The 141,226-nt window shown below is 36.4% G+C and overlaps 14 protein-coding genes, 1 long non-coding RNA gene and 1 other non-coding gene across 22 annotated transcripts; 4 read left to right on the top strand and 12 right to left on the bottom strand.

The window, feature by feature from the left end:
• Positions 1–5,828: 5,828 nt before the first annotated feature.
• Positions 5,829–7,478, bottom strand: LOC126606442 (uncharacterized). Its single transcript, XM_050273838.1, has 3 exons — positions 7,193–7,478; positions 6,855–7,099; positions 5,829–6,309 (listed from the first exon to the last, which is right to left on the bottom strand). The coding sequence occupies exons 1-3, from the start codon at positions 7,349–7,351 to the stop codon at positions 5,928–5,930; spliced, it is 786 nt and encodes a 261-aa protein (XP_050129795.1). The 5' UTR covers positions 7,352–7,478; the 3' UTR covers positions 5,829–5,927.
• Positions 7,479–18,876: 11,398 nt separating this feature from the next.
• LOC126606445 (zinc finger protein 3-like) lies at positions 18,877–19,540 on the top strand. Its single transcript, XM_050273841.1, has one exon. It carries the CDS (start codon positions 18,962–18,964, stop codon positions 19,490–19,492), a length of 531 nt encoding a protein of 176 aa, XP_050129798.1. The 5' UTR covers positions 18,877–18,961; the 3' UTR covers positions 19,493–19,540.
• A 4,881-nt stretch (positions 19,541–24,421) lies between these two features.
• LOC126606438 (uncharacterized) lies at positions 24,422–29,104 on the top strand. The gene is made up of 6 exons (XM_050273833.1): positions 24,422–24,636; positions 25,544–25,668; positions 25,792–25,850; positions 25,941–27,764; positions 27,956–28,106; positions 28,211–29,104. The coding sequence occupies exons 2-6, from the start codon at positions 25,548–25,550 to the stop codon at positions 28,876–28,878; spliced, it is 2,823 nt and encodes a 940-aa protein (XP_050129790.1). The 5' UTR covers positions 24,422–24,636; positions 25,544–25,547; the 3' UTR covers positions 28,879–29,104.
• A 10,050-nt stretch (positions 29,105–39,154) lies between these two features.
• On the bottom strand, positions 39,155–45,609 carry LOC126606441 (transcription factor MYB111-like). Its single transcript, XM_050273836.1, has 3 exons — positions 45,350–45,609; positions 45,086–45,215; positions 39,155–40,387 (listed from the first exon to the last, which is right to left on the bottom strand). The coding sequence occupies exons 1-3, from the start codon at positions 45,480–45,482 to the stop codon at positions 39,523–39,525; spliced, it is 1,128 nt and encodes a 375-aa protein (XP_050129793.1). The 5' UTR covers positions 45,483–45,609; the 3' UTR covers positions 39,155–39,522.
• Positions 45,610–52,534: 6,925 nt separating this feature from the next.
• LOC126606440 (AMSH-like ubiquitin thioesterase 3) lies at positions 52,535–56,782 on the bottom strand. The gene is made up of 14 exons (XM_050273835.1): positions 56,561–56,782; positions 56,063–56,127; positions 55,894–55,969; positions 55,572–55,769; positions 55,277–55,374; positions 55,084–55,189; positions 54,947–54,993; positions 54,425–54,752; positions 54,179–54,268; positions 54,025–54,087; positions 53,619–53,693; positions 53,453–53,515; positions 52,947–52,999; positions 52,535–52,857 (listed from the first exon to the last, which is right to left on the bottom strand). Exons 1-14 carry the CDS (start codon positions 56,657–56,659, stop codon positions 52,683–52,685), a joined length of 1,536 nt encoding a protein of 511 aa, XP_050129792.1. The 5' UTR covers positions 56,660–56,782; the 3' UTR covers positions 52,535–52,682.
• A 6,672-nt stretch (positions 56,783–63,454) lies between these two features.
• Positions 63,455–64,775, bottom strand: LOC126606444 (uncharacterized). Its single transcript, XM_050273840.1, has 4 exons — positions 64,541–64,775; positions 64,336–64,448; positions 63,826–64,051; positions 63,455–63,711 (listed from the first exon to the last, which is right to left on the bottom strand). Exons 1-4 carry the CDS (start codon positions 64,614–64,616, stop codon positions 63,596–63,598), a joined length of 531 nt encoding a protein of 176 aa, XP_050129797.1. The 5' UTR covers positions 64,617–64,775; the 3' UTR covers positions 63,455–63,595.
• Positions 64,776–65,951: 1,176 nt separating this feature from the next.
• Positions 65,952–69,663, bottom strand: LOC126606447 (uncharacterized). 3 transcript variants are annotated; one of them, XM_050273844.1, is made up of 7 exons: positions 69,563–69,663; positions 69,194–69,255; positions 66,913–66,969; positions 66,744–66,791; positions 66,544–66,606; positions 66,196–66,268; positions 65,952–66,106 (listed from the first exon to the last, which is right to left on the bottom strand). In XM_050273844.1, the coding sequence occupies exons 2-6, from the start codon at positions 69,242–69,244 to the stop codon at positions 66,209–66,211; spliced, it is 279 nt and encodes a 92-aa protein (XP_050129801.1). In that variant the 5' UTR covers positions 69,245–69,255; positions 69,563–69,663; the 3' UTR covers positions 65,952–66,106; positions 66,196–66,208. The 3 variants fall into 3 exon arrangements, with proteins under 3 accessions (XP_050129801.1, XP_050129800.1, XP_050129802.1); XM_050273843.1 differs by lacking the exon at positions 69,563–69,663 and adding an exon at positions 69,416–69,516; XM_050273845.1 differs by lacking the exon at positions 69,563–69,663 and adding an exon at positions 69,416–69,453 and having other exon boundaries at positions 69,194–69,277.
• An 11,365-nt stretch (positions 69,664–81,028) lies between these two features.
• LOC126608015 (putative beta-D-xylosidase) lies at positions 81,029–86,851 on the bottom strand. The gene is made up of 7 exons (XM_050275755.1): positions 86,354–86,851; positions 83,503–83,784; positions 83,120–83,289; positions 82,906–83,003; positions 82,456–82,806; positions 81,929–82,342; positions 81,029–81,844 (listed from the first exon to the last, which is right to left on the bottom strand). The coding sequence occupies exons 1-7, from the start codon at positions 86,759–86,761 to the stop codon at positions 81,243–81,245; spliced, it is 2,325 nt and encodes a 774-aa protein (XP_050131712.1). The 5' UTR covers positions 86,762–86,851; the 3' UTR covers positions 81,029–81,242.
• Positions 86,852–93,180: 6,329 nt separating this feature from the next.
• On the bottom strand, positions 93,181–97,976 carry LOC126607809 (acetate--CoA ligase CCL3-like). Its single transcript, XM_050275528.1, has 3 exons — positions 97,582–97,976; positions 94,693–95,283; positions 93,181–94,270 (listed from the first exon to the last, which is right to left on the bottom strand). The coding sequence occupies exons 1-3, from the start codon at positions 97,900–97,902 to the stop codon at positions 93,374–93,376; spliced, it is 1,809 nt and encodes a 602-aa protein (XP_050131485.1). The 5' UTR covers positions 97,903–97,976; the 3' UTR covers positions 93,181–93,373.
• Positions 97,977–99,137: 1,161 nt separating this feature from the next.
• Positions 99,138–101,739, bottom strand: LOC126609383 (chitinase-like protein 2). The gene is made up of 3 exons (XM_050277316.1): positions 101,258–101,739; positions 100,365–100,524; positions 99,138–99,812 (listed from the first exon to the last, which is right to left on the bottom strand). The coding sequence occupies exons 1-3, from the start codon at positions 101,646–101,648 to the stop codon at positions 99,380–99,382; spliced, it is 984 nt and encodes a 327-aa protein (XP_050133273.1). The 5' UTR covers positions 101,649–101,739; the 3' UTR covers positions 99,138–99,379.
• Positions 101,740–107,219: 5,480 nt separating this feature from the next.
• On the bottom strand, positions 107,220–109,881 carry LOC126606516 (uncharacterized). Of its 5 annotated transcripts, none has more exons than XR_007617234.1 (8): positions 109,734–109,881; positions 109,544–109,639; positions 109,173–109,414; positions 108,991–109,028; positions 108,348–108,867; positions 108,046–108,178; positions 107,631–107,740; positions 107,220–107,556 (listed from the first exon to the last, which is right to left on the bottom strand). It is a non-coding gene; the product is annotated as an uncharacterized LOC126606516 (long non-coding RNA). The 5 variants fall into 5 exon arrangements; XR_007617235.1 differs by having other exon boundaries at positions 109,173–109,245; XR_007617236.1 differs by lacking the exon at positions 109,173–109,414 and having other exon boundaries at positions 108,348–108,476; positions 108,788–108,867.
• Positions 109,882–114,952: 5,071 nt separating this feature from the next.
• LOC126606881 (calmodulin-binding transcription activator 5-like) lies at positions 114,953–121,795 on the top strand. Its single transcript, XM_050274260.1, has 14 exons — positions 114,953–115,107; positions 115,195–115,310; positions 116,173–116,298; positions 116,774–116,889; positions 117,306–117,394; positions 117,519–117,564; positions 117,859–117,994; positions 118,246–118,347; positions 118,460–118,524; positions 118,719–119,123; positions 119,198–119,892; positions 120,250–120,796; positions 121,089–121,397; positions 121,485–121,795. Exons 2-14 carry the CDS (start codon positions 115,256–115,258, stop codon positions 121,530–121,532), a joined length of 2,739 nt encoding a protein of 912 aa, XP_050130217.1. The 5' UTR covers positions 114,953–115,107; positions 115,195–115,255; the 3' UTR covers positions 121,533–121,795.
• Positions 121,796–121,998: 203 nt separating this feature from the next.
• LOC126606882 (GTP-binding protein SAR1A) lies at positions 121,999–123,665 on the bottom strand. The gene is made up of 3 exons (XM_050274261.1): positions 123,374–123,665; positions 123,146–123,277; positions 121,999–122,584 (listed from the first exon to the last, which is right to left on the bottom strand). The coding sequence occupies exons 1-3, from the start codon at positions 123,500–123,502 to the stop codon at positions 122,264–122,266; spliced, it is 582 nt and encodes a 193-aa protein (XP_050130218.1). The 5' UTR covers positions 123,503–123,665; the 3' UTR covers positions 121,999–122,263.
• Positions 123,666–126,126: 2,461 nt separating this feature from the next.
• On the bottom strand, positions 126,127–128,570 carry LOC126606883 (GTP-binding protein SAR1A-like). Its single transcript, XM_050274262.1, has 3 exons — positions 128,119–128,570; positions 127,873–128,004; positions 126,127–126,687 (listed from the first exon to the last, which is right to left on the bottom strand). The coding sequence occupies exons 1-3, from the start codon at positions 128,245–128,247 to the stop codon at positions 126,367–126,369; spliced, it is 582 nt and encodes a 193-aa protein (XP_050130219.1). The 5' UTR covers positions 128,248–128,570; the 3' UTR covers positions 126,127–126,366.
• On the bottom strand, positions 127,251–127,381 carry LOC126609471 (small nucleolar RNA snoR83). Its single transcript, XR_007618184.1, has one exon. It is a non-coding gene; the product is annotated as a small nucleolar RNA snoR83 (small nucleolar RNA).
• A 1,038-nt stretch (positions 128,571–129,608) lies between the features above and the next one.
• On the top strand, positions 129,609–130,480 carry LOC126609385 (60S ribosomal protein L29-1-like). Its single transcript, XM_050277319.1, has 3 exons — positions 129,609–129,770; positions 129,867–129,970; positions 130,107–130,480. Exons 2-3 carry the CDS (start codon positions 129,869–129,871, stop codon positions 130,188–130,190), a joined length of 186 nt encoding a protein of 61 aa, XP_050133276.1. The 5' UTR covers positions 129,609–129,770; positions 129,867–129,868; the 3' UTR covers positions 130,191–130,480.
• Positions 130,481–141,226: the final 10,746 nt, after the last annotated feature.

The following is a 141,226-nucleotide window of genomic DNA, read 5'->3' as shown; positions in this document are numbered from 1 at the left end:
CAAACTTGTAGGAATCATGTTCCACTTCATCCTACTTTGTAAAACTTTTATTAAATTTAGGTGTAGTGAATAAATATTTTCTTTTGATCATCTTATTATTTGTTTTAATTATACGTACAATCATTTAAATTTGACAAAAAAGACAATCCTTGGATTTTTTATATCTGCAATGTACATGACTTCCTTTTTGCTTGCTGGGAATCGTAAATCTGTTACGTTATTGCTCGAGTCAACATAATATGTAGATATTGTGTGGGTCTATCTTCTTCTCATAAATTTGTTACAAGGACATAGAATTTAGTTTCAAGTTGTACACATAGTGTCATCGGTTACTAACTACTTATGGTTTTTCATGTTTTTTTATTCTTTTTTTTTTCTTCTTCGTTTTGTTATATTAGATGTTAGATTAGCCATTGATGGGGTTTGAACTCACGCTGTCATGCAAGAGCTCAACACCTTTCCACCACTGTGGTAAATGACCATTTGCTGTTCCAAAATCATTCAATGGCCTAATTGGATAAACGATCATGCTGATAATGTAATCGAAAGATAGCTTATTTTTCCACTCACTTTTTAATAAAAATTTAATTACACATTTGACTTTGTGTAAAATGACTTATAAAGCACTAATAAAAATTATCCTAATCTATTTTTATAGCCAATAAAAAAAATGAAAGAAAGCGAAGAAAACGCATGACTTCAGCTGAAAATTAGAATAAAAATAAAAAGAAAAGAGAAGAGCCCGGCCGTTCGTTTCAGAAAAAAAAATATTTTACTGGCCTAAGCGGAACGTCCACACGGGACAAAGTGATACGTCAAGGTCGTTAGCAAGCAGAAGGTGCTCAAGGGCGATGCACAATGCATGGGAAAAGGGTGTTGCCGTCAAATGTGTTGGGTGGTTTGGGAGTCGGGTGGGATATTTTTCTTATTTTCATTTGTAATTTAAATTTTTTGGAAAATAGTTAAATTGAAGCAAGGACATTTTGGGAATATTGGTCGGTTCAAAAGAGTGTTTAATTTTGTAACTTTTATGAGGGGTGAGAATATGAGATGGGGTAGGGAAATAAGGTTGTGGGGTGAGTGTAACAACTCTCTAAATAAATAGAATTTAAACTCTTATGCTATAACCTGTTAGCAAATTTAGTTAATAATGATTTTTTTTGTTAAATATCCGTTAAATACAAGGAAAAAAAAATGTATTTTTAACTTGTGCACCTTCTTCTTCCTCGTCTATCTGTTCTCTTTGTAATTTGTATTTTCACAAAATCAGGTCTGAGAAATATGGACAAGAACGAGAAAGACTAACTTCTTGCCTTGGGGGTTGATAAAAGCTCAAAATCATGTTCATATGGTCTTGGAAGTAACAACAAGAAGTACATCCAAAACTGCTCCTCGCTCATGGAAATGCAAAGTCGGACTCTTGTGCAAATCCCGGAACCAATTGTTCAACAGCGGACGCATCTCTCTGAGCATCTAACATGTTGAAATTTGAAATCTACTAATAAAACAAGCTCAAATTCAATCAGCATGAATGTCACATCAATTTGTTTCAAATTATTTTGTCAATCTTTGTATCGAAGCATAAACAGATTCAGAGATCTTAGATAGAACTTCAGTATCTACCATTACAAAATTAATTTAAGAAATAGTGATATAAGTTTTTTTTGTTTTATTTTCATATAAAACCAAAAATAAGAAATCATATTTAGTGTTTAACACATTGCAAGTTATGAGTGGTTTGTAATGCCACTTAATACGGTCCAATGCCTGGTTAAGCCTCATACAAATTTTTCTTGTAGGTTGGCAGCTATAAATGATTGATACTTTGAATTATAAATGTTAAAAGTTTTAAGACAGATATTTATACATGCATATTTTTATTCACTACATTTGCGATTTGTACATCAAATAGGAAATGGCAGAGTCATCAAATTTATCCAACAACCAGATTTTGATCTGAACACAATCAAACTGCATCTGATACTGATGTATGATATTAATGTAAACGTGAATTCCTGTTACAAATCAACTAAGAACACGTGCATAAAATAAATTTTGTATTAATGCATAGGGTTTAGGGTTAGAATCTATGATTACAAAAATTGAATCCTCTGATTCAATCTTTGGGGTTATAGAGTGTATGTGTATGGTTGATCATTTGGGTTGTTCTCGAATTAACAGATACCACAAGAATTTGACTTGTGGCGATGGAGGAACTGATATGTGTAGGGATGTTTAGTGGTTCTTCACAAGGGTGACGAAGAACACATAGAGCTTTCTGAGTCTTCTGAGTGTTGAGAGTGTTTGGGGCTTGAGAGTTTGAGTGTTTGGGTGTGTAGATGAATATCTTCGGGGATTTCTTTGTCTTGAAAATTCGTATTTATAAGTTCCTCCAAATCTTGGTTGAGGCTTGACTTGGTCTTGATTTTGCACCAAGTATTTTTCATGTATAACTTTGGGCCTCAACTGGGCCTCATGAAAAATACTTGGGGGATTCTAACCCATTATTTATGTATTGAGGAGCGAGTCTTTGTTCTATAAAAAAGACTCTCTCACTTTCATTAGAGATTACCCATTATTCATGTACTGAGGAGCGAGCCCTTATTTTATAAAAGGGACTCCCTCACCTTCATTAGAGAGCATCGCCGCCAGCTGAGCAACCGTCTTGCCTCGAGCATCACTTATGTATTGAGGAGCGAGCCCTTATTCTATAAAAGAGCTCCCTCACCATCATTAAAGAGCATCGTCGCCAGCTGAGCAACCGACTCGCCGCGAGCATCAACTCCAGCCCATCACTTATGTATTGAGGAGCGAGCCATTATTCTATAAAAATGACTTCCTCACCTTCAACGCCACAAGCCGAGCCAACCAAGGCAACATAAGCCACAAACTGAGCAGCCTCGCAGCTTGTGCTACTTCTAGTTGAGCATTATCTCAGATTGGGCACCGCCTGATATCGAGTATCAGTCCTAAACGCCATCTAGTTACTTCGGCCCACACATGGATTGAATTTCAAGTCTCCAGCCAAAAGACTCTCTTGACTGAAGACTTGGGGGACTACTGTTTGTACCATACTTAGGGTCTCCGTATTTAGATCTCGTATAAATACTCGGGGGACTCAAATGTAATTATGTAATAAAGGAAGGGGCAAATATATAATAAGTGAGGAGTCCTTATTCTATAAAATGATCCCTCACTCTCCTCATTAAGGGAGGCAAATTCTTAGGCCTAAGATCCCCAAAGCCTCTCACCCTCTCAAAGCCTCTCATATTCATTACAGCTCTCCCTCACAATCCTCTCAGAGAAATACAATATAAGTGTGGACGTAGCCCAAACATTGGGGTGAACCACAATACATCTTGTGTTATTTACATTTCATGCAGATTCACGGTTGGATTTACGTTGTTCCAAGACCCTTTCAGTTTTGTGCATCAACAACACCAAACCGTAGTACTAACTGGCCAAAAAACAAAACTTGATTTGAAGCTTGGTTCGTAATTTGACTTCATTAAATAATACTAGCATATGGGCACACACAAAGTGTGTGAGAAAATTTTTTATTTTTGTTTTTGAAATAGAAGGAGAGAGGAAGAGAGTAATAGAGAATGTGGGAGTGAGAAGTTTTTTTTTTATATTTTATATTTTTTTAATTAGAGATATGTTTGGATTACATGTATGTGAGGCTTTGAAAAGAAAAAAAAAATTGGTTGTGTGAAATTACATTTTTACTCCATATTTCTTATTCATGTTCCGTTTTAATTAGAGGGTTAAATTGGTAATTTCATAGGATTTTGGTTGACAATGAGTGTTTTCTTAATTAGTAGAGATTTGATTTAATCCAATAATCTTTATTTAAATCAAATTGAACCAATCACATTTCATCCTTAAATTGGCCATCCTTGATTTGACCTTTTATATCAATTTAATTTGTTTGATTTAAATTAAAATTAATTAAAGAACTAATAAATATAATGTCTTAATTAATTTATGTCAGATGTCAACGTGTGTCACTCTTGATGCCTCATCCAATTTTGATGAATCACTGTTGACCCTAAAAACCTACCAAGCCTATATGGCGCGCTGACCAAGTAACTAATGAGCTAACTATGTCATTCGGTTGTATGCAGGCGTGCCAACACGTAGGTCGACTTGGCCGAGGAGTAAAATATGTTGATGTTGCGTCGGATGCGCTGCTGACTTCTCGATCCTACGATTGCGGCCGAGAAAGGAACATGTCTCGGTCTTCGGGTTCTAGAGCCTGAAGACAAGGTTGCTAGTTCTGCGAAGTTCAATATCAAATTCGGCTTTCAATGTGCCGAATGTAGTAACTTGTAACACCTCACTTCGTCGAAAAGGCTAATGAGATGACCTCTGCCAATAAGGATTCGAAAATCTTTCTCGACTGAGACTTGGATAGATAACCAGTCGGCCTCGACGCAGTGCTGTTTATCCAAACTGAAGGTGCTCCGTGGTCGGCTGATTCTACGCCAATAGTGCTATTTTTCCAAACTGAAAATGTTCACCAGTTGCCCTCACAGTGTTGTTTATCCAAACTGAAGATGTGTTGGCGAAAAATAAAATAAAAATCTCAAGATGTTTGAGAGGTTTCGCGTAGAGCGAAGGTTTGCGCAAGGCAGTTTGTGTGTTGTGTTGGAGGGGTTGAATGGTGCACCTTCCCTTCTTTTTATAGTACTTATATCCTCTGCTTGGCACGATTAGATAACGTTGCAAAGTTTAATTGCAACTCTAATTCCTGAAATTGATTTGCGTCAAAGGCCAAGTATATCCTCAAATTGCAGTTCGTGACTTTTCAAACAAGATAAAAACCTATCAAGGCTTATCACATTAGAAACCCAGCCTAGGCTTCTTATCTTATTATCAAAATTCCACCAGAAGCTCTGCTCATGTACATGTGCATTTAACCTTCCATGTGGCAACCATAGAATGCTCCCGTATTGTTTGTCTCATCAGTGCAAACTCGTTTGCAGCCATAGATGTAATCATTATCTTCCATCACCTTTTACCAAAAATATAATCATTATCCTCCATCACATTTATATTCGTGCATGCAATCTTCATTATCTGATTAGTCTATGAACTTGATCATCTTCTTGCCATACTTGGACTCTATTCACGATCTTTCCACGAAATTGCAACAATATTAAACCACACCGCATTGATCAAATCACCACGACTTTATTACCCAATTGTGCTCTAGATAATTCAATATATTATTAGAAAATAATTATTATGGTAAAATCACAATATTATTTCTCAATAATAATTGAAAATCATTCAACCACTTTGTCGTCCAACTGTTTAAAATTCTGCTCATCCAACGACTTCGATTACTCAGGTCGATAGTGTAATTTTGGGTCCAAACAGTCACGTGCCATGTGTATGATTTGTGAGAAACATGATGCATGTCACGTAAGCCTTGACACATCGAAATTATAATGTGTTAGTGAGCATTTATTTCACTAAAATTTACATGTCTACAATTACATGATCGAATATTAATTGGGTTCCAGTTTATTGACAGCAACACTGGCTAGTGTTATACTATTTAGCTAAAACAGTAAACTTATTGTATTTGAGTTTGAATTTCTATCTTTGTGAGTTCAACTGTTAGAGCACTTATTTCTTATGCAAGTGATAGTGGTGAGGGAAAATCGAACTAGGATCTCAGGTGTAGGGGTAAATGTCATTAGCCAGATTTTATTCAAGTTCAAGTTATGTTATTGGTACAAGATTATAGTACGTTACGACATATTTTTTTTCATCAACAAATATCATCCATGAAATTTTAACTAATTAAAAACGAAGTGTTGTTGACCAATTAGTCATATGCAAAACTATATCATGACTTACAATGTTCGCATTTGTGTACAATTTACATTGGTTTCACCAACACCAAATTATCTAGATTACAAATTTAATTGTTTGCTAGGAGCCGTCGGATTCACAATCAACGGTGGTTGCTCAATGTGATTTTCTCTAAACAAAGGGTTCTCCCTAGGAATGGTTGTGAGAGGAGGTGACCTTGGCGGAGAGGCATAGAGTATGGAGGCTTCAATCATTTCTCTCCTCAAAGTTTCTTGGCGTTGGGAGATTCTTTGTGCTCTCGATGCAGTCAAGTATAACCCAGCAGCAAGGAAAACTGTTGTCAAAGCAAACACCCCAGCAGCAGATAACACACCTTCTCTGAGGACAAGGCAAATGGGTCTTGGCCTTGACCATTTTCTCAAGTGCCCTGACTCAACGCTTAGTCCAATCAATAACAAGATCTCGCCAACAGCAAAACAAACCCTAATTAACACAACAACAAGCCACATATGTAGTTATAATTACTGAGTTTGAGAGAAGTACCTAATGCAAAATGTAAATGAAGTTAATTGCATGTGCGTAACTTGTGTTTATGATTAGATGGTCCGCATAAATTTGTATTATTGTTATGAATTGTGGATCAGATAGTATTGTCCGACATATCGGAGAAGTCACTACTCATAAAGCCGTATGTTAAGTTGTATGACAGGTTGAAGACCATGGGGTTAAGTTGACGGCGATACTGATAAATATAACGGGAGAAATTACTGTTCAGAAAGTGGTATGTTAATTTGTTTGACATGTCCAACCATGTACTGGAACTTTTGGTTAAGTCGATAATAGTATATATAAACTAAAGGACGTATCCGAGAAGTTATTGAAGTGGTCTATTTAAGTTGTCCATTAGGCCCCATGCTATATTGGATCTAGTGGTTAACGACAATATTGATGCAATTCCTACAATTAGGGAAGAGCTAAGTGGAAGTGAGGTAAATTGAAATATGAAGGACTAACAATGAGTGGCATACCAAGTTGAAACAAAGAAAAAGGCAGCTTGCCATTTCAAGCTCTTTGCAGGACCAGAATAATGAGGCTCCCAAAAAGCCAAGGCTGATGGAGGTGAGTTACTAATTGCAAACAACATGTATCCATGTTCCACCACCATGATAACAGCCAGCCCCAGAAATGCACTGGCTGCACATAGCAGCGGCGTTTTCCCGCTGCCGCTGTATTCACATTCATTTTCCCCTTCATCACTACTCAACCATGTTACCTACAAATCATCATCATCAACCACCAAAATTTGCTCAGGTTATTTCATAATTGACCATAATATTGTTATGTCTGAAACCATTTTTTGGCGTACCTTGGAACGGGTAGCTTCAGCAATTAGACATAAGATGAAGCAGAAGAGGCCGCTGAGAATGGTTAAGACCATGATGACAGCGCCTGTTTTGCTACCTAAACCGGTGGTTGGACGACTTGGTGAAAGGTCTGCATGTGTGACTGCCATTATCTTTGGCATTTTGGAGTCTAGAATTATTCATGCAGGTTACAGGCTCAGTAAGAGATATAAGGGGTTTAAGTTTTGGAATGTTCAAGAGAGAGAGAGAGAAAGAGAGAGAGAGAGAGAGAGCTAGAGAGAAATGGAATTGTTTATAGAATTGCTTGGAGCAAAGGTTGCTTTAAAAGCTCAAGATTCTTGGGTTCTTGAAAGACTTAATGAGAAAGGTATCTTGCCCATTTTTGTTCATATTTGAACTGATGTGGAATTGCATTTTGCTACGTTCATGAAATGGATTAGAAAGCCAAAAGCGCTTTATTACAAGCATTATGTACTAGTGCTTTTAGAGGTACCGTTTGGTACGCAGACGGGACGGAATGGAATGGAATGGAGGTTCGTGTTATGTTTGGTATGCATAGGACGGAATGAAAAAAAATGACGAATCAGACCCCCAAACAATTTCTTTCTCTTTAAATCAAACACAGAAAAATCCCAAAATTCATTTCAATCAATTTCTGCAGCTTCTTCATCGTCCTCCTTGCATCGTCGTTATCGTCCTCCGTGCAGCATCCACCTTCTTCCCTCCGACCCACCAAACTGTTTCACTCTCTCTCTCCCCAACCTCCCTCTCCAAATCGGGCGACTCCGTCCTAATCCCCGGCACCGCCCACCTGCTCGCCAACCACCTCGACCAGGACCACAACCCCCTCCCTGGCACCGCCCACCTGCTCGCCACCTCAGATGACGAGCTTAGCTTCGAATCGGGTTGTGTTCTGGATCAGATCCACCTCGCTTACACGGATGGAGATTACGAGATACGGGTCATGTTCGTGATGCCAGACGGCGCCGGAGAAGAAGAGGGTTTGCTATGGTGACGTCGTCGTCGTCGTCGGATGGGTTTGTTGGGATTGGGTTAGCAGTTGGGTTACTGGGTTTGTGGTGGAGGAAGAGGAGGGCTACGGGAGAGACAAGGGTAGAAGAGAGGGAGGTTACGGGAGAGAAAGGGAGGTAGACAATGTAATTCATGAAAAATAAGAGGGGCATTGTTGTCCAAAAAAATATAATTTTGTGTCCCACGGGATGGAAAAACCCGTTCCGGGGGGGGAGGGGGAACCAAAATCTAACACATTTTCGTTCCGTGGGACGCGCGTTCCACATAATTTTAGCGCACCAAACGTGGGACGGAATCTGTTCTGTCCCATCCCACATACCAAACGCACCCAAAGGACCACTACTAGAAAGCCAAATACGGGTCTTAGAAACAAATCACGTTTTTCTAGTAAAATCACTTTTACTAAATACTCTTATACGCATAAGTACTTCTTACAAAGCAATCTTAAATGGACCAAACATATTACAAGTGCTCCTCCCAAATATACTTCAAAATGATTTTTTAAATCTAAAAACCACTTGAATTTGTAATTTTGCATTATATGCTCTTTTTTTAGTAAAATGTTGATGAGTCAATGTGGTCGATCAAGTATATATTCTTCAAGAAACGCCCTTTTGGATTATCGATCACCACTAATTAAACACCGACTACCTTAATCCTATTATTTATTTATTTATTTATTTTTATAAACATTGGAAGTTTTTTATTTTTTAAATATTCCTAAAAAATAAAATTAAAAAAAAAAAATTATCCCTCACAAGCATTGAAATTCTTTGATTCTTAAGCCATCAATTATTGACAAAGAAAGGCATCAAAAATCCAAAGTTGGAATGCCAAAATCCGAAAGTGCTGAGGAGTAAAGAACAAATCACAACAGTCGGATGAATCATCAACAAAGGAAGAATACTTGGATGTTGGTTGGCGTTAACTTATGCTTATGCGGTGCGTTTTACTTTAGTTTCTTTCTTTTAAACTTTTAGTTGTGAATGCTATATGACCTGTGGTCTTGGTTTTGAATTACACTTGCCTTCTTTTCCTTTTCTTTTTATCGGCCACTTCGGCCTTCGTAAAAATAGAAAGCTTTTTCTTCTTTTTTTTTTTTTTTTGAAAGGGCTTTTTCTTCTTTTGACTATGCAAGATAATCCAAAGCTTTTTTGCTTGCAGAAAGTTTTTAATCTAGGGTTCTTTAGATATAAGTTTATGCAACACTTATTTTCTTGACAAAAACTCGTCTCGTTTTAAACATCCAAATAAAATCCAAATTCGAAATAAACTGCCATGTAAACAAATAAATACCTGTTATTTTCAAAATATTTACAATTGTACCACGACACCCTAATTATGTTGATGAATTTAATTTCCACCATAAATATGGCAAATAAGTGCATTATTATTACAAAAGTATCTGCTTTATACTTGTCTTGCCATCATCTGTTCCATTTCTTATATTTGTTTGACAATCATTGTAGGTAAATTATTTTGCATGTATACATTAGGCACATTTCGTTATTATTATATCTGTGTGAAATAAATTACCTATATTTTTAAGTAGAATATAGGTAATTAATTAACTTTGAATCAATCGGCTAAAAACATCCTTTTATTTTGTAGGTAAATAATTTTTCATGTATTATTACATATACTAGGCACATTTGTTATTATTATGTGTTGTTTGCGCAATCAACATTCATTTATTCTATAGGTAAATTACAAAAGTATCTACTTTATACTTGTCTTACCATCATATGTTCCATTTCTTATATTTTTTTGGCAATCATTGTAGGTAAATAATTTTGCATGTATTATTTTACCTGGAAGTTATATTGTTATTTTATATGTGTAAAATATTGGTAATTTTGAATAAAATAACATTTGAATGGAAAAAAAATTAAATAAAATAACATTTGTATATTTGTGAAAAATACTAATTTACTTGTTACAATTATTTGAAAAGGAAAAAAAATGCTCATTTTTACATAAATGTGAAAACAACTATATAAGGAATCAAAACTCTAATATCATGTAATTTTTGTTATTAATATGCATTGAAATCATGACACTAAAATTTTTCTTTTCCAAATCTACATAAACATTTCAAAACGTTTAATTGAATGAAATAATATAAAATAAATGTAGATAACAAGTAATAGACCCAAAGTTAATGATATTAGGGGTAATTTAGACATCCAAAAATACCAATTTTGCCAAGTCATACTTAATTATGGATATTGCTTAATTGGAACCTCATCATTGGGTTTTTATTAGAAAAATTTATAATTGTGGGTTTTAGTTAATGAAAATTGAATTCCAATGGGTATACTCATGTTTTCAGTTTAATAATGTATTTTATTAGTCTCTCCACACGCACACGTAAAAAATAGGCTCAAAACTCATAAGGTCTCAAACTTATGTGAAAAGTGGCTTTGAATAAAGTGATTAGGCAATCTACTAAGTTTTTCTCGTCTCTTAGGTTAGTTCCACGATCCACATTGATTGCTGACAGATTCTCATAGCCGTCGTTTGTCCTCCGACTCCCGTTGATATTTGGTTCACCAAAGTGAAAATACAAAGTTGCTCCACAAGAAACGAAGGCTGGGGAAAGTACACTGCCATTCCTTTGTCACACTCACGCATGCACTACTATTTTCCGATCTTTTACCCTAGAAGTACCCTACTGTATCTCCACTTAGCATATTAATCAAACCTTAGACCTCTTATTACTGGACACTCAGACAGCAAGGCCCTGAGCAATTATACGCAATATCGATTATGTGTTGTCCTAGGAAGGTCTTTAATGCGTGATAATACCATTGCAATTTGCTCGCAGGCAGCATCGAGGTGCTCCTCTGTTTCAACTGACTCCGTATTAAGTGTTGAAGCAATGGACTCTAATAACTGAATCTTTTCATAGTTGTCTGTAATAGTAGCACTCTCAAAGGTGTTGGTTGAAAATTCAGTTCTTCTGAAAAGTTTATGGACTTGCTCTACAAAAATGTCTAGTTGAGACCGTGCACTCAAAAAACGTTGGATAAGAGCATTAATAGACTCTGACTGACTTGTATTCATGATTCCTGCAAAAATGTAATTCGCGTATAAGCTGACTGCATGCTTATTTGCCTGCAGTCCCTATTCATTAACCATTTCCCTCCACCTTTCCTCAAAATCTCCCACTAAGGCCAGATTAAACAGCTGGTGAAACTCAGCTTAATTTCCAGTCATCATAACGAGGTCCAAGAAGTACAGAAACCCAATCTGAGAACTTTGCGAAGATGAGCCATATGCAAAAGGTGTGGTTCAACTGTACTGGCATTGCGATAGCAATAGCCTCTTTCAGCCACATGTTATGGTCAGTTAACATTGTCTGTGGAGCCTTTCCTTTAATGAACCCCAAGAATGTCTGTTTAAACATCACTAGGTATTAAGAACAAGTTGAAGCAATAAACAAGACAAACTCAGTAAGAAATGAGTACGAACACAGTAGCAAATTAGGTCGTGAGTCTAAGATAATCGAGATTCATTGTGCTGGAAAGACTGAAAAGGTTATGGAGGTCATTTCATAATGAATTGTTGAAATATCTCACATCGATCATATCTATGAGAAAAAAAGTTTAAATATCCTAACTCCGTTCCAACCAATATCGATGTCTTTTGTAATAAAACCTTCCATTTGCCAGATTGTCCAGGTGGTAATTAACAAGTTGGAGATATTCTCACTCATAATTTGACATGAATATGCCAATGAGCTTCTTACCTTCAATGCCCAGGAAAAGGGCTGCATATTTTCATCCCGCAGAAGCGCACACCCTAAGAAACAAGTCATTCCATGATTCTCCACTCCAAGCCAAATGCCTAACAGCATACCATAAGCATCCAAACGATGAGTTGGGTCAAAAATTGAGAATTTGATAGACGAGTGATACATTGTGGGTGGATGAATTAATAAAATTGAGAGACATTTCTCTTATTTTCCTATGTTTTTTCAGTATTCCTGCGGGAAATCAACGGATTTAAGGATGCCTCCATTTTGGCATTCTCCTTGTGAGAATCAACAAGATCGAGGAAGGTTTTGTTCGTTTCGATCAAATATTGTTTTGGCCGGCTACGTTGCATCACAAATTGAGCTAGTAAAACTGGTCCAAGATTCAGTTTCGTAACTTCTAATTCGTGGATTAGCTGAACCAAACGGATCAAACTTCTAATCAAGGTTCTAAAAAAAGTTAAGCACTAGTCGGGTGGCGGGTTGCGGCCTAGCGGTTAGGTAGAGCTTAGGTGGACTTAAGTAAATCTACTAAATTTCATGTAAATAAGTATCCGTTTATACTTAAAATATATGTAATTTCATTAAAAATTACAAAATAGAATGACATTATATATTATGGAGTATTGGAACATAATGAAAATATGGGAAATAAACATATAATGTGTGTTTATTTAAGTATTTAACAAGTCTCTTACAATTTATTGAGAAAAAATAAAATGGAAATGAAAGTTATGTATTTTCTTCTAAGTGAGTTGCAACTTAAGCGGTTTAGGCATGTGCCTCAGCAGATATAAGCGCCCTTTCTTAATTTTCAAATGTCTGGGCAATAATTGGGACGGTGACCAGCCGTCTAGCGCCTAAGCCGAGCCTAGACAGCGCTAGGCAGAGATTTTTAGAACAATGCTTTTAATACAAAACATACTTGTCCAAGCAGGTATCGATAATGTAACTGATTAACTACCTACACTAACTAGCAGGTGTGACGTTTATACTAATGGTCTTAATGCAATTAATAGTGGAACCAATCATCATCAGCTGTATCCATTTCGATTAGGTTTCTGACATGGGACTTTGCATTCATCAACATGTCTTCTCAATTGAGAGCAATATTGATATTACACGTGTAGCCAATTCCACATTGGTAACCCTATTTGATTTGATTTCGGTTTCATGAAATTTGTTTCAGGTTTTTAAGTTTGGGGTCCCAACTTCTGACTCCAGGGGTTCAATTCATGATCCCAATTTAGGTTCAATCAGTCAATGATATCATGTCAAAGTTTTAGAACCGGTCTATTAACCCGCAAAGATATTGTCTTTTGTCCTCAACTCAACTATATGCACATATTAGTGTGTGTAGAGTTTCATACAAAATATCTCCTTAGAAGTAATGGAACTATTTCAACTATATTTAATTCGTTCAAGTTTCCGATGTAGAGCTTTGCAAATTAGTACCAGAAAGTCTTACATTTTCTTCCTCATAATCATCATAGATTCACGTTTTGTTCATCTTTTATACTAGTTCTCATTGTAGAGAGCATATAAAGTGAAAAAACATTAGGTGTCTATACAAAACTTTTTTTTTCTTTTTTTTTTTTTTTTTTTTTCAAAAGTGGCATTCTTAGAATATCACTAATTTGTTTCTGGAGTCCAAGGAAATGTTAAAATTATAAATTGAAGTGTCTAAAAATACAAAGGCAAAAATTGTTTGTGTAAAAACGGAGTTCCTTTAAAATCTTTGAGCACTCGATTTCACAGGATTTCACAAGAACGACTTATATATAAACGGTTTCACATTCACTTCACATGATTTGGCCAGAATTAAGATCCACACGGTCAAACATTCAAAGTTCCTGGAAATACCTCACTCAAAAAAAAAATAAAAAATGTATGAACATATCGATGGCTGATAGCTTCATAAATATATTTGAACTATTTTTAATACTATTTCAAAAATTCTAGTATGTCCAGGAATATTTTTTTTATAGAGTTTTTAACTGTTGAATCTTAGTTATTATACTTTGATTAATGATTTAACGGTAAAAAATCTCCGAAATATTTGATAAACAAAACATACTAAGAAATGCCATACCAGTTTTCTTTGTGTCCATCGCACATGCGCGATAATATCAAAATATAGGTTTCCATCGCACCATGCCTATTTTTTGAAAAGGTAGTGTTATTCACACATTTATTTTTACTTCTCACACATTCTTATCAATTTCAGTCGTCGTATCTAATGGTTTGAATAAGATCCAAAAATTAATAAGGATGTGTGAGAATTAAAAATGAACGTGTAATTAACACTTATCGTTCCAAAATCTTCACCCTGGATCTCTAAGTATAAACAAACACTTATCAAAGGTTTCCCAGCAGCCAGCTGGATAGGTTGTGTTATTTTTTTTCACATAGGTATATCGCTTAATTGGTCAAAACATCCATCACCTTGCCATTTGGTGGAGAGAGTCTTCTGTCCGAACCAGGACAAGGAGCAAAGTGGGGGATTTGTATCCCACCTGGATCCAATTTGTGAGGATCTTATTTTTAGGAATCTTCACATCTTATTCGTTTATTGTACATCATGCAACCATAAATCATTTTAAATTATTTATTTAAAATTAAATATAAACAATATCTAACAAAAACTGATCGTACGATGTACGATAAACGAATATGATATGATGATCCTTAAGATCCTCACAAATAGAATCCAGGGAGGATACTCATCCCAAAGTGAGGGGTGTAGGACTAAAGAGTGGGCCCTAGTGGACCTGACAAGTAGGCGATGTGAAGATATTTTTTAGCATGTCGAAAACATGGTGCAGTACACTAAGTGTGCTAGTACAATTGATTGAAAATTTTAAAAAAATTTCCAACAAATTGCATTATGACACTAAGTGACTGTATTGTGTTTCCAGCACACTAAAATTTTTATTGAGGATGAAATATTATGATGTTTTGTGGTGTCTGCCGTAATAGTTAGGCGATCTATACGACGGTTAGTAGAACTTCTCCAGTTAGTGATCAGAAAGAAAAAAAAAGATGATCATTACCTCCATGTATATCCGATCAGAAAGTACTGCAACCCTAGTTTCCACAAAACTAGAAACTTGAAAAGAGACCAAATTTAGCAATGATTCAAAGCTCATGAGAACAAAACAATGTCAGTGGGATTCTTATGATTGAGCTTTGTAAAAAATACCATAACAAACAAAAGCAAACAAACTGTGTCCAAAAAAAAAAAGAAAAACAAAAGCAAACAAACTGTGGACGAGACAAGGTGAATTTGGTGGACCGTACTGTATGACGTATGTTGTTTTATTAACGTTTCTCTCCTAAAACTTTACACGCATGTAGAATCATTGCAGCGTTTCAGACTAATAATGCAGTATTACAAAAAAAAGCTAAAACGCATGACATGTGTTATTGACTTGGAAGGTCACGTTGACGTCTTGAGAAATGTATGAAAGTTGGCAAACGCAAAATTTAAGACAAAATCATAGAATAATCTCTAACTTAGGCATATAGGAGAAAATGCTAGACCTAGCTAGTTACAATTTGTATATAATTAAAACAAGAAGTAATACACGTTACGATGTTAGATAGAGTTCTAGACAAATACTACAGCGTAATGTGATAATGTTAAAACATATGACAGTATTAAGAAAAAGTGTTAGTATGCAAATAGAAAATCTAATAGAAAAAAAAAAGTAGTCCTCTAATCAAGGAGGGAAAGAAGAAGAAAAGGCTACACCTATTGCGTTGCAACTTGCATAAAACAACAAAGTAATTACTTTAGTACGATGAATGAAAAATAACCAATATATCCACACATCTCGTAGCTACAATGGTTTATGATGCATGCTTATCTAAGCTAAGGCAAATTTATGTGCTATCAAAGTCAATGGTTTGTGAAGGACAAAAAAAGCAGGGGACTGGACTCACCTAAAAATAAAAAGTATGGTGTACTACCAAATCAAGGGCAAATTAATTATAGCCGATAAGGTAATATCCGCGTGAATCAATGGAACTGACTGCTCATCGCTGTGCACGCATGGAAACCCAATTATATAGCTTGAGCTCTCCGGCCCCTACCTGCAGGAGGATGATGCAGCGACAACATATAGCCTTTTCCCTTCTAGGTTTTTTGTCGTCTATTGGCAATCGCTTTTCAACCCTTTTATCGATGGCATGGCCAATATACGAGATATGCTTGTACTACAAGCTATTTGATTGGTCAAATACTGTACCATGCACACCAATAGCATGCATACCATGATCTGATTAGTTTGTTTTTTTTTTCACTCTCTTTTTTCTCTCTCTTTTTTTTTCGGATCGAGCGATGATCTTGTTTTTATAAGCATGATTTATGTAATAGATTTTACACCGTAGCAAAGGGATATTATCAACAATATGAAATGGATAGTTATACCTTAATATAGCAATATAGGTATGTTTGCTATTAATATATAGCGGGGTAGTATCGATACTTTATCAAAAGAAAAAATTTGAAATAGGTCCAATTTTTAGTTACTTTGGATCTATATCAAAAGACCCCTTATCAAAATTATATCAATATGATGTGACTATTTGCTGCCGTTATATATTTTCAGAATATTGTTACAACATTAATGTTATTTAAGAGCTAGCAGTTCTCAAATCTTTGAACTTGGCCACAAATATGCAGAATAATGGCCCCCTCCACAATCATACATCAATATCGATCGAGATGAAATGAAATGTACTTGGATTGTGGAAGACAATAACCCTCATGTTAAACGGCGAGCGTGAATGAAGGCACAGTAGTGGCTGACCTTGAATCACTTCTTGTGGCCGAATTTATTCACCATTTGATGTTACATTTTACATATTTGTAGGTTCAGTATAAATCTCACATATATTTTCTAACAAGAGAAAAATGATTTTATTCATCCCTTCCATACCAAACTGTCGGCAGTACGCGCGTATTACTAGTAGCTATAGTACTATCTCTTACATGAGTGCCATAAGAAAGAAGAAGAAAAAACAGAAAAGAAAAGGGAGGATATATATCATACACAAATCCCTTCTCAATTAACAGGGGGAGGGATTCTGCTCCATTATTTATGGAGCGTTTATTGATATTGTGTTAATATTGGTTGATACAGATGTCTGCAACAGGTTGATATAATATCAATATGGTGTCCAAAATGTGTTGATATGTTGTGAGCATGTTGTCAATATAACTATCAATCGAGATATCAATAATTTCGCTTTAAGTGGGAACATAAACTTTACACCATAACGCAAGAAAAATAAAATACAAAAAAGAGAGAATGCAAATTGAAAATAATTTGCAGTGGGAGCTTTGAAACCGAGTAAAAAGAACCAAGAGTTCTTAAATTTTGCTGTGGAACTAACCCTCATCCCAAAGGGGCTCATACATATATTTGTACATGGTCGCCATGCATAAACATGTCTGTTTTTTTTTAAAAAAAAAACAATGCGCATGTACATGTCTACACAATATATTTTTGTGTATTTTAGTGAGTAGTGACACAGATTAATTTTGCACGTAATCGACTTGGCCTTTTAGAATTAGGCTTTAGCTTATCTATTAAGTATTAAGAGTTAACTTAATTAGGTCCAGGTTTGGTGTAAGCGCCAAAGTCACTGTCATGGGACACACGCAAAGAAACAAATTAACAGGGAGGCAGATTGTCTGCTCTCCTGTTTGGCTGCCCTTCCCATCTCCTTCTATTTGTGTGGTCATGTTTAAGCCACGTTAACATTTTATATTCTTATTGCTTTTTGTCTTATTATCTCTATAAAAAATAATTAATATAAAATGTTAACGTGACTTAACCGTAACCGTACAAAATCTGAAGGGATGAGAAGGGCACCCAAACAAGAGGGGGCAGACAATCTGCCTCCAATTAACAGAGCACTAGTACTGTATATATCTCGTCGCTCCCCAAAATATATTCTTGTTTTGTTTGTTTCACTTTCCATGTCATTCTTAGGTATAAGCAATCCTTAAAGCGTGGGTAACATTAGGGAGATTAAATTTGTAAATTAAATAATGTATCACTAATAGGAATGAGTACGTTTATCAATACTTAAGTAATAAACTAATCATTAACTTCCATGTTCTTTAAATTTTAAAATTTAGTCTACAAATTTAATCTCTTTATCATTACTCTAAAATGTGTCGGCATGCAATCTAGTCTGCCATTAATCATTTATTTTATTTTTTTATTTTTTTATTTTTTATTTTTGTGGCTTCACGATCCGGATCTCTACTGTTTAGGTCTCCCCTGCAAGAATTAAGTCAAATTAAACTTGTCTACGTTTAGGTCAAGAACATCTTTTGACTTTCTAAGTTCAAGGCATCTTATTTTCGAGTGTGATTCCATGATTGAAATCATTTCCTTTTATATTACTTTTTAAAGATTATCTATGCAAAAACCGGTTAAATTGACAATTGTTTAGTTGTTCGAATGCTTGCATTTTCCGTTAACTTTTATCGAACTAATTGTGTTTTTTTTTTCTTTTCGTGTTTTAGATGAAAGTGAGGAATTAAAATATAAATGTTTTTAATTGTTAAAATGCATTATACGGTAGCTAAGAAGGACGTTCGTAACTAGAGAAAATTAACATTGCTAAGAAGGACATTTTTAAATTAATTACTAAGGAGTGACTCAGTAGTTGGGGAAGAATTATAAGTCCGTATTCCACACGCACGTCCTAGATTCAATTCCTCCCGCTAATGAGTCGCACGATAAGTGGTCAGGATGCTTCTTTGAGTCTTTCATGCTCCAAAAAAAGTTGATTGCCATAACGAATCCACCAACTTGTCGCCTTTTAAAGAAATATATGTGACAATTAATAGTAAAAACGGTACTAGGGGAGGCCAGAGAAGACCAGAGATCGTGTGGGTAGGTGTTTTGCCATGATAGGCCATGCAATAGTGCTTTAGCACTAGATTTCTATAGCTTTGGATATGTTGCTCGGGTATTTCCAAGGGCAAGTAATATATGTAAGTTTCATTAGTTCTCAATTTCCATTAACCATATTCTTTCATCAGAAAATGAAGCTTTTCGGGTTTTCGGTGACGGATGACAGTGACCGAGTCGCCATGATCATCGAGAGCAAGAAGTTTGAGTGTCAGTACTGTGGCCGGAAGTTTGAAAGCTCTCAAGCGTTGGGCGGACATCAAAACGCACACAAAAGAGAAAGGCAGCTTGAAAGGATGGCCATGTTAGACCATGTCCAACATCGTCATCCTCCTCCTCCTAATCATGGTCATCGTGATCAATATCAACGGGTAGCGACAAGTGTACCCATAATCGTTGGTTCTAGTGGATCCACAAGCAATATCAATGGTGGTTCTGATCATGGTCATGCTGGTGCAGCTCGGGTCCCGTCTGTGGTAGCCCCCAGAAATCCTCATGGCTTGAACTTCAAACATATCAAACAGGTTGTTCCCAACGTAGATGAAGGAAATGATGTTGATCTGCGTTTGAGACTTTGAGTCTTAATATTCAATAAACTGGTTAATTAGAAAGCTTTTTTTCTGTCATTTCGTGTATGGTTGAGAACTTGCGTGTTCAATTATTTGGTTTCCAATGCGATCCAGAGAACCCTAAAAAGTTGCATGTTAGAGCTCATCAATGAACAAGCATTGTTTTACAATGTATCAAACGATGCATATGCTATGAAATAGATCATTTGTGTCTTTATTATTAGGATCTTAATATTGAGAACCTTACTTAATAATCATAAAGTCTAGCTAGGTAGCCATGTGAAATTTTATTTTCCTAATCAATGGGAAGGAGAGAATTCTAATTCGGGACATTTTTCAATATTTGGAAAAGAAATTCTAGATTCAGACTTAGTAACCATGTAAAGTTACATAGATGCACGAATTTTCTTTACCTTTCATCTTATTTGTTAATAGAGTTAATCATAAAATGTAAAGTTGATTGCCCAAAATAAGAGACTTAAAATTTAAAGTCTATTTTTGAGATTAAAAAATCTTGAACTTAAACTCTAAATGGTTATACTACAGTCTAAATGAGATTAATACAGCCGAAGAAAAATTAGCAAAAATGAGATTTTCCGAGTATGCCATGATTATCTCTAAAATTCTTGAGGGGCAGTGAAACTTTATCTATTATAAAGGATATTCAACGCCAATTTATGTGTTTTTTCCTCTATCCATTCGAATTTTCGAACTGGGTTCCAACTAATTGAGGATGTGCACGAACACACACACACACACTGTATAAGTGCGCATATGTGTCTCCTCCTTCGTTATTGTTGGGTTTCTCTAGGGACGGGCTACCATGCGCGTCAAATATAATGAAGGAAAGGACGGAGTTGTTCCTTGTTTGATTAGATGGTGGTGCATGTAGTAGCTAGGAGCCATTCGTTTCCTTGCTTGCCCTGAAACCCCTACATATTTTCTGTCAGTTCTTTAGAAATCTAGCTTTTTACTTTGCTTAGTATTAGGGTTTTATTGGAACACACATCGAACAAAAAAGAATATATGTTCTCAAAAGGATTTGTTATTAACACTTTAAGAATCTTATTTTGTACTTTAAATTTTTTATACTTAAAAAAAATACACTTATGATGAGTGTAGAATAAAAAATTTAAAGTACTAAGGATAGTTTCCTTTTAAAATACACTTCTTTTGCTTTTCAAAATTAGACATACATTAATTTAACATCTTTTTAATTACCTGGGCATACCACATTGCTTTGATAAGTCAACGGTTTTCCTAAGACCAAGTCTTCCCTAACAAATTGGAAGGTAATGTGAATACCACCAACAATTTACTCCCAATTTTTTTGGTTTCACTTGTTATATTTAGAGAAGAGGTAAATAATAGGAGTTATTTCTTAGACTAAGTTACACAATACTTAAATTTAGAGGATTATCTATGGAAGGTAATAACCCAAGTGTTAATGAACAATATACAATAATAAAAAAGCCCCATTCTTTAAGAGCCCCTCTCTGACAAGGAAAGAAATGAAATAATCTCAATTTTAAAACAGAAGGGCTGTTCTCCACTAATCACAAGGATCTGTGGACTCTAAATTTCTTCTTCGGTGCCATTGGGTTGTTGTACGGTTTCCGAAAAGGAAAATGTTGTCGACCTAATTAAAATATAAGAAAAGAGAATAATTCATACTTTTTAATTAAAAAACATTACTCCTTACTACATATTATAGATCGCACACGTATAACAATATGCAGATAGCAGTGATCACAATCTGTTTAACGTAGGAAACAAACTATATACATATATGCATGGTTGCCTCTAACCAAACGATGTTGTTTTTGCAGTTTCATTTCTTTCGAAACTCACAACAATGCTTACACTGCATTTGTAACATGCATTACATATTCTAACAAAAAATATAACTATTGGCAGTTTAGACCATATCAAAAGGAGATGTCAAATTATAAACATAAAATTTAAATTTGACAGCTTATGTGACACTTTCACATCTTTTAAAATTTTACTCTTCACCCGATATGTCAAATTTTAAATATAAAATAAAATTCATATTTACTTTTTTGCATTGGTAATGAAAGGAAATGAACGAAAGGGTATAAGAATATTTAAACATTGCATTGGTAATGAAAGAAAAGGAAAAGACAATATACATTTTTGAGAGAGTCTCAGTAGCATTTCCATTTAAACTAATAAAAAAATTAATAAAAAGCATTTAATAGTTAATTAAAAATTATTTGAAGTTGTTGTCAAATTTAACAGGTACCATCGTTGTTGTCAATCCACGTCATGCCACTTAAGAATTGACATTTCAATTGGAAAACACTAATGTTGTCTTTTTTTAACTATTATTGTTGATGTGGAAATTTTGACATCTCCTTTGGAGATGCTCTTGAAAATTTAATTGTACACCTCTTATAAGAGTTTTTCTTCTAAATAAAAAAAATTTAGAATTCACAGTTAGAATTTTAGAGTGACAATAACAATTAAATACTTCTCAATAAAAAATTCAAGTTTCAAATGAAGTATTACTGTATCAATGAACGCCCCGAATATAACAAATGTTAGATTATATTTAAGGAAGAATTGTTTTTTCGAGTGTTATCTATTTCTAGATAAAAAAATGCTACTTTTACCATATTTGTATCATTTCTCTAATAGAGATGTGATCCACATGTATTGGTAGAACCTATCTAGTTATTAGAAAAATAATACAAATATAGTATAAATATGTGACAAGTGTAACATTACTGTATGAAAAATGTGGTAATTACTCTTTCTAGATGCCCATTTTTTCCTTGGAACAGATTTCTGAGGATGCTCATTAATTTGGCAAAGAACTTTATGTTTGAGCGGTTTTGCTTATGCATTCACAGATCCTCTCGTTCTTTTTTTGTTGTATCCTCGTCACATCCTCACAAATTAAGACAATGGTTTCCCAAAGCCCTTCTTATTTAATCAACATCATTTGTAGACAAAATGAGAACACACATATCCCCCTATAATAATACCTTGCTCTCCCATCAAAACCAAGTTTTCATCGTCCACCTCTCTTTCTCTTTCCTCGTCAATCTTGATTGGCAGGCGAGAAATATGAGAGAGATGGACAAGATGCGGCCAACTTATGGTTCAGCGTATATGCCTGACGGTGACAGTGATCACGAAAGTTATCCGTGGGAAAACCGAAAGTATTCATGCAAAGCATATTCGATCTACAACTTTGGACACTCAGAGGTCAAGAGACAACGTCGTGTGGCTAAGTACAAGTCCTATGTCGTTGAAGCCAAATTCAAGACTGCTTTAAAGAATGGGGTACGTTGGTTCAAGAATAAATATTATGCGCTTGTGTACGCGTAGTTTGAGAGAATACAAAGGGATATATCTCAGATTTGAGGTTTTCATGTAAATTCTAGCTAGTGAGCTTTGCTTGCATTTGGCTTTGGCCTCAAATTAAGATTGTGTTTCATTAATTCTTTCAATTTTTGTGGGATTGATCGATCTATCCCTTCATATTTTTCCGCCTCTCGATTTATTCAATTTATGGTTAGTAACGTGAAAATCTTGAAAGACATTTTTGATTTATTTATATGCGATGAATGGCCTGTTCTTTATTTTTTTGAGATTCTCGCCAAGTCTTCTTCTTTAGTAACTTTTCCGGATCTGGAATGTTTACCTTAACAATGTATATATAGGATTTTACGTATAAACTATGACCCAAAAAACACGATCGAGTTTAATAATTTTTCAAACACGAAACGTTTCTAATTTTTTCCCCACTCCTGATCATGAATTCCATGATGTTACCAGCAAAGATCGACTTATAGCTATAAATATTCGATCTTTGTGTGAAACTGTCATTGGACATTGTTTCTATGTTCACCATCTTCTTTTGTTTTTATTTAGAGTTATTAATAAACATTTATTATCGTCCATAAGATTTGAATTTAAAACTTTTTTCGATAATTCTAACAAAATAGATGGAATGCCATTAGACTAAATGATTATGACCGGTTCCACTCTACCAGTAAAAAAGAGAATCTTAATATATACGTTCAACACTTCATTAGAAGATGCGTCCTTATTTACCAAAAGAAAAGAAACGATGGGTCATTCCTCAGTAGTTTGCATGTCTTGAGTCATAAAAATATTTGTTACACTACAAAATAAGCGAAGAAGAATTTCTACGTCTTAATTTCTATGAATGTGTTGGAGTTCTCTAGGTCGAAACACTAATTTTTTCTTTTTAAACAACTATCGTACATAAAGTTTAAATTGGAAATTTCTTCTAACAAATGATGACCGACTATTTTTGTTTCTAATTAAATAAATATAAATCTTAATACTACTACAACAACGACATGCTAAATTAACCAATTGACTTTTAGCGCTTCTCTTCTTAATAGTTCGAAGAAGGTTTAAATTCGACCAGTCCCTCATTATAAAAAAAAACCAAGATATGGGAAGTATTAGAGATCGATTATATACTCCAAGCCGTGAACTGAGACAACTAAAATTGGGTATCAAATTTATAATTTGTGGAAGTCGATCCTAACACTTTCGATTTTTTTTTTGTTTTTTTTTGTTTTTTTTTTTTGTGTGTGTGTGTGTGTTCAAATGACACTTTCGATTTATAAATGAAAAAAAAAATTCATTAACGCCCAAGGCCCAACGACAGAAAACTAAAGTATGGCTCCCGGGTCGTAGCCCAACATGCACCGCCACGTCACAAACCCTCATCCCCCGCATGCACTGCCAGGTAACTTTATCTCGCTGCCTCACTCCAACGCCCACATTTGGAATTTGAATTGAAATGAAGCCCCTCTCTAAAGAGACGTTAGAAAATTACAACCTTTTCAGCATTTTACTATATTTTTTTATTTTCTAAAAAAAAAAAAAAAAAAAAAATTTGTATAAAAAACAGTAAAGACCCACTGTCCATCGACTCTATCCCCATTTATTCCTTTGAACTACACGGGGGAGTGAGTAAATAAGTTTCTGGACGAAGACTCTGACCTCTGATAGGAAATAAATGAAAGATTTTCCATTAATTGTGTTTCCTCGCATCCTGCTGAATCTTTCATTGCTTCCTTCACTTTACTTCACTTGTTAGAGAAAGAGAGAGAGGCTGAGTTGATTCCTGCCCGCTAGTTCTTGTAAGTTTTTTACTTTGAATTTCAATAAAAGTTGGAATCTTTGTTATTGGTTTTTGGATTTGTGAATTGGGTCTGATTTGTTTTGATGTTTTTTGTTTTGTATCTTGTATTGGGGGGAGTGATTTGTTGCTGAGAAAATGTGGGAAAATGGTGGATTGAAGTAGATTGACATCTGTTGTTCTGCTGCATATTCTACATTTATGTAATTTACTGGAATTATTTGGTTGTTGGGAACTTATTGAGCTGAATGTTGATTTACGGTTATTTATTTGCAGAATGGATCTCTTTTTTCATAGTTAGGTGCATAAAGAATCAAGGATACAAAATTTTCATTTTATTTGCCTTTTGGAATTGTTTGACCTTATGCTTAGATCAGGGACATTTGGGATTTGTGTGTTTGATGGTCTTCTGAATTGGGTTATGCAATTTGTTGATCCTATTGGGTTTAGAAAGCTAGGTATTTGAAGAGCATATGATGCAAGGGTAAATTCTAGTTGCATGTCTTAAGTTGAAGCAGAAAGGTCAGAGTCTGATTCAGTTTATTGAATTTCATAGGCTAGTCTATGCTTGAAGATACCGAAAGCTGGAACAATAGTTCTCAGCATTGTCTTTCTTGGTGAGGTTCACACTGTCTTGGTTTCGAAAGCTAGAACGATAGTTGACTAGTATTTATTTACCATAGAAATAATCCTCCCTGAAGGTTATTAGGACTCACAACATTTTAGATCATCTGATACAAGATTATCATTTTCTGTTTAGGACTTCCATGCTAATTACCATTTTAATGGGTTATGTTATACTTGTTACGTTTCATAAAATTATTTTGTTCTGATCAACTGGAATAGAAATTGTTTTCCTCCTTGATTATTTTACTTAATTGTTGATGTGTTCTTATTTTTTGCATCAGAACAATGGGAGTTGAGAGAGAAGGTTCGAAAAGTGGAGCAGGTCATGTGGGCGGTTTCTTTCATTTATTTGACTGGACTGCAAAGTCTCGAAAAAAATTATTCTCTGGCAAGTCGGATTCATCAGGTACAGTTTTATTGTATCAGCATACGCATACAACATATATGTTTTTCACTTTTGGTCTTGTATCATTTTCCTATTCCATGGGTGGTTGTTTTGAATTTTGATTTCTTCCTCTTTTTTATTTAGAACGCTCAAAACAGGGAAAGAGAAGCCATGGGAACTTGCCAATGACGCGACAGCATCTGGTGATCAGTGTTCTAGAACTGCTTATTTCTTTAGACCATTTCGATATGGAGTTTGAACTAATACTGTTTACACTTCTTGTTTTATTCTAGGTAGACGAGGATGAAACTGGGGCAGCGTCAAGCATCAGAGGTAGCAGCGATTATAGTTGTGCTTCATCTGTTACAGATGAAGAAGGACTTGGAGCGAAAGCCCCTAGTGTGGTAGCCAAGCTTATGGGATTAGACTCCTTACCCACGTCCAGTTTTTCTGAGCCTTACTCTACCCCATATTTTGACACTCAATCTCTCCAAGATGCTCATTATCACAGGAGAAACGTCGAGTGCTATCATGACGATCAGTTAAGGTATTCTGGAAATCCCATAAAAAGGATGGATGGCCCTACCAGGAATTCTTTGGAGCCAAAGCCCCAGAATATGCAAAGCACGCCAATTGAGAGGTTCCAGACTGAAACATTGCCTCCTAGATCAGCTAAGTCTATTCCGCTCACACACCATAAACTTTTGTCTCCCATTAAGAATCCCGGCTTTGTTTCCACTAGGAATGCTGCTCACATAATGGAAGCTGCTGCAAAAATTATTGAACCTGGACCTCCAGCCACCGCCAAGGCCAAGATGCCTTTAGTAGGGGCCTCTTCTGTGCCCCTGAAGGTTCAGGCTCTCAAAGAAAAGGTGGAGGCATCCCGAAAAGTTCCACTGGTTGGGTCTTCTTCAGAAACCTTGAAAGATCAAGATTTAAAAGATAAAGTTGGAGCTGCTTACAAGAAAACGAAGCCTTCTGAGGTGTCCCAAAAGCCTGTTGAATCAAATGCTGCTAAGTCTCTTCAGGGACAGTCTTTGAATAAGAGCTGGAATGGATCTCTCGATTTGTCATTCAGGGCTTCTTCGGAGACAGAAGAAACTAAGGTGAAGTCCATTTCTCTTGCAATCCAAGCAAAGGTCAATGTTCAGAAAAGAGGTCAGAATTTAAGTAGAAATATAAGCTCAGTGGGTCAGAGAGAACAGAATGAGGTCATCTCAAACCAGCCCTTCCAGACCCAACCAAATGTTCAAAAGAATCTGCACAAGAAACCTTCTACACATAATGCTTCAGGTGCTCTTAAGCAGAATAACCAGAAACAAAATGGTGTAGTTGATAAAGAGAAATTACCTTCAAAGCCTTTGGTTTCCAACTCGCAGGGTAGAAAAGTGCTGTCTGGGGATTCTTCTTCTGGTCGTCACAAAAGCTCAGTTCGAAGTAGTGGAAACTCCAAAATTGGATCCAGGAAGTTAGGCTCAGAGGCAACGGATAGTGAAAAAGAAGTGTCCTACTCGAACGAAAGGAATTATCCTAGGAAGAAACGATCAATAGATGGAAACTTTCAGTTTAATAAGGATCATGCTGTTGATGATATGTTGAGTCACAAAAATCAGAAGCGAGTTCAATCTAATCCAGTTACTGACAGGCACTATAGTTGGGCTGAAGATTGCAGAAAGAAAGGCATGGATGTTGTTTCGTTTACATTCACAGCCCCACTTACACGATCACTGCTTGGCACTGACATCTCAGCTCTGGTTGCGCAGAAGAGCAACAGTCTTTGCACAGATCACCGAGGTAAACGGTTGTTGCTTGACACGGACAGTATGAAGCCATCCTCAGTGGGTTACAATGTGATAAGCGGTGATGCTTTGAGTGCACTTTTGGAACAAAAGTTAAGGGAATTATCTTATGGGAGTGAATCTTCTAGTCGTGAAGCTGCAAAAGTATGCTCAGCTTCAACTGCTTCAAATTTGGATGTGAAACCCAATTATAATGCAGTTAGCTCCATGCAAAGGTTAAATGACCAGAGAGACCAACATCTGTTGGTTACCAAGAAATCGGGTGATCGATTTGAAGCTGACACTCCTCCTGCATTCAGATTGAAACAGAAGTTTCAGGTTGGGCCGACTTTCACTATTACTAGCTAATTCTGTTGAAAATGCTGGTCTTTTTCTGTGGAATTCCCCTTCTTTTTATCCTTTTATATTTCCACTTTAGTTTATTCCTTTTTCCCGCAAAGTTATAAGATTACTGGTGGTAACTTTGCACTTGATCAGACTGTAACTGACAAAAATTCAACATTTTCCAGGGAGTCGATAAGGCAGAGGAATATAGCAGCAGTCCTATTGAAGCTGGGCAGGTGCATTGCCGGCATCCTAGTCCAGTCTCTGTTCTGGAATCTTCTTTTTCAAATGAAAGTTATGGCTCTTCAATTACCACTGATAGTAACAGTACAGAAGGTATAAGATGCTTATATATATTTTTTATTATTTTGTTTCCACTCTTTGAATTTTGAAATGTATCTTATTTAGGTTGCCTGAACACATTTTTTTGGTTTCTTCAGCAAGCAGGTTGTGCTCATCCGTCCAAGCTTGGGAAGTTAATGTTTTCAGTTCTTCCAAGAAGTTCCATTCAGTAGAAGCTGACACCGAGTTATCAGATTCTGCTTCTTCAACATATACAGGAACTGTGGCAAGAACCCATGCAGCTACAGTTCACATAAAAGAATCTTTGAGATCAAATGAGTGGGAATTGGAATACATAAAGGAGACACTATGTAATGTCGAATTGATGTTTCAAGACTTTACATTGGGCCGGGCCAGGAAGATCATAAACCCTCATCTCTTCAATCTGCTGGAATGTCGAAGAGGACAGTCTGAAATTGATGGTGGAGAGTCCAGGGTAAGGCGAAAGGAACTATTTGATTGTACAAGTGAATGCTTGGACTTGAAGTGCAGGCGTTATGTGGGCGGGGGATACAGCGCATGGGTGAAAGGAGTAGCAATGGTGAGGAGAAAGGCGTCTTTAGCCGAAGAAGTGTACAAAGAACTCTCAGGTTGGAAAGGCATGTGGGAATGCATGGTGGACGAGCTCGTGGACAAGGACATGGGCAGCCCCTATGGCAGATGGCTGGACTTCGAAACCGATGCATTTGCACTAGGAGTAGATGTTGAGGGTCAAATATTTGATTCTTTGGTAGATGAAGTGGTTGCTGATATGTTGCAATTGTAATGCCTGAGACATGTTTATATATCAGCTCCACCTTAGTTTCCTGCATATGTTTCTTTTGCTGATCTTGTTGTATTTGTGTGCTTGTTAGTATTCAAATCATTGGTTTATTTTATACATATCACTATGTTTCTCTTGTTCATCACAAGTTGAGCTTTCGGTTTAGGTTCTGTGTGGAAACAATATAAATTTAACTTAAGATGGACAGGTATGATTATAAGTTTGATCACTATGTTTCTCTTTATAGATCACGTTAATTGCTGTTGAATGAGTGTGATTAATCAACCGACTACACTATTCTCAAAACTTTAACTCATCTAACGGAAATTATTATGATGGTGATGCTCACCATCACTTAAGGGTGGTGGATAGTGTCATGTTAGATGTGTTAGGTTAACCCCTAGTAACATGGCAGGGTGAATGTTGTTGGCTTAGTATAGTCTCTACCTTTACCCTATGGTAAAAAGGAAGGGAAATAAGAAAGTTGAAAAATTGCATAATGTGGACCTTTTGTTCTTTTCAATCAGTTGCGGAGGGGGGAACTTAACCTTTTTTAACTTTGAGAAAGCGAAGTACCACCAGATTAAAAACTAGAGTGAAGTGTGAATTTAGTTCCTGAATTATTTTTTTTCGGAAAAATGAGCCCCTAAATTCTATAAAAATTACTAATTTCATCCATACTGTTATATTCAAAGTTATTTTATTCAAATTTTCGCCAACTTAAGTCACTTGACACACTTTAGATTATAATACCGTCATTTTCTCGCATCTATACCCTTAACATTTCATATAGGTTGCGAATGTAACGTCTAATATACCCTTCGAAGTTAACTTACACTATTTCTTATGAAAAACTACCAATTTTCCCTTCAAAGTTAACTCCATAGACTATTTCTTTATGAAAAACTACTAATCTACCCTCTAATATGTATCACATGCAAATAACATGACTTATATTGATGGAAAATTGAATATAGTAGCTTCAAATGTAATATTAGGGATGTAATTGACAAATTTTTATAATTCAATGACTGATTTTTTTTGAAAAAATAGTCTACGGACCTAATTTTCACTAAGGTGATAATTCAAAGACTAAATTGACAGTTCATCCTAAAAACTAATTGGTATATATATTAAAATTCAATATAGTCGGAGATAATACGGCGAGTGAGTCTCACATTTGCGTGTAATATTATCCACCACAAAACAATGAGTGATGAATGGTGATCTCACTTTTTTATCCTTGTTATAAAGATTGATTCATGTCACTCCACGTTAACTATTCCAAAATAGTTGCAGAAAGATATGCAGACGTTTTTTCTTTTCTTTGAATGATATATGAAGTTGGTCGAGCAAAAGATAGTGCATTGTAATAAAAGTGACGTTGATTGGATGCTATAACGAGGAGAAAATAGCCATTAATCTTCCTCTAGCGCATGATGGAGATGCCAGAGTTGGTAAAGCCTTTAACTTGGACAAAAAGCATAATATTGATATGAAATTTCATGAAAAGTGGAAGTTGGATGGTCCCCTCCAAGTATACGCGGGCAAAGTGGGAAGTGGAACGACCTAAAAAGCTTACGGCTAGTTTACTAATCTGTAATCAAAATGAAAGAAATTTAATTGACGAGGAGTTGAAATGGAGTGGAATTAAAATCAGATTCATGTTGAAACTGTTTATTAAAAATTTTAGGAATCGGAGTAGGAATAATACTTAACCATATAAGTTGTTTATTAATTTACATGAATCAGAATGAAAATCAATGTAATTAATAAAATGCCCCCATTTTAGTAATTTATTTTGGGTAAAACGTTATTTAATTTTAAAGAGAAAAACTTTAATTCTTTTTAATTTTATTTTTTGATTTTTTTTTACCGAGAGAACAAAATTTGGTGTTGGGTAAATGACAAAATTTGGTGTTGGGTTAATGCAAAGGGCAATTTTGAAATAGTAGAAGTAAGTGAGGGTATAATGGGGAAGAAAAATCCATTCCGATTCCCCCCAATAACCGGGAATTCAATTCCCACCAAATTATAGGGAATCCAAATCCTCCAAATTTTTTGAAGTAGGATTTCAAAATTTGTGTGGGTTCCACTAAATTTTTTATTCCTCAATATTTAGTAAACACCGAAATTCCGTACATAAATGTGTCATAAAAGTATTCCATCTAATTAGTAGGGGAAACCCATTATTATCTAGATTGTTATACGTTTGAGGGTCGGAAATGTCTTTATCTTAGATACTCATTCAAGAATCATCTTCGCAAAAAAAAAAAAAAATTAAATCAAATCAAATCAAATCTTTTCATCTAAAGTATGTAAAAAAGGGAAACTAATGAAAAGGTGTTGAAAATTTTGAGTTTTAACGATAAGGACAAAATAAAAGATAAAATGAATAGTACCAAAATTGATTTTTTAGTTTCAAAATATGATTTTTCATTAAAGTAAACACTATCAGAAATTTTTCATTAAAGTTTCCATGTAAAAAATCATGGTTCGAAGTTGAAATGAGATGCGGGCAACCACGTAGCTAAATAAGTGTTGACTTATTAGTCAATTTTTGACACGGATAATCCTTAAAAACGAATATAAAAATTAAAGATTCTGATTATTGACTGCCACCATGAAAATAGGTTAAGGAAGTTAAAGACATCCTTAATTTAGAAAGCTTGTATACATCTGTATATGTATATATATGCTCGCCCTAATAAGGCAGTAATTAACATTGTGGTATCGTCTAGTTTGGGTGTACTCTATAATATTTCTCATGATCGAACCAATTGTTTTTTATTGATTTTATACAAAATCATCCTTGTTGTGGCCTATTTTATCTGACCAAGGGAAAAGAGCCCGGGACAAGAAGAGAAAAGAGAAAAAAAGATGTGTTTGTATAATCGTAGGGGAATGTGTGTTAAGGGATGTTCTATTCCCCTACGTAGTGCCTTTATTTATAGTAATAAGAGGGAGAATAAATCATTCATCCCCAAGAAAGACAAGTCCATATAGGAAAAAATAATTAGAATCAAATCTAATATAGGATTTACACAATCATACATAAACTAGGAAAGTTCATAACACTCATTCTTGAGTGTGTAAATACTCAAGGTAGATTCAGCATCATGCAAAAGTTGAGGAAGACGACTCGTCGACACTGATTATGGGAACAACGCTTATTCTCAATAAGGTAGGAACTTGCATAAAGAAGTAAGTCTCACTAAAGAACCCTAAGGCTATGGCAAAAATCCAAGTAAAGACAAAATCCATAGTCTAAGGAAAAATACGTGAGTGATGCAAACTTAAATAAAACATCTACAGGACGTCATCAGAGATATGATCAACCCAATGTGGGTGCCTCGTTAAAACCTACTAGTTACGTAGCAAAAACCTAGTGGGAAAAATGCTCATAATCGTAGGGAAAAAGAGTACATTAAGATTAAACAAGTATACTTCAGGATACTCCCCCTGAGTTTGACACAATTCCAAAGAGAAATAGCAATGTTACAACTTAGAAAATTTACGCAAACCAATTCGATGAACAAGCTTCTAAAACGTCGCATTTGGTAATGATTTGGTGAAGAAGTCGGCCAGATTGTGTTGTGAACGGATTTTTGCGTGACTTCAATCTTCTAATGCTCTTGTTGTTAATGTGAGAATAAGAACTTCAGTGTAATGTGCTTGGTGTTTTCTCCTTTGATGTAACCCTTCTTGAGCTGTTCGATGCATGTTGTGTTGTCTTCATAGATTGTTGTCGGGACATCCACGACGGGGTAAAGATTGCATGAGCTTCGAATATGGCCCATAACTACTCTCAACCAAAAGCATTCCCAAGTTGCTTCATGTAAGGCGAGAATTTCAGCATGGTTAGATGAAGTGGCAACTAAGGTCTGTTTAGTTAACCTCCAAGAGATTGCGGTGCCTCCAACGATAAAGACATAACTCGTTTGAAAACGTGCCTTGTGCGAATTAGATAAGTATTCTGCGTCGGCATAACCAACAAGGCGAGAATCGACTCAAGAAACGGAGGGTGTGGCATCACTCGAGGATCCATAGGGATAGAACAAGCCCAAATTCGTAGTACCCTTAAGGTAACGGAAAATGTCTTCAACACCAGTCCAATGTCTGCGTGTTGGTGCATTACTGTATCTTGCCAAAAGATTAACAGCGAATGAGATGTTGGGTCTATTGCATTGAGCTAAGTATAATAAAGTGCCTATCGCACTTAGATAAGGAACTTCAGGCTCCAAAATCTTTTCATCATCCTCATTCGGACGGAAGGGATCTTGTTTTGCATCTAGCGATCGAACGACCATATGAGTACTTGAAGGCTTCATTTTATCCATATTAAAGCAGCGTAACACCTTATGGTGTAGTTCGTTTGATGTATTAAGATTCCATCTGAACGATGCTCTATCTCGAGATCGAGACAATATCGAGTTTTTCCTAGATCTTTCAACTCAAATTCCAACTTCAGGTGTACGAAAATTCTTGCGAGCTATTCAGGAGTTCCGATAAGGTTCATGTCATCGACATATACTATAATTGTCGCAAAACCGGAATATGACTTCTTAATGAACACACAAGGGCATAGTTCTTGTTCACATATCTCTGAATAGTCAAATACTCATCAGACGGTTATACCACATTCTTCCGGATTGCTTCAAATCCAAGTAAGTCTTTTAGGAACTTTCATATAAATTTCCTTATCAAGATCCCTATAGAGATATGCAGTTACTACGTCCATCAGCTGCGTACTCAGTTTTTCGAAAACTGCCAAACTAATAAGATAGCGAAAAGTAATCACATCCATAATGGGTGAATAAGTTTCATCATAATCAATCCTGGGGTGTTGTGAGAAGCCTTGCACAACAAGAAGAGCTTTGCAATGCATAATTTTGTTCTTCTTATTACGCTTCCGAATGAAAACCCACTTGTAACCAACGGGCTTCACATGTGAAGGAGTACGAGCTACAGGTCCAAACACCTTACGTTTCACAAGCGAATCGAGTTCGACTTCGATTGCTTATTTCCAATTTGACCAATCAGTTCTATGTCGACATTCATCAACGGAACAGGGTTCAATGTTATCGTTCAACATGATCTCAGTAACTACTGCATATGATAATGCATAATAAACGATCATCTCATTTCTACACCACACATCATCTAAGCTAGCATAATAACCGAAATATCACGATTCTCGGGAGGTGGATTCGTCTCTTTAATGACGCTTCCGTAATCTAGAATTTCCTCATGAGTTGGATATAATGAGTAAGCCATAGTTGGATTCACGGTAGGCTTTTCAGAAGCTTGTGCTATGGGTTTCTTCTTCTGGGGGTGTGAATTATTTGAACCAAGAAGTCTGCCACGCTTATGTGTAGGGGCATATGATTGGCTAGCCACTAATGTACGTGGATCACCAAAGTTGGCGTCCCAAGCCTCCCGAAAGGAAGTTCATTGTACATTTGGTACATCCATCTTTGTAGGAGTATTTGCAATTGGAATATGTGATCTTATCACTCGCACTAGATCGGTGAAAGCATCTGACATACTATGAGCTATGCTCTGAAGATTTAATATGCGCTACACTTCAGTTTCAGATTGAGCGATGCGAGTATCTAAATGACACAAAGTGAGAGTTATCCACGATAATTCTCATTGTTCTTCATGAATGTTGACGTTCTTATCTCCTCCTAACGACGGGAAGACTGTCTCATAGAAGTGACAATTCGCGAAACGAGCGGTAAACAGATCGCATGTCAAAGGTTTTAAGTAACGAATAATCGAAGGAGAATCATATCCAATATAGATTCCTATCATTCGCTGAGGCCTTATTTTTGTACGTAAGGGCGGCAAAATCGGCACATAGACCGTACAACCAAAAACGCGTAGATGTAATATGTCGGGTTTATATCTAATAACCAATTGAAAGACGTTATATGGTTGGGTCACAGCAGGCCTCTGGCAGACTAACATGGCTGCGTGCAATATTGCATGGCCCTAAGCAGCAATTAGAAGCTTGGTACATATGACCAACAATCGAGTAATCATTTGTAAGCGCTTAATGAATGCCTCTGCCAAGCCGTTTTTGGTGTGAACATAGGGTACCGAAAGTTCAACTTCAACCCCAACTGATATGCAATAGTCATCAAAAATTTTAGATATGAATTCTCCAGCATTATCCAATCAAATAGATTTGATTGGATAATCAATGTGGTGAAGCCTAAGCTTGATAACATGAGCCAACATTTTGGAGAATACAACGTTCCTTATGGACAACAAGCACACGTGTGACCAACGTGTGGAAGCATCAATCAAAACCATAAAATATCTAAATGGTCCACATGGAGGGTGAATCGGTCAACAAATGTCCTCTTGAATCCGTTGTAGAAAAAATGGGAGGATTCCAATGAATCTTGTCATAAGAAGGCTTAGTAATAAGCTTTCCTTTAGAACATGTTTGACATGCGATTCCTTGGATCAAACCTAAACTTTGGGTTAGTGGATGCCCGTGTGATGATTTGAGGATACGGTGCATTGCTGTTTGTCCAGGATGTCCCAAACGATCATGCCAAAGAGTAATTTTGTGCGCGGTCCCAGAGGTAGGGTTGGCCACATAGTGGCTCTCTATAAGGCGTATGGTCATAATATACAGACCACTCGGGATACGCTTAATCGTTTTTAGAATACGCTTATGGCCATATTCTTAGGAAGTTATGCACAAAAATTCAACTCCCTTTTCTACATGGGTTTCAACGTGGTAATTGTTATCTCTAATGTCCTTAAAACTCAACAACGTTCTTCCGGAACGCGGAGAATAAACTTCCTCATCAATGGTCAAGATTGTACCATTGGACAACATTATACTTGCTTTACCGTATCTTTCGATCAGGTTGGATGGGTTCGAGAAGGTTGTCAAAGGTGCATTCTTAGGTATGAAGTTAGTGAAATAGATGCGTTCACGCAAAACGGTGTGCGTGGTTGCACTATTTGTCAGACAACTAACTTTCACACTAGTCATACCTAGAATGAAAAATTAATTTGAATCGGTCACATGCATAAAAATTCTAAAAATGAATATCCATTCAGAATAATTTTAAGTATTAAAGGATCGTAATTAATTAAAAACTTAATATCCAAAAAACAAATCACCAACAAATAATCTAAACATAAAGGAAAATTGTTCAAAATTAACCAAAAAACAAGGAAGGGGTTCGGCCACTACTATGGAATTAGGCCCTAATGTCTTATTTTAACTAGAAAAATAGTTTATGTGTAATATTCTAATATTCCATATGTGTGGTATCCTCTTGAAAGTCAGAAACCTCCATCTTAGTACTCTCCGATTCGTCCACTTGCACAAAGTTTGATTCAAACTTCTTGCAACAACAATGATATTCAACTACAACCTTCTGGGGAGCACGGAAAACATAGGACCAATGGTCCTTTGTACCACATCGATAACACATGTCCACATCCATGGTTTCAGGTGCTTTGCCCTTATTCTTAAAGTTTGGGGCATTGGGAATGAGGTTAGGGCACTTCTGAGCTTTGTTTCCTCCCTTAGATGGGCCTTGACTCTATTGACCTTGACATGGTGGCTTTTGGCCGCCCCTACCACGCCTCTTTTGACGTTTTGAGCGCTAGTTTGTGCTATAATGTGCTTCAGGTACAACAATCGCCCCAGTAGGTCGAGCTTGATGATTCTTCGTCAACATCTTATTCTACTTTTCAGCGATAAGTAAAACAGAGATCAAATCCAAGAACTTGGTGAACTTCTAAGCTCTATATTGTTGTTGCAAGACAATATTAGTAGCATAGAAGGTCGAATATGTCTTTTCTAGGAGATCCTTTTTGGTCAAAGTTTCGTTACAAAACTTAAAAAATGATCGGATTCGACAAACTTCAGAATTATATTCATTCACAGACTTAACATCTTGGAAGCGCAAATGCTGTCAGTCATGTCTTGCTTCAGACAAGAAAATGTCATTTTGGTGATTAAAACGACCCATAGTGCTTGTGAATCCTCCTCAGCAAGATACTCAGTTTGCAGTGTGTCATGAATATGTTTTCGAATGAAGATCATGGCAGTGGCTTTTTCAGCTTCGCCAACCCTCATCTTCAATGGCGGGATGCAAGTTCTTTGCAGTGAGGTGGAGCTTCACATCTTGGACCTACTTGAGGTAGTTCCTTCCAGAGACCTCCAAAGCGGTGAAGTCGAGTTTGTTCAAATTCGACATGTTCCCATCATAAAATAAAAGACAAGATGTGATTAGTGCTATAGAGAAAAAAAAATCAATCCATTCACATAGGAGTAGAACATTCAGGTTATAGTAAGCATGTATTGGTTAAAATTCGTATGAAAAAGCTTCAGGTTTTCATGGGTGATGTTTTTTTTAGGAAAACTTCAGGTTTTCAAACTAGGCATGTTTTTAGAAACTTCAGGTTTCGAAATAATTATGAACTTTAGGTTCATATGTTTCTGCAGACAAACATAAATATATACATTGAAATATGCAACAAAAAATATGCAAATAGAACTTCGGGTCTAAAGATGATAATTGAATTAATTATTTGGACTTCGGGCCAAATTTAAAGTGTGGGTGAAAAAATATAAAACCCATTGGGCCTAAAATAATTAGGCAATTGAGCTCGAGGGCCTAAAAACATGGACCAAAGCCCACGGGTGGGCCGAGTAAATCTCTGTCGTGAGGTCTAAGCCTAGATTGGGCTGGTGTGGTCTTAGATAGGCTGCAGGCCCAAGGCGAGAGAGAAAAAAAAAGCAGGCTGGATCCAAATGATAGCCAATGAAAAGGTACAGATCTGATGCGGCGCGGAGTAGTGCATCGAGCTGGGATCATGTGTGGCGCAGACAGGTGAACCCAAGGGAGGACGCGATCCAGTGCATCACATGTGTATGGGACAACATAGCTCTATAGGCTGGTGTCACACTTAGGCCTGGTTTCGATTTGTGGTCTGCAATATGTGAGCCCAGATTGATAAATCTCTCCAATAGGCTTAAAAAGGAACACCAAAGCCCAAAGGGCTGAAGTTTAGACCAAGTGTAGCCAAGCCCAAGTGGGCTCGGGTAAGGACCAAAAAACAACCCAAGGTTGCTGGGTAAGATCGCCTGAATTAATGCCAGCGCCGCCATTGCTGGTGGCCGTGTTCTTGGTGAATATTGGTCGGGGGAAGCACGGGTTCGAATTGGAGCCCTGTTATGAATGGAGAAAGTTCGATTTTTCAACATTGGGTGTGAAAACCATAGGGACTTCGAATCGAAATCCTTGAAAACTTAATGAAATTCTTCGGGAATTTCAATGGTCATCATCGGAGACGATGAATTTGTCCCAAAAATCACAACCTCAGGTCGTGGTTCTTAATGGAAGTCGGCGTTGGTGCTGTGACTCGTCTGCGGGCGAGGGAAGGTTTGGGGACGACGCCATGGATGGTGTTGTTTTGGTTTTCATGGAGAGAGAGAGCTGGGCTACATGCCTGGGCAAGCAGCTAGAAGTCATGGGTTCAAAGAACCCTAGCGTTTGTCGATTGCTGTTTTTTTTTTCTTTTTTTTTTTTCAATTCAATTCAATGCATATCATATAATTCAAATATTTTAATGCATGGACATATATTTGATGCAATTCATGGCAATATCAAATTCACATAATTCAACAATTATGAATATAATGCATACACAATTTATGTAGAATCTAAAATTCGAAAAACGTAAAGTTGGGTCATGCATTATGGTGAATGTTCATGCTATCAGGGCTGCAAAAATATCGAGATAAAAACCGTTGTTTTGGAAGAACTTGATTGCGTGATGATATGGATGAATTGGTTTGATGTAGAAAAACTCCTCGTTAAATTCCTAAACGCAACGGTAGGAGCGTGCTGATAACGTGTTGTAGCCTATTTTATCTGACTAAGCGAAGGGGGCCGGCAGCAAGAAGAGAAAAGAGAGAAGAGATGTGTTTGTAGAATTGTAGGAGAATGTGTGTTAAGGGATGTTCTATTCCCCTAAGCAGTACCTTTATTTATAGTAATAAGAGGGAGAAGAAATCCTTCATCCCCAAGGAATACAAGTCCATATAGGAAAGAATAATTAGAATCAAATCTAATTTAAGATTTACACAATCACACATAAACTAGGAAAGTTCATAACAATCCTTGTTTTTTTATAGGTCATGATCATCCCCGCGCACAAAACAAAAAATGATTAGTTTTAACCAAGTACAATAGGGGTGTTTTGAAACCAGCTAAAAGTTCAGCAAAGAACAAACTTCACAATGAACTGGAAAACTCTTATATGCAAAAGTAAGATACACAAGATCACAAGTCTTGTTACTGCAAATGATTGCAGCAATGCAACTGTGAACACTTGCATACAATGTGCTTCACAGTGCTATACATATACAGTACTTCTAACTTTCAACTCACCTTGAACAATTTAACAAGGATTAATTCTTGTAAAATCTTAATTACTTTTCTTAATTGCATAAAACCACACCAAGTTACAAATTCTGTCACAGAATCAACTCTCACCGTAAATTTCTATATTGTTTTTATAAAGAAATTAGATAGTTTGTGGAAGAATATTCTAGACTCATTAAGTTTTGGTGTGTCCACTTTTATTGCATCGGCAGCAACATTAGTGTCCTTCACCAGTACTGCCACTTTCCCACAACCAAGCTATCCTCTCCCCTTCATCCCACCCTTCCAGTTCACCATTGTGACACTGAAGGTCACCACCTGCCCAACCCCAGTTAAGCCATTCATCATCAAAGCCTGAATTCATTGATGAAGAGAAAGAGAACAACTCTCCACCACCACCGCCACTGCCACCGCCACTCTCAGCTGCATTTGATGAGCTCCAATTGCTTGTACTTTTTCTCCCCTCACTTTCAAAAATATTATTATTAAGGCCCATAATGTCTACACATTCACAATATGGCCCCAAAACCTCCTTTTCACCACTATTATCACCACGTATTGCAGTTGAACTAGTTGTAATATTCTTTTCTTTATTCCCAAGGCATAATTGTACACCTTTCTGCTCACCACAAGGATTCCAATTAATCATTTCTGCACTGTCCAAACAAGAACTTTGCATCCCCAACATTCCTATTCCCCCACCATCTCCATTCTTTCTTGGGTCCCAAGACTCAAAAACCATTAATTTGCTGTCCTCGTCACCCACTTGCCCTCGATTAATAGTGGTGCCCGTTGGTGGACTAGGTTTTTCAAGTTGAGGCTTTGCTTCTGATTTTATTGGGTTAAATGGGGCCAATAAATTCTTGTTCTTGCTCTTGTTGTTCATGGTAGATCTGCTCGCTTGAGCGCCTCTACGACGCTTGTTGCATGAAGCTATCTTCTTCTCATCATTCAGAATGGTGGGTAGATATTCGTTTCCCATCTTGGTAAAGCTGTAGATTTTTCGACTCAAATGAGAGTTCCAGTAGTTTTTGATCTCATTGTCTGTTCTTCCTGGTAAACGAGCAGCAATCAATGACCACCTGCAACAGTGCATTCAAAGTTTAATTGTATATATTATCTCAAACAGATTTATATTAATATTTACAACTGCTTAATTAAATTAGCATTGGTTTAGTTCTCTGGATGGTGTTTTGAAGAGTATTGGGGATGTCCCAAAGAGAAATTAAGAACTTGATTAGTATCTCAAAAGGTTAAATTAGCAAACCCTACACTTCAGAAAAGTTGAGCGGGAGGCAATAGTAGTGTTGTATTTGGAAGAACTATTATCCATAGCTTCTAGAGAAGCTTGTGCATGTAATTTAGGAGTTATAGGGTCCCTATATGTATTTCTATATAAGGTTATTATGCTTAATTATATGTGGTCAACTGCATCGGTTTTAAGATTTAGGATTGAGCACTTGGGCTTTAATTAAAAGTTATATATTTGATAGATGACTAAAATGATGCAGTTCTGGAGATAATTAAGTTGCCCAAAATTTAATTAATCTGAGATGAACACTTGAAGAAACATATATCAGTTTTGGTAAATCAAATACTAATCCTTCTTCACTTGGCAATTTCCCTATATCACAATCCAGTCATTAAGCAAATCGAATTACATTGTTGGTAGAAGGGTGATGCTATCCACACACCCATTTTCACCTTCCACACACGCCTGTTAATTTTTGTCATTTGATTATTTTCAATTCATTTGATTAGATTGCAGGAATTTGAGAAGAGTGTAAAAGGTAAAAAGGGGTGTGTGAATTGCGCCACCTTAACAGAATTTAAAATGGACATAAATCAGAGTTGTTCTTGATGAGATTTCCAATTACACAAATTCTAAAGCTTGAATTAATCTAGCTGCTAGCATAACCAAGTTGAACAACGGTCCAAATATAAAAGATTGCACTAGAACTCTCCAACTAAAGAATGAATCAATGACTTCACACACATAATACAAATATATATATACACACACAAATATATGTATACACACATATATACATATATTATAGGGACACTTTGAATGCGGTCCCTAGCTATCAATATTCTTTGACTGAAACCTTATCTGTTTTTAGTTTTTTTATCAAAGTCTTACTACTAGGCCTGGCAAACGGGTCGTGTCTGTCGTGTTCGTATCATTTTCATGTAACACCTGTTATCTTAACGGGTCGTGTTGTGTCACACCTGTTATCTTAACGGGTCCTTAACAGGTTGGGTCACTTTACCCACGGGTAAAGTGACCCGACCCGTTATGACCCATTACGACCCGTTAAGAAAAATATATTTTTTTCTTAAATTTGCACATACCACACATTGCCACATAAATATTACTTCAAAACATTAAAACACATTTATCGTTTAAGTACTACATCTACACTCGAAAATAAGAGCTTAATAAAAAAACATTCATACACTACTAGTCAAATTTTTAAATTTAATTTAATATATAGATTCACTAACACTTAAGAGCTTATTCATACTTTCATTAAGTATAACATAAGATTTTGTGGTATCCACTATTATAAATATTTTAAATTGAAGATCGAGTTCATTCATTGTATTCATATAGGGTCAAGGAGTGTAGCTGTAAAAAAATCATCAAAATCAGAGTTAAAATAACCGTTAAATCATTATTTTTCGTTTTATAACCGTCGACAAGTTTTGTCCCATTATTGATCTCTTAATGTTTGTTTTTTTCAATTTTTGGCGTATGTGATCTCGAAGTATATACAAACATGTTTGACGGTTGGATCGTTATAACTAGTTTTGTAGAATGTGTATCCCATAAAAACAATAGATTCACTAATAGTTAAGAATTTATTCATACTTTCATTAAGTATGACATAAGATTTGTAGTATCCACTATTGTAAATATTTAATTTGAAGATCGAGTTCATTCATTGTATTCATATAGGGTCAATGAGTGTAGCTGTAAAAAATCATCAAAATCAGAGTTAAAATAACCGTTAAATCGTGATTTTTCATTTTATAACCATCGACAATTTTTGTCCTGTTACTTGATCTCTTAATGTTTGTTTTTTTCAATTTTTGGCGTATGTGATCTCGAAGTATATACAAACATGTTTGACGGTTGGATCGTTGAAATTAGTTTCGTATAATGCATATCCCATAAAAACAATAGATTCACTAGTACTTTAGAGTTTATTCATACTTTCATTAAGTATGACATAAGATTTTGTGGTATCCACTATTGTAAATATTTTAAATTAAATATCAAGTTCATTCATTGTATTCATATAGGGTCAAGGAGTGTAGCTGTAAAAAATCATTAAAATCGGAGTTAAAATAACCGTTAAATCGTGATTTTTCGTTTATAACCGTCAAAAAGTTTTGTCCCGTTAATTAATCTCTTAATGTTTGTTTTTTGCAATTTTTAGCGTATGTGATCTCGAAGTATATACAAACATGTTTGACAGTTGGATCGTTGAAACTAGTTTCGTAGGATGCGTATCCCATAAAAACAATAGATTTACTAACACTTAAGAGTTTATTCATACTTTCATTGAGTATAACATAAGATTTGTGGTATCCACTATTGTAAATATTTTAAATTGAAGATCGAGTTCATTCATTATATTCATATAGGGTCAAGGAGTGTAGCTGTTAAAAATCATTAAAATCGGAGTTAAAATAACCGTTCAATCGTAATTTTTCATTTTATAACCGTCGAAATGTTTTGTCCCGTTACTTGATCTCTTAATGTTTGTTTTTTTTCAATTTTTGGTGTATGTGATCTTGAAGTATATACAAACATGTTTGACGGTTGGATCGTTGAAACTAGTTTCATAAAATGCGTATCTCATAAAAACAATAGATTCACTAATACTTAAGAGTTTATTCATACTTTTATTAAGTATAATATAAGATTTTGTGGTATCCACTATTGTAAATATTTTAAATTGAAGATCGAGTTCATTCATTGTATTCATATAGGGTCAAGGAGTGTAGCTGTAAAAATCCATCAAAATCGGATTTAAAATAACCGTTAAATTGTGATTTTTCGTTTATAACCGTTGAAAAGTTTTGTCCCATTACTTGATCTCTTAATGTTTGTTTTTTGCAATTTTTGGCGTATACGATCTCAAAACATATACAAACATGTTTGACGGTTGGATCGTTGAAATTAGTTTCGTAGAATGCGTATTTCATCTTTCCCTCTCTTTTTTGTTTCCTTTTCTTATCATTTTCTTTTTTCCTTCCCTTTTTTTTTTTGAAATCTTTTTTCCTCCCTTTTTCTTCAAAGGGCGGACACCTCACCTCACCTACACTACACGGTACAGTGGTACTAGTACACCCATCTTTCCCTCTATTTTTTGTTTCCTTTTCTTATCATTTTCTTTTTTCCCTCCCTTTTTTTTAAAAAAACTTTTTCCCTCCCTTTTTCTTTCAAAGGGTGGATGGTAGATGCATATTAATTGTTATTGTTTTTAGGGGTATAAAATTTAATTTAAAATTTAATATATATATATATATATATATATAATTATTATAGTTAATATTTTGGGGGTATAATTATTATAGTTTTTAGGGGTATAAAATTGTTAAATTAATATATATATATATATATATAATTATAGTATTTGTTTAGGGTTATAAAATTATTAAATTAATATTCTGCTTATTGTGTATCGTGTTACCCATGTGTATACCCGAACCAATCCGTTATCTTAACAGGTGTTTATCGGGTTACCCGATAACGACCCGATTCGTTTTCGTGTCGACCTGAACACCTGTTAATTTTGTGTCGTGTCGTGTCGGGTTATCGGGTCGTGTCAGGAATTGCCAGGCCTACTTACTACATTTTTTAAATCAAAAATTGAAATTTGTATTTGTTTATATTAATGAGATTTTAAATATAACCCATAATTTGTGGGATTAAAAATAATAAAATATAAATTATACTCTCTATTATATTTTGTGTGTGCGTGTGTGTGTGTGTGTGTAAATATGGGTACATCCATCAAAATTAACAAAAAAACAAAAGAATTTGTACCAAAAAACATGGGTACATATTCTTCAAAACACAGAAAGAAAAGGAGATATTAGGCTGAATGACATTAGAAAATTTGTTCGATTAAATTTGACACATATACATTCTCAAATCAACGAAAAAGAATGTACCCATATAAGTTTAAAAATAGATTAAAAAAATTGAATGGATTTTATATTAAAAAAATTGGTACATTTTATATAAAAAATTTGTATTTTATATTAAAAAAATGGTACATTTTACATATAACAAATTGGTATATTTAAGAATAGGTACATTTAAGATTAAAAAAATTGAAAATTATATGAATGTGTACATTTAAGATTAAAAAAATTGAGAATCTTTTTATAAAAAAACTAATGGGTACAAACTTATTCTTATTTTTTTTATTTTGGAAATGTTTGAATTGAAAATTAATTAGGAGTTTAATAGAGGTGTGAGTATTAAAACCCTATATCAATTACTAATTTTTATTTAAAAAAATATGTAATAAACATGTAAATTGGCATTATCACATTAATGATAGGGAGTTCAATTAAAATTTGAAAACTAATAAGGTTTCAGTCAATGAACATTAGTAACTAGGAACCGGGTACTAATTTTTCCTTTATTATATATATTCATTACTTCATTACTTGTAGGTATTAAAAATAGATAAAATTCATATTTATGTGAAGCACTTCCCTTATAAAATGTATGAAATTGAGGAGCATATATATACCTATTACCCAAAGCAGTGTGTAACTTAACAATGATTTCTTCCTCCTCAGAAGTGATGTTCCCTCTCTTTAAGTCAGCCCTCAGATAATTTATCCACCTCAATCTGCAACTCTTCCCACACCTCAGCAATCCTTCAAAAAGCACACCAAATGTATACACATATAAATGAAGGATCTTAGTGTGTTATCATATGTGAAGGCTAGCTAGCTACTATACATATATGTGTGCGCGCGCGTGCGCCTGTGTTTTATATATAAACACGAACCTGCATTCTTGGGTAAAGATCTCCAAGAGCCTTCTCCATGAGCTTTAATGTGGTTGGTTAAGATTTCATCTTCTTCAGCTGTCCATCTTCCTCTTTTGACCCCAACTTTCTCACAGCACGGAGCTCTTCCCATATCTATGGAAATGTAAATGGACTACTACTACTCTATGAGAAAAAAAAAAAAAGATTATCGAAGGAGAGGCAAGGTGAGGCAGTAGATATACAGCTATAAAATTGTGCCACTTCTCGTGTAGTATTAATCCAGCAATAGCCAGGGTAGTGAGCAAAGGGTAACGATGTAGACGTACGAGTGGTGGCTACTGGCTAGGGGCCGCGGGAGGGGGGCTGGGTGGTGGTCCTGCGTGTGTCCTGACTACAGGTTGATTTGTCGAGCTACAAATTGGCTGCTATAGTTTGGTGAAATCTCTTTAATAAGGGGCCAATATTTGTGGCAGTTATTCTTCATTTCGTTAGAGGGGGTCAGAGTTGACAAAGAATTATTTTTCGTATTATATAGTCAATTTCCTCCCTACCGTCCATATTTATTTACATTTTATCTGATTTCCCACTAAAAAGAATTATGGGCTCGTATGTTAAGTGTTTTTAAACGACTAAAAGCGTTTTGGATAAAATGTTTTTGAAACCAATCTTTTGTAAAAATACAAGTTAATCATAGAAAAACACTTACTCAAACTTATTTTATCTAAAAGCGTTTTCGTTTAAAAACACTTGCCAAAAGAGCTATATATATTGGTCATTAAATAATAGTTACTAACTGTGACATTTTTAACGAAAATTTTGAAAACATGAATGTAGGGTGAAAATTAACTGTTTATCATAGTTTGGGAAAAATTGAGTAAATTGTAACAATGGTCCCTCAACTTTAATTTAATTGAAGCAATTAATTGTCCATCAACTAAAATTCATTACCATTGGTTCCTTCAAATCATCAAAACGAGAAACTATGATCTTTTTCGTCAACTCCATTAGAACTCCCGTCAAAATGAGTCACATGTCATGCACGTGAGGTGAAATCAAGGGGCAAATATGGAAAATCAAATAAGAAAAATTGTATCAATAGTCCCTCAACTTTAATGCACTAGAGAAATGGCCCCTCAACTCTAACCCAAATTGAACAATGGTCCTCAACTTTAACCCAATTATAGCAATGGTTCTTCCAACATAACTCATTTTGACAGAATTCTGACATAGTTGACAAAAATGACCATAACTACACATTTTGATGAGTTAAGGAGCCAATGTAATGGAATTTTTAGTTGAATGATTATTGCTCTAATTTAATTAAAATTGAAGGATTATTGCTACAATTTACTTATAAAAGTTCGACAAAACCAATGATGAGGACCATGCCGTACAAATGTATTTAAATAATATTTCATAAAAGGACGAAAAGAAAGGTTCAGTAAATATGAACTGGATAAATATATGGAATTTTTAACATAAAGGAAAACTAATGAAAAAAGCTTGAAAACTTTGAGTTTTAATGATAAGGACAAAATAAAGGGTAAAGTGAATACTACCAGGATTGACTTTTTAGTGTAAAAATGTGGTTTTTCGTTAAAGTGAACAGTACCGGGTGCTTTTCGTTAAAGTTCCCTAACAATAATGCTATTTTGGGTTTACTCTTTAAATTTGGAAAATGTACATATTAAAATTTTCATTATTCACCCTTTTTTTTTATTATAAAGAAGAAAAATAAAATCTCTTATTCTCATAAATCTAAGTAGATTTACCTCTGTGAAAAAAAAATCATATTAAAGCACTGAAAATTATATAGGTCTCATTTTATTTTAGTCTTAAGCCCCATTTTACATTAGGACGGCGTTTTGATTTTAAAACATAAAATAAATACATGTGTCATTTAATATTACGATCTAGTGGTATTCATTTTCACTCATAAGTGAGAAGTCTTAAGTTTGATTCTCATCAAAGACGAAGTTGAACCATATTATTATGGTAAGCCTATTATAAGGTTTAGCTCACTCACCTATCCTCTTAGTGTAAATACTATTGTTTGTTAAAAAAAATACTTGTAATTAGCAAGGGTACATTCAACAAAAATAAATATATTACAAATTAAATTTAAAAATATGGGTACATCAAATTTAAAATTATGGTGTACAAATCAATTTCTTTTTTAAATATGGGAACAATTAGAAATTGAAATATATGGGAACAAATTAAAGTAAAAAGAATATTGATACAAAAATAAAATATGGGACAAGTTAAAATAAAAATATATTTAGAAATGATTAAATAAGTTTTCAGTTTTAAAATTGAAATATTTTTTTTAGTAAGAAAAACAAAGCATTAAAGAGAGTGACAACATGTTCCTATACAGTTGAAGAGAAAGACAATTCTTGCCACAGACGATCCAAACATGAAAATTGTTAAAATTAAATTATGTACTAATGATTGCATCCGTCAAGAAATTTGCTTCCATGTAGACACAGCTCCATGAAATGGTATCAAAAGTTGATGCCAACCATTTGATAGGTAATTGAAATATGCTAACATGTAATTTATTAGTTTTCACATAATGATGTGGATAAATGTCAAAGGACTTTGATAAAGAATAAAAAAGAAATAAAGTTTAAGTAATGAGAAAGAAAGGGAGCCTAATTTATCCTATGGACAAATGCGCTCTATAAGCAGTGACTAATTTATTTCACTTTCAATATAATTTCAGAGGTTCCAACATATTATTATTGATCACATAGGTTTGGCCAAACGTTTGAGCCCTAAATATGCTAGCCTGAGCATTTGGTTAGACCATGAGAGACTTCAAGGATTTCATTGGCCGTAGAGATTTAATTAATTGACGCCTAACCTAATGTCACCTTTGGTAAACCATGAGAGATGATGTTTAAAGTGAAATTAAAACCCAAAAAATAAAAACCCTACAATTTGAGCCGCGTTGTCTTTTCCATCCATGGGTAGGCAGAATTTAAAATAGAGAATTTTAACAAAAAGTTCTCATTACTGTTTACTTTAACGAAAAATCATATTTTTACATTAAAAAGTTAGTACTTGTACTATTCATCTTACCCTTTATTTTGTCCTTATTATTAAAACTCAAAATTTTCAAATTATTTTCATTAATTTTCATTTTAAAATAAAACTTCAGTAAAAAAGACAACGTTAATCAATGATATAGTTTATTACATTTCACGGATTTGGATTTAAGTGAGGCACCTAATTATTTTATGAGTAAGGTTATTGTACTCAAGGTATAAAATATTGATGATATCGGAAATATCGGTAGTCCAAAAACACGGAAATTTCGATGGAAATATTGGGATATTATCGATATCGATAAAAATTGAATAAAAATCACGGAAATTGTAAGAAAAACTTGGAAATTTTTATTGAAACTTTTCATGATATTTATTTAGTCAATTATCTATTAGTTTATCACAAAAAAATTGGAAGAAAATGCATTGCATGATAGATATAACTGATTTAAGTTGATTATATAGCAAGCTGACAAACATTGTGAGTGTAGAAAATATGTAGTAATTAATGAAAGAAGTTTAAACACACCATAATCATTTATATACAATGAATTAGTACAATATTTTACATTTTATACATTGCATGGTAAGATACATGAGTGACTTAGCAATGTCTAAGATATCGATGATATCGGAACTATCGGTAGTCCAAAAACACGGAAATTTCGATAGAAATATCGGGATATTATGGATATTTTAGACCATGATTGTACTTCAGCAAACGACAATGTTTTTTTTTTAGGAAGACTAATGAAATGGTTTGAAAACTTAAAGTTTTAATGACAAAGAAAAAATAATGAGTAAAATAAATAGTATCAGAATTGACATTTTAAAGTAAAAATATGAATAAACAGTACCGAAATTTTTTTGTTAAAATTCTTTGTTTTTTTCTTGGACAACAACATATATTAATAGATTTTAGGGACCATCACCTCAAAACGTCAATGTCATGTCAAAAATTAAATTGAATCACATGCACTGTTGAGCTGCGAACAAAAGTTAGGAAACCTGAATTTATAGTTGAGGTGGATGGTCAGCCCTTCCATTTTCATATTTTTTTCTCTCCTGTAATGTGTGGTCACGGTTAAGTCACGATAATATTTTATATTAATTTTTTATATAAATAATAAAATAAAAAGTAATAAGAATATAAAATGTCAACGTAAATTAATCGTGACCACACAAATAGGAATGGATGAGGAGAGTGTGGAAATGGAATAAGAATGGATGAGGAGAGTATGAAAATGGAAGAGCAGACAATCCACCTCGATTTATAATGGAGAGAGGATCCTCGGATGTTTTGTGAGGATTTCAAGAATCCTCCAATTAGATCTGTTTATTTTATATCGTATGATCAGTTTTCGTCAGATATTGTTTATATTTAATTTTAAATAAAAAAAGTAAATTTTAATATACTATCCTCAAGTTTTATGGTTTTCAACATTTGATACATAAATTTTTTTTCATCCAGAGTCATAGTTAATATTAGGACAGTCTCATACATTTGTTAATCTAGCTGTTAAATCTCCTGTTAACTGATAACGTGGTACATATATAAACAATGATTGAGCACCACATATCATTAAGGTCCACGTGGAAATTAAAAATTTTAAAAAAAATTTCTCTCTCCCTTTGATCTCCGGACTTGGATTGTCTGCCCTCCCATTTCGGTGCTCTCTTGTTTGTGTGGTCACGGTTAAGCCACGTCAACATTTTATATATATTTAAAATAGGAGGGCACGAAAAGGGCATCGAAATGGGAGGGCAGACAATCCAGGTCCTTGATCTCCACCGTCTTCAAGCCCAACAAAGGGTTCCTTCTTTGTTTTCTGCAGCATGGCCAACAGATCAAGGATTTCCTAACACACACAAAAAAAAAAAAAAAACACTAATAATTATAGACAATCACAAATCAGAGCATTCAAGTCAGCCATATCCACCAAAAGTTTCAGATCCGTGCTCAGAAATTGTGGAGACATGGATGGAGGCTGCGGCTGGGGTTTGTTTTGGGAGACATGGGGTGGGGGGAATCGCCGATGGAGATACGTGAGAAGGCGAATCGGCAGCAGATTGCAGCTACGGAGTTGGGGAGGGCACTGGCGGAGGGAGAGAGGATGCGGCGCCGACTATTACCCCAACTGTAACAAACGCCGACTACCACCCCTTCGAGGTCATGGCTGCCGAAGATTCAAGGCCGCTGTATGCACCTCGTATCAAAGATCGGCTACCGGAGATCCCTGTCACGACGCCAAAACAAAACCCAGTCAAGCCGCACCTGCAACTTTCGTGTTTTCATGGCGGTGGAAAGTCCGCTGGTCCAAGGTCTGGAGCAAAAACTCCAACTGGATCGGGAATTGGTGCCTGGGTCCAATTTGGCATTGAGGGTGGTGGGAACTTGCGGGATTTGGGTTCGATGGGTGAGGACATGGTGGGTTGGGGTGCAGGATAAGGAGGAGGAAGAGGAGGGTTAGGAGAGGTATGGAGGAGATAGAAAGGGGGTAGTCGAAGAAGAAGGTTTACTTTTTTAATTTTAAAATTTTTAAAATTTTTAAAATTTTTTAATGCCACGTGATGCCTATCATTATCCATATAGACGACATATCATTAACGAGAAATTTAACAGTCAAACTAACAAATGTATAAGATTGTTCTAAAATTAACACTTTAGTATAACTCTAAAATGAAAAAAATTCATATATTCAATATTAAAAATCACGAAACTTGAATGTAATAAGTTGATATTAATCTAATAAAAAAATTTATAATAATTTTTTATCATACAATATATAATGAACATATATAATTTAAAAATTTTCAAAATTCACACAAAAAAATGTACTCATTCTTTATGGTGGTTCATGTAGCGATTTAAAAGAGACGGTGGAGAGAGGACAACCCTAAAAATAGTAATAAGTAAATCTTATCAGATTCATAGGATGATAAGGTCCCTCTAATATTATCGTCATATATGATTCTCTTTGTATTATTTTATTTTATCTTTAATGAAATTTAGTTGTTTGACTCAAAAAAAAAAAAAAAACATAAGTTTAAATAAATTTTCTCAATACTAACCTTTGATGATTTTTTTTTTCTTAGAGAGAATAAAATATATTAAGAACAAAAAAAAAATTAACGCAGAATTGACATGCATACAAAAAAGAAACACTACAACTCTAAAATTGCAAACTAGTCAAAAATATAATATAATTTCTTAACCACGAAGAGACTATTCAACCAACAAGAAAGATAACATGCATAAGGACTACTTGCAATTCGGAGAGCCCCCATATGGCACTACAAAGAAAAAGGCCACATCATCTTATGATCTTCCAATTGTCTACAAAAAAAAAGCCATGTTTTGAGTCACCTACAATCGAGATTTCTCCTCACGCTTCTTTGACAATTGCACAAGCCACCAAAGAGAAAAGGCGAAAGGAAAAACACAGATCCTCGACATAGGGAGAGAGGGACTACAACAACTAAGGCTTTCTTCAACAAAATGAAAGAGCGACCACAACCAATAGATGATGATGGTTAGAAGATAAAAGAAGCAAAGTGGGGAAGAGACCGAGAGGGATTTGCCGCCACTCAAGGTCAAAGGCAAGGGTCGGTAACGAACAATTTTCTCTCTCTAGTGGCTAGTATTGCAACTCTAATGACATGTTTACGTCATAAACCCTCTCTAGTCGATTTAATTACTGGTTTTTAACTATTAAATTATGGATTTTAACATGAAATCCTTGGGATTTAGGTTAAGGTTAAGGTTAAAGAATATTTTTTTATGCTAAGATTTTGATAAGTGAACGAGGAGAAAATTTGTATTGCAAGCAATATGTTGTTTTATTTGTGAGCATACCAAATGTTGGGTAGTCGGTAACCATACCTATGGTACCAAATGTTGGATAGTCGGGAAGAACATAAGCCAATTTTATTAGACAAAGAATAGCACCTGGGTCTATAGGTTGTAGGCATGCCTCAAATATAGGCGGCTTTCCTTATTCCGGCGAGTAAATATAGGCGGTTTTCCATCGGACTAGACCGAAGTTAGAACTGGTCGATAGCACCCAAACAGAGATATTCCTGCAGAAATGGAAGCATAGAGGGGTGCTTTCTTTCTGTGAAATGCAGTATACAGTAATGATCCATGGAGTTATGCTATATTTCCATCAAATTTCGTATTAAGAAACCACTTGAATTTACAATATAGTTATTGGATGAAGAGAGAATTACTGTTCCGTTTACATATTTACCAACCTTAATCTCAATTTTTCCTGTTTAAGGGGCAAAGAGTCAAAATCTCACCGCAGATCGACCACATTAATCCTCAAATTGGAGTTTATAAACACATGAGAACAATGCTCATAAATTGGGTTTCCATCCGAGGGCTCTTCATGTGGATGAAACCCACGCTGATCACAGTTACGAATTACAGATACACCATCTGGGTCCGATAGATGAAATATGCCGTGTGGACTGCAATTACATGGGAGACAACTTATCATGCCGATTATATTATATGATAAACGATATTATCAATTTTGTCAAAAGTTGAACAAACTCACCTGGATGTATCTGTTGGAGCCATAACGATTGCAATTGCTTCTGGTAACATAATCTGAAACAAAAACAACCATAGCAACCCTGTTATACAGTGCAATGAAACCTTGGAGAACACGAACAAATAACCAAAGGATATCTAATAATATAACAAATCCTTCACAGTAGAGAATGTATTTCCACAAAAGGAACTAAACCCGCGAGGAAATTAAAAAAGTATCAATTGAAGTCAATAAAATAAATATTACCGAAGAGTGAGGATAGAGAAAGGGGAGGCCTACACTGTTGTGAGCCTAAAGTTAAAAAAAGGTCGTACCCAGTGCACAAGGCTCCCGCTTTACGCAGGGTCTGGGAGAGGTGAATGTCGGCTAGCCTTACCCCCATTTATGGAGAGGCTGCTCCCAAGTCTCGAACCCGAGACCTACCGCTCATGGGCGAAGACACTTGCCATCGCACCAAGTTCATAAAAAAAAAAAAATTACAGGAAAAAGAAAGGTGAATGCTTTTTTACCTGGTATGAGTAGTGAGTGTGCAGATCAACGGACGACATGAAACAGGTCTGTGATGGGTGTGTCTGGTGCATCACACGGATATGAAAATCAAAATAATTACATTTACAAGAGCAAGAATAACAACTAAATGCGCACAGAAGCCATTGAAGCTATTGAGACACTTACATGAATCCAGCCAAGTGGAAAAAGAGATAATCTGTCTTGAACCTCAAATATTTCTTCCTCATTCAACGTTTGGCACTGAACATAAAACAAAGATAATGTTGTTAATAGAAATAGACAAAACGCACTTTTAACTTTTGAAAAGATGCACATATAAAATTGAGAGATCACATTCAAGATACTCCACTGAGTTTACATAGAAATGCTTCTTTAATTCTAATGATAATTTATTTATAAATGGGATGAGTATCTTGAGCATAATTGGTCATCTAATTTATTTGGTATATAGTTTGCAGCTCGACGTGTAGAAAAACAATTTAACCATCTAATGATCTCAAGAAGAAAAATTCAGTATGATCAACCAGCATATGGAAAGGCAAATCACAAGTTAACATGTGATGTATCCTACCGAATCAGAGGTCGACTCTTGCTTTGGGACTATTAGCGTGGTGATATGGAAAACCTTGTTTTTCTGCAGCCACAAAAAAAAATGAAAGAATAAGAACCCTAGGGAATCAAATTATGTTAGTTTCCTCATAAAGAAAAGACCATTATATTCTTACCAATGCACCAGCAAGAATACCACACGTCTCTAAGTTTTTTTCTGTATTAGCCCTAGCCAATCTCAAGAAATCATCCATCAATTTTACTGGCTGCAAAATAAATTAAATGACATAGCATCACATTAAAAAATTATACGGAACATTCACCATTAGAAGCTAGAAAAATAATTTCTCATGAATTGTAAATCGACAAGAGATAGATCAAGTGTTTCCATGTATAAGAAGGATCAGAAATAGGAAGCTTACAACATGTAAATGTTGATATGAATTGGAGCTTGGCATTCCATCCAGAGAAGGTTTTGCAAGTCCTGGCCTTGGATCTGCCACTTTTGATGGAGGAATTGGAGCATATTCCTGCTGCACTCGAGCAAGTACAGGAGGAGGAGAAGGCTGACGGATGACCAACTCGAAGGGATCTTCCCTTGCTCCATTAATCAATGAAGGACTTGATTCCTGAGAAGAGCATGGCCATGCACCATCATCCAAGGAGAGCACCGATTCCATTGTAGATTTAATTCCTCCTGGATCACCATCTTGTACAGCCACAATATCATTTGGTACAGCCTGATTCAGGCTATCCATGGATGACATGAAATTGAGTATGTTAGAAGCAGCCAAAACTAGTAGGAAAGTTCATCAAAGATAATCAAGCAAGCTTTGATTAAATACATGCTGAGAAGGAGGCAAAACATGAAATAAATATGCAGAAAAGGAGCACAGTTACAAGGTTTAGACTTTAGACAAGAAGTATTGCATGAAAAAACTCACTCTGAATTATCCGTAGGGATTAAGTCAGTACTGGTTGGATACTGAACCTGCATAGCGAATATTTTAATCGAGTTCTGCTAGCTCAGGAATAAATAAAAAAATAAAAAAAAGATTTGAAACTGCACTTAACAGTTTACCTTAACTTTTCCACTAGGTCCTCGCCACTGGCCCTGAAGACCATTTGGACCCAAAAATGAGTGTCTAGACAAAGTCTCTTTATTGGGAAGAGGTAGATTAAAAGATCTGCAATTTCAAGGAACTTTTGTCATAGTTCAAATTATGACCTATGGATATCCATATACTATATATGGCTAGAAGAAATACACTCACAGCTTCTGGAACTGCTTGTCAATTTGTGTAGTATTTGTTGATATCTGTGAATAATCATTTCTATACTTCCATGATGACTGAGATGTCAAGCTACCAGGCTGCACATATAAAATAGGATGGTAATTTAGTATATCGATAGTCTTCCAACAAACTTCAAATAAACTAAAAATACTACATGCAGGCACAACAAGATTATGACAAATCTTTTTAAGTGTGTTACAACTTAATGGAATCAATGACTAGACATTGAGAACCAGCATAACTAATCCCATAACATCAATAGAGCATTCAGTACCTGCCTAACGCTTAGGCTCAACGATTTATTGTTCACAGAAGGCCACTCTAAAGAAGACGTTGCCAAACCATTTGAAGTGCCTTCTAGGCTTTCAAGTTGAGGTAGTTGAGCAACTGCTTGGGCCTCGTTAAGTTTGCTCACTAGGCGCTGGGCTTCCGGCTTTAAAGATTCAAGCTCATCTAGTACTTTTAGCAGTTTCTGCAATGATGATACGACAGCCAAATCAGAACAGATGAAACGACAGCCAAATCAGAACAGGGCACATTGAACAAGAAAGAAGTGGTAAATTAATCACTATCTAAAAGAACAAGAATACTTTTACCTTTCTATATAGAGTTTTCTCTTTCGAAGGATACGTCTGGTAGTCTCGATGACACGGTATAGTTTCAGACACCAAACTGTAAAATTTTAACAATAAGGTTACAAATCTAAATTATTCTGCATACTATTCAATCCCACGAAATGGGATCACAATGACGCTCTTTACGTACCTTGAGAATCGTATTAGTATGACGTACAAATCTAGGATGTTTTTCTCCTCCCGGTAAATACTAGCCTGAGCATATGAAGAGTACATTTAGAAAACAAAAACAAAAAACTGAAAATTTTAAACACACATTAGCTGCAGGATGCTCATCAAATGACTAGATTAACACATAGCATTGCCATATTAGGTCATAAATTCCTAATTAGTTAGGATTAAACAAATTTTTTGTAATCACAAAACCTACTGTTTCCAAATTTCATACAGAACTCAGCTTCAATTTGAAGAATACAGACTCAATTTTTAGGGTGATTTGGGAGTCTTAGAGCTAATAAAAAACCCTTAAACAGCTAATTTCAATCAAAGCATAAATTTTGGCACCCTAATAAAGTCCTAAGTAGGTAATTAGCATTTCACAATCAAATTAAACCCTAATTACTCTAAACCCGATTACAATGAAAGCGAAAGAGAATCGAAAGAAGAGAGAGGAAAATCAAAAGAGAACCTGTCGGAGAAGATTATCGGCGATTCGGAAGTAAAATCGGAGAGGATAGCGATTATCGACCTCGACTCGCCGAGCCATCGAATTGATGCTGATCTTCATCTTCTCCGGCGACGAATGCCAGTTGGACAAGCGGTATCGCGCGCAGAGCTTCAGGGAGGGAACGGAAGCGGAACGATGTTCTGAGCGTGCGAGTAAAGTCAAAACTCGGTCGTTTTGTGTGAAGAACGGTCTTTTTAAATTTTTTTTTTTTTAAATTTTTATGTCGACATGGTGAGGTTACCGTATAGTTTTCGTTGCGTGCAATGATGACTACGGAATTTTGTGAACCGATCAGAGGAGAAATTTTTTATTGTGATTTCTAATTTATCTCTATTTAGGATTTATATAATCACAATATTGATAAGAACATATGTCACAACACTCCTCATTGAGTGTGCAAATACTCAAGTAGATGGCGCATCAGATCTTTAGGCAAATGTAGAAATAGTTGATGAAGTTGTCTCGTCTAGTCGGCACAAGTAGCGAATGCTAATCTCAAAACAAACAGAAGAATGCATGGGTAGTAAAACTCACAAACCCAAGGTGGGACAAAAACTCATAGGCTAAGGAGAATTGTATTAAGTCAAAACTATACGTCTTCAGGACGCAAGTATGACGTACACAAGGGCATGACCAACCCAGAATGGGTGCCTCATCAAAGCCTAGTTAGGCAGTAAAAATTCAGTGAGAAAAATGCTCCTAATCGTAGGAAAAAGAGTACATTAAGGTCATATGGGTATACTTCTGGATACTCTCCCTGAGTTTGACAAAACTTCCAAATGAAACCACAAGCATCGCAAATGAGAAAGTTACGCATATCAATTCCTTGGAAAAGCTTTTGAAAGGTAGACTTTGGCAGTGACGTCGTGTAGAGTTCAGCAAAGTTGTCTGGGATTAGACTGCTTGACTTCAATCTTCTGATGCTCATGTTGATGTAGACACAATATGCTTGGTGTTGACTTGTTGGATGTATCATAATTTGGTCGATACATATGTCGTTGTCTTCATGGATCGTTATTGGGACTTAACGATAGATGAAAAACGCAAGGATTTTGAATATGCTCAACAAGAGTTATCGACCATATCTTTCACGTGATGGGATACAATAAGTCTTGGAACGATTCAAAGGTTTCACAACAAAGGTCTATTTGGTCGACCTCCAAGATATTAAGGTGTTCCTTAATGGTAAAGACATAACCATTTGGGAATGTACCTTGTGCGGTTAGACAAATGGTTTGATTCAGCGAATTCCACAAGGTAGGCATCATTCTGAAGATCAAGGGGGTGTGATCTATTCTGAGATGCATAGGGATAGATAAGCTCAAATTCGTAGTAACGGAAAAACGTCTTTAACACCAAATTTGGTGGTGGCGGGTTAGGCGCAGTGCTGCTTTATGCCAAAAGATTATCAGCATATAAGATGTCTGATTCTAGTGCATTGAGCTAAGTACAACAAATGCCAATGGTACTTAGATATGGTTGCCTCACGTTCCAATATGGAACCTTATGCTTCATACCCTCCATAAAGGCCTTACTTGCACCTAGCGTACAGACGATCATGGTATACTCGTACATAACACCTTCTGGGTCTAGTTCGAGTGGTGGACCAGAATACCATCAGAACTAGCTCGGAACTTCAGGTCGAGGTAATGTCGAGTTCTCCTAAGATCATTCATCTTATAGTCCGACTTTAGGTGCAAGTCAGTATTCTCAACTCTAGCAATTTCGGATTTTGTACACGCATGAGCATATATCCCTAACTGATCAAATATTCACTTAGACGAGTATACCACATCCACCCAGATAGTTCTGCATCCGTAAAGTGAAGGCTTCATTAGAACCAAGAGGTTGTTCTTGTGGTATAGAACTATTTGAATCAGTACATGTAAGTCATTTGGAAACTCCATGTAGGTTCGTATCATGATCCTAGAGATACTACAACCACATTTGTAATGCTACAATCAATCACATGGCGTATGAGAGAAGCATTGCGCCACAAAGCGTCATATCGCACTATTTCATTTATCTTATTCGTCATCAATTGATTCTTCTAGTTGACCAATCAGTTCTACATCAATATTAATCAACGGAACGCTGTTCGTTATCGTTGTTTTTCATTTATGTCAGTAGTTATCATATAAATGAAACATAATCTATGATAATTTCATTCCAATTCCATATCTCATCCAAACTAGGATATTGGACCAAGAAACTTTAGGTCTCGGGAGTAATCCAGATTTAATCTCATGAGATGAAAAGGATTGAGACAGTGATTACGGGTGGGCACTTGAAACCGAAAACCACAACTGAAACACGAATCAAATCGAACCGAACCGAACGGTTTGGTTTTGCGATTTCAAAAAGGTTTTGGTTTGAAATCGAACCGAATAGGGAAAAACGGTTTGGTTTTGGTTTCAACCCTCCGAAACCGAAACCGCATACCTTTATTAAATGTTAAATTCTAATTGGTTATTTAAATATTTTCATTGAGTCCATACATTTAGTATGGACTCAACCACATATAACATGGCTACATAAAATAACCCTTTATTTTCTTTCTTCTATTCTGTGGACTAAGACTTTGTGTTCTCTTTCTCAAGTTTATTCATCAGTCTCCTGCACTCTTCCAGTTCCAGACGCTCTCTTTCTCTCCCATTCGACCTCATTTCCTCTTCATTCCAAGCTTTCCAGCTCCTAGCTTCTAAATTTCAGAGTGCTAATATGGTAAGAACTATGATTTATGACTTGTTTTAGTTAAATTTACTTATAGATTTGAGATTAATTTTAGGGTTAGGTTTAGGGTTGGGTTTTGAATCAAAAGGGGATTTGGTTTTTCGTTGGTTAGTCTTCGATTTTTCTTCGTTCAAGAACATTAGAATGTCAATTGAAAGCATATATGATATTTGCATATTGTAGGGAGGTACTAGTTAAAGTCGTGAATGATTCAAAATTTCGTAGAAAATTCTGTATTTTTACCTATAGTCTTTAACCTTGGTCCTAAAAGGCTAAAACTGCATCTTGATTATCCCGGGGTGACATGGAAGACTGAAAATGCTGTTGAACGAATGGGTTTTAATGTTTTTTTTTTTTTTTTTTTTTGTAGGTTTGTCTTCTTTGTCTCTTAATTGATAGGAAAAGATTACCTTAGGTCCTTTCACACCTAGATAATCAATGTTATGGATATAGGCAATGTTATGATAGCATTGAAATGATTAGTTATGTTTATACCATATTTAGGGCCTCGTATTTAGATCTCGTACAAATACTCGGGGAACTTAAATGTAATTATGTGATAAAGGAAGGGGCAAATATGTAATAAGTGAGGAGTCCTTATTCAATAAAAGGACCCCTCACCCTCACAATTGGGAAATACCAATTCCTAGGCCCTCTCACTCCCTCTCAAAGCTCTCACTCTCAGAGCTCTCTCTCCCTCAGATAAATACATAATCAATGTGGACGTAGCCCAAACCTTGGGGTGAACCACGATAAATCTTGTGTTATTTACATTTCTTACAGATTCACGGTCGGATTTACGTTGTTCCAAGACCTTCTTTTTTGTGCATCAACATTTGGCGTCGTCTATGGGAATCGACACGAAAAGTTATGTCGGTTCTCTCTCAATTTTTCATCTCCGCCATGAATCTGCAAAACCTTCAAAAACCCAGAAGCCAAAAATCAGATAAAGTAATTAACAAAAATCAAATTCATGGAGATATCATGTTTTACTCTGTCCGCTCCAAGATCCCCACTTTTTCTCCCTTTCCAATCATCCCAATCCACCTTCTTGTCCAGCAATGGCACCACCTCTTTGTCCTTCAGCAAAACCTCCGTCAATGGCAGTGCTTTGGTTATGAGCAAAAGCAGAACGAGAACCGAGAGAGCCCAAAAGGGTATGACGTGTAACGCTCTGTTTAGTCTGGGGATGCCGGAGTTTGTGGTTATAGCCGGTGTGGAGGCTCTGGTTTTTGGGCCCAAGAAGTTACATGAAGTGGGGAAGAGTATTGGGAAGACTGTCAAGAGCTTCCAGAAGAGGCAAGAATTCATCTTTGCATGATTTGAAATAGTCCATAGCGAGTCAAAGAGCCATGGAGTCCTCGGCAGTGAGGTACTTCCATTTAATATGCTTTAGGCATAAGTCTTCAAATAAAGATCATGGTGGAGGCTTATTCAGCTCTTCCACACCATAATTGGCTACAATGATTTCGCAACTAGTCGTAGTCAAGCGGGGTGTCACGTCTTGTATCCATATAAAGTAGTTTCTTATTCGAAACTTCCAAATCAGTGAAATCGAACTTGTTAAGGTTCGACAATACGCTGAATGATAGAAACAAGAATGTGATTCATGTTTTAGGAAATAAAATGTCTTTAAACATCAACATTAGAACATTTAGATTCTAAGACATGGTTTGGTTTAAACAAATTTAAGCATAGATGACTTCGGGTCTCAACATGAGTGTTGTGGGTTAAGAAACTTCAGGTTTCTAAGGCACTTTTCCGAAGCTTCAGGTTCGGAAGTATGAGCTTCAAGTTCATAATACCTGCAAACAAACGCAATATATACAAAAATATGCAACAAGAAAATATGCAAATAGATCTTCAAGTCTATAATTATAATGGGATTAATTATTTGGACTTCGGGCCAAATTTAAAGTGTGGGTAAAAAAATATAAAACCAATTGGGCCTAAAAATAATTAGGCAATTAAACTCGGGGCCCAAAAACTTGGACCAAAGCCCACGGGCGGGCTGTGTAAATAGGAGTCGTGCGGTCCAGGCCTATGAATGGGCTAGGATAGGCTCGAGTGGATCAAGCCCAAAAACTGATAGTGGGTTGTAGGCCCATAGCAGCAAACCGGCTACAAGGGAGCCGGGCCCAAAGAAAGGCCCAGATTGAGGCTGATCGTGTGTGACTCGACACGGGGAAACACAGATACTCCAGCAGAGCTAGGATCCAATGCGGCACACAATGCTGGGACACCATAGCCGTACGGGCTGAGGTTGGGCTAAGCCCGGGTATTAGGCCGCATCATGCAAGCCTGTTTTAGGGAAAAAAAAAAACATTTTTTTTCTCTGTAAGCCGAGAAGGTCAGCCCAAGTATTGGGCTTAGGGTTTCAGCCAAGAACACCCCAGCCGAAGTTGGGTGTTGTCACCAAGGACAAAAGTCGGCACCGCCGCTATAGGCGGTAGTGTTTTGGAAGAAATTTCCAGGTGCATGGTCATGGGTTCAACGACGAGCAAATTCTAAGGGACGAAGGGAGTACCTCGACATCGGGGGAAAATGAAACCTATGAAATTCAAACTGGAATTTCACCCAAATTCGATGAAATTCTTTAGGAATTTCAATGATATTGGATCAAAAATCATGACACCATGTCTGATTTAGTTAGAAAATTGCACGGCAAGGTCGTGGTCTCGCTGCAGGCGAGTTGGGTTTTTTGGGTTGGACGCCATAGGCGTCGGGTTTCAAGGGGCTTGATGCTCCATTTTGCTCGGGGTCACAGGTTCGAAGAACCCAGATGGCGTTTTCAATTTCCTTTTTTTTTCTTTTTTTTCTCTTTCAGATTATGAAATTCAATTATATTCATATTCAATTCAATAATTTAATGCATGTACATATATTTGATGCAATTCATGACAAATATCAAATTCACATAATTCAATAATTATGAATATAATGCATACACAATTTATGTAGAATCGAAAATTCGAAAAACGTAATGTTGGGTCATGCATTATGGTGAATGTTCATGCTACAGGGTTGCAAAACTATCAAGATAAAAATCGTTGTTTTGGAAGAACTTGATTGAGTAATGATATGGATGAACTGGTTTGCTGCAAAAAATTATTTCTTCAATTTTGGCTTTCCATCTCCAAAAGCTTGTATCACGTTCAAGAAAATAAATAAATTGAATCAATAAAAGTATATGAATTCAATAAAGTTGAAATTTAATCAATTAAAAATAATTGAAACGTAATACTCCCCTGATTGAAGACGAATAAATTCTTTACAACATAGCGTGAAGGGCGTGCTGATAACGTGTTGTAGCCTATATTTAACTGAGGGGTGCGGTATAGAGAGAAAGAGATTGGAGGATAGGCTTGAGGAATTGTGTTTTTTTAATTCCAGTCTTTGTGCCTTTATTTATAGTAATAAGGAAGAGAGAAACTTGCTCTCCAAATAATACAAAGTATATTAAGAAAGATCTTCTAGATCCCAAAGGATACCTCTTCTAGATCCCAAAGGATTCCTATTTTATCTCTACTTAGGATTTACACAATCACAATGTTGATAAGAACATATGTCACAACAAAATATTTTATTTTTTAAGTTATTAACTTTTTAATACACATATCTCACAATTTTTATAGTAACACGTGATGTATCATCCTGTATTCCGGTTACACTGAAAAATCTCTCCAGTCATATGAATATGGATAGTTGGGGTGAAATTCTTGTGTTAGTCATATCCCATGGATTGTTCGACCGACTCACAAAATAATGAGTATTTAGGTAACGCGTGGTGTCGTGTATGCACAATCCCTTCAAGGGTCACACGTAATTTAAATAATTCGGTTCTCGGACACAATAATTTTAATAACATCACAAAAAGTGATTTTGTTATTCATTCGTCTATTTTGTAACATAACTACAAAATATAAGACTGGTTTTTCTCTAGGGTGTGCACCATATCGTCTTTGTACATAGTCATCTGTCGTAAAGTGGAGCCTTCAAATCAAAGTTTAATCTTATATTCATTCGCCCCTTCTTTTGTCTTTTGGCCAAACGATGAAAGAACTAGGGATGAGAATAACATATAATTTTTAATACAGAAAAAAAAAAAATACTCTTAACTACTTGAGCTATAAGTCTCTTGAAATTTTATATAATATATGTCCTGAATATATATGGTAACATTATTATGCTATATATATGGTAACATTATTATGCTATAGGGTTATGGGAATTAATTACTTATGGCATCATACATATTGGAAGTTAGAACAGTAATCCAGTGCCCACAATCATCAACACTATCCCAATTAGAATCTGGTTTGCAGCCTTGTATGCATTGCTTCCTTCAGCTCTGAAGTGCTCAGCCACATCGAATTTACCTGCAAAAATTGCAATTTAATGACAGATTATACAAGTAACAACTGACATTTACTTAACCAAAACAAAATATAATCTCTTCACCCCACCATGACTAGGTACAAATCAAAGGTTACCTCTTTCTTCGCCGTGGCCACATCCGGCATGAATCGTGTCTCGAACGTCTTGAATCGTGGCCTTGTTGTAAAACAGGAAGTTGGTCATGATTTTTTCAAGACAATCGAGCACAAGGTGTGTCTCCGTCAAGCAAGGACCATTGCAGTATTCATCAGTTTTTTCTGCAGGTACCTTCAGATTTCCACCCTCATTCAATCTGTAAGACTCTTCACAGCTGCTGTAAACCTGAACGTTTCTCGAAGCCATTACATATATTTCCATGACAATTGTGTTTACGTCAACAAATTACAATTTCTAACATTTCTATGAACTTTTTTTCCTAGTGTCACACGTAAACACTCGGAAAACTTTTTGTGCATGACATTTGTTCTAATAATTAAGTGACGGTGTGCATCAATATTGTTAAAAATGGATCTATAACGTGTTTGTATATTTTGTGAGCAACAACAATATCTGACACATTACACATAGACAGTGCGTATCTGACATATTAATGAGGTGTGACTTACATATTTATCATTGAAACACAGCAAGGCTTTGGCTACAATTTGAGTTGGATCCTCGAGTTCAGTGCCTTTTTCTGGTTCATAACCTCTTTCAGGTGTATAATCATCAGCCATCCCTGTAACATTTTTGCACAAAAAAAGTTCCATTTAATATTTTATTGGAAAGGAACAATAAGTAGGAATATATGTTTCTCTGTAACATATATACCTGTTCTGCAGCAGAAAAGAGAGATGCAGATGAAAGCTGCAGCTAAAACTGAGAGTTGGTTCATCGTTAATGCCATGACAGAAGCTTGCAAACTAGAGCAACTACCTTGGAAGAAAAATATAGCTATTATTGGAGCTAAATCGAAATTTATACCGATGCAGTGTTAACGACCCTAGCAATATAATGGAAGAAACATATAACAACCCTGCCTACCATTCTACTTTCTTGACTAGATGAAACATAAATCTTATTTCAGGCTGTGATTTTACAAAATTCTCTCATATACATGCATTGATTGTCACCTTGAGCAAACATAAGAACTTAAGTAACTTTTGTGGATGGGAAAATGCGGTAAAAGTAGATGTTGGTGGATTTTAATCGGGAGAAATGAAAACCGATTGATTGGTTTGCTCTAAAATTGGTAAAAATATTGGAGAATTGCCGACGACTAGAAGGGAGAGAGCAGTTGGAGTGCAAGTCACCAACTTCCACTTGCTGAGGACTTTTTCTTGGAGTGTAAAAAATCAAACCTAAAAATTTGCATGAGCTAGCGTTATGCAATTGCCTAACTTGCACTACAAGTAAAGATGGTGTTCCGTTAGAGAGAAAATTAAGAGTTCAAGGTTTAGTTCACAGCCTAAGCAATACCGTAAGAGAAGCAATATATATAGATTGGTAGTGAGACTTGTGGCGAATTGGCAATGAGTTACTATTCACAGAATGTACTGTTGTAAGTGGCTGGGGCACAGTTTTTCTCTTTCAAATGTGGAAAATTGATGTTTCCATTTTACATCAGTTTTCTCTTTTCTTTAAGGGTGAAAATATGACTTTCTTGTAACCAAAGAATATTGCACTTTAGAAGGGTAAATTATATTTTGCACCTAGTTGATTTACAGAACAATTTGGTCCATATGCTATACAAATATGAGGGCATTCAAATTACAAATTGTTACACCACGGTCCTCTATCTGCCAAACTATGAAAGTTTATTCTAGTTAGGAGCTCATTTCAACTAGTTTTTGCTTACATGGACGCTCAATTGATGTCGAAAGCCAATTTTCATCTCTTTCTCTGAATATATCTAAAAATTTAAAATTTTATGAGGAAAGTTATTATTTGTTGTTCATATGGCATACATCTATTAATCTATTCTCATCAATCTAGCATCCGTGTAAGCAAAAAGTGGACCAACTTGACAGTTGATTGGCAGAGAGGTAATGGTGTAAGGATATTTGTAACTTCTTCGCCAATTTTTTTAGGACATGCATGGATCAAACCTGTTGTATGCCCTAGCGGTTGAGGCAACTGTAATCTAAAAGAAGTCGTTGTCATAAAATACCAGTTTTGGTTAGGGAATCAACTCAAGTTGGAATCACAAAACTAACCACGAAATTAATAGGGAATGCCAAACTTTAGAGAGAAGAACTACGTACTCTTATTATAAAAGCTACGTGACAATTATTACATTCAGCCAATTTCAATGCTTAATTATATATATAGCTTGGTAATCAACATTAATCCTCTCAAACAACAAACTACTTTGAGCCCTCGACGAATCCATGCTCCCTGCAACATCATAAACCAAAGAATAACAAAACATTAAATGAAGATTAGTATAACATACTACGAAGATGACTAATCGCATTTGAACTTACGGGAGGCTGTATATCATTCATGACCAGATGTACAAGCAGGTCGTCTTGGGGGTAGCTGCTGGTGTGGTGTTCTCTGCAATATTGTCACGTAAATTTGGTTTTATTATCAATACAAACCTAGTTAATTACATTATTGTAATGAAAAACACAAGAAAATTGTATAAACTTCTGAATCAGACATTGACATTTTTTAAGGAATTATCTGTTGTTTTGCCCCACTGAAATATCAATATATATGGTTTTCGAGGTGATGGACTCGTTAGAATTTTCTAAACTTCAACGAAATTGACAATAAAAATTGTCGCGTTCCCGAAAGTAATGCACTTATGTGTGGTTATAATTCTATACCTGGAGTTTTGGTCGTAAGGTCTCCACTGCTGCTGTTGATTTGGGATTCACCCCTGCACCTTGCTGTTACACATCCATGAATTGAATTTTTATTTTATTTTATTCATAGAATTGAATGAGCAAAAAGTAAAAAGATAGAGAGTAAGAGAGAAGAGGTTAAGTTTCATTTTTTTATTTTTTTTTGCAGGGATTTATAATACCTTGCATAGTGCCCAATCTGCTGAATCAAAGAAGGCACGTTCATGATCCTGCATGCATGCATGCACGCACACACACAAATTAGGGTTTTGTTCGATGGGTTCAATGAAATATAACAGAAAAAACAGAACTGACTGAATTTTTTGAAGTGGTAATCTGTAATCGATTTACCTTTGAAATCAAAGGCTTCTTCTTTGGCGCAAGTCCTCCATATTTGGCAGATGTTGCCTGTAATTAAAACCAAAAAAAAAAAAAACAAACAGAATTGTCAATACTGATTGGTGAGACATTTGGTAGGTATTCCTAAACAGTATTTAAAGGTTTTTGACCAATTTGGTGAGTCGTTAAAAACGAAAATTCTACGATACACAAATGTATAAAATGCACTAAGTCTTGGACGTCTGAATTTGCATGACTAACTTTTTGACAGTCTCAATTTAGCCATTCAAAATTCAATGCATTTATAAACCGGAATATTGTAATTGAGAACAAAGATGAATATATACAATGGTTATGAAGCCCGAATATGAATACCGTGATGTCATAAGATACAATACGACACAACGATACGAAACATTTATAAAAATTAGAATACAATACGCCATTGATACAACAATAAAAATATATAATTTACATATTTAAACATGGAAACATCCAAGTTGTAAGTTTTGAACATTGTGTAATTTGTATTTTTCTCTAAAAATTGCGGTGAAATAATCAATACGGCACGTGTATGTATTTTAACAAGGAAAGTCTACGTTAATGTTCATGGTTTTAAGTTGCAAGCACTTCCAGCTGCTCCCGACATTTCGAATGGGAAAGGTATATATTCCTGCCGTGTCAAAATAATAGCCGTTACTTACTAGTATCCTAAATGTAATGAGTCCCACCCACCCAAATATAAATTGCATTTTTGGGCCCAACAATTAGAGGTCTCAACCTAGCGGGCCGGTACATGAACGGCACAGACACAATCCACTTAAATAAGTCTATTTAATTAAGATACGGCACGTCATGATTCGTAAGAAGTGGTGGAACCGGGCTTAAGATTTAATTTCAATGGGTCGACAGGCCCATAATTTGTTGGGCCCATCATAACCCAAGCACAAACCGCGACCCTGGCCTATTATTAAAGACCTCATTTTTATTATTTTTAATTACAAACATACATTTTAAGGTTAGTAACACACAGTATTAGTGATATTTAGCTTAATAACAAGTTAAATATTTTTTTTTTAATTTTAAATAACTAAAGTTTGTTTTGCTGAAGTCGGTCCAATTAGTGACCAAGCTCTGCACGGCCCATGTCTTAATGGGCTAGGACTGTGGGCTGAACTGGGCTTAATATTTTATTAAATAGGTTGAGCCAAGCACAATCCATTTATTTAGTGAGTTTTGACCCCAAGCACGGCCCAGAGTGACTTTAAATGGGTCGAGCCATGCCAAACCGACCCATTTGATACCTCTACAATAAGCTAAGAAAATTACATTTTTTAAAATCTCACATATAAAATTTCCTCAACAGATTACAGTGTATGCCTTTTGGCACAAAGAGGATGTAATTTTACAGATAAAATTAGAGAATTATCAAAGTTTTTTCTTATAAAAAGAAAGTATTATTCACCTTTTTGACATTAAAAAGATGTTTTAAATTCAAATCTCGCTATTTTGTTGTATTTTGTTTTTAAACTGACACAAACAAGTGAGTTTCATATTTTGGCATTGCTTATTTGTCGTCTATTGACAAGAAAATGGAAGCAATTAAAGAAACTATTTATGGTAGCATAATTATTTTTCCCTATAGTAAGAAAAATGTTTTTTTGGTGTAAAAAGATATATAGTCAAGATGTCATGTATATAAAGCAAAAGACCCTTATGGTCAAATTTTCCAATCTATTAAAATTCCATTTGATTAATTAAAATACCAAAGGAGAAAATCATTTAGTATACAAGAATAAAATATTAAAGTAAATAAAATAAAAAAATATTAAAGTTAAGAAAATCGTTTTCTCCTGATCTTCATAAAGCGAAAAGTTTTGTTGGCTTAAAGATCATCCTCTAAACATAATTTGGAAAGAATAGACCTATTCTCACCCACCAACCTCAATATATTAGTTCAAATTATATGTTGGGTAGAGAAAATCTATACATAACGTAGGATAGAAGAAACTTATACGCTAGTAAATTAGTAATTAATAAATAAAAACACTGCCACCAACTTTATTTGAAATAAAGTGGATGTTGAGCGTATCAAGTGACCCATGCAGTACCGATTGCAGATACGACCACCAAAGTTCTTAGTTTTTACACACTAGAACCGACACCATGGAAATAGTCTACGGTAATTTGAATTTTTGTATTTTTTTCCCTTTAATTCGTCTAATTAAACTCAATAATTTAGCAAATAATAAGTTGGAATTACGAATAAGAGAGAGAATAAGGAGCAGGTTACCTCATGGTCTTGGGCAGAGAAATAGTCTTGGCCTCTGTTGCAATCCTCCATCTTTGGCTCTCCTGCACGATCATGGATTCTAATCTATCATGGGAACAAAATTATGAGCTAATTAACAATGAAAATCAAAGGGATTATAGAAGAAATTTGGCATGAAATTTGAGAATTAAGACATGAAAATAGAGAGAGAGAGAGAGAGAGAGAGAGAGAGAGGTTGCTAACAAGAACAATGCAGCTGCAAATAGCAGAAGTATTGAAATGGGGTAGGAGTAGGTTAGTAATCTTAGTAATATATACATATATATTTATATAAAGACCAAAATGATAAAAGAAACTATAAGAGAAAGATAAAAGGGATCTTGGCATTACCTTGTGGAAGAGCAAGGTGAGATATGCAAAAGGGAACCAAAGGATAAAAAGAAAGAGAGAGACGAGGAATGAGGGTTGAGTGAGAGTTAAGATAAGAATGTATTTGTATTTATTTCTGTCTTGTATTTTAGTATTTAATTTTGATTTGAGAAATGCATATCTTATTTTCTCTTTTTATTTCTCGTGACGTACTGCCATGTGATTCTGATTATGCACGATTAAATGATTCTCATAATGTAGCAACTATTTCATGTAAATAATTTTATGCAGAAAAAAGAAATAAAAAGAAAGTATGTTCAAACCAAACCCAATATAAAAGTTTGATTTATATGGTAAATAGATAAAAGAATGGGAACTAAATCTCCCTAATAAACCGTATAAGATAGCGTAGTTGAGGCTGAGGTTAATCGAATGTGAGCAAAGTCTCAAATTCTCAAATTCTCAAATTCTCAAATTCTATTGGACTAGGAGGAGGGCCATCGGGTGGTCCATCAAAGCCATCGGATGGTCCATTCAAACACAAACAGTACATTTGTACACGTGCAATTTATCTACTTTACGTACCGACAACCACTGCAATTTTTGTTGGTTGTTTTCTTATATGGATTTGACATGCCATTGTTGCAGTCTTGCAGAGATGAAATAAGAAAGAGAGTAAGATTAAGATTCCCTTCCTTCTTCTTTCTATCATTTTTCATTTCATTCTCTTATATTTTTTATTTTTTCTTTCTCTTTTTATAAAAACTTATATAAAATATTAACGTGATACGTAACTGTTCAAATAGAATAGGAGGGAAGAGGAAGGAAAAAAAAAAGGAAAAGAATTCTACTCCATCTAGCAGGAGAAAGACATGGGAGAATTTTATTTTGTTTTGCTTTTTAAATGAAAAATCAGAAATAAAACCAATATATAAGAATAAGAATAATACTTTCACATTCATAGAGAACGCACATATCTCACGAATTACATATTTATTGTATAAATTTCATAATCAAAATCGTTCTATTTTTTAATTTTTATTTGAAGATTATTTGTTCAAAAAATTATTTGAACTGAAAATCATTTAATCATTCATATATGTTGAATACATCGTCGAGTTTCAAGTATCTCACTCATCATAAACCATTTAATTTATAAAAATAAACTCCAAAAATTAAAAAGAAAATAGTTATTTTATCAACAAGATTTTTTTTTAATCAAATAGGCCCTTAAAAAATGAAATACATGAGAACATGTTGAGGGGAGGGGTCCGATGGGAGGTTAGGCCTTAATGCGGCTATGCCATGTGTGCAAGGTTCAGCTTTTATGTCAAAAAGCTTTTGATATTGACCTAATTGATAGAAGTGGTCTTTGAGTTTATCCACCATAAATTATTTTGATCATTTTATGAAACATCTATGATTAGTTTTGTTCAGTTGTCATGTGATCATCTTTCTAAGGGTTTTTTTTTTTTTTTTTTTTTTTTTCAAACCAACCCCTCCACCTAACAATTATATTGATAGATTTTCCACTGAATGACCAAAATGGTTTACGATGGATAAACTTAGGAATTACTTCTATGAATTTTCATTGTTAGGGGCCAAAATAAGGTGTTATGTTAATCTTAATGACCAATCTCAACTACCATTTTGACTAAAAAGTCTGCAAGTTTCTGAGTGAAATAAATGATAGTAAGCAAGCAAATCAAACAACTAACAAAAACATGGAAATTTATATTGGTTTAGCTTTGTAGCCTGCGAAGCAACATTTCCAATGGTTAAGATAGGGTGAAAATTGACACACCCTGACCCGAATCAGAGCATGTTGGCCGTCACGTGAGGGTGACGTAGCCATGTGCATAGTGAAAAAGCAATAATGATAATAGAGAATACAAATAAATGAAAACCAACTCATAAGGCCTCGTTTGGCAGCTCAGACTGTACTAACTATTTTAGTCGGATATGATAAATAATCATCGAATAGTACTGACTAAATTATTTTTGTGAAAAACAATTTCCATCAGTGCTGAACCCATCATAGCTGACAAACGAAAGAGCTTTGAACCCACCAAAACAAACACCCAACATCTCTAGACTTTCATCAGTCACCGTCATCCTCTTCAGCCGAAGCTCCTTCAGCAGCGAGTACTCGGCGGCAAACGCCTCTAGCCACGACCGGACATCGAAGCCTCAATGGTCGGGGACCAGATTGAAGTCCGTGAACCGTGGATTCGAATACGAGATTTGAGAGAGTTGAAATTGAAAAACTAGAAAAGATTTTAAGTTTTGAATTTTTTAATGGTGGGATGTGGCATTGACATGAAGATGAAAGCTTTGGATGAAGAGAGAGATGAACGTGAAGATTTGAGGAGAGAGAAGGCCAACCCACAGACCTTTGTGTATTGGAAAATGAATAAAAAGGAAAAGAAATTGATAGAATAATTCTCAGAAGAGGTTGTTTTGAACCTTGTTTGTGCAGATTTCACCATAATTGAAAACCCAAAAGCAAAAAATTGGAGAAAATGAAGAAATCGATATGAAATCTCTTATGGAGTCTTGGGTTTCGGCTGGCTGTTCTTCCTTCTTGGGCTCTTCTGTCACCGGAGCCTCTGCTGGTCGTTGGGATGGAGGGAGGGAGAAAGAGCGGCAGTACCTTGGTTATGGTTGATAAAGAGTTCACAGTGCGTTGGAGAATAGAGGGTCGAAGAAAAGTGAACGCCCGACTAATTATACCAACCGATAGGGGAGGATAACTAAGCGGGTATGGCTGTATTAAATTGGTGGGACCAGATTCTTTTATCTGGTGGCTATTTAATACAAACAGACACCAAACACGGTACTCCGTATTATTAGTACTATCTGGTGCCTTATACGGTGTGCCAAACGAGGCCTAAGAGTACTAGTTAAGACAAGCGTTAGAATATGTGTGAATACACAATCAGAGTATAAGTAACCTAAATTCAGTTCAGGAAACAAGTACTAATTAAACAACACCCAAAGATGCCCTAAATTTGTAATAATCTGTCATAACCTCCAATCAATCCTTGTGAGCTAACAACGAACAAGCTTATCTAGAACATAGAGGGGTGCAAAACAGAAAGTGTGAATGGGCAAAAACAAAGCTTTTCAAAACCATTTCATTTATCAAATGCTCTAACCCCTCGCCGTAAAACATGTATAACTTTCCTAGAAATGGAATATAAATATATAAATATATATATATGTTTATACCATACTTAGGGTCTCCGTATTTAGACATCGTATAAATACTCGGGGGACTCAAATGTAATTATGTAATCAATGAAAGGGCAAATATGTAAGTGAGGAGCCCTTATTCTATAAAAGGGCCTCCTCACCCTCACAAACCTCAAGCCTCACCTCCCCAAAGAGGAGGCTCTCTCTCCCTCACAATCCTCTCACAAACATAGAAATACAATATCAGTGTGGACGTAGCCCAAACATTGGGGTGAACCACGATACATCTTGTGTTCTTTACTTTCTTGCAGATTCACAGTCGAATTTACATTGTTCCAAGACCTCCCGGTTTTGTGGATCAACATTTGGCACCGTCTGTGGGAAACGACACGAAAAACTATGTCGGTTCTCTTTCATTTTTTCATCTCACCACCGTGAGACCTCACCACACTCCACCGTGAATCTACAGAAACTCAGAACCTATTTGGGCTTTTCCAGAAAACCCTCACAAACACAAAGCCACCATGTCCTTTCCTCTCATCTCCTCTCTCTCACTGAATTCGAATATATTACAGCAAAACCCTAATCAATCTCAAGTCTCTGTTGTACTTGTTTGCCTTCATTTCATGGTCAAATGGCAAGCAGGAGAGCCACCACAACGCTCACCAAGTTGGCCCTGGCTTTGGCGTCCCTGAACGCCTCCACCAAAAACTTCATCTCTCATCAGTGTCGCGCAATCGCCGTCGCCACCTCCGCCCCTACCTTCGGCAGATGCATCGCTCCCTTTTCTTGCCCCGGCATCGTTTCGGATAGGGGAAATGTCACTTCAGCCAAGCATTTGGCAAGCGCATTCACTCGTAGCTTCCACTCTACAACTCCCAATTTCTACTCCGCCACGAGCTTCTCCCAGGTCAGTCAGAATGAGTTCACTGAGATGGCGTGGGAGGGCATTATAAAGTTGCCCGAAATAGCAAGCAGCAAGTGGTGGAAACTGAGCACTTGATGAAATTGCTTTTGGAGCAGAAAGATGGTTTGGCTCGGAGAATTTTCACCAAGGCGGGGCTTGACAACATTACGGTTCTTCAAGCAACTGACAAGTTCATTGATAAGCAACCCAAGGTGACAAATGGCACCAGTGGCCCTATAATGGGTTCGCATCTAGTTGGCTTGTTGGACAATGCCCGACGGCAGAAGAAAGATATGAAACATGATTTTGTGTCGGTGGAGCACCTTGTATTGGCGTTTTAGGCCGATGCGCGGTTTGGGTAGCAATTGTTCAGAAATCTCCAGCTTAGTGATAAGGATTTAAAGGAGGCTGTTAAAGATGTTCATGGAAATCAAAGAGTCACTGATCAAATTCCTGAAGGAAAGTATGTGGCCTAGGATAAGTACGGGAGTGACTTGACTGAACTCGCTAGGCGGGGCAAACTTGATCCTGTTATTGACCGAGATGATGAAATACGGCGGTGTATCCAGATATTGTCTAGGAGAACGAAGAATAATCATGTTATTATCGTTGAGCTTGGTGTAAGAAAAACTGCAATTGCTGAAGGATTAGCTCAACGGATTTTTGACTCGCCGGACTGTTCACGCCGCAGATTAAGAGACCCTGACGTCGACGGCAGGGAGCGACGTCGCATTTCGATCAGAACCGACGTCATCCACAACCAGACCATCATCTTCCTCGACGAGCCGACCTCCTGCCTCAACTCCACCAGCGCATTCATGGTGGTGAAAGTCCTTCAGGGACGGGCCGAGCACTGTGTGAGAAAGCAGTGCTCTGTGTGAAAAGGCTCAGGCGACGATGATTTGCTGTGCCGATGAGGCGGCGCTGTGCGCCAAATGTGACGTGGAAGTACATGCAGTGAATAAGCTTACAAGCAAGCACCAGAGGCTTCTCCTCGAGTGTCTCTCAAAGTCAAACAAACTCCCCATATGTGACATATGCCAAGACAAGGCAACTTTTATATTCTGCGTCGAAAACAGAGCCCTCATTTGTTAGGATTGCGATGAATCTAGGTGAAGACGATCTTGGTCGAGGATACTACTCTGTGGAGACTGTCACTCTTAGATCTCAATTTCTCATCCCATGTAAACGTAAATCACAGCTTGGTTGCATGATGTTGCCCAATTCTCTTGCCCTGTCTGCAGCAAAACATTCAACGGGTACAACAATATGCAGTGGTCTGCTGTAGGTGGAATTAGGATGGGGACAAGGTCCCAGCAACAACCAGATCGAAAGCAAAAACAAAGCAAAAACAAAAAAAACAAAAGAAAAAAAAAGCAAAAAAAAGCAAAAGCAAAGCAGAAAAAGAAAATAGCAAAGCAAAAAGTGAAAAGAAAAAGAAAGGCTGCATGTGAGTATGTCTGCAGGTGAAAGGAAAAAGCATGCATTTATCCCTTAGACAGCTCAACCACTCCCACAAAAGCAAAAGCAAAGCAAAAAGCAAAATAAGATAAAAAGAAACATACATAATTGTGGGGGTGATGGCATGCAGAAAAGGGAATTATGGGCGTGACCCATTGAGCAGAGGGTCGAATTTATTTTTGAATGATGTAATTTATTTTTCTTATCTTTCGAAGACATCTGTATAACCCCATCAGAGGGTAATAATAATAAAAAAAAACAGCAAGCCCAAAGTAATTGGGCTGGAATGTTATGTGGAGGGCGAATGCCCATATGCCCAAAAGAGCCAGGCCCTATGGTTTCAAATTTATTCGGCACCCTGCCGCTATTATCACCAACCAGGTAATCAAAAGTACGCTCAGTACTTCAAATTTATTCGGCACCCTGCCGCTATTAGCACCAACCAGGTGATTAAAAGTACGCCCAGTACTCCAAAATTATTCGGTAGCCTGCCGCTATTATCACCCACCAGGTGATCAAAAGTACGCCCAGTACTCCAAAATTATTCGGCAGCCTGCCGCTATTATCACCCACTAGGTGATCAAAAGTACGTCCAGTACTCCAAAATTATACATGAGCATCACTCATGTCAATCATACATGAGCATTCATGAGCATCACTCATGTCAATCATATATAAACATTCATAACTAGCATTCATATCAACATTCATGAGCATCACTCATGTCAACATTCATGAACATCACTCATGTCAACATCCATGAGCATCACTCATGTCAAATCAACATAAACATTCATGAGCATCACTCATGTCAATCAGCTTCGAAAACTTCATTTACAGAGCTCCAGCTTCGAGAGCTCTAGCTTCAAAAGCTTCATTTACAAAAGCTCCAACTTCAAAAGCTTCATTTACAAAAGCTCCAACTTCAAAGCTTTACCTACAGAGCTTCAGTGCAAGGTATACAAATACCGCATTCGAACAACCACCACTTCGGCCCATACATGGATTCAATTTGAAGTCTCTAGCCAACAGACTCTATTGACTAAAGACTTAAGGGACTACATTATGTACCATATATTGGGCCTCAACTGGGCCTCATGAAAAATACTTGGGGGACTCTTGCCCATTATTTATGTATTTAGGAGTAAGCCCTTATTCTATAAAAGGGACTCCTTCACTTTCATTAGAGAGCACCCATCACTTATGTATTGAGGAGCGAATCCTTATTCTATAAAAGGGACTCCCTCACCATCATTAGAGAGCATCGCCGTCTACTGAGCAACCACCTCACCGCGAGCATCAACTCTAGCCCATCATTTATGTATTGAGGAGCGAGCCCTTATTCTATAAAAGGGACTCTCTCACCTTCAACGCCACAAGCCGAGCCAACCAAGGCAACATAAGCCACAAACTGAGCAGCCTCGCAACATGTGCTACTTCTAGTTGAGCATCATTTCACTTTGAGCACCGCCTCATATCAAGTATCAGTTGAAGATGACATCTAGTTACTTCGGCCTACACATGGATTGAATTTCAAGTCTCAAGCCAAAAGACTATCTTGACTGAAGACTTGGGGAACTACTATTTATACCATACTTAGGGCCTCCGTATTTAGACCTCGTATAAATACTCGGGGGACTCAAATGTAATTATGTAATAAATTAAGGGCAAATATGTAATAAGTGAGGAGCCCTTATTCTATAAAAGGGTCTCCTCACCCTCACAAACCTCAAGCCTCACCTCCCCAAAGAGGAGGCTCTCTTTCCCTCACAATCCTCTCACAAACAGAGAAATACAATATCAGTGTGGACGTAGCCCAAACATTGGGGTGAACCACGATACATCTTGTGTTCTTTACTTTCTTGCAGATTCACGGTCGGATTTACGTTGTTCCAAGACCTCCCGATTTATGCATCAACAATATATATATATTTCAATTCATGCTTCACATATCCATATTCATAAGTATGCCATGCCAAAATATAAAACAAAATAAGTAATCAGGTGAAAATAAATTCATGGAAAATAACATATTAGCTGGAACCCCTATAGAGGTCTGTACGACTGAATTCATAGCTCATTAGTCAATCTAGCCGGAGTCACTACAAGTGACCTATACGGCACTACACTGCACACGAGTTGGAACCACTATAAAGGTTTGTACGACAAGACTGTGTGTAATACAGTTATGCTCAATGCTACACTCTCATGATAGCTGTACGATAAATCGCTTGTCACCTACGAGTCGGAACCACCTATAATGGTCTGTACGACAAAATTGTACACCTAAATTGGATCTAATGTGAGCATATGATGAGGGAGGTGACATTATAAACAGGCATATATCATATCTCTGCTAAATCACAATCACCCGGGGTGCAGGTTTATGAGCTCTCAATCTCGTCTCACATTATTAGTATCTCATATAACAAAACATAACTCACCTGAGCGTCCACAGCACCAATTCATATTATGCATCATATACTAATTCATATGTTGAATATAAATTTATATGCATGGCATTTCAAAGCATACTTTCATTTAAACACATTTTCTGGGAAAATATCAAGTATATAAATATATACTGAAAACTAAAAGCCCACTCACTGGTATGTCAAATGGTCGTAGCCCCCGAGTCGCCCTTGACTGCGCTCGTCCTCGGGATAAGTCTCCCCTATATGCGAAACAACTATAACAACGTTAATTTAAAGTACATAGACAAAACTAGTTAATAACTTCTCATAAATTGCTCAAATGAGGTGTTTAAATATACCAACGTGATCTACACAACCTCACGAATATCCCCATATTTTTAGAAAAATTTTCCGACGTCCCAAGCGCCCCCACGCGCGACCAACCCTGATTGAATCCTTAACCACCGTTAGGGAATATTCCACTAAAAATTAGAATATTCCGTTAAAACTAACCTAACCTCGTTAGCTGCCATTAGGAATATTTCATCAACTATGACAGAATATTCTTCTTTCTTCTCCGGTGAACCTCGTCGGTCGCCATCGTCGCCAGAAAACTGGAAAATGTTTAAACCTTCATTTCTCATCCATTTCTCAACCAAATTTCATGAAAACTAAAATGAAGCTTAGGACTAGAAGAACACAAACTTACCAATTTCAAGCTCCAAAAATCACGGAATCTCGCTGGAGAAAGCACGATATTTCCGGCTAAATTTCAAACTCGCCAAACTCAATTTCCCGACGTCCAAAACAACTCGTTTTTCTTCTCCGAGCTTCGTGAGGACATTCTAAAGCTTCCTAAAGGCTTAAAATCTTCTAAAAACTTCACATTTACATGTGCATGAACAGTGCACCAAAACTGAGTATCTCTGGTTCTCGAGTTTCGAAGGTTTCACGACCAGAAAAGGGTATGGTTGAGCTTGTGACGAAAAGATGAAGATGATGATGGTAACTACAAGCTCAATCCGTGACGGGAAGTGAAGCTTCAAGGTTGTCCGTACGACTTGTACGGAAGATAGAAGAAATCCGAGAGGGAAGAGAGAGAGAGTCAACGGGAGAGAGAGAGAGAGAGAGAGAGAGAAAATGTATGGGTGTTTGTGTGTGTGGTCCTAGTTGGTCACAAACCAAACAAAACTAAGTCCTTTTTAGTTCCCTTAGTTCTAAAAACTTAGGAAAATAATGGATGGATCAAAACCTAAGTACACAATACACACAACACACTTTAACATCCAAGGGTATATAAGTAATTTCACGCTGTCAAAAATAAATATTTCGGGACGGACTGTCACAAAAATAACTCTATATTTTTCCATACAATTACTGAATACCAGCTTCCGATTTTTCTAGTGTTATCATATTTCAATCTTAGAAGACGTCTTAAATTCAAAACAACTCGATCTCCTCCCTAATTAAAAAGAATTTACTCGGCTAAGAAGAAGGAATAAGTTGTTAGGGTCTAACAATATTTTTGGGAAATGAATAAGTGATAATTAAGAGTTGAAGAACTATTAACTCCTAAATAAGCCAAGTTGCACAAATTTGCCATTACCAAACAATAAAAAAATCGATAGAATGAGAAAGTAAAGCACCAATAAAACTAACTTCAAACTAGACGATTGTGAATTAACGGTGGAAACATCGCAAAACTTGGTAGATTGGGAAAACAAATGAGAGATATTGAGAACCAGTAAAACTAACTAAAAGCTAAACGATTGTGAATTAAGGGGGAAAACATCGAAAAACTTGGGATGGTTCAGGCCGCGCCCATGGTACGATTTGCTTTGATGGGAGTTGATATTCTCTCCCCTCCTAATCCATCTCCCTTTTCCTTCCCTCCTACTTAAATGATTACGGTTAAATCACGTCAATACCTTATATTGATTTTTTTATAAAGACAATAAGACAAAAAACAAAGTGTAAGAGGAGGGAAGGGAAGGGGATGAGAATATGAAGGGAGATAATCCTACTCCCATTGCGAGCCATCAATGTGAGGATATTTGATGGGTAATAAGTGTTGGAGCAATATTAGAAAATATGAGAAATATAAAAGAATTCCAAAAATAATCATAAAAAAAATCACAGCATCAATTATGTATGAGATTAATATAAACAACTATAAAGAAAGTAAGAAAAACTGACAAACTTGGAGATTGAGACTTGGATAAATGCAATGTCCAAAAGATAGAATTTCGTCTCTACCCTTGTGCTTGTAGTTCGGTACGAGTCCATCTTCCCATGATTCAACAATCTATAATCTGAATTCAAAGTACTTAAATCTTCGGACTCTATCGAACTTTATATATTCCGTACTCTCAACACACGGTTCATAATTGACTGACAATGAATAAAAGGCATTGGAGAAAACTCTACTCTTTTTCATTAGACAAGTGGGAGACTCCAGCCACTTCTTTTGAAACATTGTGAATGTTGCCTAAAATTCAAACCAACAGATGCAACTTCATATACTCAATTTGTATTGTCTGTGTCTGGTCTCGTGGTCATAGGCATATTTGGTCGTTATGTGATTAATTTAGTGGTTCACCGTAATACTAGAGGTGAGCTAGTTGAGTTTTGTTGGGTGTTAAAACACGAACATTACAGCAGCTCAGTATTTTGAAAAGCCTTCGTCACCCTCCCAGCAATTTTTTTCTTGAAAATTAATCAAATTAATTTTGGAGGCCTAGTAGGGATATTAAGGGCTGGTTTGGTATTGTTGTGCTTTGAATAAAAAAAACTATTTCTGCTGTGCTGTGAGAATAAACTCATTTTTACTGCTTCACGTTTTCAGCTTTTTTTCATCCAAAATTGTGAAAATAAACTGTTTTTAAGTGTTTACCAAACATCTTTTTAAGCTGATTTTTGTTAGATGAGTGGATCTGAGAGGATGGAGAGCTTAGTGATAGTCAGCGGTGAGAAGGTTATGGAATATGCAAGAAGAAAAGCAGGGGAAAACAAAAAGGAAAGAAAAAGGAAGAAGAAAGGGCTGCCATCGACCCTAATCAGAATTAGGATCGGCGGCAAAGGAAAAGTCACGGAGAGAAGTTGCGATTGCTAATGGAGGATATGTTTACCAGCTGGTGGATTTTCAGCTTTTTCTTTAACGGATTCTCTTCTTTTGGCACGAAAATCCATTAGAGATTAAAACGATAATCAACCAAACAACTTCAATTTCTTAAAAGGATGAAAAAAAAGGGATAATGTGTACCTACTTTTGAGTATAACTACAAACTAACCTTGCATTGTTGCCGTTGGTATCGATCAAGCAACTATTTCCTTCTTGAAGGACCTCTGGTACGCTAAAAATGTGTACTCATACTCAATAACGGTATGACCATTAAAGCCATTCAAAAAGTTATTGAGGTTAGCGGAATGGTGAGAATGAATAGAATAATATGTTATACGTAGACGTAAGTTTAGTGCAACATTCCAAACGCTCCAAATTCTAGATCAAAATAAAATAAAGTATGAACAATTTTTTATTAAAAACCTTACGCCTCATCAATCAATATATTATCTTTGGATCGTCTTTCCTTTACTTTTACAGTTGAACTTTCCTTTTTCCTTCCTATTCTTTCACTTCGAAACGGAAGAGGACTAATTACTAATTGATTACTAATCGCAGATAATATTTTTTGGGTGTGACTATCAATTTTTTGATAGCTCCTAATTAAAACTTAATCTCTCCTAAATTTGCTTCAACAGAAACATGATGCTGCAGGTCACCAATTTCCAGTTTGTGTTGGCCCAATGGGATTCTCCGGATCCCCAATTCGTCAACGACGCTGAGGTGCTTGCACACCTGGACGCCAACCCTGACTCGTCTCTCTGATCCGGCCACGATATGGACCTTGTGAAATCCCACCAGCTGCTTGTTGGGGGCCCATTTTCCTGTCGGCGGGGTCGCGAACACTAATAGAGTGTGGGTCCCATCCATGGTTCCGCTGTTTTTTATGTCAATGTGGACGTCGAGTGAGAGTGAGTCACAATTTGTGTGGCTCACTCGGATGTCGTGGTTGCCTAGCATGGTTGTGTTTTTGGAGGCGACGAGGCTGGTGAATGGGACCGAGACTAATGTAGGCCCCTGGGCTAGGGAGTGCGAGAATCTGGTGTAGCTTAGGCCCAACCCAAATGGGAAGACAACTGGGCCCTTGTAAAATCTATAGGTCCTACCAGGATACCCTCTTGCTGGGTCTGCTCTCATGGCCATGTCTGTCATTGGCAAGTTGGCCACATAATTTTGAGGGTACCATGTCATAGGGAGCTTTCCACCTAAAGAAACAAAACATAATTAATAAGTATCACGTGACAGCGTGTCGGTCATAAACATAAGTTTCTCAGTAGTTCAAGCATTACTTGGGTTTGTAGTGCCGAATAGAACATCAGCAATGGCAGTTCCTCCAGCCTGGCCTGGATACCCAACCCAAATAATCGCTCCAATGCGAGGGTCATTCTTTGCAAACGTCACATCAATAGGGCCGCCTGACATTATGACCAGAATGGTCGGCCCCCTAGAAGCCCTAGCCACCCTGGACACCAGCTCTTGTTGGTGTCCAGGCAAGAGGAGGTCGGTCCGGTCTCTGAACTCTGCTTCAATTGATTGGTCAAGGCCTATTACTAAGACGGTTGCATCAGCTTGTCTAGCTGCAACCTCAGCAGCACCAATTAGTTGATTTCCATTGCAATGAACATCTGTGCACCCAGCTTGGTGTATGGTCCTTGTGTACCTCGCAATTCCTTGTAGTGGTGTAGTGTAACCACATGCAATACCTATATAAAATTACAAAAAATATCCAATGGATTAAATTTTAAATCTTTGCCAAGAAAATTAAACTAGAGCGACAAAATATATATGCACAATTTTACATTTTTAGTAGACTTACCTGCATAATTTCCAATCATTGTTTCTGTAACATCAGAATTGGGCCCGATTACAGCCACAGTACGGTGGCGCATGGTTGAGAGGGGTAGCGAATTCCCACGGTTTTCAAGCAGAACAATGCCTTGTCTGGCAGCTTCAAGGGCTAGCTCATTGCTGGATGGTTTGCACACATCTGCTAGGCCTAGGTTTCCATATCGTTGAGCTGACGGTTCGCCATCGAACATTCCTAATCTCATTTGGACCGTGATTGTGTTAGCCAACGCATAGTTAATGTCGATCTCGTTTACCTGGCCAAACCTCACTGCCGCCTCTGTGTGGATGCCAAGGAATGGCCCACAATCCAAGTCCAAACCTGCTTATTACAAAATTGGGCTTAGATTTTCTTAACTTCCTCTTTTGAGACGCACCAGATAACATTAAACTCATATAAAATGGTTAAACCGCTAACGACCTGCTTTAATTGCGTATGCAGCTGCTTCTTCTGGTGTTTTGGTGTAATGTTGGTTATCATAATAAACACCAACTGAATCACAATCCGAGACAATATACCTTTTTTGGACACATAAACCAAATGCTTAATCAGTAATTAATTAGAGGCTACAAATACAAATTAAGAAAATAATACATAAACAATTCAAGTGATAATTCAAATCAATGGGACTCACCCATTGAGTTTCCATTGACCACGGATTGTGCCTTTGAGGAGTTCAGGGTCAGCACAAGTAGGTTTTCCGTTGACCTGGTTGTAAGAGCACATAACACTAGCAACATTCCCATCCACCACACAGGCTCTGAAGGGCACGTTATATGTGTCTTCCAAGTCCTGCTTGCTAACCTGCACATTTCACACGAAATATTATTTACCTCTGCATATACAAAAATGCTATTTTGTCTGACAATCTAATATGTTACGAGGTCAGACTGTCAATTCGAGAATCGAAACATTATTAGGTCTACATTGACAATTTGACAACATAACACGTTATGCATGCAAATATACTTGAACATACATAATGATGACTAGCTAGTTAGGTTAAGATTTTGTTACCCTAGCGTTGAAGTGGAACCGATCGACACCGTTCCAATTATCGAGATCATAGGCGGTGTAATGTTTGCAGCATGCAGCAACCTTAAGGCGATTCCCAGCACCATCACCTTGGAGGCCCTTGACATACCTAGCACCATACTTGGCAGCCAAGATAGGGTCTTCCCCAGGAGTCTCTTGCCCCCTTCCCCACCTCGGGTCACGAAATATGTTCACATTTGGGCTCCAAAATGTCAGTCCAGCCGCACCCCCGTTGTACATTGCCCTTGCTTCATCAGACACAACCTGTCCAATAAAATAAAATAAAAATTATATGACCGCATAATAATTTCCCTTCACTTTTTTCTAATAAAAGAAAGTGAGTAGGTTTTCAATTAGGGAACTATTGATTGATAAATGAACTTTATTAATTTATTTTCTGTTTTGCCATTAGAATAAGAAAATTGTTATTCACACACCTATTTTTACCTCCCACACACCTTTGTTAATTTTTGGCAATTGATCTTTTTCAATTCATTTGATTGGACAATTGAAAATTGAGAGAAAGTGTGAAGTAAAAATTGGTGTGTAGATAACATTACCTTATAAGAAAATGGTCCAATATTTATCACATGTAATAATGGGTGTCTGGTTATACCATAATCCAAGGTAACAATTTTAGAAGCTCAGATGGGTCTCCAAAGGGGGTGGTGAGAGTAAATTCACCAAATTAGTGATGGCACCTTGCCAAGTTGAACTCATCAATACTTTGCACCCATCTGTGTCTCTTTTCTGTTTTTCTATACCAGCGACATTGTAGATTGAATTTAGGGACCCTTTGGATGCGGTCCCTAGCTATCAATATTCTTTGATTGAAACCTTGTTAGTTTTTAGTTTTGGATTGAGGTCCCTGACATTAATGTAATAATGTAAGTTACTATATTTTTTAATCAAAAATTAAAAATTGAAATTTATAATTGTTTATATTAATGAGATTTTAAATAAAACCCATAATTTATGGGATTAAAACTAATAAAATATAAATTATACTCTCTATTATATTTTTTGTGTGTGTACATATATGTATGGGTACATTAACCAAAATTAACAAAAAAAGTTATTGTACCAAAACATGGATACATTCTCAAATCAACGAAAAAGAATGTACCCATATAAGTTTAAACATGGATTAAAATTTTTGAATGGATTTTATATTAAAAAAAGGGTACATTTTTACATATAACAAATTGATATATTTGAGAATGGGTACATTTAAGATTAAAAAATTTGAAAAATTATATGAATGGGTACATTTAAGATTAAAAAATTGAGAATTTTTTATATATAAAAAAAAAGCTAATAGGTACAAACTTAATTTAATTTAATTTTTTATTATTTTGGAAATGTTTGAATTGAAAATTAATTAGAAGTTTAATAGAGGTGTGAGTATTAAACCCTAAATTAAGTACTAATTTTTATATTAAAAAATTATATAATAAACATGTAAATTCATTATCACATTAATGCTAGGGACTTGAATCAAAATTTGAGAACTAATAAGGTCTTAGTCAATAAACCCTAAAAACTAGGGACCGCATACTAATTTTTCCTTGAATTTATTATAATAATAGAGAGAGATATTTGAACTTAGGTGCAGAATGGGAGATCACCAGTAACTTTATTAAACTCAGGTTTGCCCAATGTTTAAAATATCTACGAAATTGTTGATATTTTTATCGAAATATCCGAAAAATCAAAGATCGATATGGAGGGGAGGGGGGGGTGTGAAATGCAAACTTCACCCTATATCGACGAGATATAGGAAAATCAATGATTATCAATGATATTTCCTAATTCACCTACATAAATTTTGGCAGAATTCATTGTAGATTTCGAACTTTTGAAAAAAAAAATTGAGAATTTTTTCTCTAATTTCAACTAAATTTGAATGAGTTGATATCCCACCCAATTGCAAATTTTCAAAATTTATGTCGAAGGTCTATTCATCGATTATGTCTATCTATCACTATTTTCATAAATTTACATATTGATATTTCCACATGTATTGATACTTTAAACATTGGGTCTGCCCATCGTCGGCTACTAATTAAATTAGTATAAGTTAACATAGCTAATGCGACTCGTAATTAAAAATTAAGTGTGACAATAGTATAACCTATATTTAATGGAAGCATGTTATAATGGGCATCTTATATATATAATTCAGCTATATACGTGATAAGTCTGTGTGGACAGTGGAGAATTTTAATCATAAAAGAAAAATAAACAAGAGCCACAACCACAATAATTAGCTGCCGAAAATATCGTTTTTGTTGTTGTTTTTAAGGCTAAATCTAGCTTTGCTAGTCGTTTGTCATTATCATTTGCCACCAATATTATCCAAATCATAAAGGGATGTTAAATTTAGGTAGCTCGCGGAATTTCCAATGCATGTAACACTATGTTACATGTATCCATGCAAATTGCACCTCTCTCTCCCTTCACTTAAAATGTTAATTATTTAAAACAAATCACAAAACATTTCGTTCACAGAAAGTTATCATGTTATATTTGTCACATAATTAATCAAAATCGGATGTTAGTTAATCGTTTGCATCTGATTATATAATGTTCGGTAGCATAAAGTATGTATCACTTTACACGATTAATAGTTTACATTATTAATTTAGTATTAAACAGATATATATATATATATATATATATATATATATATATGACAATTTTGATCACATGATTGATGGAAAGTATATTTAAAAAAAAGAAAAAAAAGAACTTGGCCTCCTCTTATATTTTCTATTCTAAATTTCATACCGATGAGAAAAATAAACAAAAGAAAAAGAAGAAGAATCCTCACCCGTCCGATTTCCTCCCAGAGCGACTCATTGAAGGAAGCAGCGGTGGTGATGACTTGAGGGAAGCTAGTAGCCCCAAGAAAGGTACCGAACTTGGTTCCAGGCCCCACGTTGGACACACCATGAAGCGCCTCAGACCACCACTCGTACCCCTGAATGCCAAGCCTAGGCACAGCAATGGCATTGTTCACCAACAGCCCGATCTTCTCCTGCAATGTCAGCCGTCCGATCAAGTCCTGAACCCTAACGTGGATTGGCACCCTCACCCTGCAGAACTTCAACGTTCTGGTTATCGGGTTTCGAGGGTCGCAGGCGAAGGGTGGACGAGCATGCACAACTGCAATGCTGCAGAGGGAAGAAAATAAGAACAGAAGAGAAAGAAGTGAGAGTTTGGCAATATTGTATGCCATATTTTAAAAAAAAACTGGAATATTGTGTATTGTTCTCCCTTTTTCTTGTGATATTTTGAGTTTGTATTTGTTGTGAGTGAAAGGTTTGGTGTGTGTGTATTTATAGGGAGGGTTTTAAGAAGGTTGCGTTTGGAGGATGGTTTATGATGATGCGATGAGAAGTATGAGGGAGGAGAGGTTTTTCATGATTGAGTTTCCACGTAGACGATCAGATTATAGACTTTGAAGCCCACCAAAACAGAAAAAAGGAGAGAGAGAGAAAGATAGTGATCGACCAAAAAAAAAAAAAAGAAGAGAGAGAGAGAGAGCAAGTGGAGGGATGAGTCTGTCAGTGATTCAGTGCAACACGCAGTTGCACAGGATGGAGACTTAGGGTAAGGAGGTATAGTTAAAAAAGTGTATGAGCCATAACCTGAGAACCATGAAGCAAAATGGGAAAGGAGGAGACATAAAATAATTCAAGAATATTTACCATAAATATTTAAGACATAAAATCTACTTTCTTTTTCTTTAATTTGTCACTACAGTTAATTTGAGAAAAGAACAAACTAAATATTTAACAGGGAATGTGGAGAACGGTTATGCAATTTTTCAACAGAACCAGATAAATCCCAGACTTGTAGCCAAATTGAAGGACACATGGTCTTTATAATCTTGGTTTAGTTATTTGACTCTGTATAATTTATCAACACAGAAACAAATACGAAAAATTTATATACCAGTGCGATTTTTAGAATTTTCCGGGGAAAAATAATTAGGATAAATGATTAAAAGGGACAAAGAATTTGTGTCTTGGAAGCTTTTCTGTCTTAACAATGCAGTGTTTAGTCCTTTTAAGTTATAATTATTGGAGGTGGATTGTCTGCCCTTCCATTTCCATACTCTCCTCATTCCTCTTGTTTGTGTGGTCACGGTTAAGTCACGTCAACATTTTATATTCCTATTACTTTTTGTTTTATTATTTTTATAAAAAATTAATATAAAATATTGACGTGGTTTAACCGTAACCACACATCACAAGAGAGTATGGAAAGAGTATGAAAATTGGAGGGCAGACAATCCACCTCCATAATTATTTCACAAAAAGGAATAGGAGCAGAAATTTTTTATTTGCTCTCGTGACTTTTGCTTGCGCAGACTGCACGAGACCTAAAAGAAAGTCAATCCCGTGCCTATGCGATTTCGAGTTTCTACCAGCGATGAAACAAAACCATTTGTCTCTTCTTCTTTCGTTCTTTATTTTGTTCTTGTGAGTTTGTATGGTAATGGCTTGATATGCTTCGACTTAACCCAACAGCAACATTATACGTATGTATATGCAAGTTATATATAGGGAGTGGTAGTTTAGTACCATACCATGCACTAACTTAAAATACTCGATGTACACACCGACATGAAAACAGTGTACACAACGTACTATAGATTGTTAACCCGTCCAAACTACTTCTTTCTTTATATATTTGTCCATTGAACTATACTACAGTCAAGACACACAAAATCGTTGGGAATATATGAATGTTAATGCATGTTGAACTCAAAATGCATTAACGTCAAGGGATTTTCCACACCCAATATAAACAAACGGTAGCAAATTTTTGTTTGTCTGCATGCTTTGTTAACCATATCCAATATTTAAATAGATAGCGAATATTTGTGCATAATCACTAACTGGGATGTAATATGTGACAGGTAAACTGAAAATTATTCTGTGGGTTTGAGAATTTACCATAAGAGATAGGGCCATAAATAAAAAGAGGGTGAGCTTATTAATACGCTTGTCAGTTTTTTTGTTACAACTTAATTAGAACCTTATACCTTTCAGTAGTCAATTGCTTTCTTAATTAATTTCTTTCTTCAGTCTCTGTCTGTAAGTCTTCGGCCGTTAGTTAGCCTAGCCTGAGTGTTGAGGTAATTAAACAGGAAATAGGTTGGCATAAGTTAGGTCAAGGTTTAATTCTTTCAATTCCCTTTCAATATAAACAAAGAAATATATATCCATACGCATCTATATATGGAGCTTATAGCTATGATACATGAGGACTTTGCCGTTATCAATTTCGTCTAGAGTAGTGATTCTCATATTCTTATTCTTTTCTTATATATGAACTCGGTTTTTTTTTCCTTGTCATGTTTACTTACATGAAATGAGAGGAGTATCATTTACGTAGAAAATGACCTAAATGATCAACTATTCCCCTAATCATCAACATAGTTATTTATGGTTTTTCAAAAATTGGATTACAAATTGAAATGTAAAAGTTACATATTTATGTATTTCTCACGTAGTAGTAAACGCAGGTCTTTTTTTTCTATTATTAAAGGGAGAGAGAGGGTTCTAAACTATTATTACAATAATTTAGGAGAGGGATAGTTTCGAACCCAGGGCGCATAGTTGGAAACCCAACATCCTATCTACTACGACATTAGACCACACACAGCCGTAAACACAGGTTAAATTGAAATTATTTTAACGTTCATGCATTCAGTGAAAGTAAAGCATGAGAATAAGTACAATATCAATTCCAAATAAGTAATATATCATTAATTGTGTTCATTCCTAAAGCTTAAACGAAAACGAAAAGAGACGAGCGTACAATACACAGACTGCAAAGTCCTCCCTTTCCCTATCGTGGATCAATATCAATACTAAATCATCAATATCCAAGAATCTTTTTCCCGATAAGAACAAATTAATTGGATATAAGCACCATGCATGCGTATAAGCAATAATAAGAGCCAATGATTCAATTAAATAATTCTTTGTGCAATTGTATATACAACCCTTCCCCAATGATAATATATATTATCCGAATTAACACCAGAAGCCCTTTACTACCAAGGAAAAAAAAGGTCCAAAGAAGAAAGGAACATTACAATTTTCTCAGATAGACTCAATGTCTATATTCCGTGGGACCCTAAATATTTCAACAGATGAATTTGAGGTCACCATGCTTTTAGTTAGAGCTTTTCTGGTTTTATATTTCATCTGTATACATACATACATACATGTACTATTTCATTTTTTGGGTTTAGGGGGTCTTATCTTATTGGACCACGTCAAATGACGCAGTTTAGAGCCAATTGGCTGGCTAGTCTCTTGTATTGTAGTAAGGCATTGAGTTCATCAAACAAACCCTTTTCTGCACTAACCATTTTTATGGTTCCTTTCTTGGGGAAAAAACCCTCTAACTAGCTATGATCTTCTTGCTATTTTTGTACAGTCAAAACTTTTAACAGTATTGAGGATTCTTAATTTGTTGAAATGCGTCAATTTGTTTTAACAGTCAACTATAACTCATTTTTTGTTAGTTTTTCAGATTTGAACAAACTAAAATATATACATGAATGGCGAATTTGGTTAAAAGCAAGTATTACATCGCCACGTTTAGGGGCTTAAAATCAAATTGAAAGTCTAGAGAACTAATCGAAATAAGGTACTAAGTTCAAAAGGCGTTGTTAAAGATTTCCGTTCTTTCATTAATGAATTTGGTTATTTCTAGCAGCTTGGGGCCTCTAGCTCGCTTGGCTTATCTTCTTCCTTGTTTAATCTTGGTAGCTCTAACACTCTTTGTTTTCCTTATCTATTATTCGCTGGAAAATCGTGTGATTGATTTCCCATACATTATGTATAATTTGTTGGTTGGCTTTGGCAGTTGGAGTAGACAAGGAATGTGACCATAAATGGCAATTTGTGAAAGAAAGATCATCCGTTGGAGATGTGGCCAAAAATAAGAGGCGCTAAAAAATGACCTAACTTGATGATGAAGGACACATATGGGCCCGCCTAAGCCCTCCCCATCTTTTGGTTTTGACTAACATAGACACCCTAACAAAAAGAAATTAAAAAACTTGAGTAAGGCAATGGCCAATGGGTGTTTTCTTCGACTCCACAACCTGTCTGTACAGATGTTTTAATATCATGCGTATAAGTTTATCTTCACACGATCGATGTTGTATTATTGGCACAAGACGTCAGAATAACGATTGATCTGTGTCATATAAGTCACTCTTTCATAAACACACGCAAATTCTTTGTGCTTTTTTATTAATCTATCCATACTTATGTCATCGTGACAACGTCTTATTAACTTGTCTTACATGCCCAACCACGCGACACCCTACATTCTCACCATGCATGGATGAGACCATCATCTTCTGTGGTTGCATGGATGACAGATTGAGCTGATTTAAGCTATAAAAACAGTAGCATGGGTGCGGATAGTGATTGACCATTGCATTCTTATCCTTAAAAACCAATCAATCAGTGCATAAAAGATAGGTCTGCCAACTAGCTATCCCCATATGAACGAATCTGAGAAAATTCCTCTCCTGCTTATCTTCTTTTGGTTGCTTACTGGTTTGGAGAAATCTCTTTACGCCTTAGTCTTTGTCAATTTTTTACAAATTTTCGTAAATGCATGTCTACCTGTAAACTGTTATGCGCCGCAAGATCCAAAGCCTTAGTTGTTCGGAAGTTGGTTTGCCTTTGTAAGTTACAACTTTTGCAAGTTAGTACTGAAGGAGATTCCTCCCATCCTTCAGACATGAATGCCTTTGGCTCATTCCCACATTATTCTGAGCATATCACAGAAAATCTTGTACTATTGGCTCCAAAATTGGAGAAATGCTGGTACAAGTATGTCATAATATTGTAGCATTAACACGAAATGTCATAGTAAAGAATCATGTACTCGTATCATGAATGCTGCTTTCTCAAAATAACATGGATTGATTAGTTGGTTTGGATTAATATATTACATCATATAGCGCAAAAGTTAGTAAAAGACCAAAACAGATATTTGAATTGTGATTAGGGTTCAAGCGAGTGAACGACCCCTAGTTAATGAGATACGATTCCATATATGGCACCAACAATTGAAAGTCGCTCACTTGAGTGAGTAGTCGAAAACCCCTTTGGAGTTGGATTCCGGGATAGATAGAATTAATTACATCCCTTGAGACATTAACGTGATATCATGTACCAATAACACAAAATTATGTATTTTATGTTTTTCATATGGCATTGGTAAGAAACATCTTAGCGTCCCCGTTTCATGGACTTTACTAGGGCTTGTAGCTAAGCAACTATCCTTTTTTATTTAATAACTGGAGGGAGTAGACTTGAATGCTGAAAATATACCGATCTAATTGACCAAAAAAAGAAAATATACCGATATAGCTAACTTGGTTACTCTCACGTTTGTTATATGTTCGACTGAAAGCCTCATACGGATATGAAATTTATACTCTAATATTCAATTTTGTGTATGGAGCATGCACTTGTTCCACTTTCACGTTGGTCAAGCCGTATACTCGCCCTCAAAAGAAATTGACCATCACATCATATACTTCTTGAGACCCGCACGTCTGAAATGCTTTGGGATAACTTTTTGGATAACATAACGAATCTGGATAATTACCAAATCATCACATCCTCCTACGTTGTTTCTTTTGAATCACTTAGACATGTGAAACTGGAATTTACGCAAGACTTGGTCAATAAAGGTAATTACTTGGATACGGCAACAACAAATCAAACACTCTAATGCCCGTTAATAATCATTTAGGGCCTGTTTGGTATTTGATTTGGATTCAATATTTTTAACTCAAAAACAAGTTTTGAGTTACAAATTTAAGTCTTTATTTGGTATTTGATTTGAATATAATTCTCAAAACCACAACTCAAAAATATTTGAAAACAAAGTTTATTTGTTGAAAACACAAAAAGTACGTTTTTAGACTTTTTTTTATATACCGGAATTCATCACACTCCCCTCTGTCTCTCTCTACCACTCACTCCCCCCTCTCTCTCTCTCTCTCTCTCCCACTCACTTCCGTCTCTCTCTCCTCTCTCTCTCTTCTCTCTCTCTTACCCCTCTCTTGATACTCCCTTCTGTATTGCCTCTTCAATCTCCTCCCACTTGCATCCACCATAGCCAACACCTCTATCCTTCTTCCTCCGGCCGAGATAAATCGACGGCAACAAATAGCTATTGGTTTTGGACGTCGTTGGATCTCAGATTTGAGATCGCCGACATGATTAGCCTCGGTCTGTCAGCGTGAGTTTGGAGGAAAGAGTCGGTAAATAGCAAAAAGGGATAGCCGGGGAGGGAGGGATGTGGTGGTCAGGAAATTGTTATGGCCTGGGCATTTGATTTTTCCTGTTTTGAATTAGTTTTGAGAAGTTGGATACCAAACAAAGTTTTGAATTTAAAATTTTTAAATCAAAATATGTGTTTTGAAAAAAATCAAAATTTTGAGTTCCGTTCTCAAGTTAGATACCAAACAGGCCCTTAAGTTTTCAATTTAGCTTTCAGTTTTTTATCTTTAAAACTGAAAAAACAAAAAAACCGAGTGTTACCGGTAGTTACCAAACTACGTTTTCAGTTTTCAAATGGTTTAACAAAAAACCTGCACACATGAGAACTTAGATCACATCATTAAATCCCGAGGAAGCGAAAGTTCGACCCTCGCTCTTCTCCTCGCTTAATCATACATCCACTTCTTACCAAAAGAAAAATGACAGAAGAGTCTTAACAAGAGAAACAAGCTTGGCACTAAATATGATCCAAGCGTTTATTAGCCTTTTATACAATGGCCAACACAATGCAGTTATAACTTACTCAAAGTGACAGGTCCCAGCTCTTTGGCCTTGGCCCTCAGCAAATGCTTCTGTATCTTCCCAGTAGCGGTCTTTGGCAATGGTCCAAATACCACGGATCTCGGAACCCAGTACGCAGGTAGCTTGGACCGGCAGAACTTCATTATATCTTCTGCCATACGATTCTCATCAGACTTATCGACACCCGGTTTCAATGTCACAAAAGCGCAAGGAGTTTCACCCCACTTCTCATGTGGCCTTGCAACCACCGATACCTCGAATATGGCTGGGTGTTGATATAGAGTGTTCTCTACCTCCACACTACTGATGTTCTCACCTCCGGAGATGATAATGTCCTTTGATCTGTCTTTGATTTCGATATAGTTATCTGGATGCTTCACTGCCAGATCACCAGAATGAAACCAACCATTGGCGAAAACTTCATTATTCACCTTTGGGTTCTTTAAATACCCCTTCATTACGAGATTTCCCCGCATCATTATCTCCCCCATGGTAGCTCCATCAGCTGGAACTGGTTGCATAGTCTCAGGGTTGAAAACATCTACACCCTCCATGCCAATGTACCGAACACCTTGGCGTGCATTAAGCCGCGCTTGTTTTACAGGGGGCAGCGAGTCCCACTCAGGCTTCCACGCACACACTGTGGAGGGGCCATAAGTTTCTGACAGACCATAAGTGTGCGTGACTCGGAAGCCCTTTTGGGACATCGCAAAAAGAATAGAAGGTGGAGGGGCAGCACCAGCTGTCATCACCTGTACAACATGTGGGAGAGGAAGGATAGTCTCCTCTGGGGAAGCATTGACCAAAGTGTTGAGTACCACGGGTGCAGCACAAAAGTGAGTCACGCCATGCTCGGCTATGGCTGAATATACTGCCTTTGCTGTAACCTATGAAATTGCAACAAAAGGCGGTGTGGACATGAGCATCCAAGCGAATCAACCAGGGAAAACTAAATGAAAAATAACACAAACGCAAAATGTTGGCTAAACATATAGACTGATGGCACACGTAAGAACTTGACATTACTTTAACTGCAAGCTCCAAGGAGCATATTGCATTGGGGTCTTAGTATTTACTCACGGAATCAGGGTCACTATCACCCTTGGGGCTAGCAAGTTCATACTGCACCATTCTAACCACTAGGATTCAGCAATCCATGCATATGATGCCTTCTATATTTTAAACAAGCAGTTGTGACTACGTCGAATATAAGCTTTAACACTATGACAAATTCATCAGAGGCTAACAATTTCACTCAATATGCTGAATAAACTTACAGCATTTGCAAGTACAGATATAAGCACTTTACCTGTCGAAGGCATATGTTTGTCCCACAAAGAGCTGCAAGTGACCAAGTGAAACACCAACCATTGCAATGGAACATGGGTAGAGTCCACAGATATACAGCTCCTTCAGTCATCCCCCATACAAGAGGACCACTCAAAGCCATCAGATAAGCCCCACGGTGATGCAAAACCACCCCCTTAGGGCTGGCTGTTGTGCCAGAAGTATAACCCAGAGCAATGCTCTGCCACTCATCCTCTGGTGGTTTCCAAGCAAACTCAGGGTCACCACTTTCCAAGAATGTCTCATATTCAATGGCGCCTCTTCCCAAAGCACTTTTTAGTGCCATAGGATCACAGCTTTCATCACCTATGACAACTAAGAGTGGAGGCTTGCAACTGCCTTCGCTTTTCTCTGCCCATATTTTCAAAGCTTCCTCTGCCAAGGGAAAAAATTCTTGATCCACCATCACAACAACAGACGATGAATGACCAAGAAGGAAAGCAATAGTCGCTGCATTTAGACGAACATTTACAGTGTTTAACACAGCTCCTGCCATTGGAACTCCATAATGAGCTTCAAAGAGGGCTGGCACATTTGGTGCTATTATCGATACCTGTTTCAATATAAGAGAAGTGATATGTCAATTAACAAGCTCCAACGCAACACAAGAAGCATATAACAGAAGCTGATGGTGAGATACCATGCAAGAGAATAACACAATAGGTAAGGTGTCTAAGAAATCCAAGCATTACAATACTGTTAAAAATGAAAAACCAGTAACCAAAGAAACAAAAGATGTTCCGATGCTAGTTGAAAGCGAATAAGTCCATGATTAGGATGCCGTTATGAATTTTCAAGCACAAAATAACTATTGATGTAGTCCCCATCTGTTCCCAATAACTAGCTCAGTTGCAGCAGAGGGCATAGCGGTTCTAAAAGAAGCTATTGAGTTGGCTTCTTGAAAGAGGCGATGGAAGCAGAATAAGGTGATAGGCGGAGTCAGATGTTTGACTGAAAGCCTCATACGGATATGAGATTTATACTCTAATATTCAATTTTGTGCATGGGGCATGCACTTGTTCCACTTTCACGTTGGTCAAGCTACTATAGCGGAATGTAACCTCAAGAATCCACTCTTTTTTTTAATGAAATGCTTTTTTTCTCAATTTACCGTCCTTTTCAATAGACGTCCAGTTAAGATTCCGGCTGGACGAAAGCATAAATTATATAGAAAGTATGCCCTATGCTTCGTGAATAAACCTAGGTAAAAGCGAAGTTATACAGCATAAAAGCAACTAAAAAGGAACTTCAAGAAGCCCCAATAACAAGCATTGTGCAGAGACCATAATTATCAGCAAATGAAGTGGGGCAAAAAAAGCAAGACAACATATAAAAAGGCCATTATCTCAACAAAATTTGATCATAAAACAGGAAGGACAAGATTAAAAAGAAATTTGGTGAAAGCTATTACCGATATGCATTATAGAGGAGAACGAAGATGTTACTAAGGCAATTCATTGAAATGACCAGGGTCATGCTGCAATTGTATTTCATATTAAAGTTCTTCGCATGCATCTGGGGTAGAAATAGTTGTTTTTTCTACAGGATCATAGGTAAGTTATTGGATCATCGAATTGTCTAATTGAAGTTAAAGACGGACAATACTAGTTTTTCTTCGTTCTCTAACTGTGTTCCATATCTAAGTGGGAGATTCTTTTTTTTCTTTTCTTTCTAAGGAAAACCAATGTTGTTTGGAAAGATCGTTTTTGGGTCACTAAAGCTACTTGATGTTAGTCAAAAAGTGGGCAGTTCGAGAAATGGACTCTGTAAGTTTCTTCTCAGCAGCATTGAATATTCTAATCTAAAACAAGGTTAAACCAATTGAATTCCATTAAATACAATGACAAAAGGCATCAGCGGTATTCGGTATGAAATTAAAAGCAAGTCCTATACAAATATGTGGTAGAAAGGGATAAATCCAAAACAACCTGCAAAGGAATTCAGCTTTTTAATACGAAACATAACCAAACAAGAAAGCATTCATCAAGGGTAGCACTTATTTCATCTGAATGAGGGTACATGTGTTGGTTCAAGTGCCAATATAAAAAAGTAATAAGCTAAACTCCAATGGAATTGCTTTTCTAAAGTATCAAGGTGCTTTCTAACGACCAACAAAACGCTTATGACTACTTCTGGCAGAAACACTTAAAAGCGCTTATGGGTCGTAGAAACACTTTCTGGAGAAGTGGTTAGCAGGAAGCACTTCCAACTTCCAAGTGCGTAAAGCATGGACCTTTAACAAAATTTCCACATGTTTATAACAAAAGCACTTTTAGCATAAGCACTTTTGAAGACCTAGGAAAACTTTGGAAGAGACCCTAAGAAAAGACTTGAGTACTTGGATCTAACGGAGGACATGACACAAAACCGAGCGCAATGGCGTTCTAGGATTCATATAGCCGACCCCACTTAGTGGGAAAAGGCTTTGTTGTTGTTGTTGTTGTTGTTATAACAAAAGCACTTTTAGCATAAGCACTTTTGAGCAGAAATGCTTCCTACATAAAGAGTCCCAAACGAACCCAAGCAGCACAGTACCATTTTTGGATAAATAAACCAAACGAGCCCAAGCAGCACACTACTTTTAGCGTAAGCTTTTGAGCAGAAAAATGCTTCACCAAATATACAATTCATCGATATTACATTTCCTACTGCAATTTCATTTCCATAAATTCCAATTAAACAGGAAAAAGATAGCGCCTTTCTACAATTTATTTTCATTTCCTATATTTTCCATAAATTCGACAAGAAATATAAATATATATTACAACAAAATACAATTAATTAACAAAATCAAAATTTAGCACTCAGGTAAAATGGATGACAGAACTAATAATAATAAAGATTATATTACCGTGGTGCCGAGGCCGATGGAGCGCTTGGCGAGAGCGGAGGCCAAACGGCGGCAACGCTGGTAAGTCTGCTGCCACGTGTAGCGAATTGATCCATGGACCATGGATGTTCTGGTGGGGTGCACCAGAGCTGCTCTATCCAGAAACCACAGCGGCGTTAATGCCGTGTAGTTGGCGTCGTTCTTCGGCAGATCGTCTATGTCTCGCCCCACCACCATCTTTGATGCACCTGTTCTACCTCTCTCTTTCTCTGACTGGAGACTCAGAAATTCAGAATTATGACAAACCAGCTGACATTTTATATGGCCAAAATTTTCAGGCATTTTATTGAGGAAATATTCCTCAATGACGGTGATACTCGCCGCCTCTCGTTAGCTAACGTTTTTCCTTATTTATCTTTTCTTTCTGTATCTATGTTTTTTTACTCCTCACATATAGTTTCGTAATAAATACAAAAACATATAATTCTCGCTTGAGAGTGTTGAGCAAAAGTACAATAATAAGCATCATTATCAATTGAGACTGATGATCAAAAATATTTTAAATGAATAAGCGCATATTTGATCAAAAATATTTTACATTATCTATTTAGAAATATTTTTGCTGATAATAGACATAAATTTCAACATCTTTGTAGATAATAGACATAAATTTCAAAATTTAAATTTATCTAATAGTCATAAGTAAAGTGGTGAGCATACGTTTCTTTCATTTTGAATTATTTTTGCTTACCATCCTTAATTAATCGTGTTGCTTGTCAGCATATTTATTATACTTTGATAAGTTTAAATTTTTAAATCTATATGGTAAATAAATAGGAATATCAAAATTTAACGATATTTTAAAAACACGACACCTTTTATTTTCATTTTAAACACGTGGAGTGTGGGCTTCATTTTGCGCTCCCAGATATTCTGTAGCTCCTACATATGGGATATTCACACGGTTGGCCTCCACAAAAGTGGAAGTGGCCTTATCCCATTTTGGGCAACTTCATCTTCTTCTTTTTAATCTTTTACGCACGTTTTTAAGTTTTCAACCATTGGATTAGATCAATTGAAAATGATCAAAACACAAAAATTAATAAAGAATGTGTGCAATATAAAAAGAGGTGCATAAAATAATACTACCTAAATTAATACTTCTCTTAGTTTTGTTTTTAATCTAATAAGATCACATAAGCTGAACGAGGACGAGTAGAAAGCTGGACAAATCTACACTCTACAGCCACCGATATGGAGACCATTACATGCCATTAGCCGCCCTGTAGGTATTTAAATACGTTTGGGTAAAATTAAGGTCAACATTACTTAAGCACGATGGAACTAAAGATCGATTGCTCACATATAAGAAATCGAATTTAAGATCTTTAACTTTTAAATACGTTCGGATAAAATTAACAACGCACCAAAATCTAAATGCTTATTTTGATCATTTGTGTCTGTAAAAAAAACGCCAGGCAGACCAATCTTATACAATAGCAATTAGCAAAAACAAATTTGTTTGATGAGAACTATTAAGTGTTGATAAGATATATCAACAAGGTTCTAGCCAAAAATGGGACTGAAGAGTTTGGAGTATATACATTATACAACTAACACATGGTTTCACGTACAATTAAAATCGCATGGTTGCAGATAATAATATTTAGAGCTTGTAAACCACAAATAACAAAATTTGCACAAAATAATAGCAATGCATGCGTACTGCACCTTCACACAAAGATAAAGTTGAAAATATTTTGTCTTCATTTTTCTTCCTCTTCAATCCATATGTTTCGAAACAAATTGAACAAAAACCTCAAGAAGATGAAGATGAAGACGAAGACGAAGACGAAGAAGATGAAGGTTGAAAAGCCTTCTGTTCAGCGCAGCTGAGCACGTCATGAGGTCCAGCCTCTTCGCGGCCAACCCCGATTTTGTCAAGGTAATACAGGTAATGGGAGACGATGTTGTTCATGGAGTCAACGTCACCTTGGCCACAGACTTGGTCTCCATAGAGCACATTGATGGTGGTGCCAAAGCCAGGAACTCTTTTGGATAAAGTGTCGTTCTTGGTTGGCTTCCATTTGCCGACAAAGACATCGTGGGCTGAAGGGATGTTCTTCTTCACTGGCGTCATCCACCTCCAGATTGCAGCCTGGAAGGCTAGGGTTGCATTTTGTTCTATGTATTCTGGATGGTTTAATAAGTCCACCTTTAGGGCTTGACCTGTTTCTCCATAGTTGTAGTTCCTAAGATCAAAAACGCCCAAAAGTAAATGAAAACTACAACAAAATATTGAAACAAAATCACAAAGTAGAAAGTTACGCCGGAATTGTTGTTAACACTCTACAATAGTCGTTTAGATCTTTTTCATTCTTTTTTTTTGTAGGAAAGTTTGTGTGTAGACTATTTTGAAGTGCCAATGACAGTTCTAAATTTTGAAATTAGAAAGTCGGGAATTGTTATTAACAAATATTCTTAGATCCCTTCCTCTAGAAGTAGCATTCCAAATCACTTGTCAATCAAGTTTCACAATTACATGTGTAGAAAATTTTCTTTTTGTGTTTTTGACAAGTAATTTATGTACGTGTCAAACTGTAATTTGTAAAAACGAGGAATGACTGATTTTATGGAAAAAGCCAACCAGTATGTTTGTTATAAACACTCCATAATAGTTGTCATACATTCTTCGATCCCTCGTGTCTTTTCATTAGGAAATAATGTATGATGACTATTTTCGAGTGCTCACAACTCAAAATTCTGAATATGACAAATCTGGGAATTAGGTGGATTGTTGATACCAATAGAGTGGCAAAGCACCACGGCCATGGTATGAAGCACCAGGAGAGCAGGGGTAAGTGTATTTGTAGTAGTCATCACAGTATAACTGGCTAGGGCTCATTTCCTTGTTGTAGCATAGACCCCAAGCCAATGGTCCTCCGGTGGCAACCCCATAGCCACCTGAAATTCAAACAAATTATTAACACTTCATCATTGTTTTTTATTTATAAAAATAAAAAAAATAAAAAAAAAACACTTCATCATTGTTTCTTTATATGTAAGACTGCTAAAATCATTTTAAATCCAAACTTCAAAAGCAATTATACCCAAAAGCACTGCAAGGGAAAGCATTTTGGAGTCACAATTTCAATCAATAGCACTCAACATTCCTAGAATTTGTATATTCTTTTTTCCTGGGTTCTGAGAAGCTAATTGGGATCAAATTAAGGTGTCAATTCGTTGTAAATGACACCAAAATCCCAATGATTCCCTCATTTGCAATTTGAGGCTTTTTAACAAAATTAATCTTACATAACCCTCATTAAATCCATTTCAAAGCAAGTACTAGTTGAATACTTGAATGATGAGAAAAGATTGTTTGGCACTGCACACCAATCTACAATACCTGAGATTGTCGATATTTGGTCAATATATTAACGGTATTATCATATATCGACAATGTACCAAATATTGGTTAATATTCGGTACCAAATACGGTAGATTGTTGATATTTGATAGCATACTGTAAATAAGTACTCAATCCACATATAGTATATTGGAATTTGGTACCACATCATGAAGATTGGTAGCTGATACCCTCCTTTTGTGGTATAGAGAAAAATAGATCCTAAAGAAAGTCCAACCAAATCAATGAACCCAAAAACACCCTAGAAAGAAAAGTTTTACAACTTACACGTAGTTTTGCTGCCAACATGCCCAAGAAAAGCAGCAACTTCCTTCATCCCCTGGAGCTTGCCACCTGTGGTACCGAATCCATGAGGCTGGTAATCGGCAGCAGCGGTGATGAAAGAGTGGTAGTCCCAGAATCCCACGGCGTGCGCCACCGGCGAGTTACGCTTGGAGAAAAGGTCCTCAAAGTGGTAAGCTTGGAAGTAGTCAGAAATGGTCTGGTTACAACAATAAACAGACCATCCTTTACACTCCCACCCCTTGTCGCACACCTTCTTGCCCTTCACTATCTTCACCAACGGCTTCACCGCTGAATCCTCTTGACCGTTCACAACGTTGATCGCTAGCAGCATTGCAGCTGCCATTGAGAAAAGTAGAAGCCATTTTTTCTCCATATGTTTTCCTTTGATTATTTTTGTGTTGTGGGATGGTGAAGGTGGAAATGGAATGAAATGAAATATATGGAATTTAGAATATTAATGGTTTGGGGGAGTGAAAAGGAAAGAAAAAGAAAGTGTAACAAATAGAGTTAGGAGGACACTGTCGATGTGTAACGCTCACCCACCACCTTCTGGTTTTGCTTCAAATCTATTTCTTCCTTTGAGTGCAAGGGAAGCAAAAAGTAGCAGAGAATTTGATCGTCTTTTGCTTTCCAATTAAGAATCTAAGAAGGGGTGGTGATTCCCTTGCTTTGGATCCAGATGAGCTTTTGCTTTTCAGGTTACGTATAAAGGTTTGGAGCTTAGTAGGGCTTTTATTTGGTTGGATAATTTCTTGGCCTGGTCCAGTTTGGACCTTAAATTTTGGAATATGATGGTTGGATCTTTATGGCCCAAAATCTGATCAATTGGTTGGCATGCGTATTTATTGGGTTGGCATGCGTTTTAATTGGGTCGACACTCGACAGCAACGCGCGCTCACGCAAAGAGTCTCAGATCTTAGCTCCATGATCTTCCCCTTGGTCTGCCTTTCACGTTCGCAGTTTTAACTTGTACCTCTCTCTCTCTCTCTCTCTCTCTCTCTCTCTCTCTCGTTTCCCGTTCCTTCAATGTTTGGCTGACGAGAAAATGCAGGAAAGATAAAAGGAAAAAATAGTCATCGGAACTACAAATGTGTTGTGAGTTATATATTAGTTAAAGTATAAATAGTAGTTTATTGTCCCACATTTGTGAAGTACATATGTAATACCAATTGTAACTCATATATATTTCACTTTGGATATTAATGAATATATAAGAAGTTCTCAAATATTGTCATATATATTTTTGGTATTTACCATATTTAGTTTAATATGGCATCAAAACAGTTTGCTCTTGGTGACTTGTGTGCTTTAATTTTGTGCCCACATTTTTCGTGATTTCCTTCGTTACAAAAAAAAAAGACAAAAAAGTGAATAGTATCGCGCTACAATACAGCACTTTGCTACAGCACGTGAACAGTGGTCTGCTTTGTGAACAGTGATTATCTACAGTGCCGTAAACAGTTATTGCTACAGTCGTGAATAGTCTCTGCTACAGTGCCGTGAACAGTGAACTACAGTGTTCTGGTAAATTGTTTTCATTTCGCTACGTATCTTTTGTGCTTTTATTGTTCATGATTTTGTTCAATGACTCAATATAATCATAGTGTTGTTATGCATCTTGGTGGAACAAATAAATGAATAATTGATATTGGGGTCACTGATCATGTGACTAGTGATCCTAGAGTGTTTGATGAGCTATGTGACTATATTTGTGATATGTATATTACTAGTGCAAATGGAGCACCTTCCCCTGTTAAGGGTGAAGGCACTATCTCTCTTACTCCAACTTTATCACGGGTTAATGCTTTACTTGTTCCTGATGTTAAGTGCAATTTTTTGTCGATAGGAAAACTTCTCGATATCTTATATTGTTCTGCTCATTTCTATCCTACGTATTGTTATTTTCAAGACATTCAAACTCAGAAGATAATTGGTCGTGGTAAAAGAATAGGGGGTTTGTACATCTTGACTGTGAAGGATATTATTGTTTCCGGTTCAAATAATCATCAAGTTTTAAGTGCTAAAGTGGATGACAAACATTAAATTTGGTTGTGGCATCGACGATTGGGACATCCATCATTCAGTTATATAAAGCATCTATTTCCTTCTTTGTTTCGCACTTGTAGTGATTCAGAGTTCAAGTATGAAACATGTGTCATGGCTAAGAGTCATCGTGCTTCATTTCTCGTAAGTGATTCTAAAGCTACTTTGCCATTTAATTTGATACATTCTGATGTGTGGAGTCTGGAGAAAATTACTTCTAATGGATTCCGTTGGTTTGTTACTTTTATTGATGATTGTACTCGGTTTACTTAAGTGTTCTTGATGAAGAATAAGAGTGATGTTTCGTTACTTCTTCAAGAATTTTGTACAATGGTGTCTACTCAATTTCAGACCAAAGTTAAGGTTTTCAGGTCTGATAACAGAGGAGAATATGTCAATCACACTTTGGCATGTTTTTTTCGTGGGAGCAGCCTCTCCATAAATGGGGGTAAGGCTAGCCGACATTCACCTCTCCCAGACCCTGCGTAAAGCGGGAGCCTTGTGCACTGGGTACGACCTTTTCATGGTATTATTCACCAGATGACTACTCTGTTTACACCCCAACAAAATTGTGTGTCCGAACGGAAGAATCGTCAAATAATGGAGGTTGCTCGCTCATTGATGTTGGATAAATGTGTTCCTAATCATTTGTGAGGTCATACTATTTTGGCTGCTATGTATTTGATCAATCGTGTTCCAAGTATGGTTCTTGATTTTCAGACACTGCTTGATGTACTACAAAAACATGTTTCTCTTGTTTCTGTATCAAAGCTTCCTCCGAAAATGTTTGGGTGTATTGCGTATGTGCATGTCTACTCTCATTAGCAGAGTAAACTTGATGCATGTGTTCTCCGATGTGTCCTTATTGAGTATGCTAACAATAAAAAAAGCTGTAAGTGTTATCATCCTCTGACTCAAAAAACTTATATTACCATGGATGTCACCTTCCACGAGGAAGTTTCGTATTTTGTGAAGCCCTATTCCGACTCTCTACTTCAGAGGGAGATGGGGGGTGAAGTGCAGATTCGAAGAGATGGTATGGATGATGTGTTACGGCAGAGTTGTGAACAGAACCTATTATGTTGCGTGATACTGATCAGTTAGCTACAGATAGTGATCGGTCACCTGTCATTCCTGGAACTATTTCTACTGACGACAGATCAAATGTGCCCAGCGAGTTACCTGTTAGTATGTCTGACAAATTACATTATGATGATCGGTTGCTTGCTGCTGATATGTCTAACAAGTTATCTGATGATGATTCGTCCAGTGATGATTCTTCTAACAGTTTGGTACAAGATAGTGGCATACATGATGTAAATTTTGATGATTCTTCTACTTATCAGTTGCCTCTATGAGCTAATTATGAAAAACCTAAAGTACAATATGAGCCTGATATGCATGCCAAAGCCAAATATCCTATCAACAATTATGTGTTTACTCATTGTTTGTCTAAACTATATGCATCTTACATATGTCAGCTATCTAGTGTATCAATTCCAACAAAATTGCAAGATGCATTGTCTGACCCTAAGTGGGTTAATGCCATGAAAGTTGAGATTGAAGCTTTGGAAAAGAATTCTACTTGGGATTTGGTTCCTTTACTAAACGGGAAGAAAGTCGTTGCATGTAGATGAGTGTTTACTATTAAGCACAAAGCAGATGGTTCTATTGACTGGTATAAAGTCAGATTAGTTGCTAAGGGTTATACTCAAACCTATGGGGTGGACTATCAGGAAACCTTTGCTCCTGTTGCCAAACTTAATATTGTGCGTGTTCTTTTGTCCTTAACAGCAAACCAGGATTGGCCTATGTTGTAGTGTGATGTTAAAAATAATTTCCTTCATGGTGATCTTAAGGAGGAAGTTTATATGGATCTCTCACCTGGTATTGGAATATCTCCTGGAAAATGTGTTGTATGCAGGTTACGAAAGGCTTTGTATAGTTTGAAACAATATCCTAGAGCATGGTTTGGGAGGTTTACAAGTTCAATGAAGAAGTTTGGGTATATCCAGAGTCATTCATATCATACTTTATTTCTAAAGTGACAAAATGTTAAGCTAATTGCATTGATTATTTATGTTGATGACATGATAGTGACTGGTGATGATCAAAAGGAGATACAACGCCTTCAAAAGTATCTAAGTACTGTATTTGAGATGAAAGAATTGGGTGAATTGAAGTATTTTCTTGGAATCGAGGTTGCACGATCCAAGCATGGTATTTTTCTATCTCAACTAAAGTATGTTCTTGATTTGTTAGCTGAAACATGTATGTTAGATTGCAAACCTATTGATACTCCGATTGAGCATAATCATCATCTGGGCTTATTTCCAGATTATGTTCATACTCATAAGAAGCGGTATCAGAGGCTTATAGGGAGATTAATTTATTTATCTCACACTCGCCCTAACTTTGCTTATGTAGTTAGTATGGTAAGTCAGTTTATGCACTTACCTAGTGAAACTCATATGGATGCAGTAACCCGTATTTTGAGGTACTTGAAGATGGCTTATGGTAGAGACTTGATTTTCTCCAAGAATGATCATTTGAATGTCGAATGGTATACAGATGCAGATTGGGTAGGTTTTATCATTGATTGGTGATCTACATCTGGATACTTTACGTTTGTGGGTGGTAATTTAGTTACTTGGAGAAGCAAGAAACAAAAAGTGGTGGCTAGGTCAAGTGCAGAAGCTGAGTTTCGTGGTATGTCTCATGGTGTATGTGAGTTGTTGTGGTTGAAAAAATTGTTGAGAGATCTTGGGTTTAAACTTAAGGGTGCTATGAAACTTCATTGTGATAACAATGCTGCTATTGAGATTGCTCATAATTCAGTGCAACATGATCGAACAAAACATGTAGAGATTGATCGACATTTCATTAAGGAAAAATTGGATGCTGGAATTGTTATGTTTCCGTTTGTGGGATCTGAAGATCAACTTGCTGATGTTCTTACTAAGGTTGTGTCTAATAGTGTGTTTTCCAACTCACTTGATAAGTTGGGCATGCGTGACATTTTTGAACCAACTTGAGGGGGAGTGTTGCGAGTTATATATTAGTTGAAGTGTAAATAGTAGTTTATTGTCCCACAATGGTGAAGTACATATGTAATACCAATTAGGGATGGACAAATACCCATTGGTTATGGGTAACCGCGATTACCCGCCCATTTAAATTAAACGGTTACGGTTATGGGTAACCGTTTAGATAAATAAACGGTTATGGGTATAACCTTTGCCCATCCTTAATACTAATTGTAACTCCTATATATACTCCACTTTGGAAATTAATGAATATATATGAAATTCCCAAATATTGTTATATATATTTTTGGTATTTTCCATGTTTAGTTTAATAAACTGCAATTGCAATTTTCGTTTCGAATGTGCAACTCCTCTAATTTTCCTAGCAGCCAAATAGGGAATACTAGATATTTATGCCCGCGCGTTGCTGCGGGATTGAAAATTTCATGAAAGATTATGCAACTTCATTCTCTTCATAAGCAATGTTTGAGTTAATTTTGTTCCACTTAAGCAGTAATGAGAAATTGTAGAAAGGTAGAATTAACGTATGCCAAATGTATTTCAATGGTACTAATTATATAGAATTGGGAAGTCAAATAAATCATATATAGCCACAAAATAGTAACAGTTACAGATGAGATTAATCAACATCTACCAAATCAAAAGTAGATGTGGAAATTGAAATAATAAACCTTGTTTTCTGTTCAAAAAGTCATGCAACAATGGGAACATGACTAACCGGATAGAACTGTGATTAACTCACTCCATCCATAAACAAAAGAAACCCAAACCAACTTCAGCAAGAATTATGCACGACCTTTTTGAAAACTATATAATGAATTATAAAAAATTGTTAAACAAACATGGACCGGAGGTTATCTTAAAATCCATTTAAATGGAAAATGGTAAATTTGGTTCACTTGAGATGCTAACCTTTCAAAATGCGATACTAATAAAAGTTGCATATTAGGATGAAATGCATTAACGCTTACACTTCATAAAAGAAAAAACCAACAAAATTCTAATTTGTTTTTCTACTCAATGTTCCAGGAAATTGCCTAAATAGCAAGAACAATTGCACATGGAGCCTACCTTCTGAGTAGCACTTAAAAGCTCTCTTTGAACTCTCCTGTGCTCATATGAGAGGGAATTTTGTCGTCGCTCAATTTCAAGTCTAGCCTCTCTTTCCATAATGAGAGATTCCATTGCAGCCTGATAAGACATATTCAAACATTTAATAATGTATAGAAGTTAACTAAATTCAGCCACATTGAATATCTACTTACCATCTTATCCAACTCTTATTTCGTAGATTTCTCTTGTAAAGAAGCATAGTTTTTCCTGAGCCCCGCAATAATCTAATTCAATTCTTCTTCCTTGCTTTTCAATAAGATCCCTAATATCAAACAAACACAATTACTGTAGTAAACAACTTCATTGAGGATTCAAACGCACAAAATATGTTAATTCATACCCATTTCATCGCAATGCCGCTCTAACCATGAAAAATTAAAATTAATAATAATCACTCAAATCAATTACAGTATATCACAAACTATGTCATCTAATAATCAATAAATTTAAGAAAAGTTAAAATAAAATCAAAATATTTAAATGTCCTAATTTTCTCAAATCTCGGAAGCCCAACAATATTAAAAAAAAAAAAGGAGATGGATGAGAAATGAAGGTTGAGTAACTAACTCGTCAGGATTTGGATAAGAGGCAGGAAGAGAAGGCCATGATCGGAACGCAATCTTCCTCTTCTTCTTGTAATTTCTGTTTCTCCTTTCAGATTTCAAATACAAAACGACCCATACTTAAATGAACTTAATCCCTGTAAAAAGTTTGGTATAAAACTTCCATGACACTTCTATAAAAATCCAGCATGCATAGTTCTTTTAAAATCAACACATATTCATTTTAAACTTGTATAAACTTGTATAGACACAAACTTAATCAATTGATTTATATTTAAATAGAAAGAATGTAGTGGTCAGTTTTACCTACATTTTGTTTGGTGTCACTCCATTTCTATTTTTAATTAAAAGCTTGTAACTTATACGCATTTCCTTATAATTTTTACTTCCCTTCCCTGCCTCTGCTGCATAAACAGTAGAGTAGCTCTCGTTTACCTACAACAAATCGAAAACCATTTGGAGAAAATAACTAAGCATTTGGTTATTAGATTCTTAGTAAGCAAAGCAAGAAAATTACACATAACGAAACTATTGAAACTTTAAAACCCACTTCCCAAATTAGGTTCTCAGACTGGCTAATGAGCATATTGATTTTAAACTATCATCCCAAACCTGCAATGCCTGAGGTTTTTTATTTTTTATTTTTTTGGACAGTCTAATTAATCATTTTTAATAGAAGAATACAATTCATATAACAATAATTAGTACAGAAAACGAACGCAGTAATGTAAAAATCATGGGGTTACTTAAATTTTGAGGGCTGAGGAGGCACCAAGTTCCATTTTTAGTCAGAGTTCGAAACTGAATTTGAGACTCTTATAGGTTCCTGTTAACAAACATAACATGGTGGACCAAATTAAAAACATATTTAAACCAGAAATTATAATTTGAGTTTTTCTAATTTTTTCTATAAGAATTCTCATAACTCTAAACAAAAAGAAAAGTTTACCGCAAGGTTGGAGCTAACTGGGGTCAATTCTCCTTGCTCTGCAATCACACAAAACAAAAATCAAAGTTCAAAACTTAATATAACCTCATCTGCCAATTCAAAGTCCAAACAATTAACTAAAAAATCCAGAATTTATAAAGTTAAATCCATAATTATTGAGGTTAGATTGCAGGACAACCAACCTCTACTCGTTTTCTGGCAAATTTGGGGTCCTTTGATTTCTAGACTTTGAGTAGAAACTGATTATACCATGGGCTAATATTCAAGTACCACAAAATATAATTTTATCGTAGTAAGCTTTTCGATTCACTCCAAACGAAGGATTATATGTTCACATATATATATGCACAACCATAAGAAAGAAGAAAACAAATCTTGGTACAGAGCAAAAATGAAGCACTAACGGATTCCCACACACCAAACTCTGAGAACAAACAAAAACAGAACCAAATTATATAGCAGCATGCAAGTCACGAAGGAACAAAGAAAAAAGAATACTCATTTGCAAATCCAAAATTAGAAAAAAAAGAATAGACAAAACTGGAAAACTCACCACAAAACGCTGGTCGTCGGAGTTTTTTTTTTTTTTTTTGGCAACGAAATTGGAAAATCTGAAAAAACTTGCAGCCGCAATTTTTCAGCAACAAACCTTCGGCGTCAACATTTTATAACAGAGACACACAAAAGTTAGACACGAAGAGAAAACGATGCATTGAAAATTCTGGAAAAAAAAAAGGACTTACAGTGACAGACGGCGGAGGACAGAGCAGCAATCGCGGCTCAGAGAAAACCCTAGCTTGATCCACGCCGCGAGGCAAAGTTTTGGACAGTGTAGAAATCGAAGGAAAACCCAAATCCAAGGAAAAGCAAATGGCTTTTCGAATTCCTTTTTTTTTTTTTGGAGTTTGGCCGCTGTGATTTGTAGTTTTTGAGAGAGAGAACTGGAGAAATTTCTACTGGGTTGGTCCTTTTCAGCAGGAAAGTGAGAGAGAAGTCGAGATCGGAGAGCGAGGGAAGGCAAGCTTTAGCAACATAACGGTTTGTGGGAGAGATCGAAATGGATGGAAGGCTTGTTCGGTAGAGAAAGAAAGCATGAGAAAGAGTGAGAGATGAGAGAATACCGCAAAGTGAAGGAGAGTCAGAGGAAAAGTCGAGAAGGAGTCGAAGCAGAACCCTTCGACGATGATCGACGCGTGCATATGATGATTGAAGAGGAGGTGTGCAGAGCGATGAACGCGTGGGCAAAAATTGGAGGAATTGCGAGGAACGATGTGCGGAAAAAAGGAAAGACGTGATGAACAGTGGTGGGGAACTGTTCCAGATGCCATGATGTTGTGTTTTTTAATTATTTTTTTCTGGTGATAGACACCCTCTCTCACAATCCATGCTCAGCTTTTGTTTCTCTCTCTCTTCCTTTTTCCCCTTTTTTATCCTTTTTTTTCTGCATGTTCCAGATTTTTGGTGGAAAGGCATGCATCATTGCTGCCAGATGTGGATCAGGTATGGTTTTTTAATTATTTTTTTATGGAAAGGCAGGTACCATTTGCTGCCAGGTGTGGATTACGTAAGGGAAAAACGCTGGAATCGAAGAGGGAGTCAGAATTTAAAAGAAGATACACAGGATGAACAGTATCCCTCTCACATGATAAACAGTGGACGGGAACTGTAGATAGCAACAACAATATAGAAAAAAAGGAAACAGGAAAGGATCAACCCGTGGCTTTCGAGGGCAAGGCAGTCCTTTCACTGTGGAAAAGATGACACAAACAAATGGAGGGGCATTTTAGTCCGCGCACTGTCCGTGAACAGTACAACATGGTTGGGGTTTTAGTATAGGTATAATTTCATTTGCAGCATTGTGATTTACGTGCTTGATAGTGTCTGTTTGGTTACAATGGCTCAATATTTTTGCGCTTTTTTTTTTTCTTTTTCTTTCAACTGTTACTAATTTGGTTCAATTCCAAACTGTGAAATGCTCTACATGTAGGAAGTTCTTGTTCTCTCTCTAGTTTTACTAATCTGCTAGACAGGTTGACCTCAATTGTTTGGAGGGTTTGCGTTGCTGATGTATCGAAAAGGAAATAGTCTAGTACAAGAGGTTTTCTTATTTTGTTAAAGTCTGTTAATCCTTCAATCACTCAACTAATTTTGTCTAATCAACGAGGATTGTAAATAGAATTTTAAGTTCTACTCTTGCAAATGACAACGATAATACTTTAATATGATTACCTATCATGAGACTAAGCTCAAACGCTTTTTCAAAATATTATTGTATAAAAAACCCGAGGAGGTGCGATTTGTGTAACGATACCTTTTAGCACTAGATGAGATTTGAGTTGCAAGATAAACACTGAGAATATTTTGGTGATCACTCTTAATATTAATTAATAGGATTTTTGCGAGTGATTTGATAGGTCCATTGTATCGAATCGAAAGTCTTAATATATATATATATATATTATAATAGAAAGGGAGAGCCCCAATCTGGGGTCACGCATGCTGACAAAGTTTTTGGGGTCACGCAGTTAACAAAAGATTAGGATGAAATTACCCGTCAACCAAAAAAATTCAAAAACAGCGCAATATAATATACCAAATCATGCAGGGTAATTTGAAAAATATAATATAAATGTAAGTAAGAAGAGAAAAAAGAATAAAAAAATGAAAAGGACAAGTGAAAGTGGTGTCCACATGAATAGGAAAGAAAAATATAATAAAAAAATTAAAGAAAATGATGAATAATGTATTCAAAACATCTTAAGATGCGCGTAATGCCGGTAATAATATGATTCAATCGGTTGTTTACTAAATATTATTTTCTTTATAAAAAAGGTCTTTTGCATACGGATATTAATGTGATTAAATTAATTGTCAAATTATTGTTTTTTTAACAAATAATATTATCTACACTAAAGGGGGAGGGGTGAACTTAGCCTTACAATGGGCTAGCAATAATGTGATTCAATCAATTGTTTATTAAATATTATTTTCTCTATTCTTAATGTAAATTATATAGAAACCAATTTTAGTATGTGAATTCAGTTGATTTAATTAGTTTGTGAGAGGTTTCTTCTAGCATTATCTAAAATTATTCATTTACTTCAAATTTTTAACTTTTTTTTTTATCAATTTACGCATATAAATACATTTAAAACGTGTAAATCACGCTTAATACGTCGTGATTCAAAAAATACCTCATGCCCGTGCATGAGAGCGTGCGTGAAGGCTAGTGGTTTATGATGCTAGTGGTTTGTATTTGTCCATACATGTCAAATTATTCCATCTTTTAAAGGTGTTTTGAAAATACATGAAGAAAACGACAGCCACTAACTACATCTAATCACTATAAGAGTTGTGGATTATTTTTTAATTATTTTGTTTTACCGACCAGGAAAAACGATTCTATTAGTTGGAATCCGAATCCTCTTTGTAAAGATTTTGAAGATCTGTGAATTGTGTTTGTTCATCGTATATTATGTGGTCAGAAATTATTTTAAATTTTATTATTTAAAATTGAACACAAACAGTACTTGACGAAAACGGACCGTATAATGTACAATAAGCAGATACAATTTACGAATTCTCGAGATCATCACAAAAGAATCCGAAGAAGATCATGTTGGTCCAATAAGCTCTCTTGATTTGCAGCCATTATTCCCAAAGTAGAGTGCATGTTTCTCGCCACCTTTATTAGATTAATTTAAATTTTAAAATTTGTATAGTAAAATATTTTCAAGACTGAAAGTTCTTCTAGCACTAACGGAAATTTAATGAGTCTAGTACGCGTGTCAACGATAAATAGAATGAAAATAACTAGCTTACAGTGTGTGCTACTATTTTGAATTGTGACATACATTTGACCACGACTGCACGACTCACGAGGGCTTAAGCTGCCTGGTACCAAACCATGCAGATACTGCAACGTCGATAGGAGAGTGGGGACGACGAAAATTACATCACTCGAATTTCTAAATTGGGAGACGGGATTCAGTCAAATGTACTGCACAACGGCACCATTCGAAATTTAGCATAACTTCCTGGACGGTGCAATCCGGCAGCAAAATCGCTGAATTAGATTGCATCTATATAAAGAAAAAAGTCCAGCGTTGATCCCGCGCGTGATGTTTTTTGAGCCGTTGATATGCAAAACTCAACATGCAAAGAGATTCTCTCATGTCGTCGTTTCATTAAAAGTTCGTCGTTCATGAGACTGTTACTGCATTCTTTTAACACGTGGTAAATACTCATTGGACAAAAACACTATTGAAACCAAATACCAAGTGTTAATATACAAACTCTACATAATAATTAGTACTACAGTCTATTTTTACTCTTTTTCACTTTTAAATAAGATGTTTTAAGTTCAATTCTTGTTAAAAGAAAATTTGAATCACATTATTACTAACTCATTGTATGGCTAAACTCATTGCATTTTCGTTAGATTATATCGTTTGTTAAAGCAAAAATTGCAAACTCCACGTATATCGACGGTCAGAAACGTCGCATGAGCGACTTAATTCATGAGTTATGAGAAGGAATTAAATATCGATATTATCGGCGAAATATCGCCGATAATATCGTTTTTTTCCAACAGCGATATTTTCAGAGTATTCCAATTGATTATCGTGATAATATCGCGATATTATCGATAATATCGATAATATCTCGATATTATCAATAATATCGATAATATCGCTCTCTCTCTCCGTCGTCGGAACGACAGCCGAGCTCCGTCGTCGTAGCTGCCAAGATCTGCGCCTCTCTCTGCCAAGATCTGCGCCTCTCACAGGTGGTGATGGTACTCGCCGGAGTGTGCGCCACGGTGGAGGTCACGGTGTCATCCGCCATTCTCGCAGAGGCTGGAGAGAGAAGACTGATGATGTGTGATGATGGTGGTGTCGTCCTCGAGCTGCTCGAGTCGAGCAGATGGTGCTGCTGCTGTGTGTGTGTGGTCACGGCAAGAGAGGGAGAGAGGGAGAGAGAGTCGAAGTGAGAGAGAAGGAAATGGCTTGGTCCCTGGTGTGGATTTGCACTTTGAAGTGTGTCTGTGCGTGTGTGTGTAGAAGTGTGTGTCTGTGCGTGTGTGTGTGTGGAAAGGAAAGAAATAATAGAAAATGAGGGAGTGGGGTGTGTTTGTGCGTGTGTGTGTGTGGAAAGGAAAGAAATAATAGAAAATGAGGGAGGTAGTACATCCCACGTGAAGAAGGAAGAAAGGTAGTAGAGATTTGATGGGTGCGGCAGTATGTCAGAATTAGGGTAGATTTAAAAACTAAAATATGAGCTTTACTTGAAAGTTGTAGTAAATCATTATATATAAATGATTATGGTGTGTTTAATTTTTTTTTCATTAATTACTATATATTTTATTCACTCACAGTGTTTGCCAGCTCGCTGTATAATCAACTTAAATCAGTTAAATCCATCATGTAATGCATTTTCTTCCAATTTTTTGTGATAAACTAATAGATAATTGACTAAATAAACATCCTGCAAAGTTTCAATAAAAATTTCCAAGTTTTTCTTACAATTTCCGTGGTTTCCATGTAATTTTTATCGATATCGATATTATCCCGATATTTCCATCGATATTTCCGTATTTTCGGACTACCGATATTTCCGATATTACCGATATTTTCTTTGTTGGTTATGACATTGTTCAAACGCGTATCGCTAACAATAGAAAGAAGTGCAAAAAAGGAGAAAAAGAAAAAGGAAAAGGTCTTCACCAACCAGCAGCCCACGCGTGGAAATAACGAGTGTCTTCTAACACTGGCGTAACAACATCGAACGGCCAATGTCCGCCTCCGCAGAATCGTTTTCCGACATTGAATTGAACAGCAGCTCACTTGACCTGTCTTGTACAATTATGTATGTCTTTACCATTTTTAATTTTTATTTATTTATTTTTAGCCCAAAAATTCCTTTTTTTTTTTTTTTTTTTTTTTTTTGTCGAATTAGCCCAAAAGTCTTTAAGTCCCTACCTTTTAGAAATTGTTTATTAGTCAGCCTCTTTCATTTGCTGCCTTTTCATTTCTTACGGAAAAACTGACAATCATAGAGAGAGAGGCTCAGTGCTGGAAGCTCGCTGCATTTTCCTTTCACTTGGATTTTAATTGGGTAATTTTGGGTTGATCTTGTTTTGCTTTTGATCGTTTTCTGTTAATTTTGTGAAATTATTGATTAATTTTTTGTATTGGGTTTTAGGTTTTGATGGGTTTAAGGTTTTGAGTGAGGGAAATTTTGGGATTACTTGGAGGGTTTATTGATGATGGAGAATCAGCTCGTGGGCTCAGAGATTCATGGATTCCATACAATGCAAGGTACGGACTGTGCTGTTTTTTATTTATGATCTAAGTCAAAAACTTGTAATTTTGCTCTGTTTGTATGTGTGTGTGTAATTTGGTGTATACTGGAAAGTGATTGGTTTTGGTTATTGAAGAAAGTGAATTTTTCATTGGATTATCGCTTTTCGAAAGTAATTTTACATGTTCTGCGAAAGCAAGAGCTTGGAGCTTGGAATTCCACACAGAAAGTGTTATCTAGTGAATCCAGAAGCGAATTTTGCACGAATAAAAGCTATAAAGATGGTATTTTTATGTGCTAATTGTGTGTGTGTGTGAGAGAGAGAGAGAGAGAGAGAGAGAGATGCATAGGAAGTGTCGGAAAAAAAGAGAGCCTTCTTTCTCGTTTTTATTGTGGGGGATCAATGAAACAAAAGCTATAGAAAGGCTTTATCTTTATGGTTTGTACTTTGTAAATTATGTTTGGGAGCAATCAAGTTGCTGGATGAACTTTTACAATGAAAGCTCAAGATGGTTAGTGCCGAAGTCGCCAGCGTAGAAATGCCCAAGAACCATGTCACACTAGATTTTACATTTGCAATTTGCAAAGTTGTGATAGTTTTATATACGCAAGATTTACGGTTCATTGGGAACTAGGAAAAGACAAGAATAGATAAAATGACAAAGATTAGATATCCAGTTCATAACGTTCAGATGGTTGGATCAGACTTTGTTTCCCTGTGTTCAATTCTTTTAGTAACTATGTGCGTCTGTTGGTTCATAAGGCAGTTCTGATTATGACAGTCAATTCTTGATCAGATTCCTTAATTTCACATGTTACTACCAGGATGTAAGTTCCCTTGCTTATTTTTCTTGTTGTGGGTTCTTGTTTCATGCACAGATTTGGATGTTCCGACTATTATGGAAGAAGCCAAATCAAGATGGCTCCGCCCAAATGAAATTCATGCAATACTTTACAATCACAAGTATTTCACCATCCATGTCAAGCCAGTGAACTTGCCCAAAAGTAAGTATCTGTTACAGTATATAGTGAGGTGATTATGTTGTGTCGTATAACTATTGTCCCTCCCCATACTTAATTCATCCTCTTCTGATTTCAGCAAACTTTTCCTTATATTGTTTACTCATGATGAAAATGCAACTTTGGTAGCAGTAACTTTTCCATATTCTCTTGAAAAGTACGTCTACAGAATATTTATGTTTTAGTTTCCTTACAAGAGTAATGCTCTCCTCGTGAGTTTTGATGAATTAATACATTTGCAAGTACAAAGGATTTGCATATGAGGTTAGGCATAGATAGGTAATAATCAGTATCATAAATTAATAATTCCTATAGTTGTAGTTCTGTCAATGATAACAGAGAAGCATGTTTCCCTTCTAGTTTTGATGAATTTTGCACACACAAAATGACTTTGACATGAGATATCTAGATCCTGAAACTGCTATGTTCCCAATCTTGGTAATTTTTGTAAATGTTACAGGTGGCACCATTGTACTGTTTGATCGGAAGATGCTTAGAAACTTCAGGAAAGATGGCCATAACTGGAAGAAGAAAAAGGATGGGAAGACAGTTAAAGAAGCTCATGAACATTTGAAAGTGAGTGTTGTATTTGCCTTTTTTTTTTTTTTCCCTATGGTGCTAGTTGTACCATCACTAGATTTATGACTTACTTAGCTCAGTGAATTGCTGGTTCTTCCCCAACATTTCTACTCGTGTTTCTGTTTTTTCGTAATTGTCATGATAACATCAAATTGTTTCTTGTCGTATGCTATGCTGGAAACTATAATTTCATGGAGAATTACACTTGTCTAACTCAATAAAAGAGATGGCCCTGCATAGTGTTGAATATCAATCTTTTAAAACAACTGCATAAAGTTGGGATTTGGATTGATTATTGAAAAGGCTGCTTCTTAGTGCTCAATGCCCAGTTTTAAATATTGCAAGTATTTTTTCAACTGCACACAATCTCATTAATCAAATTTCCAAAATTTTCATTTGTTTTAATGGTTCAGGTTGGCAATGAAGAAAGAGTTCATGTATACTATGCACATGGTGAAGATAGCCCAACCTTTGTCCGGAGGTGTTATTGGTTACTTGATAAGTATGTAATTATTACAGTTTACATGGATCCATTAGTGAATTCTATTCTTAGTACCAGTATCTCATATGAGACGACTCATATAGAGTAGTCTTACTGATGGTACTTGTTTTTTTTCTTGTTGCAGGAGTCTAGAACATATAGTACTTGTTCATTACCGTGAAACACAAGAGGTGGTTTTTTTGTAGCTCTTTTTTTTTTCAAGTTCAATACGAAGCGCCTTCAAAATTTATGTTCATTTTTAGTGCATGAATAGTCTGTTATTGCAGTCTTAGAATATCTAAGTGCACACTATTTTCTTAGTTTTGAACAATTTTCCGTTTAGGGGTTTACGATTAAGCATAGTGAGAACTTGGTAATAGCTTCACAAATAAGAGGGAGAACTTGCCCGTCTTTGGAACCAATTCTTTTTAGAAACCAACTAGAGCTTCTGACCTTATATGGGCTTGCTGTTGCTTACCATACAGGTTCAGGGTTCTCCGGTCACACCTGTGAATTCAAACTCTAGTTCTGTCTCTGACCCATCTGCTCCGTGGTTTTTATCAGAAGAACTTGATTCTGGGGCTAACAACGCATATTGTGCTGGTGAAAATGAGCTTCCAGGTGATGATGACTTATGTTATTCATTTTTTGTTTTGGAATAGGCTCCCATTTCAGGAAACCATAACAGAATTTGGAGTGTGGTGATGTTAGAAGAAATAAATTACTTTTCATGATAACAGTCGTTTTTCCATTATTACTTGATATTTTAATGATTCTTTTCTTTGTTTAGTGAAGGTTTGCTACTTCCTATTTCTATTTTTCTTGAAAACGGATATACAGTGTGCTTAGTCTTGGGTTTTGATGATCTACAGAGCTTGGTGACAGGTTGACTGTTAATAATCATGAACAGAGGCTCCATGATATTAATACACTTGAATGGGAGGAACTTCTGGTTACAAATGATTCTAGAGAAAGTAAGTGATCAGATAACAGTTATTGCAATGGCGGAATTCAGAATGATGAAAATACTAACCATTATTCTCTCTCTCTGTCAATTCTTTGTGGTGGGGGATTTTGTGGTGCCAGAGCCAGACAACATTTCAGGCTATGACCAGCAGAATCAAGTCGTGGGAAATGGCTCCAATAGTGGTGTAAGTAGAATTACTCATAATTCTTACTTTTTTACAGACCGTTTAATCTAGTTCTTCCACATTGACAATTTATTGTTTCTTATACACGCATTTTATTATTCTTTATTTTATTATTCTTTATATCTTTGATCTGTAGTATGTGGTCGCATATTGTTTTGTTCCAGCTCATTTGGATAAACGGTTCGTCTTTGCAGGGAGCTAGCCGTTTATCAGCTGAAATTTCTTCTATTGGTAATTTAACAAATCCAACCACGGAGAGTGAAAGCATTCCGTTCAATCTTCCAGGCAGTCATGTTGAGACTGTGGGGGGTGAAGTGAATTCAAATGCCCAGAGAAGGGATTCTATTGCCAAGGAAGACAAGACAGTTTTGGATACTAATGGATTACATAGTCAAGACAGTTTTGGAAGGTGGATAAACGAGATCATGACAGACTCTCAACCTTCAGTGGAAGACCCAGTACTTGGTTCCTCACTTTCAGCTGCGCAAAATTCATTTGCTTCTCCCGCTATGGATCATCTTCAATCTTCTGTTCCTCAGCAAATATTTAACATAACTGATATTTCGCCTACATGGGCTTTTTCAAACGAAAAAACAAAGGTATCCTCTTTGCTTTAAACCCCATAGTGTACCGCTTAGCATAAATTTCAGCCTCTAATTAAGTCCTTTTGCAGATTCTAATCACTGGCTTCTTACATAAAGAGTTTTTTCATCTTGCAAAGTCAGATCTACTTTGTGTTTGTGGTGATGTATGTCTTCGTGCGGAAATTATTCAGACCGGGGTGTATCGCTGTTTTGTACCTCCACATTTGCCCAGAATAGTAAACCTTTTTATGAGTATTGATGGCCATAAACCCATCAGCCAAGTACTAAACTTTGAATATCGTGCTCCTGTTTTGAGTGATACGGTAGTTTCTTCAGAAGATAACAAGTGGGAAGAATTCCAAGTACAAATGCGGCTTGCTTATTTGCTTTTCTCCTCATCTAAGAGCCTTAACATTATATCTAATAAAGTGCCCCCGAATGCCCTGAAAGAAGCCAAGAAGTTTTCCCACAGAACCTCTCACATATCTAATAGCTGGCCATATTTGATGAAGGCAATTGAAGAGAACAAAACTCCCTTACCGCTGGCAAAGGATAGTCTGTTTGAACTAATTTTGAGGAACAGGCTAAAGGATTGGCTGTTGGAGAAAGTTGTTGAGGTCTCTAAAACTAAAGAATATGATGCTCATGGTCAAGGAGTAATCCATTTATGTGCTATTCTAGAATATACATGGGCTGTTCGCTTGTTTTCATGGTCTGGCTTGTCATTAGACTTTCGTGATAAACGTGGATGGACGGCCCTTCATTGGGCGGCATATTGTGGAAGGTATGCCATTTTTCTATTCAATATATATTTTAAAAATTTATAACCATTTGATAAATTATTGTGAAGGGTATGGTTTTATAAATTCAATTATTTGTTTTAAATTGTATTAGTCTGAAACATATCTTGTACGTCATTCACTAGTTAGATTTTCTGTGTTCCTTTGGTACTTGTATAGTAGAACTTTTCCAACTCTATCCTCTGCCCACGATAGCTTGAGCTTTATGTAGTAATTTTTATCTTCTTGATTTTGGGCGTATTTGTTTTACTTGCATCTGAAATTGTTACATGCATTCTGTGATAAGATTGGAAGCATATCTTCCGAGAGATTTTCTTAATGCTAAAACACTCGATGTGTAGGGAGAAAATGGTTGCAGTACTTTTATCTGCTGGGGCAAAGCCAAACTTGGTCACAGACCCCACGAAAGATAACCCTGGCGGATCCAATGCTGCTGATCTTGCATTCATGAAGGGCCATGATGGCTTAGCAGCTTATCTTTCAGAGCAGGCTTTGGTAGAACAATTCAAGGATATGCGCATGGCTGGAAATGCTAGTGGCTCTCTTGAAATTCGCTCAAACTATGCAGCAAACTCTGAGAACCTCAGTGAGGAAGAGCTATATCTGAAGGATACTTTGGCAGCTTATCGGACAGCTGCTGATGCAGCAGCACGAATACAGGCTGCCTTCAGGGAGAACTCACTTAAACAAAAGACTAAAGCGATTCAGTATTCCATTCCAGAGGCTGAAGCACGTGGTATTATTGCAGCACTGAAAATTCAACATGCCTTTAGAAACTATGAGGCAAAAAAGAAGATCAAAGCTGCTGCTCACATTCAATATAGGTTTCGTACTTGGAAGATGCGTCAAGAATTTCTTAGTTTGCGTCGTCAAGCTATCAAAATTCAAGTAAATCCTCTTCCCTTCTCTTCTTTCTGGCATAGTTGAAATGTCAATATAGCTGGTATGAACCACACAGGGACATAAGACCAAATCCTTTTGGAAGATCAAATTTAAATAGGAAAGATTTAGACATCTATGATTGGTCAAATTGCAACCTTGTTTGGTTTTCGGTAACTTTAACTTGGGTTGTTAGACATGACTAGGGCATGGAAATTGCAACTGGATTTGCGTTACCATTGTATTATTAACTCTTAAGAGTACAGGAAAAACCGGTTAATTGAACTGGCATTGTATGCAGGCTGCTTTTCGGGGCTTCCAAGTGCGGAGGCAGTACCGTAAAGTTCTCTGGTCAGTTGGAGTGCTTGAGAAAGCTGTTTTGAGATGGCGCTTCAAAAGAAGAGGGCTTCGTGGGCTTAAGGTGGCCCCAGCTGAAGTCAGTGCAGATCAGAATCCGGAAAGTGATACTGAAGAAGACTTCTACAGGGCCAGCCGGAAACAAGCTGAAGAGCGTATTGAAAGATCTGTTGTACGTGTTCAGGCCATGTTCCGCTCAAAGAAAGCACAACAAGAATATAGTAGGATGAAGATGGCCCACAATGAAGCTACGGTGAGTGATCTGGTTTGGACCTTCTTTCAGTGTTACATTACAATTCTGCAGATACATAAACCAACCAATTCTTTTTATCTTCCGCAGCTGGAATTTGATGATTTTCTTGATCCTGATGCAATCATGGATAATTGAAGAAACTTCGGAGGTCCGGACGGGCAATTGATAACATTTGAGGGGTTGTGCTCTCTGCTTGTGTAGCCTGTACATCTTGTAAATGCCTAGAACAATTAGTTATGTGCTTTAGACCCTTTCAGACCGTTTTTAGGATTGTTGGGAAGGTCTTTCAGTGTTGTATGATCAGGAGCCGGTCCTAATACGTTGCTTCTCGGCTTTTAACGTCATTGTGAACGTTATGAGCACCAGATCTTCCTTATAAATTCAGTGTTTTTAAGCTTCTTCCGGGCACAACATTTTGACATGGTTCCAGATGTCCTCGTATCCGAAAGATGGTTTTTTTCGTTTGCTTGTTTAGTTTTTATGCAAGTGATATTAGTTCTTTAAGATCTCGGTTGATAGGAATAAATGCACTAAACCACTTTAGCTATAAGCCGCAAACCATATGCATCCGTTATAACCCGTCAACGACCATGAGGCAGAGTTGACAATCTGTAAATATTTATTGCTTCTGCAATCTAGTTACCAATACAGAGTACGGAAACTAACACATCTATCCAGAACACAAAATAGTAATTGAAACGAGGGCACGCAAGGTTCCGAAGCAAAAACTTGCTATCTAAGATAACATATCCACTTTACATGAGGACCGATGCATAAATAGCCAACGTCAATTCAACCGGAGAGCATCGGTGGCAGGAAAGCCACTGTGTCCATCGCTTGTGGCATAGTTGCTTGCCCATTCATCCCTATTTTATGTATTGTGAAAGCCACTTGAAGCCTTCACCGTACCCCATCTTGCGGACAATGCTGCACATGAACACCTCAAGCGGGCGGACATTGGAATCGGTCAGATTGACCTTCCCCTTGCCTGTGGTGAAGTTAGTCAGGCCCAAATGGTAACGCAGCTCATCCTCTGATGCAGCATAAGGTATGTCGATCTTGTTTCCCAAAATAAGAAACGGGACAGTTGCCAGTGACTCGTCGGAGAGTAGAGCATCAAGCTCCTTCTTTGACTCTGCAAATCTCTCCTTGTCGTAAGCATCAACCAGGTAGACCACAGAATCCACCTAAACAATCAAACGATTGTAAAACATCTATGAATATATGCCCATCACATAAAGCAAAATCTTGATCTAATCCCCGATGTGAAATTATTGTCCTAGGTTCGACACTCACAAGTCACCCTTTACACCTAAAATCAATCGAATAATAAATAAACAATCAATTGGCATTATAATAAGCAGAAGAACCAAACTCTTGACTCCAACCCCGCACCTACAACTACAACTTCAAGCGACTAGGAATAAAATCTCACGGAATCCACTGAATTTCACACCCATGGATGCAACAACAAAACCGCGGCGTTGCTTAAATATTCATTCGGTCACTAGCAAGGTTAAAAACCATCATTCAAAACTCCAATGGGGCTTCAACCCATTGCATATAAGCATACACAAATACCATACCATCCGCACGTATATGCATTTTTCATATTTTTTTGGGTTTAGGATCGAACATCTACAACATGCAACCACGATTTCGAAAAATAAATCAGATCAGACACTAAATTAGCATACCAAAAGTAAAGGAAGTGAAATTTGAACAAATAATTGAAGTAAAATTTCAACCTTGGCGTAATAGTCCTTCCAAACTCTGCGAGCGACCTGATGCCCTCCCAAATCAAAGGCCTTGAACTTAATCTTCCCAATACTCAGCTCCTCCGACGTCGGATGCTGCGTCGGTTGGTGCTGAACTAATCTCTGCAACCACCAAATCATAAACCCTAATTTCTTCAATCCAAAATTCAACAACAATAATTTGAAATTAGCAATAAAAGAATTCAAATAAATCAAAACCTCGTCTTTGAGCATGTGAAGCAAGGTGGTCTTTCCGGCATTATCGAGCCCTAAGAACAAGATCTTGGCCTCCTTCTGCCATAGCCCAAGCGACGCCAGAACTCCATAGAACCAATCCACCAGAAACATGATTTCTTCTCTTCTCTTTTAATCGGAGCAGAAATTCAAATCACTGAGATTTTCAATTTTCGAGTGATACAAAAATTTAATCGAGATTTTCCCAAAAAAGTGACGGAAAATCCTAATTTTCTGTTTTGGTTGGCATTTTCAAAGATTTTCCGGGAAAACTATGTATTTATATGGCACTGTCAGAGTGCGTAAGCTGGACTGGGGTGTGACTGCTTTGGTAGGTAAGCGGAAGGGGTTTGGTGACGGACGGTGGTGACGTGGAGCCGGTGGATAGGACGGGTGACTGGGAAATGCCGGTTTAGGGAGTGCGGATCCTACGTGGAAAGTTGTTATTGGATGGTACGCGTCATTAGGTTGTGTCCTCGTGTGCCACCATCGATTTGGAAATTGGTAGACAGGTAGGGTGGTAAGATACCACTCTTGTCCTTGACATAAATGCACACGTGGAGTCAGCTTAGGGCATGGTAGAGTAATTATCCACTATAACGCAAAGCACCAAATCATCACTTTTTATGTCTTTATTCGAATTTTTCAAAGGAACGTATCATTTTCCGGAGGATCTCGGGATTTGCATAATTGGAACAAATCATTGTATATCGCACGATCAGTTTTCACTAGTTATTATTTATATTTAATTTTAAATTTTAAATTTAAAATGATTTTTGATTGCACGATATACGATGAATGATCACGATTACGGAATCTTTAGAATCCTCAGGAAAAGAATCCGATGAGGATCATTTTCCATTTTTAAATGACGAGTTTCACATCAATTTATTTATTCACCCATTAGTTTAATATAACATATAACCGACTAGATATATTTGGTTGATAAGAGTGGCACTTAGGCCATCTCCAACCGATGGCTGGCCAGAGGGCTCGTTTTAGCCCTCTGGCCCTTCAAGATTCTCCAAGATATTAATATTTTAATGAACAGTGCAGGGCCATATTTGCCTCCGTCTCCAACCGAGGGCCAGAGGGCCAGAGGGCTCGTTTTAGCCTTGTCACAAAAAACCGTCTCCAACCGAGGGCCAAAGGGCCATAGGGCCAAACATAATTTATTATTTAAAAACTACAATTTAAATTCAAATCTAACGGCTAGGTGACGTCAACATGATGTCAGCTAGCCGTTGGTAGCTGACATCATGCTGACGTCAGCTAGCCGTTGGATTTGAATTTTTTTTGTTATAAATAGGGTGGATATTGGGCTATAATTCACACAACTTTAAATTCAATCTATTTCAATTCAATCTCTTTCAATTCAAGTTTGCAATGAATTCCAACTTTGGATCTTCATCCAATTCCAATTGGGGGTCCTCATCCAATTCCAAATTGGAAGCAAAATGGGCACAAATGAGACGAGAAGATGAGGAGTCTGATGAAGAAGCTGAAGTAAGGCGCAACACACAAAACATGGCAGCAGCCATGGCTGCGGCCATGGTGTGTCAGCCAACTGAGGAACAACCTCAATGAGGTGGCTCTGTTGCTGGTCGCTCTTACAAACCACGAGGTGCTATAGAATGATACGTTCTCGTGCCACAAATACGTACCTACAACAGGATCTTGTTGCACATATTTGGGCCAAAAGAAGCATGGAGTAGGCTTTTAAGTTTTATGTTGTTAAATGTTTTTAAAAATGTTGTTTAAGTTTCATGTTGTTAAATGTTTTTTTATGTTGTATAATTTGTATGTTGGTTAATGTTATTTAATGTTATTTCATATTGTTTAATGTTGTTTCATGTTACTTAATTTAATTTAATGTTGTATAAATGGCCTAGGAAAAAAATAGAATTGAAAAAAATTATGAAACAAATTTTGTGAAATAGAAGTTATAGGAAATAAAATATGAATCAAATTTTGTAAAATAGAAGTTATAGGAAAAAAATAGAATTTAAAAAAAAATTGAAACAAATTTTGTAAAATAGAATTGAAAAAAAATATGAAACAAAATTTGATTAATATGAAAAGGAAAAAAAAAGGGAAAATAAAAAGTTTAAAAAAAAAAAAAAAAAAAGGCCTAATAATACAACGGCTACTAGCCGTTGTATTAAAAAACATTCAAACTATTAGTGTCGGTTATAACCGACACTAATAGTAGAACTATTAAAAAAAAAATAAAACCTGTTTAATGCTGTCGGTTTTAACCGACAGCAATAGAAAACATTAAAAAAAAAAAAAAGCCAGCCCGGGGCTGGCTGGCTGGCCGAAAGCAGCCAGCCCTCCAGCCCTCCAGCCCTCTCCGATCCCGTGGGGCCCTCCCAGATTCCAGAGCCCTCTGGCCTAGCCCTCGGTTGGAGACGGTTTTAGGGCTATTTTCGGCCCTCTGTCCCTCTGGACCCTTCGGTTGGAGATGGCCTTAGAAGTGAGCTCGAACTCGAGTGTAAAGAAGAATGTTCTCAATTGAGTTACAAAGCCCGTTGAATGGTTTTGTAAGACACAATTTCAAATTTCACGTCAAACGCTAAATAGAGTGATTTTGGTTATCTGAAACCGCTCTTAGCCATTCCAAAAGCAAATCTCCAACAAGAAGAATCCATGCTCATGGAAATGACAATTGAATCCATCACTAGAAGGGAAATATGGATTAAAAAACAAAGAATTCCAAAAGTAAATGAATATGAAACTGCTGAGAACCAAAAACATTGTGTAATAGTTCATCAGAAAAAATCACAATATTGTTCAGGAAGCACAGATTTAAAATCGAACATTGCGACAAATGATATACTGAGTTGTTAATCCTTCAATCTGATCAAACTCAGATAAGAAATTCCTCTTCCAATATAATTGTGGTCAGAAATTACAAATTTGCAGGAAAAATTACCACACAACTACTGAGTCGAAATGTTCCTCCTACACACCACTCTCTATTTGATATATTGGGAGACCCACTTGAAGCCATCCCCGTAACCCATCTTGCGCACAATACTGCACATGAAAACCTCGAGAGGGCGGACGGTAGAGTCTGTAAGATTCACCTTCCCCTTGCCAGTTGTGAAATTGGTCAGTCCTAGATGATATCGCAGTTCATCTTCTGAAGCAGCATAAGGGATGTCAATCTTGTTGCCCAACACCAGAAATGGAACAGTTGCGAGGCTCTCATCTGAAAGGAGAGCATCCAGCTCCTTCTTTGATTCTGCAAAACGATCCTTGTCGTATGCATCAACCAGGTACACAACTGCATCCACCTGTTCACGGCACAGAAAAATAAGAAGTTGAATTGGAAAGCTCGCAGCATTTAGAATGCAAATCAGCAATCCGAAAGAAATTACAATATAACTTAAAATCCACTAACAAGAATCAAGGCGAATAGTATGGACCATAGACGCCACAGGACAAAATAGAAACTGGAGCAAAAGAGCAGGAACTCAGAATTTTATATGAAATCATGAAAACGGCGAGACATGGTGTATCAGAGGGAATCAAAATGAATGCAAGAAGGTAGCTACTACGCTTTCAAATTAAAGGTCTGAATCATGGAAAATTGAGTTGAAACAATTTCCCATATGTCGGAAAGAAACAGGAAAATAAAAGCAGAAAAACATGGGATGCCAGAAAGAGACAGAAAATATATGTTAATTTGGTTTAAGGTGTTTAACCAGACTCTTTGATGTTTTTTCATCAAATATAAATAACCATTGTCAAGTTAACTGAGAAGGAAATGTTTTGTGACTCGTCGGTAATGGAAGAGTAAGTTATCAACTCTAAGCCCAAGCCACAATCATGAACCACAGTGGCTTTTTATAGGACATCGTGTATGGAAAGATACTGGTAAAACACCTCCTGGAATAAAGAAAGAAGTGATCTCGGCAAAACCTCCACGGTATATGTTCGCCTCCCACGAATCAGATAAACAAACACCAAGGACATTTCATCCGGGATTACGAAGGCAAACCAGCAAGTGCAAACAAATGTATTGCAAAGCCGACAGTTGGGTCAGAACATGTATGCAGACAAGAAGCCCTCGGGGAGCAAGAAAAAATGATTGTTTTTTAATCAGCTCCCCTTTTGGATATGCAGGTACTAAGAGTCTTCTCACTACCAACCAGCAGAATCATAATAAAAAAAGTACTGCATAACAAAGACAAACATCGATATATATATAGAAATAAATGACGTTTTAAACAATCCGTCCCAAGTTGAAATTGATCGAAATCTCATAAACAACAGCATTGTATGATAATTTCAAATTGAAAAGCATAACTTCCACTCAATCAGAACAAAACTAGAGATCGCGATTCGCATAAAAGTAGTGGCCGGAGTTATAGTGAAAGCATGAAGTTCATACACCGAAGCAATGTGCAGATCAAAATTTCAGCTGAAAACTACTATCCAATCAAATTCCAACACTAGCAATTCAACCAGTCTAATACCTTAGCATAGTAATCCTTCCAGACTCTGCGAGCGATCTGGTGTCCGCCCAAATCGAAAGCCTTGAACTTAATCTTCCCAATGCTGAGCTCCTCCGACGTGGGATGCTGGGTCGGCTGGTGCTGCACCAATCTCTGCAACAAACCCACCACCGCATTCACACTCATTCGTCAAAAACAACAAAAAGCCCCACCCAAAATCAAACCTCGAAAAGCCGAAAACGAGGAGGGAGAGAAAGAGAGTCAAACCTCGTCCTTCAGCATGTGGAGGAGGGTCGTCTTGCCGGCGTTGTCGAGGCCCAGAAAGAGAATCTTGGCCTCCTTCTGCCACAGGCCGAGGGAGGCGAGGACGCCGTAGAACCAGTCGAACAGAAACATGGCGGCGGCGGCGGCGGCTGATTCTTCTCCGGGAGCAGATCGATCGGCGGGGTTGTGAGGGAAGTAGGAAAAAACCCACAAGGAATCGGAGGATGAGGGATCGAATCGGAGGGGGGGGGTTTAATAAATGGGTTTGTGGTGATTTGTCGTTTCGGTGGAGACAAGCGAATCCAGTTCGGCGGTACAACTGGAGGAGCCTGGACTCTGATGCCTTTGCTTACCTATAAATATACTATGTAATTTTGGCTGGCTTTTGATTTGTTGTCTTCCTCTTCCTCTCCCTCTTCCTCTTCCTCTCTGTCGTTTTGACTTTTGACCATCAACAGCAATCATGTATGGCAAAGATTAAATAAGATGAAATACACCTAACAGGATCCTCTCCGGATTCATTGGCGAGGACACAAGAATTTATAAATTGTGTATGTTCATCGTATATTATATGATATTTTTATTAGATATTTTTTGTATTTAATTTTAAATAAAAATATTTAAAATAATTTCTAACCGCATAATGTATAATGAACGGATATAATTCATAAATTCTCGAGATCCTCGCAGATCCGGTTTGTGACACCTCCCCTTTTCACAATGTAATTGGACCTCCGCCTTCCAAATTTGGCTCAAATTCGAATATCTTCAATGATTTGACTAATAACATGATTATCTAAATTAAAAAAAAAAAGTCGAACCACGAATTACTAGAATGTATGAAAACTTGTGTTGAATGACGTCATTCTTTGACAATCCAAATTTTATCAAATTTGTTTTTTTAATAATTCTCTCACTCTCACTTTTATTCATAAATTATCCTATTTTTCATTTTAATATGTCGTTGTTTCTCGCTAACTTTAAATGTATTGTCCGCATTGCTTTTTTGAAAAAAATATTATGTTTATTATATTTTTCGTATCACATTTACATTTTATTTATAATATAGAAGAAACTCATATGTGTGGTGGATACTACTATAGCATGAAAATTGCGGAAGTGTATGAAGACAAATCCTGGCCAACATTTGTGTTATCAAGTGTGTTCTTTTTATATTGTTCCAAGTGTTGTAGTCTTATTCCAACAAAAAAAAAACAGTGAGAAAAACTAATGAAAATGACTTAAAAACTTTGAGTTTTAATTGAAAGAACAAAAATGTGTTGTAAGTGAATAGTACCATGTGTGACTTTTTAGAGTAAAAATATCATTTTCGTTAAACGTAAATAGTACCTGGATTGTTTCGTTAAAACTCACAAAATAAGTGTTGTAGTTTCAACAAAAGAAGCCCAAGTTATGTGACGATAACAATAAAGCCCAATCGTACTAAAGACCGGGCCCCTGAATCGCCAGCCCAACCGAAGCCCAAGTTTTCGATTTGGTACTAAAGAGCTCTTTCGTCATTGCGAAATACTAGACCCGGCAGCTAGGGTTTTGGAAGTGCTCACATATAAGGCCTTGCTTCTCGCTTTACAGCGGCTAAGAGAACCCTAAGCCACCCAAGCGTCGACGCTGCTAGATCCATCGTTTTCTTTCCGGTTCGTCTCTCTCGTCTCTTTCTCTCTCTAACTCGATCATCGCCTCCATTTTTGCATCTAATCACTTATCTTGAATTGGGGTTTTTGAATTTGCAGAGATGGCCAAGTCGAAGAATCACACCGCCCACAACCAGTCCCGAAAGGCCCACAGGAACGGTATCAAGAAGCCTAAGAGGCACCGCCACACTTCCACCAAAGGGGTAACCATTTACCTCTCTCTCTCATCAATTTTTGCATTATTTAAGCTTTTTTGTTAAGTATCTGTTTGTGGGTTTTGTTATTTTGGATTCTGGGTTTCAATTTTTGGGGTTTTAATTTTGGGGAATTGGGTTTCAGATGGACCCCAAGTTTCTGAGGAACCAGAGGTACGCCAGGAAGCACAACAACACCAAGAACGAATCCGCCTCCGGTGAAGAGTAGAGTGAGGCCTTCCAATCATGGCTCTGATTGGGTTTTTCTCGATTAGGGTATTTTGATTTCGATGCCGTTTTATGCTTACTTTGTCGTTAGTAACATAGTAGTTTGATGTTACTCAAGTGGGATTTATTTCAATTTCATGTACGAGCAGTACTCCTAATTTATTACTTCTGTTAAAGAGATTACGAGGTTTTGAGATACTTTCTGTGGTTCTGCATTCTTTTTATCGATTGAAATCGACGAACGCTTAATCGTAATCTTATTAAAATGGTATGGAATTTCAATTTCTTTAATTTAGATTACTTGTATGGATTGGATTGTGGTTGATAATTGTATTTGGGTTCGATAAGGTAGGAGCTAGTTGCTCTAATTTTTAGCAAGCATTTTTGGTTAGCTGGACACAGTTTCTGAAGGATTTTAGCATCACATCTCTGTATTTGTTAAGATTTTTGTGTTTTGGCTTTAATGGTTTAATCCATCTTCCGGGCTCTCTGCAGATTAAAATTTGGATTCACAACTGTAGTTAGTATTTGAGTACATATATGGTTTTGTTTGATTTTTTTCCGATTATGGTTTTTGGATTTCGATTGGGTTTTATGTATATGCCTACTTGGGGGAAGAGCAGAGTGAGACCTTCATTCAACTCATGGCTCTAATTGGGGTTTTCCGGTTGGGATGTCGTTTTATGCTTCATTGTATTATGCTTTTGGGGTCACTTTTTATTTATGATATTTTATTATTAAACCTTTCAATGAATTAAATCTGAACTCTTCGAATCTGGGGCAATTGTTTGGTTTTTTCAGTAAGGGAGTTGATTGTCATATTTTTTTTAGCCTTTCACCCTCTTTACTTTTTAGGGTAAATGACAAAAAACTACCTCGATTATTGGTGTCACGACATTATCATGCCTCATCTTTTAAAATTGATAATGTCATACCTCATTTTTAGAATTTGGTCTAATGTTATACATATGTTAGCTTGTCTGTGAATTTCTTAGTTAAGTGTTGACGTGGCATGATTCGGGATCCAATTCCTCGCCCAGATGGATTCCACGTGGCACCACACCCAATGTTTTCTCATCAAATGGCATCCAGCTAAGATTCCTAATACACGTGACTTTCTCACAGGATGACATGTGGATATTCCATTGAAATTAAAAAATTTAATTAAAATTTAAAAAATTAAAAAAGTAAGGGAACGTTGTAAAGTGTGCCTTTCGAATTGGTTTTTCCCCAGTACACCCAGATCATGTCGATCTAATTCCATTCCCAATTCTAGAAAAACAAGAACCCTAACCTTAGTTCTCACGGCTCCAAATCTCGAACAATTAGATTAGAAATTCAACGAAAAACCCAAATCATCTTGTTGACTCGCTTCCCTGACTTTGTTGGTGTTGGAGGGGGGTTTCATTTGGGTTCCATTGGATTCGAAGAAAAATCGAAGGATTGGATATGGGGTGGCACGTGCTCGAGGATCTCGATGAAATGACACCTACCTATTGTAATTTTTTTTTTTTTTTTGTGCTTTTGATGATTCCAAATGCATACTGGACTTATTTTTTGGAATGGGTTGAATGTGGGTTTTGATTATTCTTGTTTGAAAAGGTGGATTCATACTTTATGAATTCAAAGTGGTACATGAGGTGTTGGAATGGGTTGAATGTGGGTTTTGTTTATTCTTGTAGCATTGTTTATTCTTGTTTGAAAATGTGGATTTATGCTTTGTTAATTCGAAATGGTTCCTGGGGTGTTGGAATGGGTTGAATGTGAGTTTTGTTTATTCTTGTAGCATTGTTTATTCTTGTTTGAAAAGGTGGATTTATGATTTGTTAATTCGAAATGGTTCCTGGGGTGTTGGAATTTGTTGAATGTGGATTTTGTTTATTCTTGTAGCATTGTTTATTCTTGTTTGAAAATGTGGTTTATGCTTTCTTAATTCGAAATGGTTACTACGTTGTTGGATAATGGGTTTGTTGCTTTATTGCTTTGTTTATTCTTGTGAAGATAAGATGGCTTGTTGTGGTTTGTTGCTTTATTACTTTGTTTATTCTTGTTGAGAAATGGTTAATGTGTTTTGGCTGTTTGCATATAGTTGTGGTTTGTTGCAATTGCATATAGTTGCATATAGAATATTGTGCATTGGTTTTTGTTGTTGGCTTTTAAAATGCAATTAGTTGGATATAGAATGTTGTGCATTAGTTGCATATAGAATGGTTTGTTAGGTTAAAATGCAATTGCTTATGTTTGTTGTTGACTTTTAATTAGGGTTTATTTTTGTGAATTTCATAGTATCTAGAACTATTCTCTATTGAATTGCATCATGGTGGGGAGATAAGTTATGACATCTACGTTGAGGGGAAAGTGACATATGTAGATTATTGTGATAAAGACCTCATGTCACTGCCGGTGATAGATGATATGGTGGAGGCACTTGGATACAGTGAGCGATTCATGAACTATTATTACAAGATTCCCAACATGGACCTTTCCAATGGTTTGAAGCCGATTCAAAATGATTTCAATGTTCAATCAATGTGCAATTTTGTGCCAAAAGATAAAGTGATTGAGATGTACATTGAAGAATTGACGACAGAAGAAGTCGTAACCCAAGAGCAACAGTTTCTGAAGTCTATGGAAGTCAATTGTCCAAGTAAATTAGTTATTGAGGAGATAAGTAGTTTAGAAAGGGATGTTGGGCCAACATCACTTAAACCAATAAGATATAGGGGCTTACTAGCTATTGAAGGGCCAGAAGTGGATGATTGTTGCACATCTCAAGTAGTGCAAACACGTGTGACTGAGGTATGAGAGATAAATGCTGATTATAGGAATGGTTAGAAAGAGAAAAATTATGAAGGGCCAGAGTAGAGTAAGGGGAAATCTGTGGCTGAGGTAGGAGAAGAGGATACTAAGGTAGGAGAATGGGATGTAGGAGAGGGGGATGTAGGCGAGGGGGATGCTAAAGTATTCTTTGATGTACCTATTAGTTTGGAGGGGAATGTTGAAGAAAATAATGAAGAAGTTGTTGAAGAAGATGATAGTGACTTGGAAGAGAGTGAATATAAGAGTGATGCTAATAAACCAGTGTTTTCCAAGTTTGATGGTATTCTAGAAGAAAGGGAATCTGAGCACAGAAAAAAAGGAACTCTGAGCAAATAGATGAAAAAGATTCTGAGTAAAGAAGTGCAAGGCAATTTGAGCAAAGCTGGGAAAGAGAAGAAGAGCAAAGGGAAGAATAATTTGATACTGCAAATGTGGAACAAAATGTGGTTGATGATCCAGACTATAACTCTGATGCTCTTAAGAGTGTACACTATTTAGATGATGAATGAGGCAAAAAACATGAGTGATTCTAGAGTTCAATAAGAAAACAGACATGAAGAATCTCACTCTTACACTAGAGCTTGTTTCAGGGATCATGTGCAATTTAAGCAATTTGTCATCATGTACTCCCTAGTGAATGAATATGGGGAAATCCATTTTCCTAGGAATGAGAAATTGAAAGTCACAGCAAAGTGTGCAAAAGAGTGCCATTGGAAGTGTTGTGCTGGAAAAATGTATGGTTCAAACAACATACAGATCAAAACCATACTTGATGAACACACATGTGGGAGAACTTGGGCAAACAAGAACATGAAGTCCCATTTGTTGACTGATTTGTACATGGACAAGATAAAACTGAATCTCACATGGCTTGTGGATTCCTTTTTAGCAATTGTCGAATCAAAATGGAATCACGGTTGTACAAAGAGGAAGGTTTACAGGGCTTTAGATAGGGCTTTGAAGATCACTGAGGGAAAACATGCAGAGCAATACACAAAGTTGTGGGACTTTGTTGAGGAAGTGAGGAAGACTAACCCTAGAAGCATAATGAAGGTGAAGTTGGATAAGGGAAGGTTCCAAAGGATATATGTGTGCTTGGGGGCTTGCAAAAAGGGGTTTAAGTCAAGGTGCTGACCATTGATAAGATTATATGGGTACATGGAGGTTAGCTACTTTGTGTTGTTGGCGGCCCAAATGATGAAATATGGGTTATAGCGTATGCAGTTGTAGAAATGAAGAATAAGTCCAGTTGGATTTGGTTATCAAAGTTATTGGGCGTTGATGTTGGGATTGTCAATCAAGAGGGATGGACATTTATCAGTGATCAGCAAAAATGGTTAATTCTAACCTTTCAAAAAGTTCTCCCTAATTCCCACCACAGATTTTGTGTGAGACATTTGTATACCAACTTCAGAAATCTATTCAAAGGGAAAATATTGAAGGATGCTTTGTGGTTAGTAACTAGAACAACAATAGTTCCCCACTTCAAAAAAGCAATGGAGGATATGAAGAAGTTCAATGAAAAGGTCTATAATTGGTTGGTGAAGAAGCATGTGCATCATTGGAGCAAGTCCCATTTTGAAACATATCCCAAGTGTGACATGTTGATGAACAATCTCTATGAAAGTTTCAATGTTGTCATACTTGTGCCGAGACAAAAACCTATTGTCACCATGCTGCTCTTTATTCACACTTTTGATGAAGAAAATTCATATGAGAAGGGATATAATGGTGAACAAAGTTGGAGATCTCTGTCCTAAAATCAAGAAGAAGTTGGAGGAAGCCAAAATTCAAAGTGGCAGGTGCATTGCACAATGGTCAGGGGGCGCTAAATTTCAAGTTGATGCTGGAGGGGGGGAGCAATATGTAGTTAACTTGGTTGAGAAGACCTATTCTTGCAGAAAGTATGCCTTGACAGGAATCTCATGCAGCCATGCAATAATGGTTATAAATTTTAAGAGAGAAAAATCGGAGGACTATGTCGATGCTTATTATTTGAAGGCACGGTACTTAGAGGTGTATTCTCATTTAGTAATGCCGATGAATGAGATGTCTTTGTAGAAGGAAACTGAAAACCCACCAATATTGCCTCCTACATATACAAGGCAACCTGGAATGCCGAGGAGGAGGAGAAACAATGAAGCTGTTGAGATGGACAATGAGGGTGAACAAACTCCCATAAACCCAACCAATAATCCTCAAGGTCATCTTCAGCCACATAAGCTAGGAAGGAAAGGGCAATGCACTTTGAAATGTACCATATGCAAAAAGGAAGGTCATAATGCAAGAACTCATCATAGACATCTTCCTCCATGGGACAAACATGTAACATTTTCTACTTTATATGGTTTTTTTTTAATTCTTTAACATCATATTAGACTCTTAATCCCTTAAATTGCTTTGTAAGCATCCACATCTGCTCAAGGACAATCACCATCAATAAATTCAACTCAAACTGCACCTCAAAAGAGGACAAGGAAAACAAAGGTAAAAACTTAACCATTTCCTTAGTTGTAAAACATTTGGATTTAGTTAAAAAGCTTGCTTGGTCTCTAAATGAACTTTGGATTTAGGCATCGTAGCTGAATCACCTAGAAGCACCAGGCAGAGAAAAACTAAGTAAACCAATAACTGAATCATCCAAAGGCACCAAGCGCAGAAATACCAAGCAATCCAGCCACGTTTTTTGCACAGATGGTTGTTTTTTGTAAAGGAATTGTAAAGTTAGAACATGTTTTATGCATCCAATAGGTCTTTTGTGAATTGAATGGATGATGTAGCAAGTTTTTATGAATTCAGTAGGTTTTGTAATGTTGGTTGGAGATGCTAGATGAATTATGTTAGTTTTTTGAATAGGTTTATGAATTTCTGGATAATTAAGCTGGTTTTATGCTTAATTTGGTTTATTTCATATTTTTCTTGGAAATGATGAGTATTTTGTGCTTGAATACACTTGTTTTGTTGTGGTTATATCACTATTTTTGAGTGAGATTTTTCAAATTTGAGATCAAGGATGATATTTTGTGCTTAAGGATGATAATATGTGCTTAAAATGGTAGATCACCTATTTTTCACTTTTTGACAAGAAAATAAATTTCAAATTTCAAATTTTGTAATAAAAAGCACTTTTGACCAAAAAAAAACCTTTCATTATATCTATGAATGGACTTTTAATATATACCCTTGTCCTATTCTTTTATTGTAAACTTGGCTATTGTCAAAGGAAGAGGATCCTCTTCGGATCCACATTGTGGGGATCTTAGGGATCTCCACATTTTAACTTTTCATCGTATATCGTGCGATCAGTTTTTGTTAGGTACTAGTTGTGTTTAATTTTAAATAAAAAAGGTCAAATGATTTCTGACCGCATGATGAATGACTAAGATGTGAGGATTCCTAGGATTTCCACAATTCGGATCCGGATGGGATCCCAATCCATTGCCATATACCTCCTCCTTCATGTAGTAGAATATGAAGTTCTATTGGGTCGAATGTCTTTTTTTGTTTTTGGAATGAGGATCATCTCCGGATCCTTTTTGGGAGGATCTCGAGGATCCTCCAATCATGTCCGTTCAACGCACATTATGCGGTCAGTTTTTTTAGGTACTATTTACATTTAATTTTAAATAAAAAAATTTACAATGATTTCTAACCGCACGATTTATGATGAGGGGACTTTATTGAAGGATCCTCGGGATCCTCATTCTTGTTTTTGAGGCCTCTCATCATATGCTATTTTCATCAATACCAAGTGAGACTTTCTTAATGGGACATTTTATTTGATACCAAATTACGTAGTTTGACTACTATTCCATTGTGTGACCAGATTGAATTTACTTGCTTGCCTAGTGTCACACAACTAGGTTAGTTGTTGATGTTTCCTCCTTGCTCGTCAGATGCACCCAATTCTAGTGCCATATGGAAGATAATTGCACAAACTCTCTGATTTGGAGGGACTCTCCAAGTGGAAATTCAAGTAACAAATCCTCCTATTCCTATCTTTCTTTTTTTGATAACGCAATTAGTATTACGGTTTAGTGGCATATCTTTATTTCTAAGTGAGAGGTCTTAAGTTCGGTTCTAGTCAAAGACGGATTTGAAGCACATTATTATAAGCTGGCTTATTGTGAGGTTTAGCTCACTCCTATACCTTCCTCAGGTTTAGTATAGATAATATCGTTTGTTCTAAAAAAATAATTTGGATATACTATATTTTTGCCATTTTAATTTTAAGTTTTTTTTAGTCTTTTTCATATTTTTTACTTATTTATATAATTTTAACTATATTTTTGTATGCAATGTTTAAATATTCATGATTTTGTTGATATTTATGTCGAAATATCCGAAAAAACAATGGGCGATATGGAAAGGGGTGAAACGAACTTCACCTTATATCAGTGAAATAAAGGAAAAACAATGAATATCGATAATATTTATCAATTTACTACATAAAATTTGATGGAACTCATTGTAGCTTTCAAACTTTTCATTTTTTTAAGAAATTTTTCTTTAATTTTGAGTAAATCTGAATGAGTTGATACCAACTCTATTACAAATTTTTATAATTTCATCGAATGCAGCCGATATCGACATATTCCTCAGTACTTCCATAAATTTGCATATTGATATTTTAACATATATCTGACACACCCTGACCCGGAATGTCCATTAGGACTTAGAATCGAGTTGTGTTAGCCGACACCTGGAAGGTGCCGAAGCCATAAAGTGTAATGATGTGGGAAATGTGAATAAATTTAAACCTAAAAGTGCCTAAGTATAAGAGTGCGCTGGTGAGTGGGAATGAACTCATATCACACGGGATGACAGAGTATAAGTAAAGTATAGTAGTGTAGATTAAGAATTATACCATCGGAGGTAATCGTCTACACCAAGATTTGCCAAGAATCGTCGTCGATACAAAAGATCAGCAATAAAACCTGGAGGGGCGAAAAATAAGGGTGAGTTGGCCTAAAAATAAAGTTTTATAAAAACCTTTCTGAAAAACATTGTAACTTCTCGTCGTAAAACAAGTATAGTTTTCAAAATATACTTACTACGTAGTATAAAACTACTTACAGTAGCCTGCAAAATCTCAAGAATTCATTACGGCACAATATCTCATAACTAAGGGCAGGACATCTAAAATCACAAAATCTTAACAGTAATATAAGTAAAATCAGATGCTCATCAATCTATGCCAACACATGAGTTGGAGTCGCCTATTGCGACCTGTACGACAGGACTGGGTGTAATCATAATATACGCTCTAGTGCTACAATCATGTGAAGACCGGTGCTATTCGCAGTCACCTACGAGTCGGAGTTGCCTAATGCAACCTGTACGATAGGATTGGCATCTACTTGGATCCAAGGTGAGCGTGCGGTGCGGATGTGAACATACACGTGAAAGACTGGCCCTGGCCCTGGGCGAGCACTAACATTGGGGTGTAGCAATGATGAGCATACTACATAAATATAAGCATGCCACAATGATTCGATAGTTCTAATCAACATACTAACATTCATAGTCGTATATATAATTATGACATCAAAGATTATAAGCATACCTGTGCATCCCATAGGATGTAGCATATTTCACAAATTCTGTCATTTCGCTAATTCTTATAAACTTTAGTCTAATCCAGGTGTACGTATGAAGTTCTTTTTCAAATCCCGTAGGATGCCAGAGATGTACGTTATCGAAACATACCATACTACTTCCTTTCACTACGCCATGTGCCAAAAGGTCTTCACAGCTTTCTTGATTCTCAATTCGCTCTTACAGTGAAAATTCAACTCGTGCTTCCATTCTAATGTTTGCTTGTGGAAGTGATCGAAAAGGTGGCTAGTCGAAGTGGTTTTGGTTACCTAAGTGGGAAAATATGGTTAAAACAACTACAAGTTTACTGTCCTAAAACAAAACTTGCTCCTAAGTTTCCATGATTTAGTTTCTTCAGCTCAGGTAGTCATTGTTAATCAGTTTATCAGTCGCGTCGCTAATTAACGCATATATGATATTTTGATATTCTTCGCTACCCTAAAACTATGAACCGTCATTTTGACATAAAGGTATTACTCCCAGATACTAGTACCTATGTCCAGAATCAGAAATCATACCACCTAAATATTGGTTGACAGTTCCTGGATATCAGATGGTATCGTTAATTAGTAACGCCACTGTAGGCTGATTACAGGTTAGAACCCGTTAGGGTGGATGGTTTTGGACGATTGGTAAGGAACTGGTCCTGTAAAGTGGTTTCAATAATTCTAAGGAAGATGCTTACTACTTCGGGAATTCCTACTGATCGTAAGCACATAACTCGTACTCACATGCCTATACTCATCAAAATGACGAGTATAACACCAAAAGAAGCTCTAGAAACTAGTATTGGTTAGAACGTCCAAAAACCGGAAAAGGAATTTGCTAATAATCTACTTTAGAACGAACTTAAACGAAAGTTGATCTTCTTCCTGAAGATCTGAAATGATCACTAGTGTGTTTGAAAAAATTAGTGTTATTGAGGACAAAAATTGACCGTCCCCCAGATGTTCTTCCGTCAAGTACTACCACTTTAGCACCACATTGTCGCTTAAGACATTTCAGAAATTTCGTCGAAAAGTAAAACTTCGTAAGAATTCAAGTAGGTGAAATACTAATAGGTACTGCCAAGGAATCAAAGCTATTTCTAGTTTCATATCTCGAAAGGGTTGATAAAAATGACTATATGATAATATAATTTGTACGTGATGCACAACTATCAATATAGTAGCCCTGCTTTAGGGCCATCAACTTATCTCAAACTAGGATTTTCCTTGGCATGGAGGTTCTTTGTTTAAATCTAGAGGCATCCTCTAAAACGTTCTTCTCAAATGTCAATAAGTCGCCTAATCTGCCAAAAACTTAGGAAAACCTAACATGTTTGTCGTAGTCAACGAGGTGGCAAAATTCAACATTTAGGCTCAAGAATCGAGAATGCTTACATCACAAGTGTGATGAATGCAATACTACCCAAACTTATGCTTTGATACTGAACTAACATACCCCAACCCGGAATGTCCACTAGGACTCCGAATCGAGGTGTGTTGGCCGACACCTGGAAGGTGACAAAGCCATAAAGTGTAGTAATGTGGGAAATGTGAATAAATTTAAACCTAAAAGTGCCTAAGTATAAGAATGCGCTGGTGAGGGGGAATGAACCCATATCACACGTGATGACAGAGCATAAGTACAGTAGTGTAGATTGAGAATTATACCATTGGAGGTAATCGTCTACCCCAAGATTTGCCAAGAATCCTCGTCAATACGAAAACTTAGCAATAAAACTTGGAGGGGCGTGAGTGGGTCTGAAAATAAAGTTTTATAAAAACCCTTCTGAAAACATTGTAACCCCTCGTTGTAAAATAAGTATAGTTTCCAAAATATACTTACTACATAGTATAAAACTACTTACCGTATCCTGCAAAATCTCAAGAATTCATTACTGCACAATATCTCGTAACTAAGGGCAGGACATCCAAAATCACAAAATCTCAACAGTAATATAAGTAAAATCAGGTGCTCATCAATCTATGCTAGCACACAAGTCGAAGTCACCTAATGCGACCTATACGATTGAACTGATGCTCATTAATCTATGCTAGCACACGAGTCGGAGTCGCCTACTGCGACCCTGTACAACAAGACTGGGTGTAATCATAATATACGCTTTAATGCTATAATTACGTAAAGACTGGCGCTATTCGCAATCACCTACGAGTCAGAGTTGCCTAATACAACATGTACAACAGGACTGACACCTACTTAGATCCAAGGTGAGTGTGCGGTGTAGAGGTGAACATACACATGAAAGACTGGCCTTGGCCCTGAGCGAGCACTAACACCGGGGTGCAGTAATGATGACCATACTACATAAATATAAGCATGTCACAGTGATTCGATAGTTCTAATCAACGTACTAACATTCATAGCCGTAAATATAATTATGGCATTAATGATTATAAGTATACATGTGTATTTTGTAGGATATAGCATATTTCATAAATTCCGTCATTTCGCTAATTCTTATAAATTTTAGTCTAATCCAGGCATACGTAAGAAATTCTTTTTCAAATGCATAAATGGAAACTATCAATCACACACACACACACATTATAAAAAGGAAAAGACCTACTCACCTGAAGTATGTGCTACAACTTCCTAGCACGAATATCGAGGCGT

The sequence above is a fragment of the Malus sylvestris genome, chromosome 16, assembly GCF_916048215.2.
Source record: "Malus sylvestris chromosome 16, drMalSylv7.2, whole genome shotgun sequence".
Taxonomy (NCBI): domain Eukaryota; kingdom Viridiplantae; phylum Streptophyta; class Magnoliopsida; order Rosales; family Rosaceae; genus Malus; species Malus sylvestris.
The sequence above is the reverse complement of the archived record's forward strand: the minus strand, read 5'-3'. Positions and strand labels throughout refer to the sequence as shown.

Bases quoted from the DNA above. Each gene is read 5' to 3' on its own strand.
- LOC126606442 (XM_050273838.1), bottom strand. From the start codon at position 7,351: ATGCCAAAGATAATGGCAGTCACACATGCAGACCTTTCACCAAGTCGT. The intron at 7,100-7,192 runs GTACGCCAAAAA...GATGATTTGTAG, and splicing joins CTGAAGCTACCCGTTCCAAG to GTAACATGGTTGAGTAGTGA. The intron at 6,310-6,854 runs GTATGCCACTCA...TGTGTTAATTAG, and splicing joins TTTTTCTTTGTTTCAACTTG to GGTTTGTTTTGCTGTTGGCG.
- LOC126606445 (XM_050273841.1), top strand. From the start codon at position 18,962: ATGTTGCTCGGGTATTTCCAAGGGCAAGTAATATATGTAAGTTTCATT.
- LOC126606438 (XM_050273833.1), top strand. From the start codon at position 25,548: ATGGGAGTTGAGAGAGAAGGTTCGAAAAGTGGAGCAGGTCATGTGGGC. The intron at 25,669-25,791 runs GTACAGTTTTAT...TTTTTTATTTAG, and splicing joins TGGCAAGTCGGATTCATCAG to AACGCTCAAAACAGGGAAAG. The intron at 27,765-27,955 runs GTTGGGCCGACT...AACATTTTCCAG, and splicing joins GATTGAAACAGAAGTTTCAG to GGAGTCGATAAGGCAGAGGA.
- LOC126606441 (XM_050273836.1), bottom strand. From the start codon at position 45,482: ATGGGAAGAGCTCCGTGCTGTGAGAAAGTTGGGGTCAAAAGAGGAAGA. The intron at 45,216-45,349 runs GTTCGTGTTTAT...TGCTTTTTGAAG, and splicing joins ATCTTTACCCAAGAATGCAG to GATTGCTGAGGTGTGGGAAG. The intron at 40,388-45,085 runs GTATATATATGC...GCACTGTTGCAG, and splicing joins CACACTGCTTTGGGTAATAG to GTGGTCATTGATTGCTGCTC.
- LOC126606440 (XM_050273835.1), bottom strand. From the start codon at position 56,659: ATGAAGATCAGCATCAATTCGATGGCTCGGCGAGTCGAGGTCGATAAT. The intron at 55,190-55,276 runs GTGAGTGTATTT...TTGAAATTGCAG, and splicing joins GACAAGCAGTTCCAGAAGCT to ATCTTTTAATCTACCTCTTC. The intron at 54,994-55,083 runs GTAAACTGTTAA...TTCGCTATGCAG, and splicing joins GACCTAGTGGAAAAGTTAAG to GTTCAGTATCCAACCAGTAC.
- LOC126606444 (XM_050273840.1), bottom strand. From the start codon at position 64,616: ATGGCATTAACGATGAACCAACTCTCAGTTTTAGCTGCAGCTTTCATC. The intron at 64,449-64,540 runs GTATATATGTTA...AAAATGTTACAG, and splicing joins TCTTTTCTGCTGCAGAACAG to GGATGGCTGATGATTATACA. The intron at 64,052-64,335 runs GTAAGTCACACC...AGAAACGTTCAG, and splicing joins TGTGTTTCAATGATAAATAT to GTTTACAGCAGCTGTGAAGA.
- LOC126606447 (XM_050273844.1), bottom strand. From the start codon at position 69,244: ATGGAGGATTGCAACAGAGGCCAAGACTATTTCTCTGCCCAAGACCAT. The intron at 66,970-69,193 runs GTAACCTGCTCC...TTTTAATTACAG, and splicing joins TCTCTGCCCAAGACCATGAG to GCAACATCTGCCAAATATGG. The intron at 66,792-66,912 runs GTAAATCGATTA...GCATGCATGCAG, and splicing joins AGAAGCCTTTGATTTCAAAG to GATCATGAACGTGCCTTCTT.
- LOC126608015 (XM_050275755.1), bottom strand. From the start codon at position 86,761: ATGGCATACAATATTGCCAAACTCTCACTTCTTTCTCTTCTGTTCTTA. The intron at 83,785-86,353 runs GTGAGGATTCTT...TTTATTGGACAG, and splicing joins TCTGGGAGGAAATCGGACGG to GTTGTGTCTGATGAAGCAAG. The intron at 82,343-82,455 runs GTAAGTCTACTA...AATTTTATATAG, and splicing joins AATGATTGGAAATTATGCAG to GTATTGCATGTGGTTACACT.
- LOC126607809 (XM_050275528.1), bottom strand. From the start codon at position 97,902: ATGCCTGAAAATTTTGGCCATATAAAATGTCAGCTGGTTTGTCATAAT. The intron at 95,284-97,581 runs GTAATATAATCT...ATATTGAAACAG, and splicing joins CCATCGGCCTCGGCACCACG to GTATCGATAATAGCACCAAA. The intron at 94,271-94,692 runs GTAAAGTGCTTA...GCAATTTCATAG, and splicing joins CAAACATATGCCTTCGACAG to GTTACAGCAAAGGCAGTATA.
- LOC126609383 (XM_050277316.1), bottom strand. From the start codon at position 101,648: ATGGAGAAAAAATGGCTTCTACTTTTCTCAATGGCAGCTGCAATGCTG. The intron at 100,525-101,257 runs GTAAGTTGTAAA...TTTGAATTTCAG, and splicing joins TGTTGGCAGCAAAACTACGT to GTGGCTATGGGGTTGCCACC. The intron at 99,813-100,364 runs GTATCAACAATC...TTTTGATCTTAG, and splicing joins GGTGCTTTGCCACTCTATTG to GAACTACAACTATGGAGAAA.
- LOC126606881 (XM_050274260.1), top strand. From the start codon at position 115,256: ATGATGGAGAATCAGCTCGTGGGCTCAGAGATTCATGGATTCCATACA. The intron at 118,525-118,718 runs GTAAGTAGAATT...TCGTCTTTGCAG, and splicing joins GAAATGGCTCCAATAGTGGT to GGAGCTAGCCGTTTATCAGC. The intron at 119,124-119,197 runs GTATCCTCTTTG...GTCCTTTTGCAG, and splicing joins TTTCAAACGAAAAAACAAAG to ATTCTAATCACTGGCTTCTT.
- LOC126606882 (XM_050274261.1), bottom strand. From the start codon at position 123,502: ATGTTTCTGGTGGATTGGTTCTATGGAGTTCTGGCGTCGCTTGGGCTA. The intron at 123,278-123,373 runs GTTTTGATTTAT...TGGTGGTTGCAG, and splicing joins TTCACATGCTCAAAGACGAG to AGATTAGTTCAGCACCAACC. The intron at 122,585-123,145 runs GTTGAAATTTTA...TTGATTGTTTAG, and splicing joins GGAAGGACTATTACGCCAAG to GTGGATTCTGTGGTCTACCT.
- LOC126606883 (XM_050274262.1), bottom strand. From the start codon at position 128,247: ATGTTTCTGTTCGACTGGTTCTACGGCGTCCTCGCCTCCCTCGGCCTG. The intron at 128,005-128,118 runs GTTTGACTCTCT...GGTTTGTTGCAG, and splicing joins TCCACATGCTGAAGGACGAG to AGATTGGTGCAGCACCAGCC. The intron at 126,688-127,872 runs GTATTAGACTGG...TGCCGTGAACAG, and splicing joins GGAAGGATTACTATGCTAAG to GTGGATGCAGTTGTGTACCT.
- LOC126609385 (XM_050277319.1), top strand. From the start codon at position 129,869: ATGGCCAAGTCGAAGAATCACACCGCCCACAACCAGTCCCGAAAGGCC. The intron at 129,971-130,106 runs GTAACCATTTAC...ATTGGGTTTCAG, and splicing joins GCCACACTTCCACCAAAGGG to ATGGACCCCAAGTTTCTGAG.